General features: G+C 37.9%; 1 long non-coding RNA gene across 2 annotated transcripts; it reads right to left on the bottom strand.

Moving 5' to 3' along the window:
* Positions 1 to 25,667: 25,667 nt before the first annotated feature.
* LOC143693698 (uncharacterized) lies at positions 25,668 to 133,133 on the bottom strand. Of its 2 annotated transcripts, none has more exons than XR_013181636.1 (4): positions 133,065 to 133,133; positions 112,904 to 112,992; positions 112,736 to 112,786; positions 25,668 to 25,717 (listed from the first exon to the last, which is right to left on the bottom strand). It is a non-coding gene; the product is annotated as an uncharacterized LOC143693698 (long non-coding RNA). The 2 variants fall into 2 exon arrangements; XR_013181635.1 differs by lacking the exon at positions 25,668 to 25,717 and adding an exon at positions 64,646 to 65,090.
* Positions 133,134 to 144,179: the final 11,046 nt, after the last annotated feature.

Below are 144,179 nucleotides of genomic sequence, written 5' to 3'. Positions count from 1 at the left end.
ACCATCCTTTAAAGATTCTCATCCAACTTTATGAGAAGTTCCACTAGTATGTATAAACATATAGTTTGGAAATTTTAGTTCATTTATGAAGGTAACAGATTGTGAATTTTAAGCAGACTATATATCAGCCCAAGATCATTCTAGGAAAATCACATCTTCATTCAGTTTAGGAGTTGCTCCCAAAGTAATTTCTGAGTTTAAGATTGTGTATGAAAAATTATATGCAAATTTTTAGGAGAAAATTTTAACTTTAACATCCATTATAACTTTGCTGGGGAAATATTAGGAGCACTGTGATGATTAAACTAAATTCGTATTCATTTTTTTAACTATGAACAGACTAAAAAAATCTTTATTAGTGAATACTAAGATACACAATAGAGATTTTTTTTTCAAAAAATATATTAAATTTACTATAATATTGTCTCACATAGAACAATAGTATTTAAAATATCATTACAGGGTCAAATGCAAAGGGCCACCAAGGATAAGCTGCATGCTAACCTAACCTTAACTCTGCCATTTAGGCAAATTGTTTGTGTTATTAGGTAGTAGATTTTAAATGTTACTTGTGACCTAATGCCATTCTCAAAAGTCACTTCATTAGGAAACATAAGATTAATAAGAAACTAATGACGTGGGGATTTGTAACTCAGTTATTAAGCTGTATTGCTCAGGAGTTTTAACTACATCATTGTCAGCCAACAAAGTACTTTAAATTCAAGTTGAACTTTAGCTGCAACTGAATGGTGAAATTATTTACACACATGCCTTTTTTTATCAGCTACAGCTTTCATTCCATATAAAATCATTGATAAAATGATTTTATCTGGGACACATTCTTCCCCAAGCCAAGGCAAAAACAGTAAACTTCAGAGCTAAACTTGATTTAGTGGCAAAACTTATTGTCTGACAGTTGGTACAAACTCAGTTAAAATTTACATTGAAGGAAATATGACACAGAAGGTATAAAATCTCACAAAAACAAAATGTCAACTCATATGAGCAGGTGTGTTCAAATTTGCAGAAGAAAGGCGGGAAGAAGCAGTGGCAGAGCACTCTGTCTGGATAAATGCCAAGTCCTTGCTGTTATACATAGGAAGGTTTGGAACTGTAAATTGAATGTATATTGAAGGAAGCAGCCATTCTACAGTGAGTAAACCAGTTGTACCAGAAAAAATACCCCAGTAAAATTTAAAAATCATCATTATTGCCACTAGAGCACAAAAGGAACAGTTGTGAGTAGCCCCTGCCTGGATGCCAGGCAACCACAAAAGCCTCTCTATTACTCCCCTCCACAGCTGGACAGGGAGAGAAAATATAACAAAAAGTTTGTGAGTTGAGACAGGGACCAGGAGGGATCACTCATTGAATACCATCACAGGCAAAGTAGACCCAAATTAGACATAGTAATTGAATATGTTACGAACAAAATCAGAGCAGGGTAATAAGAAGTAAAATAATATCTTAAAAACACCTTCCCCCCACCCCTTCCTCCTTCCTAGTTCTACATCCTACCCCTGTGTGATGCAGGGACACAGGAGTGGATGTTTTTGTCAGTTCATGACGAGATGTCCCTGCCACTGCTCAGGGAAAGGAGTCCTTGTCCTGCCCCAGTGTGGGTTCCTTCCCACAGGAGACAGTTCCCCATCAACTCCTCCAATGTGAGTCTATCCCACAGCAATGGTTCTCCACAAACTGCTACACCATGGGACACTCTCCCACACAATGCAGTTCTTCAAGGGCAGGCTGCTCCAAGGTGGGTCCCCCACAGGGTCACAAGTCCTCCTGGAAAACCTGTCCCAGCATGGGCTCCTCTCTCCATGGGTCTGCAGGGCCCAGCCCAGAGCCTGCTCCAGCACAGGCCTCCCACAGGCTGGAGTAGGTGGATGTCTGAGAGGAGGCTGTGGCCTTCTCTCTGACACAACCCACTCCAGCCTGGCTCTCCTCCATGGGCTGCAGGTGGATCTCTGCATCCCTTTGCTCCTCCATGGGCTGCAGAGGTGCAGCTGCCTCACCATGGGCTGCACCACAGGCTGCAGGTGGTCTCTGCTCCAGCGCATGGAACATTTCCTGCCCCTCCTTCTGCACTGACCTGGCTATCTGCAAGGTGCTCCTTGCACATATTCTCACCCTCCTCTTTGGCCACAATTACATCTGCCCAATAACTTTTGTTTTTCCTTTTTCTTAGTCATGTTACCATGAAGGTGTTGCCACCATTTCTGATTGGCCCAGCCTCAGCCAGGGGCAGATCCACCTTGGAGACATCTGGCATTCACTCTGCTGGACATGGGGGAAGCTTCTGGCAACTTCTCACAGAAGCCACGCCTGCAGCCCCCCGCTATCAAAACCTGGCCATGCAACCCCAATACATCCATCAAAAGATTTCAATCAAATTTGGATTTAAACAGCAGTGTAGTACCCACAGATGCATCTCATCCTTACTTAGCAAAGCACCAAAGCAAGTTTACCATTTTATTGCAATTTATCTCTGCTTTTGTAATATATGTAGGAAGTTACTAAGGCTGAATTCTGAAGGACAAAGATGACTCATGAATAGCATTTGCTTTAAGTATGAAGAAGATATCTCCTGAGCATAGGACATAACAAAGGAAAAATTTAATAATGTTGTGTTTTGTGATCCTAGAGGTGCATGTGGAGGCATAGGTTATGAAGAAGAAAGACATTTTATCAGATTAATTATACTCTCATGCTGCTGTGTCACTTGGATTACATGCTTCTACTTTGTGCCATCATCAGTCTGAGGTTTGGAGTATGTCCTAAGTTTGTGTAACTATAAACTGCAAACAATGGAATTTAAAAGTCAATTAGCTTCAGAGGAAAGCATTTATAAAACCTGGGCAAGACATATTTTCTGGGTTATTGCTCTTCTCTTCCAAACACACAGCCTAGAGAAACGATATGCAAAATTTCTACAGTTAATGAAACAATATCAACTGGTAATACCAAAGCTGGAAATGAAAATCAGTAATGCCAGAAAGTTCTAAAGCCACAGTTTCTTCCACAGTTTATAGTTAGCATTCTTAGCTGTCTGTGGAATTCTTTAGTTTCTGTGTTAACTATTCACTCTCTTAATGTCCTCCTGTTTATTACTGAAATCAAACAGATACAGTGCAGACAGTTTTTAGTGCCCTTGAAATGCTAACAGTCCTCAGTTTTCAGAAAATTTCACTGCAAACTCTTCAGTAGTCATAATCTTAAAGTTTGAGGTAATTTAAGTAGAATTTATGCAAAGCATTTTTGAGTAAGGGAGGTTGTAATGTGAGAAAACTATTACCTGTATTTTGTACACTTATACCCAGTAACACTTTACAGTCTTTGCATTAAATGTCACAATCTACAGGGAAGTTCAGACTGAATTACTCCTTTTGAAAGGAGCAAGAAGAAAAATAAGAAAGTAAGTGAGAAGGTCTGTAGGGAATATCTGGTATGAGCTTCCTACCCTCCTCAATGTCAGTGCTGCAGGCAGTAAAATGCTGCAACCACGTTCAGCTCTGCTGAAAGAATTGGCAAGATCCTCACTATGCAGTAAGATGGATCTAGGTAATCTGATATTAGTTCTTCCCTCATTGGCAAAATTTTCCCCATTCAAAAAGCAAAAAAGTGAAAAGAAATAAAGGGAGAAAACACAAGATAGTGGGAATAAGAGTCAGAATGGACTAGTCAGTTTAGAAGAGTGAGTGGGACACTAAACATATTCACTTTTGGGTCATCTTCCCCTCTGAACTAGTTACCATCCCAAAGACTGACAGAGGATGGCTCCAGAGGTAAATTAATGTCATGCAACCACTCCACCTGGGAATTAAAAGGCAATTTAAACTGCTCCAGGTGCAGTCAAGTAAAGCTCACACATCTGCAGGCCATGGGGTGGTGAGTCAGGAGACACTTGACCTAGGCAGAGAGAGGCACTCTCCACTTGGCCAGGCCTTCACATGCAGTGTGCCAGCCCTGACAGAGCCTGCTTGAACTTCCCTGACAAGAGTTTTGCCTCCTTGCTGATTTGGCCAAGACTGAATGAAAACTTTGACTGTTTGCAAAGGCAACCAAGCCAGCTGTGAACAGCTCTTCTGTAATAATCTTTTTTGTAAGCAGAAAAATAGTCTCTAAAAGTAATAAGACAACCAGTAGCATTTGAAAACCTCTATAAATAATGCATACAAATAATATCCCATAAATGTAAATTACATTACTTCTTGGGGTGAAACTGGAGTTGATTTTACTCATTGCTTTATCACCTGCTAACTCCAATGTTTATGAGCAATTTTGAATGTCAATATGTAAAGTATATGACATTTATTATATTATTCATTAAATGACATTCACAGACATCTGCTTCTGATTTTTGATTCAAGAAGGTAGGTTCTGTCAATGTGAGTTTACTTCAATACCTATGAGATTAATATTCAATGTATTTGGGTGTTTTTGTCATTTTATTATTCTGCCAGCCCTGAAGTCTGGCTTCTGTTACAAAATATGAGTGCAGAAGTGTACAAAAATTTCATAATGAGTTTTAGTGAAAATACAGACAGGGCTCATACTAAGACCAAACTCACAGTCAAGGAACAAATACTATGTATGAATGTATTAATTGTCTCCAAAGTTTCCATCATGCATCTGTTTTTATCATGAATGCTGCCAGTGATCTAACAACCTTTTTCAAGAATGCTCTGGGATAGTTTCAGCCCTTCCTGGCTAATCACTTCTAGGCACAAATGATACAATTTGCTTGATTGCTTCTCCTCTTTTAAGAGGTCATTGCCTCACCATATTATCTACGTTTAGGTGCTGAGAAGGAACTAGGGATTCTAGTTTCGGTATGAATAGCTTAGCTGAATTTTGAGTTAACTTTCTAACATTATAAGTGACACTACAGCTAAGCAACAGGTTTTTTCCAGCATCCACAGTCAGCAGGTTCAAGAAGGTGATTCTGCCCCTCTGCTCTGGTGGGATTCACCCATGTGCTGCATCCAGCCCTGGGGAAGGGACAGCACAGGAAGGACATGGATTGTTAGACTGAGTCCAGAGCAGACCACCAAGGTGGTTAGGGATGGAACACCTCTCCTATGAGGAAATGCTAAGAGAATTGGCATTGTTCAGCCTGGAAAAGTGAAAGCTTTGGGGTGACCTAATTGCAGCCTGCCAGTACCTGGAGGGAGCCCACAAGTAACATGAAGAGACTTTTTACAGTGACAGAACTAGTAGCAATGGCTTTAAACTGGAAGGGAGTAGGTTTAGAGGAACTATTCAAAAGAAATTCTCTACTGTGCAGGCATTGATACAGTGGAACAGGTTACCCAGAGAAGTTGTGGATGCTCCATCCCTGTTAGTGTTTATAGCCAGGCTGGATGGGACATTGATCAATCTGGTCTAGTGAAAGGTGTCCCTGCTCATGTCAGTGGGATTGAAAGTAGCTGATCCTTAAGTTCCCTTTCAATCCACGCCATTCTATGAATCTGTGATCTCTCAGTTACTGAGGTAAAAATGAAAAGCAGATATCTGAAACTGATCCTTAACTCTGCTGAACTATTTACTAGGAGGAAAGGTAGTAGTATAAGCTTCATTAATAGCTACCAATTTCTACAGAAGAAATTTAAAAAAGGTATAGATGTAGAAATAAATTCTCTTAATTTGAATTCATTTTAATTTATAAAAATAATTCAAGTTAGTTACTATATTTTATGTTATATAAGTGCATATATATCAATTGAATCACATCCTCATCAAGAACTTTAACTCTTAAAATGTATCACACAGCTTCCACAAAAAAATGTACTATTATACGTGCAATGCAAGCCACAGACTGTTGAATTAATTTCCTAAAATAAAGACCCTCAAGTCTGAAGCCTAAAAAAATAATTCAACATCAAAACATAGGACAGAATAAAGAGCCAGCTGGTATCAGTCATTCAATTTGACTCTTGCCATGAATACATCTGTGAGAGACAGACCTTGTTTTGAGAACTCATCTGTACCTCTTGTACATAAATATTACTGGTGTTGGCTGATAAAACAAATGTTAATTAAAACAGATTAATAAAAAAACACCAACAAAACAAAACAAAGATAAAGAGAATCTATTCTGCTAAATGCAAATGGATGCTTTTGGGATGAAATCTCAGACACTTCAAGAAGGTATTCTTTAAAATAAATATATCAATTCAAAAACAGTCAATGAAGAGAGCCAGCTTGGAGGCTCATTAGAGGAAAATATCTGCCTACATCTCTATCTATCTAGACTTCTATGAGGCCCTCAACACGGTCCAACAAGACATTCTTGTCTCCTAGCTGGAGAGACATGGATGTGAAAGGTGGAACAGATGTATATGGAGTTGGCTGGATGAACACATCAAGAGAATTGTGATCACTGGCTCCATGCCCAGGGTGAGGTCGGTGTCAATTGGTTTCCCTCAAGGCTCTGTCTTGTGAGTGGTGTTCTGTTCTGTGATACCTTTATCAATGACAAAAATAGTGAAATTGAGTGGGCCCTGGGCAAGTTTGCAGATGACACAAAGCTGAGCAGTGAAGCTGACACAACAGAAAGGAGTGATGAGATCCCAAGGGACCTGAACAAACGTGAGATGCAGGCCTACAAGAAACTCACTGTGTTTAACAAGTCCAAGTGCAAGTTCTTGCACCTGCATCCAGGCATGGGTCCCAACCTAAGCATGAATACAGACTGGAAAAAATTCATTGAAAACAGCCCTGTGAGGAAGAATTTGGGTGTTCTGGCTTGTGAACAGGTGGACATGAGCCAAGAGTGTGTGTCTGCTACCCAGAGAACCCACTGTGTCCTGGTATGAATCCAAAGCAGCAGGCTGAGGGAGAGGATTCTGCTCCTCTGCTCTGCTCTGCTCTAGTGAGACCCCAGAGCAGAGAGACCCTGCAGTGCCACATCCAGCTCTGGGGTCCTCAGCACAAGAAAGACATGGATCAGTTGGAGCAAGTTCAGAGGAAGGCCACAAAGTTAATCAGAGGTCTGGAGCAGCTCTCCTATGAAGACAGGCAGAGAGCTGGAGTTGGTCAGCCTAGACAAGGCTCAGGGGTGACATCATTATGGACTTCCAGTGCTTAAAGGAGACTTACCAAAAAGAGAGAAAGCAACATTTCTACGTAGGCAGGTATAAAGAGCAGAGAGAAATGGGTTAGATATTAGGAAGAAATTCTTTATTGTGAGGATGATGAGTCACTGGCACAGGTCACCCAGAGAAGTTGTGGAATAACTGTTCAAGGCCAGGCTAGACAGAGCTTTTAGCAACTCTGTGTAGTTGGTGACATCTCTGCCTATGGCAGGGGGATTAAAACCAAATAATCTTTAAGATCTCAATGTAACCCAAGCCATTCTACTCTATGATGCTTCAAGGCTGGAATGTCTCACCTACCTTTAGCTATTCAGTAGTGAGGAGACTCGCTTATGATGATGAGTCAGGGTCCATCTGCAGCCAATGCAGAGAAATGGGCAGCTTGGCACCCACACAGTAAATGTCATCTATGCCTGTTTAGTTGTGCCCTGAGAGATGCTTTCTCTCTAGTGTCTGTAACATGTAATTGGTTTAGGCTTATGCCTAATCCTTGAATGTCCATAAACACTTAGGGCAGGTTACATCCTAGGTGCTAAAATTTAGTCAGGGAGGACATCCTTTAGGAATCACCTACCTCTCTCTATCTATTATGCAGGGAATGGGATCTATTGTACTAGGTCAAGTGCTTCCTTTGGCACCTAATGCAGTGTTTCAAGTCAGGAAGCTAAAACTTCATATTTTTGGAGCTGCAAATCTATATTCAAATGCATGATGGTTGTGCTGCATTTCCTATGTTTTGCTGAACATGGCTTTATTTCAATTTCACTGATAATTCCATTAAGACTCCTCTTCTGAAACTGTCAAAAACTAAATTCAATTGGATTTTTCTCTTAGAGTTTTCCCTTCAAACTTCCTTGCTGTAGGCTTAGATTAGAAATAAATAATTTAAAAATATATCCCAGACAGCTGTGGCATACTATCTGATTTATCAACTTTTAAAGTGTATAATTATAAACTAGATCATCCAGAACTGTATTCCTTACAAAATCTCCTTAAATACAATTCCAGCACAGAATATAACCTATCCCATGATCAGCATATTATCTCCTTTGCAGGTCTATATTAAGTCAAGCATGTTTATTTCTCTCTGTCCCTTCCTCTTTCTTCTATCCAACATTCAGTATTTCTTTTTCTAATCACACAGCAAAAGATGCACACCCATTTGGTGCTTCAATTTACCACTGTACATGGTCAGTGGTAAAATGATTAAATGTCTGATTAAATGTATACATCTACACTTTAACTAATCACTTGAAGTTCTTTTTCTGGTCAAGAACAAATAATAGGTATGGTTAGTACATGATTGCTCTCAATATGTCTATTTCACTCCATTGAATGTCATGAGAATTTAGGGTGACAAGCTGAAAGGCAGACAACATCTATGTAGATCAGTGTATTTCCCAAAATGGACCTCACACACAAAATCTCTTGAGAGGAATAAAAGGTTTACTCTGTCTCTCAATGGCATACAAAATTCAAAAGACTCTTTATCCTGCTGGTGTGGGTTAGCTTCAACCAGCAGCTCAGCCCCACCAGCCACCTGGTCATCTTTATAATTCTAAACTCTTCCAGTCACTCCACTATCAGACACACCAATTGGGGGCGATTTCTTTATTTCTTAATACATAACAAACAAATAGATTGCTGCTCTAAAACATCAACAAATATACTAATCTGTTCCTTTCCAGAAAAATAAACAGCAAATTTGTATTCTCTTGCATCCCTGGTCACACTTTTTTTCCTCCTTGCATTTTAACTTCTTTAGAAAGGATAATGAGGAAGAAAAATACATGGAGAGGGAAAAGAGCAGGAAAAAACAGACCTAGAAAATACCAAAATGAAGTGCTGATCTTTTTGCATAAAGAGCTGCCATATTTTGTCCAGGTCAGTTTTAATTTCAGCTTTTCTTACTTCATTTAATCTTCAGTTAAAGCTGGCTCCCCAGATAATTGTTTAATGATTGATGTAAAAAATAAATTAAAAATCATGAGGGTGAGGTAAGACAGATGAACTGATTGAATGTTACACCTATTATCATCAGGAGCTACACTAAAAAACTTAAAACCTCATGTGAATATTGTTCTAGTTTTTGGTTTGAATCTCACTTTGTGGCTAAACGTTCATGCCCTTTTACTAATTATGCTGCGTTCTCAACTACTAGATGAGGATTGAATGTCTGTACAAGTGAACTGAAAATAAAGCCAGAATGATCACAAACTATTCTAACAATAATCTGTGCAATAATCCATATGTTCATTACACAAAAAATTTTAAATTGATATCTGTTTGAATGATATATAATGAATTCAGTAGGTAATCTTTCCTCTGAAGCAATAATTTGGAAAAGATAATAAGATTTTTAGTCAATCTATCAAACTATGTATTTTATTTTCTTATTAAATTGACATATGGCATCAGTTTCAGGCACCAAACAAGGACTGCATACTTTGATTTTTTACAGGTAAATGTGAAAGGAACCCATGTATCATCTACTCTCTGTCATCTGGTTATTTTTCTATCAATGGCTAAAAGTATTGTGGACACAATCTCTTGGAATAAATCAAGCATAGACTTTTCATTGTTTCATCTGAAAATATGTTACACAGTCACAGAAATATTATAATTTCCACATATGTCATGTTATTTTAAAAACTCAGGGAGAGATTCCTCAATCATCCAACACTGTTGTCAGATTTATTGCTTTACTGTGTTTATTACTCCTCTTTTACTCTTTAAATTTGTGTTTGTGTATGTTTATCCTCTGAAGGCAGCAGAGAAGTTCAGAACTAAACGTGAAGCCCTTCCCACCCCACAGTATTGAAAAATATGTTCAAAATCACATGCCACACATACATACTTAGCCTTTTACTTAAATAAAAGCCTTTTTTTTAAGCCTTTTATTTAAATAATCCAGTTGCTTTCTTTTTGAGTGTACATATTGAGCCATTAGCATAAAGTTGATTACAAAAGAAGATTTGTCATGAAGGAAGGGCATCAGTACACATTTAGAGCATCAGTACCCGTAGAATTTGTTAAATTCCTTCAGTAGTAAGAAATTGATGGCATGCAAAGTCACTTTTATCTAAAGAAACCCCAAAACTACACCAACCTTTTTTTCAGTAGTGAAAACTTGAATTTCCACATGTTAGTCTTACTTTTATAAGACTTATATATTGTGGCACTCCAGTTTAGACTCATTATCTTCTTAATCTCTTCATGGAAGAGTATCAACTTGCATATCAATGTTAAAATAACTAAAATTAATAGAAATCCATGGAGAACATTACAGAATCTAAAAGAGGAAGACTATTTAATCCTACTAACCAGTAAAATATTGTGGAGGGGTTTTTTTTAATTTTTAAATTTTTTTTATTTTTATGTTTCTTCAATTTGTGCCTTTTAAATGACTTTCTGTATTATTGTAGTGGTCTGCACAGATTAGTAAATAAAGCAGTAAGTTAATCAGAATTCAAATTCTTATAATTGAGATATTGATTATTATTATTATAAGAAGCCTATTCTGCTACTGAAGAGAAATAAATTTTAGAGATAATGTAAATATTTGAACACTTTTTTTGGATTTAATTTATAATTATTATAGTATATATATAAGTAGTATAAATGTTGCCTACTTATTAATAAGTAGACAACATTTCCGTCCCAGTGAAGGAGAGTCTTGCCATAAGTTTCCATACTCACTTATGTGTTAGGATAAGTAGTAGTCAGTGACATAGCTCCAGGCTAATTTTGGTATTTCTGCTCATTAATTTATCTCAAAGATAAAAAAGGAAAGAAAATAAATATGGGGTTCTCTACCAACCCATAACTGCACTACAATAAGACAGTTTATAGGTTTTTTTAGTGTTATAAAATCAAAGCAAGAGAATGAATGTGGTCTAAGTGTCACAAAATACATTTTGAACAAAATCAAATCTCTAATTAGGCTGTGATTTATTTCTGCTTAAATTGTGATTTAAAGCAGACCATTCAGCCAGTTATGAAGAACATGATGAATGGCACAATTTGGGCATATATAAATCAGATAGCACTCAGTACCTCTATGATGTAAATTCAAATATAGTTTCCTCTGCAAATTTTTTAATCTACATTAATTCCTATGAGAGACAGGCGTAGATGATGCATTTTGGATGTGAATTTGGACACAATTTGTCCTTGATTTTTGGACTGACATCTGTGCCTGAGAATGGACTGACTTTTCATGGTAATTCTGAACTTTTCACTTTTACATTCTCTTTGTTTATTCCTTTGTTACTGTACAACTCTATTTACCAAATTATGCTATTAGGAATGATGTTTTACCATCAGTTTTTTTTACTGTCCACTGTGCCTTTGAGACTATTTTTGGTTGTTTTCTTTCCTCCCTACTCTAGTCTGTGAACTACAGAAGGTTTGGTTCCTGTGTCTTGAGAAATTCTTTCATAATCTTTTCTATTTTGTCTGAACCTGAACAAGGGGCTTTTGTAGTATACTCCTTATATAATAAAATTAAGAGGTATTAAGGAAAAGTTCAAATTCTACTGCTTCTTATGTCTACCGACACTTTTCTCTCCTACCTACCAGTTTTTATTCTTTCATCAATGTAATTTTCTTGTCAACTCAGCCTGTGGGATCTGTAGTAAGTAGATTTAACATTGTTGTAGTATTCTAGCTTGTTTACCTTATCTATTGATATTTTCTCTGTGTTACTTTTAGGATGAAGTCAACCTTTTGCAGAATTCTGTTGTTATGATTAAAAGAAGACACAAGAAGACTGATTCTCAGATAGTTTAAACTGTTGATAACAAAAAAGTCTCTAAGAGACCTCTTTTGGACAAAGAGATCAGAATATAAAGAATCTGGCTGAAAGAATTATTTCAAGATAGGCCAGAAGCATGAAGATTCTTGAAAGAGTAGAAATTATGTATTCCTTTTGATTAGCTGTTTTTCTTTTTTTTGTGTGTTGCAAAGTGAAAGGAAACTTATATATGTATAACTTAAAGTGGTTTAGAAATAGCATTAAAATCAAGTAACTGTTTCCTCTTAGACACAGATGGTAACATTTTCAGCGTGTTAAGTGGATCTTCATCTCTACAACCTGAACTGGGTGAACCTCAGGTAAATAAATTCAGCCCTGACTTCTTGAAGAATAATTCCCCTTTGTTGCCTAGCCCAAAATATTTAATAATAATTTCCTTAGATATTTGCTTTCTGCCTATTGTACAGCATCTCAGTCTTGACAACATGTGGCATTATGTGGAAAAGTTTTTGTAGGGAGGTTTTCAACACTGGCTTCTGTGACAAAACACAAGAAGCCATCCCCATGTCAGACAGAGCCAGTTCCAGATGCCAGTGGCCAATTCTGAGCCCACCAGCAACATGGTAACATATTCAAGAAGGTTAAAAATGGTTGTGCAGCAGCTGTGAGAGGAAGGACTGAGGAAATGTGTGAGGAAACCATCCTGCACATGCCAGGGACAAAGAGCAAGGAGTGCTCAGGTGCTAGAGCAGATTTCCCTGCAGCATGAGGTTCAGACCATGGTGAGGCAGCAGTGCCCCAGAAACCTGTGAAGGACCCCACATCTGAGCAAGTGGATATTCCCTAAACAGAGCTGTAGAGCCAGGAGAATCCATGCAGAAGCAGGTTCCGGGCAGGAACTGTGGCTCATGGGGGGCCATGCTTGCGCAGGTTGTTCCTGAAGGACTGCATCCTGAGGAAAGGATACATTCTGGAGTAGTTCTGGAAGAACTGAAGCCCATGGAAAGGACCCATGTGTGAGTGCTCATGAAGTATCTCCAAAGGGAAGGACTCCACACTGGAGCAGGGGAAGAGCTCTCCTGGAAAGGAAGGAGAAACATAGACAATGGGTATGAGCTGACTGCAACCCCTATTGGCCTGGACTACTTGTGGGGGGAGGTAGAAAAATTAGGAATTATGTTGAGCCAGGGAAGAACCCTGGAGGGGTAGGGGGAAGGTGGCTCCAGCTTTCTCACTATACTACTCTTTTGCAATTTATTGGCAATAAATTAAATTCCCCAAGTTCAAGTCTGGGTTTGCCTGTGATGGTAATTGGAAAGAAACCTCCCTGCCCTTATCCCAAGTAATGAGCTTTTCCATAGCTTTTCCCTTCTGGCCATTTTTTTGATAAAGGGGAAGTGATAGAGCATCTTGGTAGGTGACTGGCAGTTAATCAAGTTCAATCCACCACAGATGGCAATACAGTACCTGTCTCATTCACAAACATCCCACATGGCTAAGAGTGAACTGCCACATCTCGCATTTGCTGAGTACAGAAGAATCCAATTTGGGGCTCCTAAGATAAATGACAAATATATGTCCCCATTGTGGACACAAACACTTTTTAAAACAAAGTCAGTACGGATTTGCAATAGTTCTTATTTCTTGTAAAGGTAAAAAATCTAATTCTCACATACCTATTCTTTCATTATTTTTGCAAAATTACTTTGGGGCATGGATGTTAGTATTAGTACCTTAAATGGTTTCACAATCCTCTGAGAAGCCTGGAAAAGGTGTGCTATGTAGCCCCAAATCTCTCTGGCACACACACAATTTAAACTGCACTCAGAACACATTGGAAAGGCAGGCACTTTTCTGCCTAAGAGGAAGATATCTCCAAAGTACAGTGAAGTTCAAGGAGGAAATTTACTCAGAGGCCTATATTTTAGCAATTTTATTTTACACTGAGCAATCTTAGCATCTCTCTGAGATGAGGTATAGTGAGGGTGCATTTGTCTTAAACAAAAAAAAGTGGGTTGAGAATCTGATATTTCAAGGTGGTCACTGGGAAAGATGTTTCCCACTCTGTGCACTTTCAGGTCACTCTGCTGAACAAAACATATCGTGTTTGTTTTAGAGTAAATGAGTGTATAAAAATTGCCTGAGTCTTTAATTTAGTCTTAGATGAAGTGCTCAATAGAAACTCTAAATCTTTCAAATGACACTGAAAAGTAAAAGGGTTATTAAGGTTGTTTGGGAAACAATGCTAAAGCTGATGTTTGTTCTCATTTTATGTACCTTAGTCTGTCAAGTAGATAGAGATTATACATTTTATTTGTGGCTCCTCAGCTTTCCCTACATACAGATTTTTAGTGCAAATACAGGATAGGACCTGAAATGTTAGATAGAAAGAGGGCTTTTATAGACTATATCTGAATTTCCAGCTTGCAATTTGAGAGAGAAAATAAATTCCCATAAATATAGAGAACAACTACATATTTTAAATGCAGAACATTACACAACCATGAAAAAAAGTTGTTAAAATTTGGGTAATATATATTCTGTTTGTCCCTCTGCTATATTTTAATATATGAGTAAATGTTTAATTATGGTTAGAAATATCTTCTATTAAATATGCAAAATAAATTAATAAGTATATAGATTAAGATAACAAAGCAAGGATAATTAGAAAACCAACATAGCCTTAAATCTCTCTTTTTCTCCTTGCCAAATTTACTCTTAGTAAGGGAAAGCACTTCTTAAATTTGAAGGTGGGAGAGAGCTGGAACAGGCTCTTCAGAGAAGTTGTGGCGTCTCCTTCTCTGGAGAAAATTAAACCCCATCTGGACAAGATCCTGCAAAACCTGCTCTAGGTGAACCTCCTTATGTGGGAAGGTTGGACTAGATGATCTCCAGATGGCTCTTCCAACCACAACCATTCTATGATTCTCTGATTCATGTTAGATCTAAATTGCAAAATCTTCATACAAGTAAAACATACAATGTATATAAAAATGTTTTGCCAATATGATCAGAGAATTATTTTCTTTTGCCTTTGGTCAATGGAATACAGAAAAGACACGAACAAAGAAACAGGAGCTTAAAACAATGTGATCTTGGGTAATATTCACTAAGAGAGAGCTCACCTCTTCTGGAAACTGGTAAAGAAGCACATAATATAAAAGTTGTTCTTCTGCCCCACTATTTTCAATTTTAAATCTCTAGTATCTTCTAAAAAGTAGTTCAGTAATGCATTATTTACAAAATCTTTAATATATTTTTTTAAGACTTTTCATGATATTACAAAATGTGAGGGAAAGTAGAGTAGAACAAGGGTTGTGAATTCCAGTTTAAAAGAAAAGATGAAAGTCACAATGGAAAGTGTTGTGAAATTTTATTTGTAGGAAAAAAAAGTCCTTAAAATGTGCTCTAAATTATACAGATGGACCACAGAGATTCTGAACACTTTTGCATATTCCTAAATTTCCAAATTTCAGAGTAACCATAGGGGCTTTAAACAATAACAATTCTTCCACTTATTTTGGCTTAGACAGAGAGAAGATTATCTTCTATTGATCTTAATCAGCAATAAATTAGCTCAACATCAAGGCCTTTCTGATCCATCTGTATCACAGTCAAAAAGAAAGTATTAGTTAGTGTCTGCACTCTGCATGCCAATGTCCAAGCAAAATATTTTTTACAAAATATTTCTATTGCCTTTGGTGCTCTTGCATCCACTTAGAGTCCAAGTCTAGTCCTTGGACTGAGCAGAAATTCTCTTCTTTGTTGCTGATGCATTTATTATTAAATAATGAACAATTATACTGATAAAACCAATCAAAAGGACCTTGGAATTATGAGAAAAACATTCTTCCATTTTTACAGAAACCATGTTCTTGTCAACATAAAAGGGAAAAAGATAACATTAATAAGACCACACTCACACGAATTAGAAAGTAGGTGGTGCCACATCTGGTACTCAACAGAATTATTCAGTGCAAATTTTAAGTCCTCAGCTGCTGGTGGTCCTATACAAGAGCAGGAAATCAAAGATGAAATAGACAAATACAGCTAAGCATAAATATATAGATAATATGTACTATATTCTAATATTTGTTGACATAGATACAGTCAATATGGTCATTTCAACTTTCCTGATTTGTGACCTCACAGTTCTGATCTCTGTACAATCTCCTAACCTAATGTCAAAAAAATATCCAATGCAAGAACAATAATCTTCCCTTTCTCTTTGTACTTAAACCACATAATCCACTTACACTTTGGCTGCACTGTCACACCCTGTTGTGATAAACCTCTTTGTGAGGTTTTTGCTTCCCTCCTTTTGCAAAATAGCAACTGTAGAGTGAAACAGACAGAACACCACTGATGGTTAACAATATTGAAAAGCCCAATCAAAAACCCCCAAATCTTTTAGTAATGGAAATAGTTAATGAAAATGAACATTTAAAGTAGAAGTATGAAATTTGACGTACCTGAAATCCATTATTATTGCTTATCTCCCAACCTTGTGTTAATGTAAAAATACCTTATTCATAGAGACATGGACTTTTTATTGTAAGTAAATAACTATTTTGTCTACCTGATTCCAAAATGATATTTTACTGTTAAATGAAACTATGTAGGTAAATATGTAGTAGCTTTCAGAAATATGAAGTTCTTTGATTTACCAAAATAGACCTGTTTATTACTGATATGTCCCTCTGCATCATTCTAAAAGTTGTGTAATCATTTTCCTCTCCTTCCAATGTCTACACTCTAGCTCCTTGTATGAAGATATATAACCAATATGAAAATAAAATCAGATACATCTTTCCCCATGAATTATTCAAAACAAAATCTTGTGAAAGCTGTCAATATCCACAAACTTCAGGTAATTGGAATGAAGTTTTGATTGATCTCTTGGACTGAGATTAAGGGAAACAAAGTCCTTGTAATTCAATTATGCGGGACTGAAAATTTTATTGTAGACCTTTGGCATTTAACGTTAGGTGACTATTTTGTTTCCTTTATATCCAGTGTTCGATATTGACCTTTCCCAGAATGTGGAAGTATCTGACTCCTAGATCTGACTTCATCTTCTCTCTGTGTGTTTGCTTATATCCATACAGACAAATCCATATGTATTTACATTTATCATTGCATTGGTGTGGAAGAGTACATGAAAATGGATAGAAACATATTGAGGGGCAAGCAGAATATAAATCAACTTAAATTAGAAGACCAGGAAACACCTCTTTTAGAGGGGAAACTGGTCATAAACAGGCACTGATTTTGTCATGAGATTATGGAACAAAATTAAAAGTGGATTCTAGATAAAAGCAAGTTTTAGAAATAATTTGAAAATTAATAGATAAACTCAGAAATGTTTCAAGAAAAACACAAGTTCTAAGTATTTTTTTTTTCACAATAATGAATATCATCATGAGGAAATTTGTGAAATATATAAAGACTGTTCCATGAAAAATTTAAATCATATCAGAAGAAATATGGTGGCTTTCACATGATGTTAAAAGCACCCTTCTCAGCAGCCCTCTGCTATTAGCACACCTTCTGATAGAAGAATGTCAAAGGAAGGGTGAATTTGTAAATCATTGGATGCTTAATATTCCTATTTTAATAGATATATTTTTATGGATTTTGTTCTGATTTGTTTCAGGGAGAGGGGTTCGAGGATTTTTTAATTGTAGAGGAGTGGTAAAAGGAATTTTATTGGGTGCTCGTAAAGTACAGCATTCAATCTTAGATATTGTCATGTGTCCCAGTTTATAAAAATAACATACATTTTCTCACAAAGAACAATCCTACTTGGATTGCTCAATATCATAGATATTAATTGGCCATTGGTATCAAGAACCTGAGAGCAGGACAAAAATCAAGATGATTGCTTGTTCTCAGAAGACCAGAAATTTCAGGCTGCAGGCCTATGATTGGAAGAGTCCCATGGGATAAGACCCTGGAGGGAAGGCAGGCTAAAGAAAGCTGATATCAAGGACTTCCTGACAAAACACAAATGCAAAAGGATTTTGAAAAACAGTAATTATTGTATTTAGGGGATAGCAGGCATCCCTCATTGAATGCAATAAGCAAAAGTAGGAACATAGAAAAGTATAGTAGAGGAAATGTATTTGAATAACTGTATAGAGGCTTTGCCCCAGAGGTCCCGGTTGCCCTCGATGGGCTGCAGCTGCGATGTCCTTAACTGGGCTGCAGCTGTAACCAATGAAGATAACTGGGATAAAAGAGGGTGGGACAGCCAGTTAGGGTGAGCCTTGGAGGAGCTCTGACCTGAGAGAGGACAGTGTGCAGAAGAAGGAGTCAGTGAAGATCTGCAGCCATGAGAATACATCAAAGAGGTATGGACTTTAGAAATCTAATAACGACAATATGGGACTCTAGAAATAATAGAAGAACAACAGAAAAGGAAGTAGGAAAATATGTATTTTCAACTAGAGTTCATCTACAGAGTTAGACATACATAGCTCCTTTTATCTGCATCAAAGAATTCAACTTCATCAAATAATAACACTGAATCCCATCTGCTCTGTATGAATACAGGGTCATTGACTTCAAACCAATTTTTCCAGTATACAACAAAAGGTTTTACTATCTGGTTAAGAACATCCATCTTGCCAAAATGTATGTCAGAGGTACTACTAAAAAAGTAGTAAGAAAGAACCAGAGTTCGTTGAGGTTTGCTACAGAGATGCAGTTGAGAGGTAAGATTGCTTTGATAAGCTCTCAGCTAATATTGCTATGTCAGCAATTATTGATTCTGAAATAATAGAATTACTCCAGAAAGTATTAATTCCATATCTTGAGGCTACAGTTCCAAAAGAGTCATCCAAATGTCTTATAACCACCACAGTTTGTGTAGAAGATGTGAAGCAGAAACATCCCTGAATACTAAAAGGTCATTGGTGGATATTTTCTGAACAGATTCAGTATTGCTTACTTTAGCAAAATGTAATAGCCAAGTAGAAGACTTTGGACTGTAAGATTTGACACATTAGAAATGAAAGAATGTATTTCTTCATTTTGAATTTTATACCTCTGTGATACTTAAGGATTGTGCAGCACAAGTAAATAAAAATTAGATGGTGTGAAATAAGAAAGCAAACTGCAGGAGAGAAAAATACCTAATTTTGGACATAGCCCCCAGAATGGACTAAACAATTTGTGCAGCACACAGGACCCTGCAGAATAAAGGAAATCCCTGCACATCAAAACTAATGCGAACTGAACAGTGCACAAGCCAGCTAATTATAGGCAAGTCTCAGAGATTTTCTTTGGCTTTCAAAACATTTTTAAGCATATACAGGGGCACATATTCCAAAAAATACAGCCAATAAGTTTTTCATTACACTGACCTCTGAAGCTATACAGTGCCGAAGTTTGCATAACACCTAAATTATGGTGGTGAGTTTTTCATAGAATCCTTGTAGTTATTTACATTTTTCTCATAGTAAAAAGGCTTCTGGGTAAGTGGCTCACTACCTGACCAAGCTGCTTCTGAGTATCCAGAATGCTGACCTTGGAGCTGTACTGGGACCTGTATCTAATACAAAACAGTCACAGTGAATGCAGGAAAATTAGACCCATAGTAACATAGAGAAAACAGCCTCCTCCTGCACAGCTAAGTGTTTCAGACTTGGACTTACTTTTCTCTTCAAAGACTAAAATTTAGTTCCAAGGTTAAACAATTAATTTATCAATGTCTTTTACTTAGAATGGTCTCACTAAGATAAACATGGATAGTTTTACTTGTTGCTCTTTATGATTTTCAATAAGGTGTAGATCTCTGCTATAAATACTTCCAAAGAAGACTTCAGCTCTTAGCATTTTTCTAGCTAGAAAGCTTTACAAGACTCTTGGCAGCCTAGGATTCTTCAGCCCCTCTATTTCTCCTGCTGCTGACATACCCCAAAGCCATAGATCACAAAAGCATGTGGAGGTGTCACACAGAAGAAGAAATAGAGTAGACATCATTCAATTCCTTTGTTTCTGTCTGCCGTTAAATCAACATACAAAGATAATAATGCTCAGCAATACTAGATAGTGTTTCACTGTCACCTGCTTTGACTCAGCTAATAATGTCCCTGTAGCTGCTTCAGACTATGATTCATGATGAAATGTCTTTCCCCAACACTGTTAAGGAACCATTTAAGATACTGTTGATGGCAGATTTAAGGCCTGTCATTACGGTAGGCAGGCTTCAGAAAGAAAATAAGGGTATTTTGATAAAGATTTTAGAACAATTTTATGATCAGATTTTTAAAGATCTTTGAAAAAAAATGAGAAGTTGAATAAACAATTTTTAAAGTTCATCCTGATGGGTTTTTTTGTCATAATTGGTCCTAATATACCTTTTTGATAATCTACATAGTTTTACCTTTTTTCTTATCCCCCACATTACTAGGGTTTTTTTAATGTATAAAGGATATCTTTGTACTACCCAATTATACTGCAACAGAACATCAAAAATGTACAGCACATAGAAATTAATTTCTCATGTCCTGATTAAAATAATATATATATAAAAATAACACTCCTAAATCTCAAATTCATTGTGATATTTTTCTGAGTATTTTATCTTCTTACATTTCTGGTATTTTCTTCCCTGGCTTCTGGATTAGTCACGTATCTGGGAAGGGTATTTGAGTTCTCTGCTGAAGACTATGGTCTTTTTTAATAATACCTAAGTCCTTTATTCTGGTCCTTTTTTGATGGTATATTACCTTTTCCAGACACATTCTTTTTTAGGTGTTTGGTTCCTTACTTTATTGCCTTCCTTTTTTTACACTAAATCAAATAAACTAGTTATTTACTCATGCTGTTAGTCTATTTTCATCTTTCTGACTCTGGTTGCCCTTCTTTATGGTGACCTTATCTGCCCTTCAAACACTTTGCTTTCCTTTCAATTTAGTTCTTTTATAGCTTAATCTTTTCTTGAGGCACAAACAGCTTCAATTATAAGCCTTGAACTTAATTTGATTTTATCCACAATAAAGACTTTTTCTTTTATGCTTTCAGAACACGTCTTGTTTATTTAAGATAGATCAGAGCATATTACATTCATAATGGTTTATTAGGTAAGTATTTTCCATGGTAGAGAAATAAAAAACAGAGAGACAAATATAGTCTTGGCAGCTTCCTGTGTTTGCATAAATACCACTAGACCTAATAGATTAAAAAATATTTTTCCACAGCATTTTCCTCTTCTATTCCATTCATAGCCTAAGGATGACATTTGTTCATTATTTTAGCCTTAATGAAGAGTACTCTTTTAATAGCTTCCTGCTGTTTCAGTAGTTCTAGCTGAGGAGAAAGAGTGGTCCAAGTTGAAGCTGGAACTGAATCTGGCAAAGGACACAGAATAAAAAGATGGCTTCTACAGGTATGTTAACCAATGAAGAAAGGTCAAAGAAGGGATAGTCCCCCTTCCCAATAAGCAGTGCTGGAAAATGGGTAACAACAGAGGAGAAGGCTGAGGTACTTGCCAACATTTTTTACTCAGTCCTCCATGACCATGTCTCTTTCCACACATCTTCAGCAGGAGGACAGCAGGATGGGGGTCGGGGGAGCAAAGTTCACAGCACCTGAGGAGCCTGAATGTGCATTAAGTGTATGCATCCCAGGGTTCTGAGGAAAACTGGCTGATGTCAATTCCAAGCCACTTTCCATAGTATTTGAAAAGTCATGACAGCGACAGGGAAAAGGAAAACATTTTATCCTTTTTAAAAAAGGGTAGAAAGGAGGACCCTGTCAGCCTCACCTCTGTGCATAGGAAGATCATGGGACAGATCCTCTGAGAGGCTGTGCTAAGGCATGTGGAGGACAGGGAATTGATTTGGGACAGCCAGCACAGCTTCACAGAGGGCAAGATGTGCCTGTCCAACTCAGTAGCCTTCTATGATGGCATGAGTACAGGAGTGGACAAGGGAAGGGATTCAGATGTTATTTATCTGAGCTTCTATAAAGCCTTTGATACAGTCCCCTGCAACATTTTTTCTCTCTAAATCAGAGAGAGATGTATTTTATGGGTGTACTATTGTATTGATGAGAAACTGGTTGGATGGTCAGATTCACAGGGCAGTAGTCAGTAGCTCAGAGTCCCAAAGGAACACCAGTGACAAGCGTTGTCCTTCAGGGCCCATATTCAGACCACTGTTATTTAATATCTTCATTAATTATTTAGATAAAGGGATCAAGGGCATGCCCAGCAAACTTGCAGATGGCGCCAAGCTGTGGTGGGGTTGATGCATCTGAGGGACGGGATGCCATCCAGAGGGACCGGGACAAGCTGAAGAAGGGGGGAAGTATGGGTTTAGCAAGAGCAAGTCTGGGGCTGCACCTGGATCTGGGCAACCCCTGGTACCACTCCAGGCTCAGGGATGAACAGATCCAGAGTAACCCTGTTAAGAAAGACTTGGGGGATGCTGTGGGTGAGAGGCTGGACACAATCCAGCCACGTGCCCTTGAAGCCCAGAAAGACAAATGTGCCCTGGTCTGCATCCAAAGCAGTGTGGGCAGCAGGTGAGGGAGGGGATTCTGCCTCTCTGCTCTGTGATGCCCTGGTACTGTACCCACCTCCAGTGCTGCATCCAGCCCTGGAGTCTCCATGAGCAGAAGGCTACCAGCCTGTAGGAGTGAGTCCGGAGGAGGCCACCTAGATGATTTGAGAGATGGAGCACCTCTGCTATGAGGAAAGGCTGAGAGAGTTGGGATTGTTCAGCCTGGAAAAGTGCAAACAAAAGGCATACAAAAGGCTGAAAAAATCAGGATGACATAACTGCAGCCTTCCTGTACCTGAAGAGACCCTACAAGAAACATGGAGAAAAATTATTTACAGTGTTACATTAAATACTTGGAAGAAATTCTTTACTGTGAGCGTGGTGAGGCATTGGAACAGGTTGCCCAGAGAAGTTGTAGATTCCCTGGAACTGTTTAAGGTCATGTTGGATGGGGCTCTGAGCAACTTGATCTACTGAAAGGTATCCCTGCCAATGGCAGTGGGGTTGGAACTAGATGATCTTTAAGGTCTATTCCAACCAAAGCCATTCTGTGATTGTGTGATTCTATGATCCTATGAGAAAGGTTATATGGGCACAGTTTATCGTGTAAGAGTAACCATGCAGAAGCACTTTGATGAACACAAAAAATAAATGCTGTGCAAATAATTTCTGCTGTCCTTGCTACAACATTAAGGCAGAAGGCCATTCCTGAAAGAAGAAAGTATTGTAATGCAAATTAAATTTATTTTCTCCTGTTTGCTGCTAGAGAACAGAACATTCTGACAGATCTTCCCACATGCATTGCTCAAAATATGTAGCTTCTTATTAGTTCATCTAAATTATAACATTTGAAATGAAAAATATGGGAAAATAATTCTGCTTTACATCATAGTGTCAGACTGCAAAACTATTAAGATTAGTCTATTGTCCCTTATTTTTCCTCTTTGTGTCATCAGGCAGTAATAAAAATAATTCCCAGTACCCTGCATCCTGTGAAATTTTCTTTCTGGTCCACTGAATACAGTGTTAGTTTTTCAGTCATGGCTTCTCCTCTTTAATTTCATGGGACCAGATGGCACTGGATCAGTTTGTATCAATTTCATTTCAGTAAGGTCACTCCCTTTTATGTCAGTATGAGGTTTTCTTCTACCATATACATTTCTTGGAGCTACCATAACATCATTCTTGGAGTCTACACTTGATTAAACATTAAACATTTACTTATGTTTGCCCACTGGAGCAACTGCTCTGTGTGCTGAAGCCCTGCATCCTGGGAAATGTCTCAACATCCCTTGCTGATGAGAAGTAGAGATTAATTTTTACCTTTACTAATGTAAACTTTTACTTTTCTTTTTTTACTTCAGCAAATTTTCTTATCTCAGTCTATGGGTTGTTTTCCATCTTCTTCTCTCTCCCCTGTCCCGCTGGGAAGGGAAGTGATAGAGGGGCTTGATGGGCACCAAGGTCAAACCACTACAATCTCACAGGGTTTTTTTACTGATTACTGATCAGTGCTTAGACAGGGTTAAGACTTTTCTGTCCCTGCAGTGAGCAGGCTGGGAGTGCACAGGGAGTTGAAGGGGACCCAACCAGGACAGCTGTCCCCCCAGCTGACCCAATGACTATCCCATACCACATGGTGTCGTGCTCAGCATATGGAGCTGGAGGAAGAAGAAGAAAGTGGGGAACGTTTTGAGAGATGGTGTTTGTCTTTCCAAGTCACCAGTCTGTGTGATGAAGCCACGCCCATCTTGGGATGGATGAACACATGCCTGCCCAAGGGAAGTGGTTAATGAATTCCTTGTTTTGATTTGCTTGTGCACACAGATTTTGCTTTACCTGTTTAATTGTCTCTATCTCAACCCAAGAGTTTTGCCCATTTAACACTTCCCATTTTCTCCCACATCCCACCAGAGAAAAGTAAGCAAGCAGCTGCGTGGGATTGAGCTGTCCATTGGGGTTAACCTACAATAAACCCTTACCTCAGGAGCAAAACATTGTGTGTCAACACAAGTCTGACACTGCTGCTTGGAGTATTATTTACAGCAGTAGAACAGCTCCTAGTAAAGGAAACTATGGAACTGAGCTGTCACCTTTCCCTTTAGCATGTTATCACTGCTTCTAGAAACTCCTGGGGCTCAAATCATCCATTTTATAGTTAGACAAAGAGATTGTGATCCTGACAAGAAGATTTATTTAAGCTTCTTAGGAAAGGCACTGTATAATTTTCACTAGCACAGAAAATATTCTTACTTAAACACATATATGGATTCCAATGCATGAGCAGTCTTAGGGAGTCAACTTGCAAGTGCAAATTGGCACTACTGGCTTGAACTTATTTTCAGTCAGTAAGTTAACAGGACTATTTTTCTTTTTTTTATGGCAACATTTGAACCCTGACTACTTGTGTGAAAATCCACACTACTTGTGAGAACTGTGATTGAGGTATACCTTCTTAGATAAGCAGTGACCTATTTTCCCCTTCCCTGTGTACATCTTCAAGCAGCTGATTCCCCATTCAGTTGCATTTAGGTCATAGAAGATCTATAGCAGAATCAGCAATGGGAGAATTGCAGGGTTGCTTTTTAGGAGTTTTTGGGTTGGGTTGGTTTTTATGGGGTTTTGTTGATTTTGGTTTTTTAGGGATTTTTTGTTGCCTTTTTTTTTTTACATTTAAGGGAAAAGTAATCTTTTTTTTTTTCTCCAAAAGGGAAAGAAAAAAAAAGGGAAAAAAAAAAGCAAGCTAAAATTAAAGCTCTTTTTGTAGCATCAACAAAGCATCAAAACCAGAGATTAGACTCTTCAGTACCTCAATTTCTTCTGGTGGAAAATCAAATTAATTGAATTAATCTTTATGGATTATTCAAATACCACATGGCAGATGCATTTATTCAAAGTGACATACCATGCTGGCTTAGCAAATTATCATTTTGTCCTTGGAATAAGAAACATATTCCTTATCCAGATGCATCTAGATGTTGAAAATTACAGAAAAATTAACTGTTCATAAATTGATTGTTCACACTCTTTTCCCCTGAGAGGACAGATGAAAACATATTAGTTCCCCACATCTGCATTATGCAGGCTCTGGAGGATGCACTGCACCTTTTTCTGTTATAACTTTTTTTGGCTGAAAAGGGTTGGCATATGCAATTGGGAATGTAGTGGAAAGAAGACAAGGGGAGAATATGTATAGCCAAACAGGAGCTAAAATCAGAGGTTTTCCAGCCAGCACCAAGTAGTAGGTAAGAAGCAGATATTCAATACTCTGAATCCATTACTATCTGTTTAACTAATTTACCTGGATTTGATATTCTTCTGTAAGCACGTTCATGAGTCTTCAGATTCTCCTGCAATAACAATAATAACAGTAGTTAAAAAGATCATTCTTTTGTGGAAATTGATTGTGATTCCTTGAATATGTGTCTAGGAGGCAGCATGTTGAAAGTATGTAAAGTAAATTTCATCTACTTTATCTATGCATAAATATTTTGCTTTCTAGTTCGCCTTCTTATTGACAGTAGGCTTTACAGCTACACTTGGCTCCTCACCCCTTCTTTTCCCTCTTTCCATAGAAAATTTGTAATGTTATCGTCAACATCAATGAAATTCAGTGTTAAATGCCAAAAAAAGACAGTGAATGGATACATGCTTCATGAAAATCAGCAGCTCTGGGATCTCAAGTGTGCTCTCTCTGATAAAAGGTGATAATAGCTCAGGTGCTGTCCTTCCAGAATGGGGAAGGGGGTTTCCACTTAACTTGGCTGCAGCCCAAGTAATCCTTGTCCCGCTGAAAATCCAAATCAAACTATAGAATTGTATGGATAAAAACTTGAGAGATCAAGGTAATGAAATGACAAAAAGGGAAATAAATTCCATTAGTTTCATTCCTCACAAAATGCCTCCCACACGTCTTTGTTTCTTTGTTTGTTCACTTGTTCTTCTTACTAAAATATGTAGCTGTCACCTAAGCTTCTAAAGAAAAATAATGCATAATAGTGTTAAACTGCAACATAAGAATAAAAAGAAGAAAAGGAAAGGTGTTCTGGGAAGAACGCAGGTGCATTAATTTTGCATTAATTTTTTACTTCTCAATTTTGCCGTAGAACTTAGAAATTCACCTGAATAATTCTTTTCTTTACTTCTCCCACAATTAAAAATGCTTAACAATCAGCACATCTGTAAGGTGTTGAGAGGTTTTGTTCTTTGGCATTTGGGAAGCAATTAAGGAATTTCTGTAAGGAATAGCATTTTGTGAGTGCCATACTTATAGAGTTAACATGTATGTATACATGATATATACATGGACACACACCCTGGCCTGTCAACACATCAAGACATAATGGGATTGTAAGTAAGTATATTTGGAGCATTGTTGTACAGAACATAGAAAAGGTACTTTACAAAAGTAGTTTAATGTTTTAAGATAATGGTCCACTGAGACATGTAGTCAAGAAAGAAATAATAAAAAGGAATCATGAAAAACAGCTAAATAAGGACATGGATTAGTACTGCAAAGTCCATTTGGAGGTAACAGAAAGAAGATTTCTTCTTTATCTCTAGGAGTAAGGCTAGGGATAGAGATTCAGATTAGAGACCATGAAAAGCAAACTTTGTACAATTTACTCAAGGATACATAATATATTACTATAACCCAGAAATGCAAGCTTTTCTTGTTTTTCTACAATAAATATGTGGTCTCAAGAATACCAATAGTAAAAAATGCAGTGAGAATTTTTTAACATACTAATATGTCAAGTATTTCTTGATTGAGAGTCTCACTAGGTTTTAAAATCAGATACTCTGTGCATTTTTTTTCCTCTGAAACAGTTACCACAAACTCGCACAACAGCTCTTTTCCTCCTCTGTGTAAAGCACAGACTTGGCATACCATTTCCAGGTCCTCTGGCAATAGCTATGCTATGGGATATTCTTGGTTTCATCTGGCCTTCCCTGTATTTTCTCCATTGAAAGAAGCCTAGACAAGCAGTCTAGAGAAAATTATTTTATAAGCCTGACATGGCTCTAATAAGTCTCTGACTTTATTATGAGGGGGAAAAGACTGCAGTAGGGTTAATACTGATGACAAATAGTAATTTAATTCAGCAAGGTACTGTAGGATGATAGACTCTTACATGCAGAATTATAGGTATTTTTTCCTCCTTGGCACCTTCTGCCAAAGCCCATCCCAGGAAATGCCTGGCTGAATTGTCCTGTGCTAAGTTCTGTATTGCAATACCAGGAATTAAACCAGTATTCCAAAATTTTCCTTTTAAGGCAAACTTGAATACTTCTAATCATTGCCTGTGCATAGCCTAGGGAACACTTCCTTTAGGGATTACACAGGGAGGATAACAGTTTTCTAATGTCTTTTCAAGACCTTTAACAGTATTTGGAAAACTTTGTGACTACTAAATTGAAGACATTGTGTCCCTCATCTAAAAAACTCTTTTAGGGATTCCTGTGGAAACAAAGAATGGATTCATAATACCTCTAGAGGGAAAAAGGAGTTCAAATCCCTTTGAATATCTGACTCTCTGCATCTATAAAAAGGAATCACCTGTTTTGTGATCCTCCATATGTTTTTATTTCTCCCCTTATCATTTTATGTAAATATCCAACTTTCTATTCCATTCTTTTGAAATCTTGACTAGCTCCTTTCTAACTTTGTGGAGTGCAGCCCACTTCTGAGCATGAGTGACTATTCAGCTGCTGTGTTCTTCCACGCATTTTCCCTTTTTACAACTGCACTTATTATTCCTCACTTCCCTCTCTTTAATCTTCCAGCATCACATTGCCTATCTTGGCTGTTCTTCTACATAATCCAGAAAGTATCTTTGCACCTAATATGCTTGTACAACAGCAGAGAATAACATTCCCTCTCTACTTTGCCAATTAAAAGCAGCACAATAACAAATTGTATAAGATTCCTTGGTATTCTACAACCTTTAGAGCTTTTAGGACATAACATCTTTATCCTTGCTAATGAGTCCAAAACTACCTAGTCCTTCTCTAAGGATGTTATAAAGTTTGAATTGATATAAAGCTAACTTAAACAAAGGAGATATCAGTGGATGAGCAGAGCACTGCTTACATTGCTTAGATGCAAATCCACACCTTCAGAAACACCATCAAAGAAAATTGATTAAATTCTTAGCATCATTAGACAAAGCTTTTTGTATATATTCATAGTACTGAAAGACAGGACACAGATGAAGAAGCTGCTATTAAAAGAAAAAACATACATTTTTAAAGAATAATTACCCTAGTGCAGCTTTCTTAGAAGGCTGATTTGCATATAAGTTCTTTACAATTATTTGCTGAGATTTTAAACATCATATTCCTTAAAATTTCTATCTGCCTCTCAATGATTTCTCTAAAACTAAATAATACATAATTCATTGAGTTATCATCAAAGCCACTAGCTAGATGTTTGATCATTGAAACCTAAGACTTTACATTTATTTATATAGTACTTGAGAGACCAGGATAAGTCAACACTTTGAACCTCGCTCCTCAGACTCCATAAATCTTATAACTAAATTTTTATCTCTCTAATAAAAGTGATTGTTCATGGGTTGGTTAATTTTAGGTGGGCATGCACAGCACTTCTTTAATCTAATGAGGGAAGATAGAATATGTTAATCAATTTATTTCTGTGTGTGTCATATGACTGAGGCGGTGTTGGGAAGCAAAGAATGAGATAGGCTGTGGTTTTTCAACAGTACATGTAATTCAGACCTTTTTTGACATTTAAATAATATAATAGTGGAATCTAATTTTGTCACCTAACATAGTTTCCATGAGAACCAGTATTAGATAAGAAGTTATAAGTTTCATCTACCAATACTGAGATCTATCAATGGAATAATCAGTGCACTGAAAGGCTTCCTTTAGTTCCATATTCATAGTCTGCCTCTACCCAACCTGAGCATCACTTCAAGTACTAAGATATAGATTTCTAAATATATATCAGTTCCTCTCTGATTATGCAAGTCTTTGCATACTTTCCTTTTTAACCCTCTTTATGCTTTGTCCAAGCCGATGATCCTCCCACTAATAATTTCACCTTATTGCCAGTTTTCTCTTTATTAGCCAAATGCACATTAGCAGATCCTGTCCTTCTTGTGCAGTATTTGGATTTTTCTTTCCCCCAATAGATCTCTGGCTTTAAACTCTCTCTATATGAAGGGGGGAAAACAATATCAAGGTTAAAATTAACAATTAGGAAAATTAGTGTAGCTAAGGGATGATATGGATTATTGACTTCTGCTGTCCTCAGGACTGGCCAGCACCAAATCCTATCAGTCACAGGAATTTGAGGAAGATATAGTGCAGAATCTCAAAGAACAGTGTTAATTGGACAAGTTTGTATTTTTTAATTAATAAAGAGGTTACCAAAGTAATTAAAAATATTTTAAAATCATACACAGAAATAGTTCATCACCCTGATTAATTTACATATTTCTCCCAAATATTTCTTCTTTTTTTTTGCTTAGAATACAATTCAAATGCACCTTTCTTAAGAGAAGTATGCTTTCTTATGCTGAATGTTCAACTCCTTGCCTTATACTACCTTTCTCTCTCAGCAACTGAAAGCCTTCAGCTACACTAAGTTTGGCTATAAAAAGATAAGGCTGCAGAATGTTACTTTCCTTGTATGACTCACAGTCCAAACACATTCAGATATTAGAGGAGATAGATGGAACTGAGAAGTCACGTGAAAAAGAAGCGATGAAAACATTCTAAGAAAGGGGAAAGAAATAAATTTCTTCTAAGGAAAAGGATGAGTCAGCTGAATAGGAGAAATAAAAGCAGAAAGTGGTAATAACTCTCTGGGTGAAAAAACAAGTTACTTTTTTCTCTTCTTGCTTCTGGGAGTTCCTATGCCTTTCTGGGGTTTTTTTTCTGCTTCTGTGATGATTCATTAGTAGAAATACCAATGTGATATAGTGATAGCTCCAGAATGATTATACAAGCACTGAAGTTAGTTACCAACACTGCCCAGTGTGACTAAGAGGTTTTACAAAAGACTTCAGCAAAATTAACTTTATCTCAAAGATTTTTTGCCTTTGATGTATTGTGCTCTCACCAAACTGTGACTCTGCACGGTGTTTCAGGCTCAGTTGTAAAATATTTGTAAGAGGGGAAAAAAAGAAAAAAAAGTGCTTTAAGGAAGGAGAATTCTGCCTTTTGTTTAGCAAAACTAAAGTGAAGTTTCCATCTTTAGTTTTTCCATGCTGGCTTAAAAAAAGATATCTATGATTACTGATAGTAATAATGAAATGAAATTCTGAATGTGTCTGGGACCTGTCATCACTTTAGGGAATATTGCAACTAAAACAGATGTTGTTCCTCATAAATACAATACATTAATCCTTCTTTAAGCACAAGTAGACTTACAGACAGTGCAGGGACACTCAATCAATGAGGTAAGCGATTTCCTTCTGCAGTATTTAAGTGAATGAACTTTTGTATAGGACTTCAATTTCCTGAGATAAATTGAAGCTGTTTCAGCCATTATGAAAGAGAAGGTAAAGGACTCAACAAACTCATTAAATACTGCCTATTGTCTGTGACGAGACATGATAGACAAGTTCTGAACAGGCACTGGAACAATAATCTGCAATAAAACCTAATTGTATTTAACCATTTGTCTTTCAGTCTTCCAGTCCTTTTACGTTCTTTGGATTAGACTGCATTCAGCATGTACATCTTGCAATATTTACTTCCAACACCAGTGGATTAAACATACTCTTTGATAAGGTCTAAAGCGTTTTCAGGAGGGGATAAGCACATTCTATTCTGCCAGATATCAAGTGATAACACAAATTGAGAAAATTGTTTAGTGTGTTTAGGAGCAATAGTACATTTACTGCAGTGACTTTCCACAGATGCAAGTGTTACAAATATGAACGAGGCCAACCTTCTCTGAAGAAAGAGGTTCTTGTTTATTAAAATAGCTGCAAGGAATGGAGTACCCAGGATAAGCCCAGGCACACACACAGTGAGCCAAAACCAAAACAGTGTGCTACCCCCGAGTGCACTGTATTCCCCCCATCAAAAAAGTATTGAAAAAGAAAAACCCTGACCCCACCGAACTCCTCCCATTTATAGCCCCCTTTGAGTCCAGGATTGGTCCATTTTGGATCTGCATGGTGATTGGTCCATTTCCAGGCTTCTCATTGGTCTTTAACGCCGTTCATTCTGGACCAATCGTTTCTGCAGGCCTTCAAATGATTGGTCAGATCTTCCATCCAATCCCTCTTCGACCTGGCCTTGCCCCATCAGACCACTGTTCCACCTAACCCTGGACCCTTCTCCTAGCATGTTCTTATAAATCCCCCCCTTAACATAATACAATTAATATAACATAATTAATACAGTATAGTTGAACTATACCCTGATTTAACTTAACTTTTACCTATAATGCAGGGTCCAACAGGAATCTGGAGACCAGAATGGATGTTACTTTTTACTTTAAGACAATGACAGGACTTATGTCTAATATTCTAATTGCAAAGATAATAACACTCCTCCAGACAGCAATTTAGCTAAATTTTACTAACCATAAGGACAGTTTTTATGCATTTCTCAGTCATCTATATAGGACTTAGAGACTTAGTCTCCTGTATTCCAAATAAAAAAGTGCTAAAATGAGTTAATATTTTCATGTTCATATTCAAGATCTTTCCTCAAAAGATCTCCATTTGCATAATAAGAAAAATTTAAAATCAAAAATGTATTTATTTGAAACAATTTTGGGGATGGCAGAAGTTATACTTCTCACCATGACAACACCAGAAGGAAGTCCTGGCTGATGTTGTTCCTTCAGAAATGTTGAGTTTACCACTGCTGACAATTAGCAAGTTTAGTTACTTAATGGGTATGTAAACTGTAAGATTTTATTTCTTTATAACATAAATCTACAAAAAATATTTATGTCTGTAACAAGTATTTACAATTTAAGCAGTATACATCAGTTCATGAGTAAATTAATTTATTGTATATATGTTTATATATATTATCACTTTTAACCAGTGACATCAGCCAAATGACAATTACCCAACTCAAAAAGTCTTTCCAAACACAACTTCCAGGTCAGAAAAGGTACTTCAAAAATAGGTTCAGTTATGGAGACAAGAACTCTGCAACAGTATGACCTTAGAAAATGACACCAAGCTGAGTGATGACACACCAGAGGGACAGGATGCCATCTAGAGAGACCTGGACAAGCTTGAGAATTGGACCCAAGGGAATCTCATGAGGTTCAACAAGGCCAAGTGCTGGTGCTGCACCTGGATCTAGGCAATGCACAGATGCAGAGGAGCTCTGCCAAGAAGGACTTGGGGGTGCTGTGGGTGAGAGCCTGGACATGACCCAGCCATGTGCCTTTGCAGCCCAGAAAGCCAAATGTGCCCTGGGCTGCATCCAAAGCAGCGTGAGCAGCAGGGGAGGGAGGGGATTCTGCCCCTCTGCTCTGCCCTGGTGAGACCCCACCTGCAGTGCTGCACCCAGCTCAGGGGTCCCCAGCACAGGAAGAACATGGACCTGTTGGAACAGTCCTGAGGAGGCCACAAAGATGTGCATATGGATGAGACATATCTCCGGTGGAGAAAATCTGAGGGTTGTTCAGCCTGGATAAGGGAGACCTTATTGCAGCTTTTCTCTGCATTAAGGGAACCTCTAAGAAAGATGGAGACAAACTTTTTAGCAGAACTTGTTTTGATTGGATAAGGTGCAATGATTTTATAGTAAAAGAGAATAGATTCAGACTAGATATGAGGAAGAAATTTTGGTCATGGGAGTGGAGTAGGTTGGTCAGGAAGGTGGTAGATGCCCCACCCTTGGAAACACTCATAGTTAAGTTGGACAGGACTTGGAGAAACTTGATTTATTTGAAGATGTCCCTGATTATGGCAGGGGGATAGGACTAGATGATCTTTAAAGGTCCCTCCTAACACAAACTATACTATAATTCTCTGATTCTATGAAAATTAAATGTTTACCAAGTCAATCCCTCTGTAATCCTATCACCTTAATAGAAAACAGGCAGTCCCTTGGAGGCAATTTGAATTTTTAAGACCATGTAAGTTAGACTTGATTTACTGGAATTGCCACCACTGAGGCTATAAAATTACTCTTATGGGTGTTTTCTTGTGTATTCAGCTGCTCAGAACAGCATAGTACAATATGGGAGCCCCAAGAAAGCTACTGACAATGTATCTGAAAGCCTTTTCTATATTTGGACTCACATTTACCCATGAGTAGGAAATAGAAAGGTTTTCTTCATTCAGATAAATTTGTCTTATTAATATTAATAGACAGCTAAAATTTGATACAAAGCTCTCTGCAGACAGCTCATGGATTTTCAGAGTTCCATGGCCACCCCCTCTGAGTCGCTGTGTAGAAAGAAAAATATAAGTTGTTGGGGGGAAAAAAATTTAAAAATAATTCAGTTTTCTGAGTTTAGTTCCCTCTTGGCATTTGCACACATGCATATGCTAGGAATAGGGAAAGATTGCTTCATATGAAAAACCTCACCTCTTCTAGAGACACTTTCCCTCATCCTGACATTTCCAAGACAAACTACTGAAATCCCTGATCATCACTTTTCCCAAATCTCAGCCCACTGACCTATAATGTGCATGCACAGCAGAAACAGGTGTATTTTTATTTTAATTCAGACAAAACTGAGCCTATAAGGAGAGTGTTTTGGAAAATAAAATTGAAAAGGAGAACACGTGCCCTATGCCAATGAAAGTGCAGACAGCTTCCTGCAAAGGCTGAAGAACAGCTGAAGACATCCAACTGCATATCTACCATTAAAAAGCCTGGTGAAAAGCAGCTGTTTTCTCTTGATCAAGTCTGTGTCCCACTTAGGGCTCTGAGCCTGTACCCATCCCTTGGATCATTATATAGAGATTTACAAGCACACAATCTGTAGCAGAACTGCTCCTGAGAGATGGAGGGGGAACAGCAGCAGCAAAGAATCTGAGGCACTAACAGTAGATAACTCCTACAAATATCATGAGTGAGACAATTAGCTGCACCACAATTTGAAAGGCTGAAAGTAGGTGAAATAAACCCTAAATATTCAAATGGTCTACAACTATAAAATATTATCCAAGAGAAGCTTTATTCCGAATCTCAAATCTTGTCCTCTGTGCTCCTTCCTGCTACCACAGGGACTTAATCCTAAATTCCCCTTTCTTCACTACAATCTGAAAATCCATTTAAGCCCTTGGGAATGATTATTCCTGTCTAAAGAAAGGAAATGCAAAATAGATCAGCATCTCCTCATCCACTGGCACTGCAGCCTCTGTGCTCACCTGGCACATTGGGATATCTGAATGGATCTCTCTGACTGCAGGCCATCAATCACAATAGCAGCAAGCCAGCTGAATAATGGTGTGGTTGTCTTGGGGCATTTTTTCAAAAACACTTCACAGATTAAGACAAAGTTTTAGTCTTGCATCAAACCTACCAATTCACTCTTGGCAGTGCTTTACAGTGCTTCCAGTGTGGTCAGCCTAGAGTAACAGCAAGAGCCTGTGCCTAGGACTTGAGAAGTGAGTTAAAAGAAGTTACTGAACATTTTTCCATGTATTTATAACATGTTGTTAAAAAATCAAGCTCAAATATGTTACTCCAACTCTAGCTGCTGATCTGTCATTATGCAGCCACAGAAATAGTCATGTATTTTGAGCAGTGTACAGAACACACGTGACAAACAAGAACAGGAGTGGGATTTTTAACATACAGAGAGGCCTGACTTACAATACAAAACTTGTTTTGCATTATCTACCGACATGAGAGCATTTTCTTAATACCACTTCAATGGAAATCCTTTTCTGAGATAGTACTGAACTGTCCTTTAAAATGTCACATGTGACCATACATTAAGTGATCTAGAAAGAAACCTGTAAGAAAAGGCTCCAGCAAATTTTGGACAAATACTAAGTCTGTGAGTATAAATCTCCCTCATCCAGCATTGTAGCCAGAAAATTTCGTAGAAACAACTTGGCTTTGTTTTACCTTTAAATATCACTGTATAACAAATGCATTAAATTATGCTGTAGGAAAAGGATTTTAAAAAATTCAGGGGCAATGGAGAGAAATAAGATTTCTTTGCAGTAGACATTAAAAAAAGTTTATGCACAACTTTCCACACAGGGTTTAACTACAAGGTCAGTGTTAGTATCTTAACATTTAGCTAGGACACTGGGAAATAAATATATTGCTCTGGGGAGGGAAAAATGTGCAAAATTTTTCATTGTAAGGGATCTTCACATATGTCTTTAAGTAGGATTTGTAGAGTAAAATAAAAAAAAATATATCCCCCATTGGTGGTGAAAAAGAGAGAGAGCTGACTTACTGTAAAAGGCTCATTTAATGGCTTTTGCATTGTAAAGAAGATGGCAATTCCCAGGGAGAAGGAGCAGCCTTTGGCTTGTCAGTCTTAAAGAAGTGCACTCAGTACATAGCTTCAATGAAGACAGATATCAATAATAAGGCAGGCAAAACTGATGAGTTTGGGACCTATTTGCATAAACTGGTACTTATGATTCTGAAATGCTCACATTACAAATACTGAAACCATACAGATTTCATTCTAACAGATTTAACACATTAAAAGAGTGCTATTTGTCTACATAAATAAAATTTCTGTGCTGGTGCTTCAGGGATTTCCAAATTTTTCAACTATCCTACTTATAGCAAGACAACCAGATACTTCATGGACACAGCAATATTTATCACTGGCTTTAGTTATAAATTTGAGAGGAGGGGGGGTATTTATTTTGATTTTTTCTAGATAGAAAAGAACTGGAGATACAAGACTTTAGGTGATAAAATACACTGGGAAAACATTCATGCTAAATTGTTGTGGTTGTTTGGATTTGTGGGGCTGTACCAAGGGGGTTTAGACTCTCAACAGTTTAGTCCTATCTGTTAATGCGTGGCAAGAGCACCTATTTGAACCACAAATGGGTATTTTTTCCCCATGCATCTTCTGCAAGGATTCATCTGCAGCATCATTAATCTACTCTGCTTTGGTGCACACAGTGACATCCACTGGTGCAGAGCGTTTTTGCTACAAGAATCACAGAAATGCCTACCATGTGTTGTGATTGATTGAGGTTTTGAAAGCAATTTAATTCACTTCTACACCATCTAATGCAGCACAGCATTTAATACTGCTTAAGGCATGAAAATTTAGGCATGCAAATATTCCCACAAGGAAAAAAGTCTCAGCGTTTTGCTCATTGGAGTCAGGGTACCTTGCAAGACTCAAACTTAAAAAATACACAAAGTTCCATAGTGGAAGGGTTCCCATCTCTTCTATCTGGTTTGTCTCTCAACTTACCAAGATAGCATAGTGCACAATTTATGACAATCTACAGGTTAAGCATATGTTTCTCTTTTCCTTTTTTTCCCCTCTCTACCTTCCACAGCTGGCCCAGAGTTCATGCAGCTGAGGAAGAAGCTGAGAATGCAGGACAAATTGTGTTCCACAATCTTGTGTCACTTTCTGCCTACATGACAAAGCTCAGCAATCTGGAGAGTAGAAATCACCTTCCCCAGGATTCAGCATGTCTGGGCTTTATGGACCCAAGAAGATGAACAGCAAGAGATAAACCAAAGCCTTTTTGGACTGCACTCATTTTCCAGCCTCCTGGAAAAAAAACCCAGTTTAACAATACTGTTCAGTGCTTCTCAGATGTGTTGGAGCCATTTCACGCATTCAGTGCAGCACCTGCAAAATTTCATAAAAACACAGGCAGAAATGCAGGTGTTCTGGATATAACAAACTAATCTCTTTCTATCCCTTGGGGTTATGGTGATGTGCAAAGCTGTATTGTTTCAGGGAGAAAAATCACAGATGAGTGGATTTAGGGCAAACTAGGAATCATTTGTAATATCTCAAAACTAAATAACAGGCAATTAGCTCAACAGGATTTCTTTTTGTGCAACTGTTAAATGAGGAAGGTATTACTGTTGGATGTATTTACAGTTAAATACCTGTTTTCTCAAAGATGTAAAAATTTAAAAAGTGGGGTGTTTTAAATTGGAAAGTTCAAAGTAATTTTTCTTGGTCCCACCTATGATTTAAAGATTACAGTGATATATACTGAAGAGTCTTTTAAATTGTAACACATTTTGAACTGAAGATGTAAAAAAAAATGAAAAATTTGGACATTTTTGAGGTTAAAAAGAAGTGAAAATAAGTTCTTCCTAAAAATATATCATATATAGTATTTTCTGGAATTAATTTTTGAATCACCAATTATGATAGTAATATATGCTAGTATATCACCAAACTCTAGAATCCATTTCAGTTTTCCATGTCTAAATATTTGCAATAATTTTAAAGTAGCTTTGAATACTAATTTTTTTTTAACGAGCCTGTTCCAAAACCCTGGACCTGTCAAAAATTGCCAGAATGCCTCTAGCTGACTGCTCTGTAAAGTTGGTGCATTACAAATACAGAGTGCCTCCTTTTCCTTTATATCATGTTATGCACCATTACCAACCCTGTCAACTGAATCCCAGATCTGTAGTCTCTGATTCTAGTGACAGCTTGCAAAGTAAAAAGAGCAGAGTCTTGCTCTTCAGACAATAGATTTTTATCTTCTTTTCAGTGCATCCAGTTTAGGAAAAAAGCTTTTTTTAGATCTTTAAATTGGGCAAATTTGATTTGGAAGAAACAACAGGTGTTGATGATCAATTCTTTCAACTGACTTTTTAAGTTAAATTTATACTTTTCAGATCACATACTGCCAAATAAGTATGCAAATACTGATTTTTTTTAAACTCTTCCAACTACAAAAGCCCCTCAGAACAAAGCAGATACAGATCTTGTGAAATCCAGAGTTGCAACTAAAACAAGCAATCTTACTGAAAAAATACAAATTATCACGTGTTTAGGGGTTAATTCTAAAAGTAAGGGGAAGTATACATTACTTTCATCTCATGATTTGTTTCCTCCAAAAACTAAGATATTGCCTGATTATTTAGGTAAATACTACATTCATTCCACCTTACTGTGTTGTTTTATTGGTTTTTTTTTCATTTAAGAAAAAACTAGTGCTGGTGTTGTGCTGGTGTAGTTTCTAACCACCTTACATATTCTACTGCTGGACATCTTCATTTTGTTCTTTAAATATTTTGGTCCTTTATTTAACAAAGCTGCTATTTCTATTGCTTTTAATAACACAAAGTATAACAGAAGACACTATTTTAGTACTCAAAGATTCAGTTCCCTGGTGCAGCTCAGTGTCTATTCCAATAAGCTTGTGCAACTGCCATTTCTCCATGGGTGCAGAAAAGCAGCTGTGCATTCTGTAGCAGACTTCCAGTGCCATGGAAAAGTCATAGCGTGTGTAAAGCTTTTGTCTCATTTTCCCCTGAAGCCCATGAAAAAAAATACAACGAAGCAGGGATGCTGGAGCAAAGCTGAAGGACTGGCAAAGTCACCTGAGGAAGAGGAAAACACAGCTGCTTTCATGACATTCACACCTTCAACCATTCAGTAAATGCTAATTTAATACCCATCCTTGGATTTCAACAATCTCGCTCATTTTATCAGGGTAGCTCTTGCTAAGAACTGAAACCCCCTCTGTCTTTACTCATCTCTGCCATCCCCCAGCCATAATTTTATATCTTTTCTCACACCACTTTTCTCTATCAGTTTTAATACCAACTGTACTGTAATGTCCTTACAAGTTCCATAATATTTTCAGTGGTTACATTATAGTACAGAGCTGTCATTAGCAGAGCCAAGGCCTTTTCTGCTCCTCACCTCACCCTAGCCACCAGTAAGGAGGGTGGGGGTGTGCACCATGAGTTGGAGGGAACACAGCTAGGACAGTGATCCCAGCTGACCCAAGAGATACCCCTGACCATGTGGTCTCCTGCTCAGCATGTAGAGCTGGGGTCAGGAGTAAGAGTGGGGGACATTCAGAGTGATGCTGTTTGTCTTCCTAAGCCACTGTTATGTGCCATGCAGCCCTGCTCTCCCCAGATGACTGAACATGGCAAGTTGTGATTGAATTCCTTGTTTTGCTTTGCTTGTGCAGGCAGCATTTTGCTTTACCTATTAAACTATCTGTCTTTATTTCAACCCTTGAGTTTTTTCCCTTTTACCCTTCCAATTCTCTCCCTCATCCCAGCAGGGGAGAGTGAGTGAGCAGCTGCATGAGGCTTTGTTGTCAGCTGGGCTTTAACCACGACTGAGACATATAATTAGAAGACAAAAACAGAAAGTTATTTTGGCTTGGTCTTACTGCATTTGCCATCTATGCAGATCAATCAATGTTTAAAAAAACTTCTTGGTAAAGAAGGGCTTTTAAATTTGGGCTATGTGATTCCACATGTTTATAACATATTGCCATCTATTGGCAAAAGGGAGAAAATGCTAGCTTTTTGGTATGAACCTTTGCATTGGAAGTAAAAATCCTCCTCCAAACATTCATACATAACTATTCCTTGTATGTGTACAGAACTGGTATATAATAAAGCCTTATGTGTTGTTTGTGTAAGAGATGTTTTAAAAATTGAGTCCAGCTCATCAAAAGTGAGAAACATAATATTCAATATAATGCTTAGAAGGCTTTACCTTAAAACATTCTTGGTATTACATATAAAATGCTTATGTCCTATACTCATATCCATTGAAGGTGTTACAGGTAGCATGTTTCTGTGCCACAGGTCTAAAAACATTAATTAATAACTGCTAAATCACAACACTCTGCTATGCCAAAATTATAATTAAAACCTCCACTAGCTGCTACTTGTTCCTTCCTCCCCATGTACATAAAAATAATCCACTGCTTTGCCAGCAGAGGATCAGTAGCAAAAGTCCACAGGGAAATGTTTTGATCCAGTATGAGGAGACCCTAAATCAGTGAACTAACATAATATATGACTTACCAGGACCAAAGTACATTAAGGATGAATTTTCAGTCATAATGACAGCTAAATAAGTGTAGCATTGAGAACATGTATGAACTTAAGTTAGTTGAATAAAATTAAAACTAAAACCAGCCCTTTTCTTTCTGGTATTTTGGAGACGCAAAAGTAATTATTTCAACAGAGTCAAAAGCTTCTGTGTTGTTTTTCTGCCAGTTTTCCCCTTGAAAGTTAATTTAATTATTTGACTTACCTGCCCAATAATTTCAAGATACCCATAGTAATTTAGCTTCATGGACTGGAAAATGTCACACAAACTAATAACATAGTGAAATATTAACTGAATGTTACAAAAATCAATACGAGTCAAAGGTAGAGGAAGAGAGAAACAAGTGAAAATTAAACAACGGATATGCCACATGGATCTGGAGGATGATGGATAGGCTGAGGGTTCAGATTAAAAAATGAAAGTTCTAGAACATATTGAAAATGAAAGAAAACCAACTGACAAATAATTATTGAACCTAAACCTGCAAAGACATGTATCAGGGGAGCAAATTACACTGTTCAATATTTAGTTCACTAAGCCTTTTTCTTTTCCCCTGGGCAGGCTAACTTTTGGTTTCATCTAAACGGCCAGATGGGGACATTAGAAGATATAAAATATTTCTCACTCCCACTTTGTTGCCTGCCAGTGCCACAGAATGGACAGTGGGGGAAGGACTTTTTCCTTCCGCCACAGGGACGGTAAAGAACAGGAAAAGGTCACATCCCTTTATTTCACTTACAACCTTAGCAGACAGCTATGCCAGGGATGTGTGTAGATCTTTCTGAAGGACACTTCCTCCCCAACTAATAGAATCTGAGACCCAGATCAACCCCTGTTCAATCCAGGTGCTAGCTCAATGCCTCCTGAAGCACTTTCCTGTCCTCAGCAAAGCCACATTTCAGTTGTTCTTATTCCCAAAAAATAAAGTTGATAGGCAGCTTCAAATAAAAATTATAATATTAATTAAACCCAAGCCCTGTTATGAACTCTTTGATATTTTACATATATATATAAATAATTTTGATATAACTGTGTCCCCACCCCAGAATGATCAGCCCTGGGAAGAGTAATGTAGAACAGGAAACTTGTTTTCCTGCTCTGGAGAACAGGCTGAGGTCACAAAAACATCCTCTGCTCCAGGCTGGAGCAAACCCAAGAATTTTGACTCCTTTTAATGAGATAAAGAGAGTAAAGTATTTCTGAAACTCATCTGGGATGAGTTTCTGAATGAGACTTTTTCTGAATTTGAACAAAACTGCCAAACCAAATTCTCCCACCTCCCAAGTCTATGATCTGCCCACCAACAAATCTTTTTCTGTGTATTTCTTTTAGGCAAATTGTCCCCTGAAAGTTTTACTGCAGCCAGTATAGTCCCACAGGAAGCTTTATTCCATAAAAAACCATTCACTCATGACAGCTGGGAATAAAGTTATAGGCTGTAAGGCTAAAGATAGTGCTGTATTCTTAGTTCTGCCCCCCTGCTCAAACTGTGACCTCCCATTAAGTCACTTAAAGATATCTCTAAAGCATATGAATAATTCAGAAGGCTAATTTTCTTCAAGCTTTCATTTAATCAACTACATTTTAAAATGTGCTTCCTTTCTTACATTGCAGCTCTGTTTTTCCCTCTCCCCAGCAGTGAATTGCCATTTCTGTGTGTACTTTAGAGTTCTAAGTATGACAAATATTGTTAATGAGCTATTATCAAAAGCTGGTCACCTCCCTGTGACTTTCTCAGCTTTCTGCCAGAGTATGCTGAAAGTCCTTTTAATAAATGTATACTTGGAATGCATTGAAAATGGAGTACATAACTCACTCAGGCCTTTTCTTCTCGAGGGCAATGGCTCCCCTTAATCCATCACTGTAGCCCAATGAGGCTAATGCAATATTCTACTTCAAACTGTTATGAACATACTTTTCATTTTATAATGTCTTTCATCCAACAGAGATGGACCCCAAGGTGTTTTAGAGATTGCCTTGTATGGTGTGATAATAACAGTACATGGATCACTGCACTCATGCTGAAATATAGACTCCTATGGGTGGGAAGGCAGCAGACATCTCCCACTGCCAGGAGCACTGTGCAGTATATTAAGGCAGAAATGAAGGCTACTTTATCCTCTTGTGCCCACAGGTGAATGCAGGTAGGCTGGATTATATTTTCTTGTGATATAATTTAGCCAGGAAATGAGAACCAACAGTGTCAGAAATACAGCCTGAATTTCAATCACTTCTGAGAACATTTTGTTCCCTTGTGTTAGAGTTGAAAGATAGTTTAAACTGTACAAATCCAAGGCCATCTCTGCCTTAATCTCGACCTCAACAGAGCTCAGGACAACCTGAGGATCACCTGCTCCTTGTCAGGGGAACGTCCTACTGTTAGAAATACCACTGTTGTCCTGCTCTGATCATACCAGGTGCTCCTGGAAGGGACAGCATTAGGACACAGCAGCCAGATCTTCCTTCTGAAGAGAGGCTGATAATTTGCATTCCCTTGCTGGTGCTGGAGATCACTGGCCCCTTTATTTCATGTGCTTACTCGTGATCTTTGCATTGCTAGGTAATTTTTCTACAATTCAGGTGTGCAAGCATCAGGTAGGTAGCATCTTTATGTGTACAGTGTGCACTAGCATTGATACAGTTGGAGGAACTCCAATTGGATCAGTGCTGGTGCACATTGTATACACAGAGATGCTACCTCCTAAACCCTCTTTGACATATCTAAGCCAAAACCAGGAGAAAAGGAGAAAAATAGGTTCAGTATATGCACTTGAATTTTCAGTTTTATTGACTTCTCAAAATAAAGGCTGAAGGTTAAAAATGCCATTTTACAGTTACCATACCCTATCTCAGGGCACCTTAGTACTGGAAGTAAGATTCTCTTTAGAATTTAGTATTAATTTGCATGCAAAGGAAATGCTGTTACTGAGCAAAAATGTGAGCTCAGCCACTAGTTTGTAAGTGTGTGTGTGTTCAAAATCTTCCCATGCTGCATTCTAAAGAGCTCACCTTTACTTCCTCAGAGTAAAAACAGTCAGACAAGACTCTCCTCACCTGTATTTCTGTCATAACTGAGAAACAGTCACTTCTTTAAGCCTCATAAGAATGGAGAAACCATGCTTTTGATTTGATACAGAGGCCAATCTCTTAGACTGACCATATCCAGACTTTCTAGAAATCACGGAAGGCCTTTTCAGTGGGTAGTTAGGGGCTAACTTGGATCTGAGAGTTTTGAAAGGAAAAATTTCACAGGACACCACAATAAAGACAATTCTAAAATAGGCACTACCTTTTAATGGGGTCAGGGCTTTCTGACTGACCTGATCCACTGCTCCCCATGACTGGTGGAGTTCAGTGAGCCTGCTGCAGATACCCCAGCAATATCCTTAAACAAGAATAAGTGTGGAAGGGATCCAAATCAACAAATTATAAAAATTCCTACATCTACTGAATTAATTGGATAAAAATAATAGCAGCTGGCTAAAGATTCCATGTATACTTGCAGTGAAAAATTACTTTTTTTTCAGGACTCTTCATGTATGTCTTTACTTTAAACTCTTGTTTTTGTGAAAATGACATACAACATGTCATAAAGATTTAAAAATCTTTCTGGATTTTTCTATTTCAAATATCTGCTAATTCTGCTGTGTGAGAAATGCTACTCACTTTCAAAAATTCTAAAAGGTTTACTAAAACCTTATCAAAAATACAAAAAAAGACTGAATAGAGAAAAAATCAAAGCTCCAGGAGCAGAGGATTTTTCCCACCATGTGCTCACCCACACAATGGGTGTGTTTTAACTCTTTAGCCCCTCCCAAAGTTCTGTCCATCAACTCCTTCTTCACTGTCCAGTGGTGAAGTTCAGTTCCTTACATCTTGATTGGAGGTCAGGTGCTGCCATAGTAACAAACCAACCTGACCAAATGTCCCAAACCCAGGTTAGCCCATGATAACAATGCAAGGGTGCAATAAATATAAATCTATAAAATTTCTCCTAACATATATACATAATATTTTCCTTTTAATTGTGAGAGTCAGCCATCACATTACTCATCTATCACAGCTGTAACTGAGCAAAGTTCATTTTTCATGATTTCAGAACACAAAGCATTGGATTCAACTTGCCCCTTTATTTTCTTCTCATTAATACTACATCAATAGTTTATTCTGAGATGAAAATGTTCAAAAAAGTAATTAAAATTGTATGCAGATAAACTCTACTATATTAACAGTTCTCCTTTAATTATTTTTAGTGTGTTCTAGCATTCCAAATTTAGTTTAGGAAAGAGAAAGGTTGATATAGAGAGCACAGAATTAATGTATTAGCATCTAGTTCATCTAGTTACAAAATCTGTAAGAAAATTATTCACCACAGATAAATTTGTGTGTAATTTGAAAAAAAAATACTTTAGATCAACATTAAACAGCACAAATAACTGGTTTGTATTCATCATAAAAAGAACAAGTCCAACAAAGACTTAAAAACATCCAGGAACCTAGAGAGAACAGACCTCTCCAAGACTTGAAACACCATTCAGTGGCTGAAGATCAACAGATTCTCACCTCTCTGGAGCCCAGACTATATTTGATAACATTCTAAATGGAATAATGCAAACAAATGTGAATTTAACATCTTGATAAAGTATCAAACTACAAAATGAAGAACAAAGGCTAGGTCTTTCAGGTTGTGGTTTTGTAGTTTCCCTGAACCAACAGATTTTTCTGATTATTATTGCTATTTATACTACTGCAGACAATGACAGGTGTACTTCTGTTGTTGAGTAATAAATGCCCCAAATTATTCTGTCCTGGCAATAGCATGCAACAGTCCATGCTTTTGGAAGCCTCTTGGGCCTTGACCTTGCAAACATTAGTCTTTTTGTTTAATTTTAAGCACCCAGTAATTCTTCTGAGCTCGGTGGCTGAACAAAGGAGAGCAATGGACAGCTGGAGGCTCCTGCAGTGCTGATGGGAGGCCACAGCTCCGCGGGTGTTCCCCTTTGTTTGGAAGGGAGGAATCCTCCTCGCCCAATCAGAGCAGCTGCTCTAAAGAGAAAGGAGCCTTTCCCTGGGGAACTGAAGCAGACAGGGATGACAAGAAATGAAGAAGAAAATACATTCAGAGAAATTTCTTCTGGGGCAAAACTGAAGAATTCATATGCTTTATTTTACAGTCTTCCCTCTTGTTTTCTCTAATTTGTTATGAAGATCATAAACTTTGGCTTGCTATATGAGAGTTCATATGCCTGTGGTGATGAGGACCATGCAACTGGTTTTCAGTATTATACCTGATAGAAATCTTGATTTATTTTTTCTGGTTTTGTTGATTTTTATACCAGTTCTTCTGTTCCTCAATCCTTAGATAATTGGACAGTACCCTAAAAATTCTACACTATGAACAAAATAAAATATACTGCTGAGTCTGGACTTCTCTTACTAATTTGAAAATTAAAACAGCAAACCAATTAGACAGTTTGGCAAAGAGTTCCAATGTATATTAGATAGCAGAGCTCCACCAAACAAGCATCACCATCTTGTAGCAGAGGTGACAAGGGCAGCACTTAAGGAATTTCCATTGCTGTGCTGCATGCCTGGAGGTTGGAAGTAACACTGCTTCTTCCAAATTTGGCTTTGTGTGGGAACAACAGCTGCAGACAGCAGTGGGAGATTCTTCCAGAGGTGACCAGCACCTTTTTCTGACACAAAAGTATCAGTGGTGTCCTGGCTTCCACTGGGAACCAGGAAACCCTGCTTTGCAGGAGAAAACAACCTGATCTCCTGCATCTCCCTGCTATGAAAGGTGCCATCTCCAAACTATGACCATGTTGCCACTGGGACCATTAACCTTAAAGCTTTTCTTTCCCTAACTTCACGGCAAACCAGAGAGCAGAAAAGGTATCCTTAAATATGTCGTGTTAATCACTGCATATATATTTATTTTAGGAAATGCATTCTAATCTAACATTTAATACCACAAAGGTGGTACATCCAGAAGTGGGTACTTTATGCAAGAGCTAAAAACCCATACAGAGAGAGTGGAAATATGGATCCTGGACAAGAATATGTAATGTAATGTGACTATTTCTGTTTGATGAAATAGACTTTTCACTCAGTGCTGCACAGAAAGAAAGACAGACTTCCAAACAAGCAACTCTTAACACCCTGTGTAGGCCAAATTCTGCCATGCAGACCACAAAACACAAATATCCCAACCAGAAGTATTCAAAATGGTCTACAGCCATTCAGACACTGATGAGTATCAAGGCCAAAAGTGGAACAAAGCTGATGTTCAAATGGAGTCCTTGTGTCTTTTCTCAGTAGATACATACTGAGAACAGAGGGGGTGGAGAGGAAAGGGAAGAAAGTTATTTTAGCCATTCCTGGTACAGTAAATCTTGGGATCTGCATTACAAGCAACAAATATATTAATTCAGCGTGGGACTTGGCTAACTTTGGAACTGTTTCATTTATCTATCTTATATTGAGATGAATCACTCTCAGGAAGTGTTTCTGAAGGGAATGAAGCCCAGCTAGCCCCAAGTGAGACAACTAATAATGTCTTTGCTAAGATAGAAGAATTTTGTATATTTTATCTCTACTGTCTCCTATAATAGCACTTTAAATGTAACATCAGCTCCTCAGAGCCGATAAAAAATCTTCTGTTAACCAGGTACCCTGGAAGCCACCACTCCATACTTGTATAAAAAAATGAAGAAGTTGGGAGACTCTTAAACCCATCAGAGAATTGCCTGTTCAGATAAAGCAAAACCAGCAGATTAGTCATGCTGCTTTAATGCAAATAATTGCAGTCCTTGCTTACATTTTCCATGGCAATGCCCATCTTTTGTGAGATAATGCCTTTAAACACTACCCAGCACAAGCTTTACTGAGTCTGAGCTGACTCCCTCACTCCCAGCAGTGTTAATCCACGATTAACTCCTAGATCTGTTCACAGGTCTGTTCTTTAAACCTCAGAAAATGTAATTCCTCTTGACTGCTCCTTAATAACTTGTTCTCCCGCTCCCCTTCCTTCCTTCACAATTTAAGGCATTGCTCTGCTCTCATTCCTTGCTGGCTCCTGGTGAATCAGTACCCAACACAAAAGTAGGAACACCATCTCTGTACTGCTGAGAAAAAGAACCGATATTTATGAGACACCCACGTTACAATCCACCAGAAGCAGGATATGAAATAAGAGTGTCTAGTGCTGCACCTTAGTCAGGATGATGGACAGACTGTAAAATTTTAGGGAAAAAAAATATTTTTATGGTGTATTTGAACACTATTACCTTTTATTATGCAACCACAGCTTCTGCACCACCATAGCAACACCTATTAACAATAAATTTCTAGAGAATTCAGTGGCAAAGACCTATTTCCAAAATGCAGAGGTTTGAGAAGAGTCTGTTCATTAATATGTACTTATATAGTGTATAAACTTTTGGTATACATCACAGAGCTGGGAAAAACAAAGGAACAGAAGATAAGGTTAAATAGAAACTAGAACTGCTTGATGATTCGGTTTTTTTGTGAAGCTGATGGTTTGAAAACATTTACAAATGTCATGACCACATTGTAATGTCAAAAAAAGTGTTTTTTTTGGTATTTCACTCTCAAAATAATAAACTATGTAATGAAAAAGTCAATTTTGTTTTAAATGGTCTCTCATAAGTGTAAGATATTAGATATATTTTAGAAAAAAATAAAAGCCTATATATTTCATAGAAACAAAAAACTGCCTGAAAATACTTCAGATTTCACATGAAATAGGTACGTAGAACCTGAATAATCTCATACTGGTAGGGACAGCCATAGCACACACACGTATATTACAATATTTATTACAGAATTCTCTGCATAAAAATATTTGAAATATTCGTTGGCTCCCTCATAATACAGAAATGTCATCTACTTTTTCCTTTTAAATTTACTCAAATGTAAAATTATTTAAGCATGAAGTTAACATTTGAATAGAAGAGAGATATTTCACATAGACAGCTGGGGGGAAAAAGAATAAGGCCTTGGTTCTTATCACAATGAGCAGCAGGGAAAAATATTACAGTACAAAACCCAGAGAGACATAAAGATCAGGGAAACAATAGAAAGAGAGAGCAAAGTAGGATGAGGTAGAATAAATAAGTCCCAAGAGAAAGAGATTTTACACAAATCAATATGGAAGGTTCCAGCCCAGGTCTCATTACACAGAATGGTTGACTGAGGAATTGAATTAAAGTTTGCAAAGGTGAATAGGGATAAAAAAAGAGAATTGCTCTGTGGTCAGGAGCCTTTGCTTTTCAAATTATTCAACCATCTTCAGCAGAGATTTTGCTGTAGTAAATTCAGTGTGTACCCAGAATAAACCAGGTGGGAGTAACAAAAGAAATTCAGGTGTAATTTTCATTTTAAGTGCTGCTACCTTGTTGAAACAGAATGCAAAGACAGAGGAATATTAAGCCTCACTTTCTTCTGCCTTCTTCATATTATTGTACCTGTAATCTCTCTGTATGAAATACAATAGAACTGCATCCAGTTTAACAATGAGAAAGCAAGGGCAGAAGAATGCATTAAAAAAGCACACGTCATACATAAGAAAAAGAGTAAAAAAAAGACAGAAATAATAGTTATGATTAATATGGGAGAAGATTAAAATCATGTGTGAGTTCAATAAAAAAAAAAATTATCAAAAGATAAGTAGGATCATGTGTTGAATAAAGGCACTATACACTCTTATTTGTCTTAAAAATAGATCTCCATTTCCATCACTTGTTAGTCTTGGCATAACTGCAGAATTTTGTTCCCATTGCATATTTAGACCTGACAACTTGTACGTTACTTTTTCTTCCTGGAAAGTTCAAGCTAATTATTGATACAGTGACCCTCTTTACCTGAGCATGGATTGCTTTGGGAATCAAGACTTGGCAGAACAATCTGTACATCATTCCAACAACCTCTGTCATGATTTTGTTCTAACCCAGGCTGCCAAAAGTCAAATGCAACCTTGAAGCGTAGACAAATGTTAACTCCTTGGAATTATGACTAAAATCGTTTATCAGAATAAATTCCTCTATGATTCACTGGTAGTTAAAAAAAACAATTCCTCCAGATGTTCCCTTGTTGTAGATATCTTTACATGTTCCTCTTATTTTACAGGCCGAAACCAGTACCTCAAGATAAATTTGATAATATTTTTGGTATACTTATAGTTCATATTATTTCAGATTAAGCATATATTTATGAATTCTGTTATTAAAATAAAGGAATATTTAATATTAAATTATTTTTTTCTACTGGAGTTGAAGTAAAAAAACATTGAACTCAAGGAGAAAGGTGTTTGGACAAATTTTAGTACTGGAGCTATGTACTCTGCATTTTGTAGAAAGAGAGACAATAGGTTTACTTAACATATTCCCTTAAAATCCTTGACAGTAAAGAAGACACAAGAACCATCATTAGGCTTTTGTGACTGTTCCATTGCCATGGAATAAAAGTACATACTATGGCAATAGACATTTACCATGTATTAAGTTCCAGATACTTTGAAAATGAAAATAATATATATAATCCTATATAGTAAGGAGTCATGAGACTTGTTCCTGAATCACAATACTGTCTTGCAGTCATGTTAGTGCTTATGAATAAAATGAGACAGAATACAAGATGTTGGAGGCTAACACTAGGAGTGTTGTTCCATCACTGTTATGCTCATTTTCTTTCCCTGCTCTAAAAAGTTGGATCATAATAATTTCCAGAGCACTGGAAGTCAAACTAAGACTTCCCCTGTCCCTGAAAGATTTATGTTCACATTGGAATGTATGTTAAGAGATAGAATATATTTTTTCGCAAAATATTACAATAAATCACATCACAAAGGTGAGAGCTGTCATTGGATGAAAAATCATTATGTCAAATCTTGATTTTTGGACTTAGTGATGTAAGCTCAGAATAGTGACTAACAGAAGGAACCCTAGAAAGAATTGTATGTATTTGTTTTTTATCAGCTAAAGGTAGCTCTCACTGCTTTAATTATCAACAGAGTTCTTTACATCTCCACAGAATACTCATCTTACCTACAATTTGTCTTCCACAAATGCTCTTAGTCCCTTTCTCTAACATTCCCAGCATTCCTACATCTCCTGTTCTTTCTTATTTTCAAATGATAACCTGAGTATTTCTATATCACTACTCCTTTTGACCTTTCCACAAAGTTTAAGCAAGCTAGATCTCTGTTTTTCATATTCCCCAACAATTTTCTGTCTCTTACAGGTCTAATTTTTTTCATCTTGATGACCACTTAGAGCACCGCCTTGTTTGTCCTTCTATGGATAACAAGTTTCTTGGGAAGGTTTCTCAGGAAAATTGAGAAGGAGATTAAAAAATAAAGTTTATTTTAATGAAAATCAGTAACAAGGACAAGCTTGATCGAAATGCATGTGTCCCATGAGGAGAGAGGAGACCAAGACACAAACAACTTTCAGAAGAGAACAAGTTAAGCTGAAGATATATTTGAAAGAAAGTTAATTTCTTCCACAGTCCTGTCTTTTCTATTGCCTCCACTGTTTAGGGCATTAATAAGGAGAATACATAAACCTGTAAAAGAGCTAGGACTTGGGTGTTGATTTTGTCTGTGTGATTTTTGTACTACTTCTTGTCCTTTTGTCTTTCCAGGATGCACACCAATATCACTGAAACTGTGTTACAATTTCATAATGCAAACTGAAATGAAGTTCCCTCAATTTTATAACTTTGACAACAGCACATGGTACTGCAGCTACTGCTGGCCATCATTATGAATGGCATCTGAAAACATTACTTCTAAGTTTCTTACACCTCTGGAAAGTCTTAGCCAATGTTCTGGGTTAGTTCTGGCAGGTACAAGTAACAGAAATAGGTCACAGCCTGTTAATTGGCAGGAAAATTAAGGGCTTTTTTTCCCCCAATGTAATATCAATAGTCCATACCACTTAAAAAGAAAACAAAAAAACAAAACAAAAGAACCCCCACCAAAACAAAACTATTTCAACTTTACCAGCCCAGATAATTCTCTAATGGTAGATTCAAGGCAAGAAAGCACTGCCTAGTAAGGATAAAAGACCAGGCTAAGGAATAGCAGCTTTCCTCTCTCACCGTTCTCTTCTTTGTTGTGGTTCCTCCCAGAAGACTCCCTTATCTTCACTTCTTTTGCCATTTTTAGGGATGGTGAAGTTAACATCACTACTTTCCCTTTCCACATACCACATTCAGAAAATGAAGGTGGAAGCAAAGAAGTTTATCTTCTCTACATTCACTAACCCAAACTAGAAGTTCTGTCAACTCTGTCAAGTGACTTATGCATCAATTTCTGTTCTATGTGAAAACCTACCCAGTTTATACAAAGGCTATATATATGGAACAGCAACCATAACCTCAAAATATCATAAAACAATTAGAGTTGAATGGGCGTGACCAGAAGACAATAAGCAAACAATATTATATCCCTAAATTTTGCACAGTTACCTCCTCTTATGATGGACATTCACACATTTATCTGTTGCAATGTGTTTCTAAATGTTGTGGCATCCACTGTCCCACTAATTTGGCAAGGATTGAGAAAGCACTTACAACTTGCACAGGTATTTCTAATAGGCATTCTTATCCTCTTTACAGTTAGATTCAACCCAAGAAACACAGGAGAACAAAACCAGTATCACTATGAAAAAGGAGCAATTTTTTCACCTGATAATAGACTTCTACAGTTTGATACTGTTTCTCTCATTTAGTCCATTACTTAAATTTAGTGCCACAAGCCCGATAGTAGGAGTTTTTATATCATAGGTTTCAAAGTGGCAGCAAACATCAGCCAGTGAACTTGTATGATGTAAAGCAAAGGACTTATGAAAATTATAACTTTTGTCTTTCATTGTGCCCCAGGTCTGCCACTGGCCTCTGCCAGCAATTGAGCATATGCCAGGCTGAAGCATCCAGCCCTTCCTGCCCAAGGCCCATTTATAGGTGGAGTTTAACTCGGTTTTCCTTTGCACTTCTTGCACTTCCCTTTTCTATCAAACAATCACTCAACTACTTCAGTCTCTGCCTTCCTGTGCAGAATAGGTGTATCCAGCAGGCCGGACTAGAGATCTCTCCTGCCTGGCGGCTCTACAACCCATGACTGCCTTGGAGTAGTAGACTTGTTTAAAGGAAAACCAAGGTGCCATCAACCCGTGTCTAGCCCGGGGGGTGCAGCCATACCGGCGTGTCGGAGAGTTCCCCGTGCTTCCCCGCAGCACCACGAGGTGTCAGGGCACACCCGCGGCTGCGGCAGCGCTGCGGGCCCGCACAGCCCGGCCCGGCCCGCACAGCCCGGCCCGGCCCGCACAGCCCGGCTCGGCCCACACCGCCCGGTCCCCACGGCCCAGCCCGGCCCTCACAGCCCGGCCCGTTCCCCACAGCCCGGCCCGCCCTGCACTGCCCGGCCCGCACAGCCCGGCCCGGCCCGCACAGCCCGGCTCGGCACCCTGGGCGAGCAGCTTCGCTGGCCCCAGGAGGACAACGAGGCATTCCAAGGCCTTAAGCATGCACCTGCTCTTCAGCAGAGAACGTCTCCCTTCTTTCTCTTTCACTAACAGATTAATGAGGGTTTTTTTTTCCAATTTATTAGTAAAATTTATTACAAGATTTTTAAAGGGAATGCGGGATAAACAAGATAGCTGCAGGACTAGTAGAAAAAAATGGTCTTTCATGAGCTCTTTTTAAAGAAAGTTACACTTCTCTCATCTCCAAAATTAGCAGGCAGAAGGGTAGAAGGTGCTGGTTCCCAGAAAAACAATCTTACTGCCTACACTTCTTTAATTTCTTCCAGCAGAGTCCATCTCTGCTCCTACTAGGCTGAATGTATTTAGAACATTAAATAATAATACTTTACACCTGCCTGCTTCCCTCTAACAAAGCAGGCACAGCCGTTTTCTCATGGTTTTAAAGTACCCATATGCTCTGTTACAATTTGATAACCTTAGTGGTACTTAATCTTCGCTCACAAACAGTCCTGCAATATAAGTCCAGGGTGATGAAATAACCTTATAATGGGAACAGATTAATTGCCTAAAGCCATCTGTGGTCAGCTCCAAAGCTTTTCCCTCAGGAAAGACTTGTTGGCAGTTCTTGCTGAACAACAGAATTCCTTCATTTGCAGTGCTGCCCAAAATAGAATTTCAGTGGAATTTCACTGCAGAAGTTCATTATTTCAAAACTAATGATTTCTTTCCTCTGACCTATAGTGGTCTGTCACCAATGCACAGTTACCTCCTTTATGTGCAAAATATATTTATTTTCACTTTTTTTCTTAATAGATCATATAGAGAATTGAATTCTTGCTAAATTACTTCCAGAGAATAATCAAGTTTAGGTGTTGTACAAAGGACAGACACAGCTACTTATGAAGGTAGAATAATTTAGCTTTATCTAATATGAGCCCAAGTGATTTCTCAACCTGAACTTCCACATTTATCCTTTAAGAAATATCTTTTAGTGCACTAAGCCCTTTTCTGATGAGATACATTGCTCAGGAAAGGACCTAGTGGCATTTAAGTGGAAGAAGATTCCCATACAAGTATAGAAGTACATCACAAAACAGGTAGATAGGCCTTTTGGCTTTCTGGTCTTTTTGAAGGTGATGATTAGAGGCCAGAAAACTAAAAAAATAATTTTCTGCAGAAGTCCATGCACATCAGGTTCATCTAAGCTACTCAGCTTCTTTGTTAAAGCAGAATAAGAACAGCACCCAGGATCCAAGGTGCAGATTGATTAAGCAATCAGTTGCAAATCTGACTCATGTACAGTCAATAGTAGCACAAGAGTTTTCAGGCACTGTGCAAATTGTTTAGCAGGACAGTCATTTTAGCATTGTGGGTCAGAAATGACAGATTGCAAGTGATTAATTTACAGTGTGACATCCCTTCCCAGAGCACAAGGAAGCTGTTCACAAAAGGGGATATACATGACTAATTATTTCCCCCATCTGCATTCCACTGAATATAAAGGATAATTTGCCCAGCCTTATTTTGTTACTGGCTTATTGTGACCTGAATGATGTCATCTGAGTGAGTAAATGCCCCAACAGCAATACAGAGCTTGGGGGAGGCTGCAGATTTTCTATATGTGGCCTTTGCAAAGTGAGGCCATAAAAACTTCAGGTCACTGAATAATGATGGAGCTAGTAAATCTTCACTGTTTTTGTTTAAAACCCCAGTTTCCACTTGTTTTTTTTAGTTTTTGTCCTTTCATTCAGACCTTTCCAAAACAGATATTTGTCCCATACTGAGCACTTTCTCTACTCCTCAGGAGAAACATAAGAAAAACGAAGTCATTTTCAAAATATAACTGAGTCCCATTTTATCAGTAGCCCAAGCTTTCCAGCCAAGACAGAAATGTAAGTGAAATGTGAGAAGAAATACTTTTTGCCATCCTTGGGGAAAAGCAATCCAAACATGGTGAGATGATGATACCTCAAAAGTTTCAGCTTGTGAACACCACAGAAACATAAATATGTTCATTTAACAGCAAATGGCAATGACTGTTTTCTTTGCAAAGAGCACACTGCACTTTGGTGGCCAAATGGACTGTTTGCCCTTCTTTCTACCTCATCTCTCATCAAGAGAATTGAGACTTTGGATACCACTGTCTGCCAGTACATCACTGCTTAATTAGAAATTCAGGGCTGTAAAGAGTGAGTATAGGTGACATTATGTCTTAGCAGGAAAGCTGCAGGAGGCAAAAGGGATGGATAAACACAAATAAGGATGGCAAGCATGACTAGGTTTTAGCAAAGCAGAAAAGCAGGAAATTAGACGAATCAGAAAAAAAACTGCCTACACAAAACTGTCTATAAGTCACTAAAGACACATTTTTCTCTGGATCTTGGTACTCTGAACAGTCTTGTCCTTCCACTGCTGTAAAATATCTGTACCACTGCAAACGTAATGAAAGATTTTCTCCTCTAGAGGGAAGAACTATCTACTAATGTCAACAGCCTGTTTACTCAAGTGAGTAGTTTAGTTAGTGAACTCTGTTTATGCAAGTGACACCATTCCAGGTTGCCAGAATAACTTCAGGTAAGCTGTTCTCTAACAGAAAATACAATTCTGTCAAAATCAAAACACTTTAAAATTCATTCACTTTTGTCTACACTTTCTTCTGAAGGAAAACAAAAAGCTCACTAGTGTAAAAACATCTGATTGATCAATGTAAAAATAAAATTTCATTCCAATATACAAGGTTTTTCCCTTGAATTTAAAGTAGGGACATTTCAGTCTTACAGAATTCAAATGCCATGTACATCTGCAACAAATTTATTAGATATCTATTTCAGGAATAATATTTTTTTCTTTGTTTGAAACGGAAATAAAAATAAGATTCAACACTGTTATAAAAAAAAAAGTAATGTCATGTTCGTTCCCTACCTCTGTGATGTATACTATTTCATGTGTGGAGTTGTTTATTTTCTTTCAAAGGACCCTCACTTAATTCAATATGTAGAAAATGCTAGAAAATACATTATGGTCTTTCTGGTTTATATTTGTATCTTTTTCAGTGGCTGCTCTATAGAAATGGTGACAAAGGTGGAAAATACTTTCCCCCTTTTTCAGTGGGGCCCATTAGGGATCAGGGATCACAGCTCTGTCCCCCTGTGAGATCAGGGAATAGAGGTGGCTGTGATTCAGCCTTCTCCACCCTCTGTTCTACATCAGCAGCTGGGCTACATCCTCCAAAAACTGCTTTTAGAAAACGTAGCTACAGCATTCCTAGCAGTTCACAAAGAAAGCTTCTGAGTTCCTCCTCAAGTTGCATGCCTGTCCACCAGCCATTCCAAAAGCTCTGCCAAAATGGCCCCACAACCATCCCCTCCCCCAAAAAAGCCCTGTAGGTAAAGAGCTCACATGCTGCAATCTATAGGCTGTCCCTAGCCCGCACAGTATATATTGGTTCATATGATGGTACCTCTCCTGGTTCCACCTTCTAAATCCTATTAAAGGCAGCTAAAATATGTGATTATTATTCAGGATATTACTTTTCAATCCAAACTATTCCAGCAGCTGCCACAGAGATCATTTTCTCAGTCTCAGAATTTACTGACAGAAAAGAAAAGCAATGGTCTAAGAAACTACTAATAGGAAGAAGATGGGCAAACATCTTTATCAAGATAAAGAAAATACTTGAGAGCTCGATTATGGGAAATGTGTGTTTTCCCTTAGCAGGAACAGCCAGGGAGGCAGAAGACAGCAATTTCCTTCATTTGTGTGAGTTCATCTGTTGTTGAACTTTGCTTTCCAGAAATGACTTCTTTCCCCTAGGAGAATAAGTGTGAGTCTAAGCCATACTTCCCTTCTCTCTGAATGATAGTCAGGGGCAGGGATTTCCAATAAATTTCTCTGTTGAAACTTATGTTCTTACATGCTGTCTGTTTAGCACCTTGAAGCTCATGTTCACTCTGGTCTGTACTAGGAAAGCTCACAAAACAGAGAGCTCAAGGAAAAAGCATGAACTTTTCCAGACACTTGAACTTGATAGAAGTTTATTTCCCCATAGCTATCCCTTCTTTATCAAATGCATTTATGAAAGTGTTAGTGAGAAGACAGCAAAGTAAACACATTATTGCTGCTGTTACTCCATGTATTTTCTCTGCAAATACATTTTGCCTTCCCTAAGGATACTGGAAGGGGCCTTCCTTTTGCTTCCTTCTGGTGTAAGCTGAAACTCACTTTACTGAAGAACTATGAAGCAATGCCAAAATAAGAAAAAGAAATCACAGGCAAATGTGTGCTGTGGTGGAGGAGCTTGTAGGAGCTTTACATGCAGCAGGAAGAATGACACAGGAAGAATGACAGAGTTAGTGCTTCAGTCAGCTAAGTAGATTACCAAATGTTCTAAATTTACAATTTAAATGAATCAATCATTTTGGCTATTACTCTAGATAAGAAAAAAAAAAATCTGTCCATTGTTTTTAAGACAGCTGTTAGATATATGAAACATTAAAACAGACTTCCTAATGCAAAAAAAAATGCCCCAACAACCAAACAAAAAACCCTAACACCCACATATACATCCCATCACTGCTAGCAAAAGTACATTAAAAACTCAAGATCATTATAGAGGCAAAATAACCGTAGACCTCTTGTAACCTGCAGGGTGGCACCAACTTGATTACTTTACAAAGCAATTAATTTGATGAATTGTTTGATAAACTGTCTTTGGAAAGACAGGAAAAGAAGGGGTTTAGACAAAGGCTTTCAAAAACTGAAGAGAGGTAGGCACCTAAATCTCATCATTTTCAGTGAAGATGATGTCCTTAGCTTCCATTTATTTTACTTGGAATCATCATCACACTTTGATTTTCTTTTCACACTAAATAATTTCTTAGTTCTTCAGTTTCCCTTGACAAATCTGATAGAAGCATAATTAGAGTGAAGAAATAATCAAATCCCTATCCCAGTCTGGATAAGCTGAGTGGCTTTCCAGTTGTTTTTGTTAGATGTTTTTGTCTGCATGAAAAATGCTATACTTTCACTTTAAGAAGGATGGACAAACCGTGCCATGGTTAACAAACAAACTGCAGACATTTATGAGAATGCACAGTCTCATGTGGGAAACATTATGCAGTGATTAAATTCAAAGTAATTTCAACCTAGGACTTACGATTTTTTCTTGTTTGTTTGATTTGGCTACCAAGATTGATCACCATGGAGAAACGAATCACAACAGTGGCAAATCCTAGGAAAGACCATTTAATTAGACCTGTTACTTTCATTAGGAGTTAGTTTTATCTTACAAGAGAAGACACTGAACTATTTAATATAGCTACACATTAGCAAATTGAAAAACACAAGGCGGCTGTAGAGTAAATCAAGCTACTGATCTATACTGAAAACATTCATCAGCAAGTGTCCTTACACCTGTAGGATGGTAGAATGTTAATGACCTGGTTGAATGTGAATAATGAGAAAGACTCTTCCAATCCCTGCTTCCCACTGCTCATTCTTCACCAGCATCATCCATATCATTCATCTCTCTTCTTTCATCTCTTTCTACTCCAATTTTCACTTATCTTCACACTCATCACTCCACCCCTCTTCTACTTCCAATGCTCAGATTTGGGAGAAGAGTTTTCTCTTTTGTCTTTTTACAGCTATCCTTCTTTTTCCTTTGAATACTCCTGGCTCCATATGCCTTTAACAAGGGTCTCTAGTTACTGTGGTTTATAGTGGGTGGGGATCAGAGTTTACACTGAGCTCCACTAGTTTGAGGACAACTCCGCGGTCACAAATTCCCTAAAAACGCCACTTGTAGGTGTCTCGGAGCACCTCCGGAGGGCACTGTAAGGACACCTAAAGGAGGCTCTGTCTCTCTGACAAAAGCCTGAGGAACCAACAAACAACCCTGAGCATCCTGCCAGAGCCTAGACCACCACGCAGGTAACTGTGACCCTTTGCAAAGGGAAAAGTGTGGGTACTGGGGATTTTTGTTCCATCCTGTTAGTCCCTATATTCTATAATTGACTTTATTTTGCTGATTTGACTGAGAAACAGAGGCTTGGGGCTCATTGATCTCCTCCACTTAGCCTGAGAACTTACAGATGAGAGCCCTAGCCCCAGATCTACTTTGTGGCTGTTGAAGAGGTAATACCCTATAATGATGAGTTCTAAGGCAGACCAGGGAAAGTCTGCTACAAGTACTGTTTTATACCTTACTCCTTGCAACACGTACAGACATTGAGTATTAGAACATAACTGGTCCCAGCTTTGTACAGTCCTGGGAATATGAACCTAAGCATGAGAGCACTGTTCATCAAATGTGTGCTCAGACTGCTGGGGGAGAGAGTGGGGCAGGAGAATCCCTTCCCTTTTCTGAGTAAGAGTTCACCCATAATATGCTATTATGCAAAAATATGAAGTTTCTCCACATCCTTCCTCAGAGCACAGTAGTCTGAACTATGGTGTGGGTACCTATACCTATCAAGGCATCCAATCCAACTAGTGTTCCATGTACAAAACAAGACAGGGACAGCAAATAGGTGTTCTGCCTGCTGACTGAGAATCAGCGGGGTGGAACTTAGGTGTCAAAATCTTAGTATAAGCAAGACTTCAGAAAGCTTGTTCCTGTCCCTTTTTACATTGACTGTTCTATAATCAGGGCTCAGAAAGTGAAACCATGGCTGCTATTCTCATTACATTGATAATATTTTCCTTTCCTTCTTCTTCTGTTTAATAAAAGATATTACTTCCTAAGCACAGTCTTGCTCAGCCTTTATTGTCACATCTTCCTTGCTAATACAATAGAGCTGATAAATGATAAAATGAAGAATCTGGACAATGGTGTATGATAAAAAGGGTCACTGTACCAAATCAAAGTTTTGGTTGATAAACTTCTCTCAAGATACTTTTTAATGCTTGCTACTCATGCTGAATATCTTTAACAGTATAACCATCTTCACCACTCAAGGTAAATTAATTTGCTCTCTCCTTAGTTCTAATTTTAGTAAACACAGCCATGCCATATTGGTTTAGCAATAATAATAAAAAAAGACAAAAACCTAGAATGATCAGATGCTTTGTGATGGAGCAAGAAATCCAGCAAATTAATCCTCAGTGTAACTCAGTTGAACTGCTGTACTGGGTAAAAACAGTGACTGAAATTAAGGCATCTAATGATCTACATCTGAGAGACACCACTGAGACAATCCCCAAGTTAGTGTAATCCTCTAATATCTGATCTGGAAGCAAGTGATCGGAAGGTAATTTTCCATGTGATAATTTCAGCGGCTAGTACATCATGACATAACCCCTTCTTTAACTGCACATTAGAAAAAAACATTACATCAGTACATTTAAATCATCCTGATTTTTTTTTTTTTAACATTGTGTTAATCCATGTTTCCTGACTTATTGACAGAACAAAATTAAATCCTATAGACAGCTGGATGTCATATTTCAGTCTGTAAAACTATAACTTTGCAAACCACATTTGATTCATTCCAAAGCTTCAAGAAGAGTTTACCTCAGCAGGCACAACCCATCACATATTTACATATGTAAGAAAATATATTTAAAGTCTGATGTCTAATGTCAAAAAAAGTAAAATCTATAAAACTCCTATGAAGCTCTGGTAGCAGTTTCTCTCTTTTGTTTTTACTGGGTATATAACCATGCTGATAAAGGTGTCTTTATGCTGCCTCAATCCATTTCAGATGGTATGTAGAATTTTTCTTCTGCCAAAAACTTTTTTTTCTTTTAGAACAATTAGTAGGTATTACCATTAGTAATCATACTGTAAAATGGTATGATGTTCCAGGCACCAATGAGTGCATTGGGCTGAGGCACTTCAGAATCACAGCAGAGATATGGTCTCACCTCCAAGTAATTTTAAAGCACATGTGAATCATCTCAAGGCTACAGATTTCTAAAATCTCTTTTACTGCTAGATATTATTCCCACTTCTAAATCTATTATTTTACTAGTCTGTTTCATTGACTGTGAAAGCAGTGGTTTGGAAATTACACCATATTCTCTGTATAAGTAACCCTGTAGTTTCTTGCCTATTTATAAAAAGTCATGATTTCCTAAATAGATTTTTAAACTTTGCAACATACATTTTGCTTTCAAACGTCTTCCAACATTTTATAGCTTTTGAAATGTCTCTTAGAACAGTCTAGGATCACTAGCACTACACAGGTGACAGGAAAATCACTGGGTTTTAGTAAAACAACTAATAAACAAGTCCTCCTACTTTAAAGTGAATGGAAAGTCTGACTTTGTCTTCCGTGGGTGTTAAATATAACTCAAAAAACTCTCTGCAAATTCATGCAGCCAAAGGTAAAAGGTAGCAAAAAAGAATATATAGCATTTAAATTCTTTTTTATTTTACTGTCCGTTTGTTAACATATTTGAGGGAAAGATCAGTTATAACTTTTGCCTAACTGGAAATATTTTTATTCTCATAAGTCAAGTCATAAATCTCTTCAGCTGATAGAATCCAGTAACAAATATTTAGCTCTTGCATATTTTACTGTATTTTGAAAATGTAGCCATTTGCATGTGGCTCATGATATATCTGAAAACCTCATAACTATAGCTTTTTTTTCAAATACAGTAGTTAAGCATCAGAATAACTCTATGAGAAACACCATTACTTTGTCAATTTCTAAAAATTTTATTTTAATTTTTTTTAACGAGGCAGAGGTCACAGCCTTATTTTTGTAGTTTTCAAGAAAATTCTTTGTTGTTTTCAAGAAAATGTGATCACAGAACAGCACATTTTTCAAACAGTTAATATTATCACTTCTATCACTCCAATGAAAACTGAAATTTAAGACAAAATTGAAAAAAAAAATAAAGAGAGAAAGAATAGAGGTAAACTCATCCAAAACTGAGCTTCTTTATCTCTTTTGTCTTTCCCTGAACATATCATAAGTACACATATACCTAAGGAAGAAAAAGAGTTGTTTCTATGCTTTTTCACACAATCCCAAGTGCTGACATCATTGCAAGGTCTCACCTTGATCTAGTCGAATCAGGTTGCATGCAAAACACATTAGTCAATACTAAATTTGAAATAATGTTGGTATTGGCGACAGCTAGAGTCCCCTTTAACAGTGTAGCCCACCAAAAACTTGAGAACTCATGCAAAAATCAAGAGGCTAAGAAAGGACTCCAAGTTATGGATCTCAGGTAAAGATATCTTCCTAATACATAATCCAGGTCGTTTTAGACTGAGAATCTTTGTCCAATTTAACTCTTATGCAACTTGCTGGGATTTGGGCACTCATTTTTAGGAGCACAATCCTCTAAATTTCTCGTGCTGGGGCACAGTGGAAAAATCTGAGTTTCAAATGAGGACAAAATGCTTTGTTCAGAGTTGCAGTCCCTTGACTTTTATCTGAGCCTTCATCTACACCAAGTTAAAAAATAAGGGAAACCAATTAGAGTTAAGTTTCTATATGCCAGTCAATGCCATCTATTTAAAACCTCATTCCACCTGTACTGTGCCACAGCATCAGCTGTTACCACTAAAACCAAGAAGCAGAACCCCCACAAGCCAATAATAGACTTAGTGACATACACATCATGCAAATCACCAGTTATTAGTAATACAGAGAAAAGCAAAAAGGTTAACAAACACTGGTCTTCCCTTGTCCCTATTACTTAATCCAAGTTTCACTTTTTTGTATAAGCAAAAAAGTGATGTCACTACATAACAAGTTGTGATGTTGACGTGTTTTTGCTATTACATCAGAGAATATCTTTTGCTGAGTTGATACAGATCTGGGAGTAATAGAAGACTTTCAGTCTTATACTGAATATAACCAAACCCTTTATAATATTCAGACCAGTTTTCAATTCTACCACTTTTGAATAATTTCTAGAGATTTAGATATGTTGAGATTCAGCAAGCCAATACAAAGGTGACATTGCAAGCTTTTCCTTCTTGTGTATTTCCAGAGTCATGAAAGAATGAAATAATAATCTAAGGAGAAGAATTCAGAAATATTAAAAATAATATCTGCTATCACAAGATTAACTGATTTGACACTGTTTTTTTAATCCTCCATATATCCCAGGTATAATAGCTGCTGTGGTAGTTTAGGCATGAATTTAAAAGAAAAAATGCCTATATTTGGTTTATTTTTTCCTACCTTTCTTCTCATATCTATAAAAAATGTGCCAGTTATGACACTGGTTTTATTCTGCCTAGAAGTAACTTAGTTTTTTATTTGAAATGAAGACTACACATGAAGAGAAATTATCCTAAATAACAACTGACTTTAAAAAAGACATTTCTTTTACCTATAAACATTGTTCCTTTTATATTCTCCTGTGTCAGAGTAAATATTGAATAAGGTAGTTTGCCATGGCATCCACCACAGATGGCAAAGGGGGGATAGATCAGGTACAGAGTCTTCCTTCTTGTCACAGGCACACACATGACACTGTGCTGCAAACTGACATGGAAGCCAATCAAAGATGTTGAAACCTGCTCTACACCTTGAGACTGCTGCTCTGCATATTTACAAAAGGAATAAATCAAATTGTGGGATAAGAATCTAAAAGGAAATATGTTTTGTTTAGAGAGAATTTGTGTGGGGACCTAGCCCTGAGTGTAGTTGTCTGCACATACTCCATGTGAGGCAGGGGGAGACAGTAGGCACAGGTGCACATAGCATGTGCAGTCAAGGTGGAGAAAGGCTCTAAGGACATCCACATCCACTTTCTGTCCCACAGTACAGAGAAATGTGTGGAGAGAGCCCTATATCCTACACAAAAGATTGTGACTGAGTCTGGTTCATGCACACCAGAAGCAGCAGAAGGTTTTCAGTTCCTCTGTTATTGTCTTCTAAATCAAGTTAGTATTGACAGTTAACTTAAGCTGACATGAGACCATATGACCAACATAAGCTGACAAAGGCCATTGCCAAAACAAATATCTTGCCCTTTTCCATTCTCTTTTCCCAAATCCTCCTGCTAAATGCTTGTTGCTGCCACAAGGGAAGACCAAAGAGATTAAAATGTAATCTGACAAAACCAAAATAGTATTAATTTCCACCTGGATCATTTTCTTGACAAGCAAAGCCAGAGTCACATAGGTAATTGGTACTGCAGACACAGGGAACACAGCAAGACACATGGGCAGAGACTGGGGATAGAATAGCACCTAATGCTTTCATCAGTTTAAAATGTTCCTCAAACCACCAATAATTCTCTTTCAACACAGAAACTATAGTCCTGTGTGCTATTGTGTGCCCTGCCCTACTCTTTAATTCAGTCAGATTTTGCTAATCACACCCCTGAGAAAATGGCATGTATAGAGGTCTTTTGCCAGGAGCATGAAAAAATATCAAGTACCTTTATTCTATTATCATTTTATGCAATGATTAGTGTCTAATTTCAAACCATGGTACATTTAATAAGTGTATCCCAACAGCAAGATTTCACCAGGCTTAGTGTTAGTTGAGTAAGTAGTTACCTGGAAGAACTGAACCTGGAAATTCAAGTTAAAATATGGTCTTCTTTTACTACAGCTAAAAATCAGATCTCAGATCCAGATCTGTCTTAGATCCCACAGCAGCAAAATGTGTACACATGGACTGTAACATCCTCTTTCCCCTTGCAAAAGTCTGTGCCATGTTCACAGTAGTCTTTTAACCCATGCTCTGAGAATCACACTTGTATCACTAATTCTTGTGATGGGATGACACCTGCTGATACTAATTTTTGTAAGCACAAATCAATACTAAATTGATCAGTAGTATTTATTTTATTTGTAAGCACAAACTTACACTAATTCACCTGAAAAAGCAATGCTATGACCATAGGGCAAGCTGGAGTTTCAAGGGGGAAAATTCACTATTCTGTTACGCTAAAACAACCAACAGGGTTTTCAGTGGAACTTCCCTATCCATTTCTTTCTTGCAAGTGAGCTCTTCCACTAGGTTTGACCTGAACCAGCACCTTGCCAATTTTCTGTATTGCAACAAAGTCCATAGAGCCTCTCTAAAGGCTCTGAAAGCCTCCTTCCATCCTGTGAGCAGCACAACTGCAGATATACATCACCATCTTCTCCAAAGTCTCTCAAACTCTGGGGTGCTCCATCTTCTTGCTCACTCTGTTTTCATATATCCCCTTCTTTCTGATATGCTTCCTTTTGGTCTTCAAAAGCTCTCAAGGAGCACATCCTCCCTCAAAAAGCTCTGCCTGATCCAGATGAAGGAAACATCAGTCACCTTCTCAAAGGTCCACCACCTTTATGAAGGAAAAAAATACATAAATTGTTGATACAATGATTATTGCCCATCACACCCTACAAACTAAAACTGTTTGTGCTAAATTTACATATTCATACAGCATGAAAAATAAAGTGATAACCCCAGTAGGGATGAAAAGAGCTTTGACCAGAACTTGAGAATTAATGAAAAATCTTCTGTTTACTTTTCTTAATAATATGCACAGACATACATATTTTTATCATGACAAATATTTACCAATAGGAAACTTCTAAAGGAAACTATCCCTTTTTAAAAGAAAAAAAGATCAGAGAAATGTTAGTATATCATTGCTTGCAACCCAAACACTGATCTGCAAGACTAAATACAAGATAAGTGCATTAAATACCAGATAAAAAATGAAACTGTTTTTCTCCTACAGTGTTTTCAGTTAACTTGGTGGGTCCTCATATGGCAGTGTACCAAGCTGTTGTAAACTGTGAGGGCAAGAGCAGCAACAGTAGGCTGAGGACAGGGCTGACATAAACACTGTGATCCACACAAGAGACGGGCAAAGCTATAGTTCTATATTACATTTTCAGGAACAGCAGGACCTCTGTGAATTCATTTGTATCAGTATTTAAGGCCATTCTCAAATGTCACTCATGTTTGACATTTCATGCCACATACATTCCTTACACTTCTACAGAAATTTTATTCTGTGTGCTCTGACAGAAGCTTCCATTTCTGGTTGCTGCAAGATGCTGAGCTAAGCCATTGTGGATAATTTTTGTAACTATGCTTATAGAGATTTTTACATGACTGAGGCTTTACATGGTAGCCAGTCAGTCATTTTCTCTCAAAAAATTGTTTAGAACTAACAGTGTAAAGAATACAGGAAATTACTTTGTCAAACATGACCTTTATTTAGTCTATGAAAATAGAGAACTTATGCCAATAAATAGATCCCAATGATAAAAATGAATAAAAAAACCTTACATTTTCTATGTCAGATAGTCTTTTTAAAACAAAACAAACAACACAACAGCAAGAAAAGAAAAGAAAAGAAAAGAAAAGAAAAGAAAAGAAAAGAAAAGAAAAGAAAAGAAAAGAAAAGAAAAGAGAAAAGAAAAGAAAAGAAAGAAAAGCTGGAAAAATACCCAAGCCTCAATATAATAAAAATCTAAATTTTATGGTGGAATATTTAGTCTGTCATACATTTTACTTTAGTTCAGTAGTAGGTGGATTCCTTTATATATTAAAATGCTGATAAAAATGATTGATCCTTATTTCATATCATTTAAATCATTCATTTTCTTAAGAAAAGTTAATGTCTGAGATAATGGAAGACAGAAACTCCTGAATCTCAATCGCTGGTCACTCCAAAGTAAAGATCAGTCCCATTAAGTGTTGCGAATAATGATTCACAAAAGATTCACATGACATATAAGCTCACTTTGTGGAAAATCAAGCAGTAAAATTGCTATCTATACTTTAAGCCATTCCTTTTCTCATCTAGAATATTAATATCAGTAGATATTACTCTCTTTAGAAATATATAAGCCACTTCATAACACTCTGCTCTGTACACGTCGTCTTGCATGTTTCCCAAAGAATCTCTGTCCAAAGGTTACAGCAGTATAGTGACTATATTAGAAAAATCAAGGAAGGGGCATAAGATAAGGATATATAAATTATAATAAGAACAGGTTGCTTTTATATCCTTTCCAATTTAATTACACTCACTGTCATAAAAATGGATTAGATACTGCTGTTTTCTCTTTCCATTACCATCTTTGTCATAAGAATGAGAAATCCAAACTTCAATGCTTGTCAGCTTTAGTCGGACCCTGTGTAGTTCTTTAACCTTTCCACAGCTATGTCATTTTATTGGCTGGCTTTTCCAATTCTTTCATGTTTAAAACAAAGTAGCTCGAGGTAATGAACTAGAATGGATAACCAATCCCATAACAGCACATTGAAAAGGCCAAAGCAGTTCATCATTGTGTAATCAATATAATAAATTAGACAACACAAATCTTATACCCATGAAAAAGGCTAACAAAACATGCTAACAATTATTTATAGTGACAAAAATAGCTTATATGGAGAACAAAGGCTCATCTTCTAAGAGTTTTAGTTAGAAGTATTTAGTTACTTTATATGGCATTGAGCTGAAATTCACCATTAAGAGCACTGTAATACTTCAGACATATGCATACTTTCCATATATTGTTTAAACAATTTTGTCAATTTCCTTATTTCATTTCAATGTTAATATATTAATTTAAAACTCTGTGTTATCTTTTAGGAGAATGTACTGTGATAAAGTCATAAAAAGTAAAATTCAGTAACTTTTGACATAATTTTCAATCTGTAATGCCCAAAGTTTCTGGCAAAGTTTCTGGCCCTGTTGCAAGAAAGCCATTGAGGCATGCACTGGAAAACATCCATCATCCACCATGGGCAGCTGCAGACCCCCTGGGAACCCAAGGTGTCCACTGCCAGGACATCCAGGGGAGAGCCAGCTCCCATTTCCCTCAGGAACCTGCAGAAGTGTATTGAGGAACAGGCAAGATGAAATCTCCTGAGTCCCACTCTCAGATCTGAGCAATCCCACCCACAATCAAGAGCATTTTCATAATACAGACCAAGCACCCATGAAATACCAAACATGGATCCAGCTTTGCAATGCATGTTAATCTGTTAATCTTCACAATAAAATGTATTATGATACTGTCACACTGCAAATTCCTATTTTCACCCTAAATACTGAATGATGAGAGTATAAGGATAAGTACCACTATTCCTTGGTACTTATTCTTTGTTGAGTTGTATTTTTATTGGGGATTTGAACACACCTAATCCAAACTCTGCAGTGTAGACAAATGTATTAATCATATCCTGCATACCACCTTGCATTTAAGTGTGGGCACTTTATCCACTTATTTTTAATCTACCAATTTAAGATGAGGTTGCAATACAATTTTAGAAGAAGACAACTGAGCAGACAAAGATTGAGACATAATAGTTTCTTTTCTGTGAGGACCAGAAGCATCTTTGGTAGAGATGAACCCTTTGAAGATGATAGCTGCCAATTACTTGAGGATAAAGCGAAGTGTATGGAGAGCCTGGATTTTTTTTTTTCTACCTTCATTAAGAATTTTACTGAAGTAGCTGTAGAATTTACATTCATATTCACCTGTTGTGACATAGTGCACTGCAGACAAGTGTTTCTCTCTATACAGTAGAATAGTAAGGGAAAAAACATCTATATTATATATGGGAGTAGGTGGTATTAACTTGAATAGTTAATAATTTATACTGTGCAAGTACCAAATTAGATGAGGAATATGCCTGCAGAAGGAGGAAAAAAAAATGTCAATATGTTTCTAACTTTTACTTATTTTAGTCAAGATAATACCCTAATTTCAGATTCCAAGCATAGGGATTAACATGATAAATATGCAAACTTGCACAGCCAAGGTAAGATGCAGTGCACAGTAAATATTTTGCCAGCAGCTAAGTGATGAGCCCACGTACTGCAAGTGACAGCTTTACTGAAAGCAGAAAGGGAGCCCAGGTAACAAAGAGTTTGAACCTGGCAGTAAAAGACAATATATATTCTATTTTAACAAAGATTCAATAAGTCTGTTTTAATATAAATGTTGCCTTAGCCAAACAGATTTCTAAACTGTGGGTTTGTTTTTCTAGGCTGCTAGGTGATTAGAGATGAACAAGCTCCTTGGACTGCATTTAAAAACAATATTTTTGTTAGACTGCACTGCTGAGAGTTGGGAATGAATATTGAAAAATAAGTATTTCATATTTCTCTGGGTCATGTTCCTCTGTGGATATTTGCATTATGAAATATATAACAAAAAAAGCATTAGTCACCACACATCAGAGCCTGATCCAGCGCCCACTAAAGTAAGAGCAAAAACTTCCACTGACTTCAGTGGAAATTGATTCAGGCCCACAACACTTTTGTTCAAACTGTACATTTTTTGCCAAACGTTGATAGTGGAACAAAGCTTCTGACAGCAAAAGCCATTGCCCCATTGCCTTTTCCCTGTGGCAAACACCTGGGAGGAGCAGTGAGCTGTGTAGGACTGGAGAAGGGCTGCTTGCACAACAAAGGACATCTACAACCAGACAAAGGGAAGGAGCCAGATGAGACAGAAAGCAGGGAGAGGAGCCAAAGGAGATTGATTTCTGAGGAAGATGTTGGTCTGACTTGTAAATTAGAAATGGGGAAGCTGGGACAGACTCCGAGAAAAGCTGGACAGGAGCTGCTGGCCAGCAGTGCTGCAGGGTCAGAGGGAAGTTTCCATGGCAAAGCCTGGGGTAGTTGGAAAAAGGCAGGCAAGAAGGTGCTGAGACAGGCATCAAAAGAAATAACAGAGAGAAAGCTCAGCAAGATACAGCAGCTGCTGTGGCCACAATCATCTCCAAAATACAGAAAGGAGTTTGTCTGGTGAAGGCTGTACTGAACTGTCTGTGTTCAGTTCAGTGCTGCTCGGTGGCCGTTGCAGACAGTGATGGGCACAAGATTCAGTGTGAGAGGAGGGTGCTGATGAAAGGGATGGGCTACAGGCACTCAGACACAAGTGTACTGTCCTTCAAAGATGCCTTTGTCAAGGCTTTTGAAGAACTGAGAACTAAATCACTATTAGAAAACATGGGAAATAGTTGAAGCTGTTAAGGCAAACCAAATAAAAATAAAAAACACATTAAATGAAGAGAAACAATTTTGATAGTTTATACACTTTATTGCTTCTATTCTCTCAAAACTTATGAAACTCAATAGCTGCATTTTATTCCTATATTTGAATTAAACTAAAACAGATAAAACCTGGAGTCATTGTACATAATTAATAGAATATAAAGAGATAACCTGAGGGTGGTTTTAATGGTTTAAACATTCTATATTTTTTTCCTGAATCTTTGAATAAATATTTCTCAGCACAATAAATTTTAAATTAGGTTATATTTAAGAGGAGGATGAAATTACAGAACTGTTCCAATGTATCGTTCTTCCTAGAAAATAAAAAACCATGGCTGAATGGTTTTCTGATGAATTTCAGATGCTTGTGTTCAGCTGGCCTGTGTAGCATTTGCAATGTTGTACATTTGGTAGAGAATTTCAGTTCTCAGTTACTCTGTCCTGTGACAGCAAAAATCCAAATACTATATTTGAAATGCAACACTACCAGAGAAAAGTTATTTATTTTAATTATTCACATCAGTGATATTGTAGCAGTGCCTAAGAAACGTAAAAATATTCCTGTTTTGATAAAAGCTCCTCTTAGAAATAATTGAAAAGTCTTAACTGACTGGAGAAATAAATTGTTGAAAACAGGGAAAAAAAAGTAATATCCTTAATTTTCAGCTAGGAAGCAACACACAAGAAGCCTCTCTGGCAAAGCAGAGTTTTAAAACCAGTCTGGTGACTTGTCCAGAAGTTAAAACAACTGTTTTTCTCAAATTACTTGCCAAAGGGAATAGCACTATACCCATGAATAAGAGTTTTAGATTGTGGTCCTTTAATCTTTAACATGGACAAAATCAGTGTCTTTCTCAGTAATGCACAAAAATTTATTTTCAGGTCGTAAGCAACTTTGTCCACTTAAGTAAAAACAAACAAGCAAGCAAACAAACATCAAAAAATATTGTTTTAAAATATGCTGTAAATGATAAAAAAGGATGAGCCCTTAAAAAAAATAGGCAGCAGCTTTGCATGAATTAGGTGGCTGATGCACTCTTTTAAAGTCACCTGTCACTACAGAGATTTAAGAAGAGTCCTTCAGAACTGAAAACAACAGCATTTGTCACAAAAAGGATGCAACAGCAATCAGTAGCTCACATTATTTTATTTTTTCAAGACTACATTAGTAATATTTTTATTTGTCTTCGGGCAACAATCAAATTTGTCACTTTCTGACATTGTATGTCTTCAGGGCACATATACCAGAAATTTAATAAATAAATGCATTTACTACCTGGTCATTTTTACTGCCCCATCAGCAAACCCTTTCCCCTGCTCCATTGCTAGGAACACATTGCTGGTTTCTCAGCCTTACAGACCACATGGAAAGGAACTGAAGTCAAGCCTTAGGGCTGTTCTGGTCCAGCATTGATACAGATGAGCAAGAAAAGAGAGTTACCAGGACTTAACCACTCACTGGGGAGCTTCAGGTGGGGGGATGCTTTTGTCATATGGCAGAACATTAACTGAACATATGTTATCTGTAGTTTTTAAAGGGCAGGGGAAAACAATAAGAAAAATCTTATGTTGTCTTTAACAAGAGTGAAAAAAAAAGCAAATCTGAAAACTATAAATCTCAAAAAGCTTTGTTTTCTGGTGACCGTGGTATTAAAGAAGTCTTATCAGGCTTCAACCTGATAAGTAATGTAGATAAGTAATTGCAAGATGGGGCTTCCCTCTCTTCAAAGCAAACAGTGTGATCAACTTGGAGCAACACAAGTAATGAGGCCTCAGATAGCAAAGACATGGCAGACTTTATCTGACATGGCCCTTAATAGCATTGTTTTAATTGCCAGAAATCTCTAAAACCTCATGCTGGGCTGCAGACAAAAAGTGCCTTCTGAAGGCATTTAGATTGCTGTTAAGGAGCTACTTCCTTCCATTGCATTGCTGGGATTTTTTCTGTCTATTGGGAGCCTTTCAGAGCCTGGGATGATAAAATAAAGGTGGAGCAACACTCTTAGCATGAAATGAAATGCTCAGTGTAAGAACAGGTTGAGACCAGCTGCTTTTGCTGCAGCACTTGGAGGTTTCAGAGGAATGTAGGAAATAAAGGTGCTGAGGTAGCAAGGGTTAACCATGGTTGAAAAAAATTATTTAAGACTGAATTAAATACCATAGATATTATGAAAGCAGTGAGATTTGATTTCATAATGATAGAGGTCATCAGTACACTCTAATTAGTTGTATATTGCTGCTTACTATGAAATGTGTGAAATTAGAAGCCTCACAATACACCAAAATACTACATTAGGCCAAACCAGCGGCTTCAGCTAGAGAATTGTTTTATTGCATTTCTCCGTGAGAGCCTGTTCTCGTTTGTTGTACACTTGTCAAATTCAGCATTTCAAGCTCAGCTTTTTAGGCTAGATATCTGTGAATTCTTGGAGGAAGACATGACTGAAATAGTCCAGCTCTTGTTAAAAAATGACACTAGGGAAAGAATGTTTCAGAAAACACATTAGTCTGTGAGCTCAGAAAAACTGCTGCAAGAGAGACTGCTGTCTCTAGGACTGTAACTTTCCTCCCATGAAAAGCTGAAAATCTAGAGAAAATTAAGTATTAAGGCTAGAGAACAGCCCCTCTGATACTTTAGCACTGGGAAGGACAGGGCTCAATAGCTCCCTTTGTCAGGTATCTGTGCAGCTCTGAGAAGAAGGATTCACAGGGTGCAGGCAGTGCTAAGCAGGGATGATCATGCCAGCTCTTTGGTGTTTCTCCACAACAGTGCAGTACTCAGGTGCACCAACCTGAACTCTGAAAACAACAGCTCTATGTTAGCATGAAGCTGCACAGAGACTGACCCTTTTCTTCTTGGCCAGTCTCAGGGAAAGAGGAAAGGCAGATTAGGTAAAGCAAAGGTGTTGCTTCCAGCATCAGATCTGATTTCTGTAGTTGTAGCTCTACTGTACTTGTTCTCACAATAAGAGTGAGACAGCAAGTCCCAACTAGAGAGCTTGATAAACCCAATAAACCAGAGACATTTGACACAGAAAAACCTACCTCGTATTTATTAAATTGTGAGTAATCCCAGCTGCAGTTGCTTGGAACTGGAGTTGTACAATTGATAAACCTTGTGCTACCGTTCTTGTTCTCCTTAGGCACTAACTCCAGTGGATTAAACCCTCCAGTGGACAGCCCTCTAGAACTACCTATAGCTTACATGTCTGAAGTTCATGAAAACTCTTCAGGTGAGAGTTTTCCGACTTCATCCACTGATAATCATTAATTTAAAAGAGTGGACTAACCCTGCCCTATCTTTAAGGTAGAAAGGGTTTTGGTGAAGCAGAACCTTTCATGAGTCCAATTAGCTCATGACTTAAAAATCTATTTTTAATTTCAGTAGCTCAGTATTACTTTAAGATTTCAGTAGTTTGATATCTTCTTTTCACATGGAAATTGAACACATATGTAGCTTCATATTTAGTTAATACCAGTAAGACCTGAAATATTACTTTTAAAATTCAGCTAATATAAAGACTTTATAGATCAACAAGCATTAAATTTTATCTCTTTTCATCCCTGTCTTCTGTTGCCTTCATAACTATGTCTGTCCAAGGTTGCTTTTGGATAAATACTTTCACTCAGTAATTATTGTTCCATGCAAAATACATGCATATGCAAGGTTAAAAGTAAGCACAGAAACCAACACAAATATTAATGGACTGCTTTAAAACTGCTTTTAATGATTCTTTTGCAGTGTTACATAAAGTCCAGATTTTAAGATAATTCAAGAATTTTATAAGAGCTTAAGATTAGAAAGCACCTTTAGTAGTACTGATACACTGAGATGCTTATGAAACTGTAAAAGTCAGTGATTTTTCATTCTTGATGATCAATTTTTGGCTTTATTTGTGTAGCAATTACAGTACAAACCCAGAATCCACCAGTTGCCTTGCCCAATTTTTTTATGATTTTTTAAATTTGAAGGAATTCTGTGGAAAAGCCATCCTTCCTAACTTTTACAATTCAGCATTCCAGTTATCTACTGAACTAGGTGCAAGCTTCTTATACAGAATCCCGAAACAACTGAGTTTGGCAGGGACCTCTGGAGATCACCTAATCCAAGCTTCCTAGTCACAGCAGGGTCATCTATGACACCTTGCCCAGGACTGCAACTAGTCAGGTTTGACTATCTTCACCAAAAGAGACTCTAGAACCTCTCCAAACAGTCTTTTTCAGTACTCAGCCCTTCTCAAAGTGACAAAAAAATATTTCTTACATTTAGAGAGAATCCCAAACAATTTCCCTGAGTCTTCTCTGGCCTCAGCCTTTCTGTGTATGAAAGATATTCTAGTCCCCCAATAATATCAGGTATCCAGGTGCCCTGGACACTCTCTGTAACTCCATGATGTACTGGGGAACCCATAGCTGGACACAGGACTCCATGTGTGGCCTCATCAGTGCTGAGCAGAGAGGAAAGATCACCTCCTTTGACCTGCTGGCAAGAGTCTGCCAAATGCAGTCCAGGATGATGTTTGGCTTCTTCACCATGAAGACCACATTGTTCATCTTGTTGCTCACCAATACTCCTGGGTCATTCTCTTCAAAGCTGCTTTCCAGATTATCAGTCCCAGTATGTAATGGTACATGACTTTGTTCTTCCCTAGGTGCAGGACTTTGCATTTCTTTCTCTGAATTTCTTTAGGTTCCTCTCTCCAAACCTTCCATGTCCCTCTGAAGGGCAACACACCCATCTGGTATATATCAGTGGTAAGAGACAGGCACCTACAAACACATCAGGTCCTTTTAGCAGCCTTAAATACTGTCTTCTCCATTAGCTGTAGAGGCAAACTAGAAACTTGATTAGAACAGTCACTATTATCTAGGTGGCTGAAGTTAAGGAATTTATATCCTACTCTTTTGCCAACTCAACAGATTCTCTCTTGGCTATTCTCTACCAAGTAATATTCATTATGATATGAACACAATGTGGATTATTATTACCAGTCATCTAGTTATATGATCTTCTCTGCAATACTTATAGAAGAAAAGACTTCCCTCTTGCATGCACCAAAATCTCAGTTGCTTTCTAGACATATCCTTCTTCAGTGCACATTAATAACCTCATCATGAAAGAATAGATCAAACCTTAGAAACATAGAATAGGTTAGGTTGGAAGGGATGTTAAAGATCATCCAGTTCCAACCCTGTTGCAATGGGCAGGGACACCTTTCACTAAACCAGGTTGTTCAGAGCCCTATCCAACCTGGCCTTGAACAACTCCAGTGATGGAACTTCAGGCAGCCTATTCCAGCGCCTCTCTACTCTCCTAGTGAGGAAAGTTTTCTATATATCTAATCTAAAGCAATCCCCTTTTATTTTAAAGACATACTCCCTTGTTCTATCACTACAGGTCTTATAAAAAGTCCCTCTTCATCTTTCTTGTAAGCACATTCTGTTTTATCTTGATTTTTTTTCCCTCATAAAAGAATCCATGCTAGCAATTTATTGTCAGCTTCCGTTTTTCCCATGAGCTCCACTCTAATCTCTAAGCTGGTAACACCGAAATCTGCTGGAGCTATGCTTATATCACAGTGACTGAGCTTTTTGTGACCTGCACATCTTCTAGGAGCCCTGAATTCTTGCATATTCCAAAATATTTATCACAGACTTGACAACAGTTAAAATCATGAGATTATTTCAAAAAATATAAGCATTGATCTTTGACAGAGCTCCAAGATATGCTTTTTCTTTGATGCCCAGTGGCTCCCACACAGACTTCACACCATTATTGCAGCCCTAACATGTTTGGTATCTTTTTCTTACTAAAGACATTTGCTTTCAGTTTGAGTAAAGCAGTGGATGCAGAAAGAAAATCTTCACTCACTGGGAGCACAGAAAAGCAGTTATTCCATATTTTAAAAGTTACAGGAAATTCCACATCTGCTGATTAATGGGAGCCATTCTGCTGTACATTTTTAACCTCATAATTATCAGTGAAGGTTAGTTAGTCTTTCTCAAAGCAATAGGCCAGATTTTGAACATGAATGTTCTGCCAAACATCCAGGCCCTGCTCCTTCTTTCCCCCTGCTAAAGAGACATTATTGCTACAGTAATGCCTATTGCTGCAGGCTGAAGCTATATTTTCACTTCCAGGAGGTCTCCAAGGACACTGCATTCCTGGTGTACGTGCTTCCCATCCTCACTGAATGTTGTGTCTTTCCTCTCTCAGCAAGTGAGCATGAGGGGAAACTAGACAGATACAGCCAGATAATTGACTTTATCAGTGACACAAGGTTTAGCTACTTAGGGCCCCACTGCTCCAGCCAGGCTCCAATGGCTTACACAGTAACAGTGGGAGGATTGATAAAGCACTTCTTAACTGTTTTGAGGGATAATATAAAATTTATCCAGATTATTCCTTCCATTCCTGTAAAATGGCTTGTTTTGCAACTTGTTCCTGCTAACAGCCATGTGCACCTAGTACTAGGGAAACCATGGAGGTTTGTCTTATATCCCAGAATGTCTCTGTATACAAGCTTAAGGTGGATTGACTTACAGAATAAAAAATTAAAATTCAGCCTCCGGGTTAATATTTTTGATCAAGAGATGGGATTTTTTTAAAGAAACACAGCTGAAGATTTACATAAATATCCTTAAAGGGTGTTTAAAAAAATGGTTTTGGTTTTTTTTTCACATTAGACCTTCCTATAAAGGTTACATGGGCTATTTTTGGAGTTGATGTTACAAATTTTGGCTCAACCAGTGGAGAAAACAGAGGCTTAAAATTGCTACAGTGAGAGAAGAGCTGCCTGATGCTTTCTTTGCTGAATGTCCAATGCATTAGGAAATATTGCTGCCTTGGAAATCAAAGAGCTTTCAGAAAACTGAATTCCCTGTGTAGTTAGGAGACTAAACCTACTTGGAACAAGAAGGAAATGGACTTTGTGATATCACTGTAGTATTTCTAGCAAAGATGAGTCATGGGGCTTGACCAAATATAGTATTGCTTTAGGGAAGCTAGCCTTTAATTGACACTTTTAAAATTTTTTCTGTCTCCGGGAAAACAGGCTCAGGTTTCTCTTGTAGAAAATCTGGCAAAAACAACATTCTTTTTCAAATGAATCCAGGAAATTTCATGAAATAACCTAATTGGGATGCAGACTACAGATTACAAAAGACGGAATACACATTTGAAACCTCAGACTTGAAAGCCACTTATAGTTGTGGATGTTTCTCAACACAAAAGTTGCTCCACTGGAAATGTACTGGCACTCAGGAAACCATCTTCAAATCAGTGTAATTGCTCATGTAGTTCAATGCTTTGCTGGTGCAAATGTCACACTACAATTTTTCCATTTCTTTTTTTTCAATGCTCAGAGTGACATGATCCAACAGAATAGAGAAAGTAAAACCAGAGTTTACCAGAGTTTTATATAGATTTTATATAGATTTAGTTCTTTCATGTGTTAATATTAAATACCCACTCCTTTGTGAATAAAGCAAGGAACAAAGAAATCTGTTAAAATTCTGCAATAGAATGTAATATAGAATGTAATATAGAATCTCCTTCAGGTACTTGGGGGAAACCTACAGGAATGGTGGAGAGTAATGGTGTACAAGAACAGGTAGTGATAGGATAGGGAGGAATTCAAACTAAAAGAGAGTAGGTTTGGGTTAGATGTTAGAAGGAAATTCATTACTGTGAGGGTGATAAGGCACGGGGACAGGTTGTCCAGAGAAGCTGTGGATGCTCCAGCCCTGGAAGTGTTCAAGGCCAGCTTGAAGGAGGCTCTGAGCAACCTGGTCCACTGGAAGGTATCTCTGCCAGGAGCAGGAGGGTGGAACAACATTAGTATATAACTCTGAACTTCATATAAAGTGTTAACAAGTTCTTCTCACAGTTTAGTCAGACAAAACAATCCTTTTCCAGCCAAGAACCAAGGACACCATTGCAGCTTCAGGCCCAAAAAGTGTAAACAACAGCGAATTGAGGAGAGCAAACTGGGAAGATGGGACTTCATAACCTGAAGCTGTAATTGGACAATTAATCTCAGTATGTAAATGGACCTAAACTTATAAAAATGTAAAAACTCATGACTCGCTGTCCCTCTTGGGTTTAGCCTTGGCTGGGCTCTTGTACTGCCCAGGGTGTATCCTTTGAAGGCCTTTTTAATAAATACCTACTTCATTCCTTTAACACTGTCTAGCCTCTTTTCTAGGTAGCCTCTTAAGGCATCATTACCTTGATGACAACCTCATTTAAGCAATTTTCACACCTCTGTATTATTATTCTTGATTTATACCAACATAAATCAAGGAAGGACTGGGACAAACTATTTAAAAATTCAGCAAGTAGCTGAAGAGACCATTTATATTATCTTGGTAGATGCATTTAAAACCAATATTTAATGAGTATGTGACTCATCAAGTTAAAATTGTTTTTAACAGAGGCTGATACCAAACACTAGATTGCCACTAAGTCACAAAGAAAGGCTGAGATGTTAAAGGACAATTTGTAGCTTTGCTGGATAATTTAGTATAGACTTACTTGGACAGGGTTTGACTCAATAAATTATTCTAAATCATCTGGGATTTTATTTGTTTGAGTTTTTTTTTCCCTAAAAGCAGCTTCCATTTAGAGTTTGGAATTCTATTTTGATTTGTTTTCCCAACAAGTAAGTTTCGTTGTAGAAGTGCTACTTTAAAATGTTAACTATAATATACTCAGCTGATGTAAATTGCTATAGCATCCACATGGATCATCATTAATTCACATGTATGTTAGGTATCAAAGGCACTGAAGAGGTAAGAACTTACATCTTTTATTTTATTACTGTAATTAATCCTAAAGGAGTTCTCTCCAGTAAAGCCAGTTGCTTGAAGAATTTTGGCAACACTAACTCATCTGACTAGCATGTTCTTTCATTCCCATTAGGACAAAAACAACCTTAAAGCGAAATTACTATCAACTGTAAAGATAATATATGCATTTACAAAAAGGAAGCAGTTAAATACAAACATTTTACAAACACCTGACAAATTTGCATAGTATAGCATTCACACATTGAGAAAACTCAAGGAAAACATTGTTGAAAAATGCATTTTTTGTTGAAGTACTATGGCCCTAGAGAGTCTTGCCAAACTTTTCAAATAACAAGATTTTTGATTTGGTTTGTCATTGGAAAAAAGGACAAGTAAAAAAAGAATTATGCTATGATTTAAAAACTACCTTCCCACAAGATGAAACTCCAAAAACACATTCACTCCTGACAGGATAATTTCTTAGCTAGTTCTAATCTTCAAAGGCATATTCTGACGTGATTTTTGCCACATGCAACTGATTTTGGTTTTTTGTTTTTCTGGTGTTTTTCCAGAGGAAGGGACTTTTCAAACGTTCTGTCTCTTTCTTTAAAAACACTAAATAATCTCAGATAGGTGCAACATTGAGGCTGCAGCCAAGGTGTTATATCCAAATTGGAGGGTGTTTAATATCCTGCAAATGGTGTCTTATCAGCTGAAGGAAGAAGAAAACAGCAGTCTATAGGCAGAAGTTTTGGAATTCTTCTGATTTGTGAACTGCTATATTTAGCCCAATATTGTTCATTTGAAACTCACATGAGTGCTGAAATCTCTAAGTTCTCCCAACCTTTTTACCACTAGAGTCTTTCAGAAGACAGAAAAAACTACACAGTGAAAATGTAGGAAATATGATTCTGTGAACAGAGCAGGACATTTCACTGCATATGGCACTGAAATGTTCCATCTGAATATAAAAGTACTTGGGTTGTTCCCACTGTTTGCCTAATGGCCAAAAGAAAACCAGAATTCTCCTCACTCCTCTCTAACATAATGACGCAAATCTCATTCTTCTGCAAAGCAGTTCTTCTGCAAAGCAGTGTGGTGCTTGTTCTGTAAGTTCCTTTTAAAGGAAAGTTGTATCTATGCTATATCATGAACACTTTCTTGGAATCTCCTAAGCATACAAAAAGTTAAAAACTAGAGCTTTCTACTGATTTCAGCAAGACACCATAATTCTCTGAAGATAGGAGTCAGCTGTTTCTTCTTTGAGAAACTGAAGCTTTGGAAAGTGCTTAACAATTCCAATATCCCCATTTTTTTAGTTGCCTTTATTGCTGTTACCAAAAGACTCTTGCTGTGGCCTGATAATGTCTAGTACAGGTGCCTGAATAGAGGGTGTATCAGAGCTCTGAGCACCAAGTGACATCCTGACAAGGCATTATTTCTGGACTGTCAATGAAGTTGAAAGCTCCTGAGGGATTCCAAAATGGGCCACTATCAAAGACTGATCAAAAGGAGTCAGAAATCAAGCAATTTCCTCTAATTGGATCCTTGCAGCACTTACAGAGAGAATTATTTCAGAAACCCGCTTTGAGAAGACAGCATGTAGGAAGGCTCAAATGCTGTACAGCTAGAGTACCAGTAATTAAAATTGGACTCCCATTCATTGTATAATTTAGAGATTACTGATTCCCTGAACACTGAGAAAACCCTTTTCATCCTTACCAAATAATACCCAAGCCTGGGACAACCTACCCTCTCTATTTTCAGACTCGGTTCTACTATTCTCATCTTCTCTATGTTAGCAAACCCTGCTCAGGTGCTCAGGAATAGTGTGAAATGTTTAGATCAGTACAGTTCTTCTAAGGGCTGTGAGGAATAAAAGGGATGCCTTGAATTTAAAGCACCATCAGCAGTGGGCTGAAATTGGTGATAGGTTGTGGTGATATCATGGCTGTGCATTTGGAAAGTTACTTTTGGATGGCACCTGCACCATTGAAGGTGTCTGCCCTGCTGCAGAGAGGTTTGATGTGACACTTAAAGGCACATATCAATTAGCTGAAGTCAGGGTGCTTATTCTCATGCAAATTATGCATTGTGAACATGAGAAGAAAACTCAGACTAACATCTGTCATATACCACCTACAAATGATTTCTGCTTTCATGTCTCAAGGCTGTCTTGTTTTAGCCATAAATTGTATTTTGACAGGGTTTAATAAAATACAAATTATGGAACTAGTGAGTCATGCTCAGTATTTCCATCAGACAAATTCAAATGGGTGTACATTTTAACTGAGCTGTAAATAGATTAAATTGTAAACCTAATCCTTGGAACTTTTGCAGCTTTACAGATTTTAGAGGAATATGATTTCTCATTCAGAATTCTTCCTAAATTAATGCTGAGCATGACTGTGTAATGTGTTTGTTATGAGGCAGGATTAAAGGGATTTACCCAACACTATATCAGATGCTGTATGTGTTTTAGACATCCACATAAGCATTTTTTCTTACATTTATTCACCAGAAGGTCCCTATAAATAAAAGGAATCAAAATGTTCTTTAACTCCTTTGTAGTGTGGTGCTGCTAGGCTCAGATTCATCCTGGGGAACCACAAATGCACAGCTAGTGTGATTACATTAGGAGAGTGGCTGTTCCAAGCTTCCTTTGGGGTCAAGGGCACCTGGAGCTCCAGCCCATGGCTCACCCAGCCATGCCCTGCCCTGCCCTGCCCTGCCCTTAGGAAGCTGCAACCATTGAGAGAGAGCTCCCTCCCTCTGCTTTGAGAAGGCCTCAAAGCAAATTCCCTTGTCTATTTGGAACTTCATATAAATGCATTATTCTTTCCTGATGTGCTGTGATTCCCCTCTCATTTCTATCTCATAGAATTGTTTTTGCTATCAAAAACATGATTGTATTTTTACAGCACATATTAGGGGAATACAGTGTGAACATGAAGGGAAAAAAAAAGAAAGGATGAAAAGAGAGAAAAAAATAGTTGATATGTCCAAACATTTTGATCAAACACTTGTAAGAAATAGGAAAAAATAGAAACTTTTTATGAAATGCCGTTCAGTGTTGAGTGAATCTGGAAGGAACCTTTTATTTGCTTTCTGTTTTTACTTTTTCTGTTTCTTTTTACTTTTTTGTTATTTTTAATTCCCTCTTGGGGTGCCTACTACATATTGCTCATGCAATGAAGTATTATGGAACTAAGAGAGGAATATATTAAAGCAAAGACTAGTTCAGCTAAATGGTCTGTGTGGTTTCCTTTTGTCAGAAATCATCTTTGCATCATGAACTGCTTCCTGAAAAGTGTAGAAGTGTCCAGATAGCCAAGCACCTTAATGGGCCAATGTACATAAGAATGACATTATGTTACTCCTATTCCTCTTTGCTTACACTTTTAAAGGAAAGTTTAAAGCTTTTAAAGCTATACCCTAATCTTTGAAGGTCAACCTAATTCCCTTTAAATGGGTTTTCAAGCAACTTTTTTTTTTAGTTATCATAGAATCATAGAATGGCCTGGGTTGGCATTAAAGATCATCCAATCCCAATCCCCCTGCCATGGGCAGGGACCCCTTTCACAAGAGCAGGTTGCTCAGAGCCCTGTCCCACCTGGATTTAAACTCTTCTAGGGATGGGGTAGCCACAGCTTCTCTGAGCAAAGCTGAAAAAACTAGGTATAATGGTTTTAAAAGTGAAGTCCTAGAGCAAGTGGTGTGCATTATTTATTACCTATTTCCAGAAGTAAGAGGTATGTCTGGGCTGCAGTTTACACATATGTCCAATATTCATCCTGACAACTCAATGGAAAATGGCCTCCATTTCATCATAAGTGATGCTTTGTCTCTTTTTAGCATTCCACTTCTTTGATTATGAAGAGCTTATTAGCAGGCTGAAATATTTTCTTTAACCCACAGAATGTGTATGTCTGGAGAAGACTGAGCTGCTTTGGAACTAGTTCTCAGTCGTAAGAAAACTCTCAATAAACTTAATCTACAAAAAGATAAATTAAAACTAACATTTTTTTGGTTTCAAACTAACAATTATTTTCAGAATGAATCATCCTCATTTAATTTTTAAATTTTTTTAAACACTTCACATAATTTGTTAAACAATGAGTACAAATTTAGTTTTTGTTCTTTTTTATTGACAAATTGTGAGCAGAGCTGCATTAGTAAACTATTTCAGAAATAACATCTGCATCTTTTCTTGAGGCAGAAGAAAATATGTCTGTAAAGTTTTATATTTTGGAACTTACTGCCATTGTATTTATTTCATTTTACAATACAGAGAAAAATAATAAAAAAATATATTAGAAAAAGCTGTTGCAGAACATAAGTTTGCTGCTTTGGGATAAATGAGTAATGGCTACATAACTGTCATCACACAATCAATTTTAAGCCTTCTTTCATGGTATACAGCTTTGGGCTTGGGCAATGCAACTAATTAGAGGGTGAAATCAAAGCCATATATCTTTCTTCTCTTGTGGATTTTTACTCCTTGTCTTTAAATGGTTATCATGCCCTTCTAACTATATGAAATAAAGTTAAATTGCATTTTTCCAACCAACATTTCCATATTTCTGTCAAATAATGTTCATGTGCTAAAAGAAAAACATATTAGTAAGTGAAAGGCACTGCTGTCAGTTGTAGATAAGAGAAAAGAAGTCCTTATGAATCTGCTGCTCTTCATGGTCTAGAGTATAGCCATGAGCACTGCTGCTGTTCTAGGAAAAGGAGGGTTACAGTAAGAGAGTTCATGATTTAGCATCAGGTTTCAGTGGCTAGCAGCATCTTAATTTAGGGATGCTATGTTAAAAATAACTTAACTTATAGTCACACAATTGTGAAAATTTTGGCAATTCTAATTTTACATTAAAGGAAGTTTTTATTTTTGTTCTTCTAATGCTTTTCTTGATAGTGTGGTTTTATCAAATTTGCAGAGATTTGCTTAACTGATTCTTCTAAGTCCAAAGCCAAATGATATACTTGGTACCCTAATTCTGAAATTACCTTTTACATGTTTTGTGATTATGACCAAGAGAGTCAAAGAAAATATTCCAGGAGCAGGCTGAACAAAAGATAATTGATGATGCTCTGGGCAGATCTGCTGATATATACTTTTCCAGAAATATGAGAGCCCTGAAAAAGGTTGAAAGGCAAAAGGCAATTCCTGTATTAATATTTTTGCATTTTTCACACCAGTTTTGGTATCCACAAATTTTGCAGATGTTTACAGACCCAACTATAAGCTTTTATCTCAGTGAGAACTCCAAAGCAAGAAAAGAAAATTCAGCCAAATATGTTTTCTGAATTTCAAAAAATACTACTGGACTTAAAAAGACTGATTGTGTTTTCTACTCTACCTAGTAGAATAAAAGGTGTCTGTGAAAAAGACATATGTTTACAAAGGAAAATTATTTTAGTCATGAAATTATTCCTTGTGCATTCAGCTCTACAAAAAGTACTAGTTTATGTGTTCCCAGGAAGGTCAGAAAACTTAGTTTCTTTAAGAGCTTGTTTTCTCATTATCTAGTTAGTAAATTTGTAATAGTACTAATCTAATCACAGGAAGATTTCTCAAAGGTTGTCCATCAGTATCAAGATCACCATTGTCATGAGATCAGAAGCTGATACTCAAAACCTTATTTAATTTTCTATCTGAGGCACCAGCCCCACAGTGGTACCTCACTTCTCCTAGAGACCTGCCCTCTATGTGTAAACTGTATGAGCTCATTGAGGCAGAAACCCCTGAACCCATCTGTGTCCCATCACATCAAAGTTCTTGCTTTCTTGAAGGAAGTGATGCATCTCACTCTAAAACTGATCAGAATTTTGCCTCTAAGTGCCTCTCTTTTCTCCAATAAGTATGAAGAAAACCACAATAAATAGCTGCAACGCAGACATCTGTGTAGCAAACAATTAAATTTACATGAAATGAAATCTCGCCCGAAGGGTCTATAATTAAAGTGCAATTATATTCCCAAGTTACATGAAGAGGATCCCACCCACTGTCTTTAAACTACTGCTGCTATTATCTATTTGCAGTGAGCTAAAACAAGCAGATTTGGATCAAGGTTGACATCTCATTATACTTTGTCTCATACAACCACTGTCTCAAAGCATGAGACTTTCAGTTTGAATGGGAATGGGTAAGGAAGAGGCAAGAGAAACAATACGACAGCAACATTATGTGACTACAGATATTAACTAATAATTGGGGTATTAATTAAAAATCACTCTTTATTTTCTATAAGATGAATCATCAAAAATCATAAATCCATAAATTCAGAATACTCAGAATCTCCACTGAGTCTTAGCTGGACAAGATATACTTCTGCCATGACAGAAAAATTATTTCAAGTAATCTTCAGGGGAAGAATATGCAAACTTTACACAAGGAAGGAGGTGAGAATATTAATGATGAAGAGCACAAGAAACATTTTACAAAAAATCAAAATATATTGTTTGAATTTGGTTCAAAATCCTTCCTTTATATATTTTTTTCTTTTCTTCCTGGCTTGCTTTTGTCATTTCTGGTCTCAAATGATAAGAATAAAAATATTTGGAATTGTATCTCTTTTTGTCACAATATTGTGTGGTAAAATAGCCTTTGCTGTTTACACATAAACCAGTAATAGTAACCAAAATTTGCAGTTTAAAGTCAGCTAAAATCAGTATTCCTGTAAGTGCAAAATGTCTTGAATTGTATCTCTGTATTTGTGCTCTCTCCTGCCTACTGGATATGGAGAGGGAAAGGTGAAGTGGCCCAGTGGTGGTGAAATACTCCTTGCTATCTCACAATACCTATTGTGATTTTTAAAAACCCTGAATGGAGACAATAACAAAATGAACAAGAAAACAGACTTCCAAGCAGGAAGGCATGAAAGCAGAACATATTACAGATTGACCAAAGAACAGGAGGCCCCCCAAGCAGCCTTCTGGGTGTGCTGTAAAAAAAAAAACCTATCAGGAAATATGTGATAGCATATGGAGGAGTATATGATAAAACCTTTCAAACACAAAATCTGCAAGGGGTGAGATACTAAAATCTGCTGGAAGGTATTGGTGAGATGCAGCCACAGACCATGTTTGGAAAAGCACTGTATGTACCTTACAAGCTTCCAAACTCTTTTAAGTAATTCACTTGTGTGGTTTTCATTTAGTCCCTTTTGTTTCTTCCAAAGGATGATTATTTCCTAAGCATTAACAAAGTGTGCAAAAGCATTTATGTGCATGCAAAGACATTACTAAGTGTTGTACATGAAGAAATCTGTCTTCAATTATATTTGAAACAATTACTTTGATATCATCTTTTGTTTACAGTAAGCTACCATGAACAAGGATGTCCCTCAGGAAAAAGGATTTGAAGAGGACATAGGAAGAAAAGGCTCTGAAAACAATGCTAGTTTTGAAGTTTTTTCTGAGGAGAAATAAAAAAAGAATCATGTGCAATGTCTGTGCAAAAAAGAAATCCTTGCTTACCAAAAAGAGTTTGATGACAGGAAACAGTAGGAAAATCGTTGGGATCCAAGGGATTTTAAGAATTAATAATCAAAAAATGTCTACAAATTTTGAGGTAGCTAACATATTTTTGGGGTTTTGTTCTTCAGTGGGTATGTTTTTCTCAGGTAGCTGATAAAGAACTAATTGCTTCCATGTTCAGCAATCTTCAGCTTTAGCTTCATTTCTTGAATGCAAGGACAAAGGAATGTAGTTGATATTCATACTTTTTATTTATTTTTTTTTTCTTTTAGGTAACAGTCTGTAAAATGAAAGCATGATTCATTTCATAGCTAGGAAATGATGCTGCAGCTACATGTAGAGAGCAGGAGTTCTTGAACTTCACTTGTTTTCTTCCACAATGAAATGTTGAGGAGGAGCACACCCACACCAGGAGAACTTTGGTGTCTGTGCCATGCTGGGGGAGCAGAGGTGCAGGGACAGGAACCAGGCTGGGGCAGGGAGCTGGACTGCAGCACTGTCTCTGACCTCAGATCCCTGGCCAAATTAGCCTCTGGAGAGAACTGAAATGTGTGGTGTAAAAACAAGTGAGCAATGCTGCAGCCTGGGACCAGACTGATGCCTCTTAGACATGAGGGGATCTTGACAGGCTGTGTGATGGCAGCAGTGCTTTGTCCCAGGCATCCAGCCTGACCCACAGCAGACATGGCTGTGTGACTGCATTGAACCAGGCTTCCAGGCCTCTGGAATGACATTAGGTGATACATAGCCTTAAAACAATCACTACAGACAGCTCTGACACAGGAGCCTCTGTCCTTATCAAGGAACTCAGAACAGCCCAGTGACATTCTGGCACGTCTAAGACACAGTTTGTGATAAATCTCAAGTCTAACCAACACTGGTATATCAAATTTTGCAAGCTTTAAAATCAATCCTTAAAATTATAAGACATGGGACTATTCTGCCCATAAAACTCACATGAATAATTTTTGAGTTTGCCCACCCAGCCATCCACAGTAAAATTATACTAATTCTGTTGGATCCATGTATACCAAACTTGCCTAGGGGTAAACCAGCTTTCTTAGGGTATTTTTGTATGACAGTGGTATTTCATGAAAATAAGGACATAAGGATGTGACCAGAATCTCAGGGCTTCCTCCTGCCTCTACATAGTGGTAGACCCTGAACAAATGGAATCAGACCTCTAATACATGGCCCATCTGTAAGAGCAGCATACAAAAAAATTCTCAAGAAAGTAGATGGCATAGTACCTTGTTTAATACAAACCTATTAGCATGTAAATGGGAGCTAAAATCTTTGAGACCTACAGAAAGAGCTTGCAAGTTAAAACCAAACTGAAATACAATTTTAATACACTTGAAAAAGTACAGTGAACAATGAGAAGCTTTCCCTTATCAAAGTCCTTTTATATTGCCTTTTTGCTTTTGTTCCTCTAGTCACAGGAAATACCTTTGTGTGTGTTTTCAACATCTAAATGCACTTTCTTGCCTTAATTATGAAATCAAAAGTTAGGAAAACAATATTCTTTGTGCTTTGCAGGTTTCCCCTATGAGGAATGCAGGTTACTGCAGTATGTTTTTGTAAGTGCCACGCTTACAACTGTAGCTCCCATTGCTAGCTCAGTTTTCAGCATTGCCCTTGGCCCTCTCTTAATATTTTCCTTGTTTCTGAAGCTCCTCATAAGATGAAAAGAAGCTTTTACTGAAAAATATAGTAAAATGTAGATTTCTCCCTGAAAAGAAGGGTAAATAATTTGTTAACTGAATCATAGCCTCATTTAGGTTGGAAGAGACCTTTAAGATCATCGAGTACAGGCATTGAGCACTTCCACCAGCTGCCCCAGTATCCTTGAATGGGCCCCATCTGGCCCCATGGACTTTTGTGTTTCCCAGTGGTGTAGCAGGCCACTGACCATTTCCCCTTGGATTATGAGGATTTCCTTTTGCTTCCCATCTCTGTTTTCTAGCTCAGGGGGCCTGGTAGTCCAACAACTGCTCTTGCTATTAAAGGCTGAGGCAAAGAAGCCATTAAGTACCTCAGACTTTTTTTCATCCTTTGTCACTATGTTTGCCAATAAAGGATGGTGTTCTTCTTTGGCCTGCCTTTTGTTGTGAAAGTGTTTATGGCAAGCTTTTTTATTTTGTTTTATATCCATAGCCAGAAAAAATTCTAGCTGAGTTTTGGCCCTTCAAATTTTCCTCCTGAAAAACCTCACAAAATCCTTATAGTCTTCCTGAGTTCCCCATCCCTTCTTCCAAAGAAGAAGTTCCCCATCCCTTCTTCTTCATAAACACATGGTGGGTTTTTTTAACTGAGTTCTAGCCAAATTCTCTATTCAATCAGATCAGTCTTCTTCCCCACTGGGTCATCTTTTGGCACATGGGGACAGCCTGCTCTTGTACCATTAAGATTTCCTTCTTGAAGAATGCATAATCCTCCTGGACTTGTTGTCCTCTTCAGTCCTGAAGAGCGAGGACTGTTCCCCATGGGACTCTCTCAACCAGTCTCCTAAACAGACTAAAGTTGCCCTCTGAGAATCCAAACTGGTAGCAGTTTTTCTGGAACTCATCCTTACTTCTCTGGGAATTAAGCATTCTTATCATTTCATGATCACTGTGCCCAAGATGACCTCCAATCATCACATCAGTCACAAATTCTTGTCTGTTTGTGAAACCCAGGTCAGGTGGGACACCTTCCTCAGTCAGCTGAGTCACAAAACTGACTTTAATGCCTCCTCCTGACTGTGACCAGGTCTGTAAGGGGCCACAACAGGCACATGGACCATCGCACACAGGGAAGAGAACAAAGGCAGAACAGGAAGGCAGTGGAGGAGAAGGGAAAGAAGCGTGGTGAGCAGGAAAGCAGCTGAGGCATGTGAATCTGTCTGTAGAGGGATTATGAAATGAATCTGTAGCCTTGAACTACTGTACCCAAAACTACTGAAGAACCTGAGACATGACTGAGGGTGGGAATAAAAATCTGTCTTTCAGCCACTGACATGATGGGAGGGGACATCTGCCAGCTCAGGAGGGAGTCCAAAGCCCAGAAAGATAATCAAATCAGTAATAAAATCTTATTCAGGAACTCATTTTAAGTTAACACTTTCCACTGCATCTCCATTTTAGAGAAAAATCTGTCTTTCACACATTTCAATTTGCAGATACCCTCCCTGAAATCCTCTTTACAGCATACTAAGCAAAATAGGCAGGTGGAGTCTTTTCAGCTAATGATAGACCCAAATCATCTTCTAGCAACTGGTGGTGCCTAACAGATGCCTGCAGATGCCTAATTAACATTCATGAAGCACTTGAATCCCTTAGATGAAGGCAGTATACAGTAAAAGCATAAATTATTATTATGGGTACTAACTGCTTCAGAAAACAATTGTGACTATTCTAAAAAAACAGCTTATTATTCCTTTTGCTAAGAAAGAACTGAGTAATGACCAACTGAAAAAGCTTTTTTTCCCCCCTAATTATTTTACTGCCATGTAAATAGCAACAAACAAATATTAAAAGCTGCTCAGGTGTTTCAGGAATCTGGATTTCTAACAAAACCTAAGATTCCAGCTAAATCTGACAGAAAGCTGGACAATCAACAATCATTAATGTGATTGAAAATTTTAAAGCAGACTACTCAATCATGCTGCAGAGCTGCTAAGAGCATTCTGTGTCCTTTCCTTGTCCCTGACCCTTAAGCTGCTTTGCATCTGGATATTTAAATACTTTGCACAGCTGTGTCTTGCAGACTTCGCCTTCTCCATCTGCTTGTTTGTTTTCCTGGTTTTATTTTTCAGGCTGCTATTTTGTATAAGCAAAATTATCCTTTTATGCCTCCTCTGCCTCTGTTATTTCTTCTAGATATTGTAAACTACAGCATCTGTCATACTTCTCCTGTTATAGATTTATATTCTTCTAGGTAGTGTGGGATAAAGATAAGAAGCCTCAGTTGAACATGAAGCTGATGCCCTGGTCTGACACATAAATCCCCAAAGCTTTTTATTTCTGAAATTTTCTACAGAGTATCCCCTTGGTGTATAAATGAATTCTTTTGATTCTTTACAAGTGTGTATCACAGGTCAATAGAAAAAGAAGACAAGCCACTGGGCATTCGACAGACCACAGTTACCCTCTACATTAGCAAGAGTGACACTTTTTTTGTCAGATAATCTGAATACTCTGACAGTAAATATTAATCTGAATACTCTGACAGTAAAAAAAGAGTTCATGACCTAAGAAGAGCAGGGATTCAGATTTGATTTTTAAAGCATTTCTCCATCTTGGGGTCAGCATGTTTGCAGAATGAAAGGATGTTTCCTGACCTTTTTATCTCTGAAGGGTGGGAAGTAACTTTAGGTTCAGACATTTATCTCATATCCTAGAAACAAATTGAGCCAAGTTTTCAAGTTCTATCTCCCAGTTATTTCTGGATTACTGGGCTTTGTTTACTCTGAACTGTTTCATAAAGGAAGTTAAAAATTAATGCTGCTGCTTAGCTATATACTTAAATATGAGCTCAGCTTTCAGCACAAACAGATGTTCTTTGCTTAGTTGGGATGGTCTGGAAAAAAAAACAATTACAAAATTGTTTTGATGTGTTCAATTCTAGGAATCTGTTAATGGCTTATGAACAGAACACACGGATGGCTTTGTTAGGTCAGGACCGTGGCTTTCTCACCAGATATCAGAAACGGATATAATGGGACAAACGGTAGGGTCACATACTGAAAACCCACATGGATTATAATATCCTACAGCTTTCTTATGCATTAATGCATCCCTGATTATTTGTTTCCTGTGTTATCCTGTACCAAGCCCTATCAATGTCAAACAAATTGCAAGATCAGAATCTTTCCTGCTTAAAAAAATCTCTCAGATTACCTTAAAAATTTCATTTGTCAGGTTTTGTAATAACTGTTATATCCTGCTGAAATTATTGTGAAATGTCAAGAGCAAGATAGCAAAACATGCCCTACTGAACAGAAATTTAGGAAACATGAATCACTGAAATATAATTCTGAATGACCTTGGGGAGAGGGAGCGGAAAGAAGGTAAGGTCAAAATTATAAGATTAACTTCTGATCATGAGCTTTGCTCTTGGACACAGTTTACATTCAGTGGGTGGTGCACTTCCAGCTCCCTTTTGCTTCATGGAAGTTTTAGAAATGTCTGGAATTGCTGTAAGAGCCTTACAGAGAAATCCAGTCATATCCAGGTAAATTCTCTTTAGTTCTATAAATCATTACCACACATGATCTTGAATAAAACACCAACCTTAAAGACAAACACAGCATGAAGCTAAGGGGAATCCATTTCATATCTTCTTTACTCACAAGGTCTTCTACAATCACAGACTTTAGAGGAAAGACTGTTAAACTGCCTAATCTTCATCTCCTATTTATCACAGATGCCTAACATTTCTCCAAGTTACTCCTGAACTGAGCACGGTAGTTCAGATTTGATGGAAAAAGGTGATTATATTGCTATTCATCAGCTCTTCCAATGTCAGCACAGCAGCCTACTGTGTACTGAATCTAATTAGGCCATGACTGAAATAAAAGTTGTTGCTGATTTGTAATTTTGTGGTTGTGATTAAGAACCCCAGTTGCAGACCATCTTATGTTCAGCATTCAGGAGTGCAACAGGAATTTATTCCTTGCTTCCCATAGATTACAGGCTAGAATAACTCACTTTGGAAAAGTGAACTGCCTTTGATTCCTTACAGTACTCCAAAGGCCAAAGCTTTGGTTAGAAAAGTATAACTGTTTATTATTGCTAATGCTAATTAAAGAAAAAGGAACAATTCAACACAAATTTTTAGACAAAGCATAGCAAAGTAAGAGTTAGGTCTCATTCTTACCCATTTAGGTCTTGAGCCCTACTTCAGCTGTGAAAGGAGGAAATGTAATGAACTCACTGACTGCCTCAAGGACTGAAGCACCTGAAAGACTTTCAGCAAGTATCAATAGCAACCCTGAGTATGACTTTGTTATGTTTGCCTGCAAGTTTGTCACTTATTCTGAAGTGCACTGGTTTTGGTACCCATAACAGGGGACTTTAGGAACTCTGTGTGTTTTATTACTTGAGACTTAGGTATATAAGGCAGAGAATGTCACCTCTAGGGCTTCTGATACTGGTCCAAAACATGAAACTCATATGATGTAAAAGGCTGATTCTATATTGTTTCATTCAGCTGGCTCACTTTTTTTTTCTTTTTTCTTTTTTTTCCCAAAAATAACTGAAGTGTTGAATTTGTACAAATATTTTTTACTGGAGTAGGTATTGCTCATCTTCACCATTATATTTGATACCAGAGCTGATGTTATTTGTTCTCCTGTCTTTGGAAAAATGCATAATGCCAAAACAAACTCTGTTCCTGTGTAGTCTGGCCAATATGATAGAAGTAGAGTCATCTGATCACATCCAAGCTGGATCACACTTATTTCATGCAGGATTGGTTTTGCTATTGATCACTAGCAAAGAACATATCTGTGACAGCAGGATTGCAGTGAAACTTGCCTCACTTGAAGGAAGGCTTTGTGAATAGTCTTTTATACTAACTCTTGATATAGTATCTTTAGTCCCAATTAGTATTGATATGAGCAAGTCCAAGGCGTGGAGAAATCTTTCCTGGCCCAACTGAAATATCCTCTTCAAGGCTGCAGCTGTTAGTGTCCTCCACCCTAACGACCAAGGCATACATTTAACCTCAAACTGAAAAAGGAAATAGTTTCATACCTGACATGGGGGTAGTTTTTCATTTCCCCCACCCAAATACCACATGGGAAATTTGGTAGGTGGGTAGAGCTAATACACACCCCAAATAATCCCATGGTTTCTTTAGCAGCCAAAACATCTTAAGTTGTGTTTACACCATGTCCTCCTGGTGAACATGTCCTGGGTGAGGCTCTGTGGCTGGCTTTATTTTCAACATTCTGAAGTTATTTGTGTGTCATTTTCACAGAACTATATGAAAATGCTTTCAAGTTTTAACAGACTTCTTTGGAAGGAACTACTTTTACCTTCAACAAAAGAACAGTTTTGTTTCTTAACAGCACTCAGGATAAGCCAAAAAGCACTAATTTCTCCTCACTTGTAAAACATTTAACATATCACTACCCACACCCTGTAATTTCAAGGCTCCTAGGATTTATAGTTTAAAAGCATAATTGAAACTTCTTGGCAAAGGCCCTATGACTTCCAGTCAAAATGGTTATAGAAGAAAAATTCTCTGTCTTAATGTAAAAGAAATCCTGCCTAAATTAAAAGCAGCTGATATTAGCTCTTTTTCCCCTATAATAATATCTACCATTAAGATGACAGCAAAAATATAAGGTGTTCTTGCATTTCAAGAGACTATGAGAAGAGAAAGGATTGGTGGGACTATTTTAGTAATGCCACGTGGAACTCATAATATAATTTGTCAGAGCAAGTGTTTATTCATATACATAGGGAAATGTATTTTTAATTTAAAATTCATTGAAAATCTCATGCCTCAACTCGTTGAATCATAATAGCTCAATGCCTAAACTAGCACAGGAAAGAGAGTACAAAGGTTCATCTTGAGTGTGTTATAATGCAACTGTAGCTTTTTGTAACATTTGAGAATAATTTAAATAAATTCATCTTATTGTCACATTGCTACTTTCTGGAAGAGTTGGGTGCAGAGGCATTGTTGAAGTTCAGTCTGTTTTTCTTCACTACACAAAAGCTTTGTAAAGGTTCTGGAGAGAGCAGATCTCCAGATCATACAAGCATAGATCATACCAACAGAGGCAGCACACTCAGCCTCCCATAGAATGCAGATGCTCTCATATTGTCAGTGGAGAGTAACTTAAAAATAGCAAAATGGATCCCATGATGGAAAGACAGGACCAACACTTTGAGTAGCTCTCTAACACCCTAACCTGAGTTCAAAAGCCTTTCTACAGCTTTCTGGGCTGTTAACCCTTCATTTTTCTGAAAAGCTCCTTGAAACTCCCCATACCTACATTGCACTCTCTATTTTTCCTCCAATTTATGCCAGGCAGAAGGCACCAACCACAGTCTAACATTCCTCGCCTCCAGTGACATGGATCTGGGGCAGCAGCAATTGTGTTTTCTCTTTGGAATCACAGGATTCTACAGTCATTTCTTGGCCCAGCATTTCTCTACAGAACAATAATAATGCAGGAATTGGACTCAATTATCCTTGTGGGTCTCTTCCAAACCATTATATTCTGTCCTACTCTGCCAACAAATGTCTTTCTATAATAATACCTGACCCATAGTAATCCCTATTTTATACTACACAGACAACAAATTGTTTTGATTTTTCTTGAAAGACTGTATTTTGCTTTTTCATGTCCCATTAGCTTGCAGGGAGAATATTAAAAAAAAGTTTCGTGTTGACAGTACTTCATTTCCTGCTCAGCACTGCTGCCCGTAGGCCAGAAACTGATGACATGTCTACAATACTAGATCAAAATGAAAGGCCAGCTCTGAATTTCAGTTATTAAAAATGGTGTTTAAAAATGGTCTCTCCCAGTTACAATCTGCATTAGCAATTGTACAGTGGCACTGGTGCAAGGGTAACTATAAAACAAAAAATGCGAGATTCATGAAGGGGACAACATTTACTCACCAGTTTACTCAAAGTTAGAAAATTCAGTTGCAAAGGGGAGGGGAATTATTACTAATCTTGATGTGTTTGTAAAAATTCTCTTGTATTAGCAGTCACTTATTGTAGAAAAATGAGAGATGGCCTTAGAGGAGATTAGAAAAAATGTTAAAATCATGCTAATGAAAAGCCATGTGTAGTGCTGTGATTCTTGTTATGATCTTCTCTTTTTATGCTTTCCTACCTCTGTATGCTTGTCTTTAGTTGAACTCTAAGATCCTTAGGGCAAGGAATCTGTTAATTCATCAGAGAAAGACCTCTTTGTTGTATATCCTGTATAATACTCACCAAATCAGCCTTAATCCCTTTAACATAAATAAAAACAAATGTATCAGAGTTGTTTAGTATTAGAAGAGACTTCAAAGATACAGAAGTCTATCTGCTTTCTTTGAGGAAAAATTAAATGTACCCAGGCTATCCATGACAAGTCTGTCTAACCCATTTCTGAAATAGATTTCTCCTTTCAGAAGAGGCATGGGATTCTTTGGTTACTTTCTGAAGTCTGCTTCACTCCTTGTCTCTTCTTATATTTAGAGATTGTTTTCAGTAGTTCCATGGATGGAAAAGCAAGAGGAAATTTTGATTATGATTAAATGTTTTGGTTTTTTGGTCAGGTGCCTACATATGACACATGTGAATAAGAGAGCAAAAGCCCTAAGTTTCAGGACTACAGTTTTAGAGGAAAAAACACCATATTTTATCTGTAAATACTTCTGATGTCAGTGCCTAGTTTCACAAGTGGCTATCAAACACTAAGCTGTTTTCAAGTAGCTTCGAAGCAGAAACCCATTAAACATATGTTTGTCAGGAAAGCAGTAAAAATTACAAGTACTATCTCTTCTACCCTTTCACAAAGTTTTAATGCATTAAGTGCTCCCTTGTTCCCAAAGGACATCTATGTGATTTTCATAGTAAACACAACCTCTTATTTCACTAATATACATAGTGTGTCCTGGTCCATCATGTTTCCTAACATCTGCTCTTGAAACTCTAACATGAAAAATACCATAATCTAAAGTTTTTTTAAGGTGTTTTTTACTTTATTTACTTTTTAATGCATATTTATTGAAAACATTCTGTGAAAGAATCTATTGCAGAATAATATTTTGCTTTGTTTTTTTGCAGTTCATTGAACATAGACATAAATGTCCTACTGCTAAACTTTGAAAGATATTCTACATAAATTCAGGTTAGTAACAACCAACAGTGTGTGTTGACAGAAAGCTCCATCTAGCCTTCAATTAGGATACAGGTTTGCATGTATAGGTATAACTGTGCTAGTTTTATCTTCTGATCATCTGCTTTGTTCCTCTTAGGATGGCACAAAATGCCCTTCCCAGAATGTTGTTTTTTCTGTAAGCCAAGTATGCTTGCAGAGAAACCTGAATACTTGGCAGCTGTATCCTTTGGTATGCAGTTTCAGATAAAAACTGGCTTGGTATGTGCTGCATGTGTTACAATCACACTTCAGTCTGAAGCCCCCATATATCCTAAATTGAAACAGCAATGAATACTTGAGACTCAGAAATGATCCATCTCTGGCCATCTGTGGGGCAGATGTGCAACACTATTCTCACAGCTATACCAAAACCAGTTTCAAACTCACCTTCCTGTTGTGCTTCTTCTAATCAACCCATTTCCAGACCCCGCTGCTGGCAGCAGTCATATTGCATGTTTGGTTTAATAGCTTTGCACCCCTGATATAATCCATCCCTTATGTGTGCACACATTCTCCCAGGCTCTCTTGGCAAAGTTCCTGAGGTGTGCACAAGTGAACAGTGAGGAAGATGACAACTGCGGCACTGAAATGAAAGTGCACCTACTGAAAAGAGAAAGTGATGCAAACTGGGAAAATACATGGTAAACTCGGGAACTGAAGCTAATGGAGCAGGAATGCTGGGCTCTCAACATATTTTAGGAGCATGTGGGCAGACTTAAAAAAAAAACCCAACATGGTCCCTTCCACCACTATGATAACACAAACACACTCCCTACTGCACTGATAATCTAGAAGTGACTACATGTTCATCACAAGTAAAACGTAAGGGTCTCCAGTGCACTTTACTGTGTGTGTTTGTTTAACCACTTTCTTCCTCAAAAAGCTATTCTTATATATAGTATATTATTATATAATATTAATTAAATTATTATATAAATACTTTAGAGAAGAAAACCCAACAGGGTGCTATGGTTATATAAAATGTGAGTTTTTAAGTGAAAAATTCCTTTGTCACTTTTTAGCAGCTCATCAAACAAGTCATCCAGTGCTCCACAGAGCAGACTTCAGTCTGACACAGGATGCTGCTGAATGGAGATGGCTCCCAGACAAAGCAGTATCCCATCCTGCAAACCATGTGTTCTACATCGTGCCCAGTGACGGCAGACACTAAAAAAGAGAGGAGGGCATGGGCAGGATGAAGCAGGAGACACTCAATATGCTACCATTCAACAGCAGAAAGTGGCCTGGTTTTGGTTGATAGCATTTGAGCCACAGCACTGCACATCACTGATCTACAAACTACCCTGCTGCTTCTTCTGTGGCTGCAGAAGGAAATGGAAACACATGGAGAAGGGGTCTAATTTATCACTTCACAGTTAAGTGAATTTTACTTGACACATATCTTCAGATCTCCTGGTGAAAGTAATTATAAAAGTGAAATATGTGGTAGTATATGATAGCAACTGCTTGTTTTCCAGCTCAGTACCTAGTGCATTTCTAGTCTGGGAATGTTGGCTATCATTTTCATATAAATATCTTGTTGCTTTGTCACTGCTGTACAATAATTTTTTAAAAATGTTTTTTTGTTAATGCTCATAAAACTTTTGAAGTTTTTAGGTTTTTCTCATGAAGAAACAATACTTAAGGAAAAAGAAAAGTTTTTATGGTAATCTTTTGCTAACCTGACTTGTAGATTTTGTTATCTTTAATAAGCTTGTCATCCTAGTTTGAATAAATATTTTTTTCTTTCATTTATTGTCTCATGAAGGACAAGACTAGAACCTGTAGATTCATTAAACAAGAATAGTTCCTGTTATTGTATAGATATCCATTCCAGCCCAGCTAACATTAACATGTTGTGTTCTGTTTGATACTACCCAGAACAGAGTTATTTGCTAATGTTATTAATTCTATAAAAGTAAAATGGGTCACGATTTGGGAACTGTAACCATAGTTATGGGTAGCAGGATCTCAGCATTTAAAGGAGAACTGCTAAATTTTGAAGATTGAAAATGGGAAAGTTATATATAGATATATGTGTGTATATATGTATATATATGTAGAATATAAAGGATCACAACCTGCCAGTAATGCTAAAGGCCCAAACCTGCTCCTAGTAAATTTACCCAAGCTCCTTGAATAAAGCCCATTGGAAAGAACAGATCCTAGTCTAGCAATGAATCACCTTTCCTTATGAATTAAAATTGCTGGAGAGGATGCTCCTGCACTTGGCAATCCTAGGAGTCTCAGCCAGGATGAGCAGCTCCATTCCCCAGTTCTGCCCTTTCCATATGCAAGAACAGAAGGATGCACACTCTATTTCAAACAGTTAAATACAGCCTTTGCCAAATGCAATAAGGCTGTTTGCAGATTGAAACTTTGAGAATTTCAGCATGCATTTTTTTCTCTTTTTTTACCAATAAGTAAACATGATGTAACCCTTGAAAAAAAGCCATGTTCCAGATTTTGCAAGAATTTTGAAAGTCACATAGTTAAAATCTATTTTATTCCCATCATGAGTTTCTAGGTAATGAAAGGATATGATCTCACACCACACTACATGAGATTCAAATTCTGTTTTCACACCTTTGTAGTGCTCTTAACTTCAGTAATGCTATATGAATACAGTTAAGGGCAGGGTTTGATCCAAGAGGCAAAGATTTCTCTAAATTTTAGACAGCCAGACAGTGAGTGTCAATTTCTTTCTGGTGTTTATAATTATTTTTACCTCTTATATTATTTGTTTCCTGATTAATTGAATTGAAGTTATTCAGGTTTTTCTTTAATCTACATTATAAAATAATTTATTAGCTTGGGGTTTTTTACTTGAACAATGGTATTATGGTATTCTACAACCTTATTTTTAGCATGTTTTCTTCCCTTCCCTGTCAGTGTTTTACACTTCACTGATTAGTATGGATGAAATTTCTTTCAATGGGTTTTCTGCATCAGAAGGTTGGACATGTAGTCAAAACTGTTCATCTTAACTCTCCCTATCAGTGAAGAGAGGCAGTAAGGGCAATTGCCTGTCTTTCCTCACTGAATACAGGAGGAATCTGGGGAAAAAAAAAGTTTAAAAGATAGACAGCTATCTTAGGTAAATTAGCTAATTATCTTGGATGAGATAATTCAAAAATAATGAAAATAAATAATTGCTAGCCCCTCCAGGATGTTGCAGATGTTAACTAAGGAACAAAAGTGCTTTGAGAATCCTGAAATATTTGGATAGTACTGCCGGGCCATTTCTATTTCTTCTGCCTTTTATGTTTCTGTTATGAAACAGAACTGTTTGATTCAGTGTTCTTTCAAATTGAGTATGACTGTGTGGTGGTTCTTTCCCACTGGCTTTCTTGCCTATGGGAAAAATACCACAACTTGCAAATTTGGCTTTCTTGAAAATTTCTGGCTTTTGCCAGAAATATGAGGTTTCTAGTCTTCCAGGAGTGTCAGAGGTGATTGGCCTGTCCATGTCTGCCTTACCTTAATATCTTCAAACTCATTTTTGCTGGGTTTGTTCTTAAATAGCCCTCTTGGTTGGCCCTGTGTACATGATTATTTTCCTCAGAGATAAATTAAAATTTCTTTGACCTTTCTGTGCCCATACTTGTAGCTACTTGAACCCCCTCCTCTGTATGACCTTGAGCCTGTCCAAGCCTGGCACCATCCCTTGTGGCCCTGAGGTGCTCCAGAGACTCATCACCTCTCTGCAATATACTATCTCATGTGCAGTCTCCAGAAATCCTAATATTCACATACATAGGGCTCTCTCTATATCCATTACATCCTCTTGCCTGTTCAGCTTCCCCTCCAGCACTGCAGGAGAAAGAAACAAGCCAGGAACCAAAGGGGATCTATTCAGAAGAGAAGGGGATTGTATTTCTGCAGAGAAAAGCGAGGCTTACTGGCCTTAAATGATATTTTATGACAAAACATGAACCCCAATCAGCCATATACAATGGAGCAGGAATGCATTTGGCACGTACAGTACCTTACAGCTTGGCAAGGTACTGTATGTGCCAAATGCATTGGTTCATACAGGAGGGTAAAACAAAATGTTTGGATGATCTTTTAGAAAACTTCATCTACTACTAAAATGTACCTCCCTCTGTAGCACCTTACAGTCAATCAGCAGTCAGTCCTGTGCAGGAGGTAAAACTGATATAAGGGAGAACTCAAACAGACCAAGTGTGTGCTCATGTGCACAAACCCACCACACCCACACACACACGGTGGCTGGCCTTGCAGAAGCCTGTAGTCAGAGCTTCATTTATCAGAAGGACATAGAGTGACAGCTGCAGAATATTATTTTAGAGTTTCTTAGAGCTTCCTTTGTAAATCATTATTGATTGAAATAAACTCTCAACTGAAATTTGTTAATTTTATGTGAATTATTCCCAATGTCTGAATGTGAAAACCTGCTAGAAAAAAAAAGTTTTATAAAACATCAGTGGTTTTTATCACCATTAGTATTCTAGAAAAGCAATTTTTCTGTACTCAATCCTTCTAAATGCTTGTGATGAGCAGTGAGGAAATTGACTGCTACATGCCATACAGTAATGTGGACAGTAAATCAAATACTAAGAAGCTGCTAGCCTGTTTGAGACACAGAAAATTTTCTAAAGTGGGAAAAAGAGCCTTGATAATCATTGCCATACTAGAGTTTAAAAAGAAGTCACATTTGGAAACTGTATTTACTGATTATACAGAGAGCACTACATTCAAAATAACTGCAACAATTTGTACAATGTTTACTATCACACAAGATTCCCGTCATCAGATGAATATTTCTCTTTAATGTAAATGCACTGTAGAACACAATATTGTTTGAAAATAACATCACCAATTTAAGAGGAAAAGAAAAGGACTATATTTGCCTCAAAAGACCACGTTCAAATTTGAATCACGTGGCCAGAGATTTGAGCAGAAATCCATTATTTGATGTCCTCAACAAATCAGGATGTGTTCGTTAAAAGGTTTAAAAGACTTCAGAGAGAATGTAAGTGTATACTGAGAGCATCAGGAGACTGAGAGTGGGAATGGAATGATATCACCACCGTCAGCAACACTATCAGCACTGGGATGGGTAATGCACTAATGTAGATTTCTGAGCCAGAGCAAACATCCTGCAATACAATATGTAGGAACACAGAATAAAACTCCAGAAAATATCCACAGCACTTAGAAAATGCATAGGTCTTTTATTTAATCAGATAAAGACTGCCGGGGTAACATGCTGCGTTACGCCACAACTAATATCCTGAAATATTGCCTTAAATACTTGTAAATTTTTTAGGCTTTTTTTTTCTCAAAAGAAACTGGATCTTACAAGTGACACATTTGCAAGGAATGTCAGTTTGAATCTTTCCTATGACCCCAACACAGAGATATTCAGATTTACTAATGGACTCCTGGGAATAACTATGAAAATAACTGTTACCCTCTTGAGGAGAATAAGGAGAAAGAGCATGCCCTGCACTGATTTTGAAACTAGAGATCTGCATCTGTCCGTACTGACAGCTTCAACTTAAAATTGGAAAAGGTGGCATTGCTTGTAACAGACTTGAAGACTATCTGTTCCACTTATATCTGGCTGAGAGCTAGCCCTGAGATGAGCTGCACAGTAGATCAACAATAACAGAAGGTCAAGCAAAATGGGACCGGGGAATTTTACTGGAATTTAGGATTCCATACTAATGCGTTTGGAGAATTTGCAGGCTGAGATACTCTCTGCAAAGGAAGCCATATAGATGCAGAGCATTGCCATCAATTTCAATTTATTTCTGTATTTCCTGCTGGCTGGTTATTAAAGCGCTTAATTTGTTTTTTCCCATGTTTTCAGTGCAGAGTGAACTTACCAGAATAAATGATAGGACTTAATTTGAAAAGTATTTTTGTGCTCTGAATTCACAAAATTTTGCATTCTGCAACAACAAATGTTTATCAGATATTTAGGATGAGGTAGGGTTTCTTCGATTATTTTGTTTACATAATTAGATATCAGGTCATTAACAGAAGGCTCTCTTCTGAATGGTAAAAGATATATCAACAGTTCAACAACAATTGCACTCTAAAGATTTTAGTTTGCCTTTATTGCTGATTAACTATTTTCAGAGTAGTCTGTGTGATTTTAACAATTTCACTATAATATATGAGGATTTATGTGTGATTTCAGAAAACAAAAAAAATCTGTGAGTATCCTTTCAAAAATAATGGTGGACAGAATATTGTACTTGACCTACGGCCTAAAATTTCTGATGACCTTTTCTTTGAAAAATTCCAGTACCCTATTATTTGAAGTACAGGTTTGAAAATAGATGGGAAAAAAGTCTTTTATAAGATATATATCCTTCGTTTCTCCTGCAAAAATCCATCAGAAACATGCCACACCATGTTGTCTTTGAGAAAAGTCAAGATTCTCTCCAGGAAACAGGGCAGCTCCCTTTCCTGTGCCTTTGGCACTTTCTGGTGCTGGAGCCAAACTATGTAAAAGAAGAACCTGCTGCATGGGAAGATATGTTCATATTAGGGACAGAGAGACAGACTGGAGATAAGGATATTAGAAAAGAAGACGAGTGGGAAGAAAAGCTGGATTTTACATGGAGCCACAACAGAAAATTGATTGATAGTAATTAGCCACCTACAGAGGTTGAATGTGCAAGCCAAAATCTTGTTTTTGAATATAAAAAAACAAACCTGCCAAGCACCCCTGAAGAAACTTCTGCAGTCCCACAGTGGAGCGAGGACCAGAGAGAACATACAACTGTACTTGCTGCACATCTTCCCTCCTCATGTTACACAACCAGGGCGCACAGGCCACCCTAGGCTGTGACCAGTGTTTCCTGACATCACCAAATAATCCTAAAATGAAAGCATTGATGCTGATAGAAGAAGCTTTCCTGTAAAAAACTATGTCTAAGTCAGGCATGGAGTTGCTACACAGAAGGACAGAACACAGTTCTTTCTCTGTCATAATCCCATCCTTGTCCTATTTTACTAAAATGGAAGAAAATTTAATGGCAGTGGCAGTGGTGGTGGTTTTGTTTGTTTGAAGTGGTCAGTGCTTCCTAGGAATGGATCTGAGAGCACAGCCTTCACTTTACACAGGCCAATGAGCTCACCATACTTACAATAAATTCTTAGGGGGCTGAAGATGAAATGCCCAAAGCATCTCCCTCTGTGGCTTGCATGTACTGAAATTTAAGTGGAGGCTGATTTGTGCTGACATTCCTATTTACTTTCCAAGGCTGTAATGACTAATAATTAAGTAGATGCTATACTAAAAGCTTCCACTTTGTCCAACAATAAAATTTAAGGATTCATTCAAATTAGAAAGCTCCTCTGGCCAATTATTTTGATATGTAAGGATGTTGTAAAATAAAGATTACAGAAAAATAATTTCCATTAGTTATGCTTATCTGATTTTTCCTTCTAAGACCTCTATAGCTATTGATGGACTGTAACTTTTAATTTGTAGTAAAAGAACCAGAAAGAAGATAAAGTGGATTTTACTGTCAAATTTATGTTTCATCCTAGCAGGACACAAAATTGTAAATTAAATCCCCATGCTCAGCAACTGAAATCTAACACCTTGGAAATTATTTTTGGGTTCGTGTTCTTGGGATTTTTCTTTTTCTCGGAAGAAACAGAGGATCATCTGGAAAATATTCCACCCTTTGATCCAATACATATCAATTTTAGACCTACCTTAACAGATTCAAGGGTGGAATTCCTTATTTCCAGCCTTCCCTCTGTTATCAGAACAAATAGCAGGTTCTGTTTACCAGCAGTCAAATGATTTGCAGATGACAGTCAAAAAGGAATTTATAAGATCTCTGTTCCAAGGAAAGCCATGATCCCCTTAGCTTAAAAAAAATCTCCAAACTGCCATTTCCAATATTTTCAAGAATGCCTAAAAATCTAAAGCTCCACCCTGAAGCTTTTCCTTTTTTTATTCTATCCTTTTGTTCCCAAATATGTTAAAAATATTCCTATTCTTTTATTCTATTGTAAATATGAATTCACATTTCATATACAGAGCCAGACCTCTTTGTAATTTATGGGTACTTTAAGGGTAAACTTGTTGGTAAGAGAACACCTTTTCTTCACTTTAAACTACTCTCAAGAACAGAGCCAGCTGTGAATACCAAGCTCTTGGCCTCTGTGATATTCCTCCTTGCGTGTGTGTGTTTTTATGGTCTGCTCTTGCAAACCTTGCTTGCTTTGGGTAATCTGCCCTTACATCAGTATTTAAACAGAAGTGAATGGAACTTCTTACATAAGACACTACTTGACGTGAGCAGTGAATGATAAAGCCAGGCTCTTTGTAGGTATTGCAGGATGTGATTTTTTTTTCCCTTGCAACAATAGCATGCTTCAAAAAAAAGGGCTAAAAAGGAAGTTTCCTTTGAGCACCAGTGTTTTTGAAGCCACACGCTGAAGTCTCAAATCTTAAATCAGTGTGCACAACCTTCATGCGGAGCACAGATCACATTTTACCATCCTGTGCATTCATTTGCTGCATTCATTTGTCTCTCCTTAGGGATAATCACATTTGTAAACAGGGATTTCCTCTGAATTTTATTTGTCAGCATTCATTTGCAAAAGAAACTGGCCCAGGTTATTAGGTAGTATGAAGTGGTATAACTCTACATATGTCAAAAAACTATGGGTATCGAATGTTATACAAAATCTTAACTGCTGTATTAAAAGAAGGTTGCTCTGTGCAGCCTGCAAATTTCAGCATGTGGTACAGTAACAATGTCCAGATTTTCCAGATTTTTGGTACTTTGTATGTGAAAATTCCTATGAAAATGGACAGGACACAGGATCTTTTCAGTATTACTTGTATTTGAGAAACGTTAAACACAAACGAGTGTGAACCTGTAAGGAAATTTCTTAAGACTGAAGAATATTGTTCCCCCAAAATTCTAAAAAGTCTAGAGACTTATGCTTCTACAACCTTCACATAACTCTCTAGGGAAAAAAAATAATAAAGAAGGGAGATTATTTATTTTCTTAGTGTCTTGTATGTTGGCTTGAGATTCAAGGAGACATAACTGATCTTGATGGCCAAGAACTTCACAAACCAGGTGAAAGACAAAATACCTGTTTTGTCTAGCAAAGGAAGCATACTTAGAAAAGGTGACAATTTTTCACATTTCTTTCTTCTTGCGCATTAACACCAGTATCATTTTGTCACTTACATTTCACATCAAAATAGATTGCTCTTTTTCCCCCATGGATAAACATGATGATTTTATATAAATCTCTCAGAAATCAGGTTTTGAATGTGTGCCATAAACCTGTACAGATGTCCTACTTTTGGGCTTGCCTGAAAGTAGGAATTCTCTTTCCAGAGGTGTTTGTTTCTAATTTGCGTGGCCAATGAGGTGCAGCGGGACATGTGGCACCCAGCCAAACAGATATGAGACAGCTTCCAGCAGAGGATGGATAGATGTGTGAAGGAAATCTGCTTGTCTTCATGAGCCTCCAGGGAAAGAGAACTCCAGGCTCTGACTGTACAACTCAGCAATTCTATACACAGTGAGGTCCCCTTGGAGAGTCACACAGCCCCTTCTGTGCTGCATAACTGAGAACTGAGCAACAAAGACTCAATCCTACCATTTTATTCATATGACACTGTGAACCAGTCTGAAAGGATTAGAAAATGTTTAGAACCAGAAATAACTCCAGGTGAAGGCCTTTGATTGCCACAGTAGGTTGCAAATCATAACAGGCAAGCACAAGAGGTCCCATAACCTTACGAAACATTCCAGGACAGTTAAGTGGAATACTTCCCTTGCACAATTTGAGAAAAGTTCATCTCTAAAGCATGACATGAAAACTCTTGCTCAATACTGCTGTTTTCATTTTAACTTAAAATGAATAAACAGACCCAAAGGAGTCTGGCTTTAAGGGCAGATTGCCTGCATAGGTACTCAAGTGATACAGATAGTTCTGTAATGAAATGCAAGCTGGCCAGCTACTTCAGAGTACAGCATTTGTTTTTGTGATACCTAAAGAAAAAAAATTCCTCATTAATTGCCTTATGAAGATGTAGTTCACTCTCTTCTTACAGGTAAGAAGATCTCAGTACAGAACTAACTCCTAGGCCTGAGCATTGTCTTCAGAGCTGTACCAGTAGGAGTCATTACACTGTGGCAACACAACAGATCAAGTAATATCAGAAGACACTTCAATGTTGTATATTCTTGAAAAAAATACACTAAGCAAGAAACAGGCTTTTATTTTTCTAGTAAAAGGAGCTTTTCCTTATATTTTATACTACATCTCACTCAAGGAAATTTTATAGAGAAAATTACATTTATTATATACAGTTCATTGTTCTTTTCTATAGCAGGGTCCCTAGGTTTTGATTGAAAAATTTTCCCAGAAATCCATAATGTCTGTTATCCTTTGAATTTCCAACTGAATTGCCAACACAGATAATTCAGGATACCATGGGAATTTATAGTCAGAAAAAGAGATATTGTCTAGCAGGCATAACACTGTAAGCAGAGGAAATCTTACTTGTTTATCTCTTCCTACATCACCAAACACTATTTAAAGTGGGAAGTATTATTTTCAGGGATTTTTTTACCACAATCTACAGACAATTTAATTATATATACCAGTATTTTATTAATTCTCAGGTTAATATTCTGAATTTGATGTGTTATAACTAAAACATCTCTATATTTGAGTGCAAATCTCTCATTGAAACACTTGACACCAAACACTGGTTTTTGTCAGAATTACTTAACATTATACTACTTAATACTAATAACTTGTGCTTTAATTGCAATAATTTAAGGTAGCTTTGTTTCATTTCAGACCTTGCCAACATGGCCATGAAAATCAGAGGAAAAAAGAAACATAGATATTGAATAAGGGAAGATTTCTTTGAGTTTGGTAGCTGCATCTGAGTCCTTCATACTCTGAATCTGCTGTCTTTTGGATTAAGTTACACATGTTACCAATCTATGCTATGAGTTATACTCATAATAAGGTGCTTTTGTAAATCAGTCCAAAAAAACATTTGTGCAGGGTATCTGGTGGCAGATACAAAACTAAGCTAAAAAAATTAATCTGAATTATCAATTTTATTCCAAGTAGTTGTATTTAAAAAATAAAATTACAAACTCCTGAAATTGTTATTAAAAAGGATGGGGTTAGGAGTAGTGGGAGGAGAATTTTTCTTTAACTAAAAACAAAAACATGCTTGGATTAGTTTAAGGTTCAATCCTGCAAGTTGCCAAGCTTTCTGGTCCCAATTCAGTAAATTACTTAAGCATGAACTTAAGTTTTAGGCACATCATCAATTCCAAAGAAATTATCTGACTCACACATCCCTAATAAATGTCTGGGCTAGAGCCAAAGATCTCAACACTTACTAGTATTAAGATCTTTGTTTCCTAATTGAACTAAGAGTGATAGGTAGATTGCATAGAGAATAAAACCCCCTGCAAAGCTCCTTGCAAACTGGGAATCACAGCTGGCTCTGCTGTAACCCACACACCTCACAGTGTGACTCGACTCTGCCATGGTACAAAGCTGGCCACAATGTTCCTGCCCTCCCAACATTCCCTCTGTCCAGGGTGAATCATATTCAGTGTTGCTGAAATTCCTAGCTATCCAAACAAGCAATAATAGAAACATTTGAACAGAAAGAATTGTTTGAGTCATGTAGGTGGTTTTCTTGTGTGGGAAACTACCCACTTTGTATCTATGTGATTAGGAAAGTCAGCTTCATTTGCCTCTGGCTGCCTGAGGCAGGCAACAAAAAGCACATTCATGCTCCTATTCCTTCCTCCTCTCAGCAACACAGAAGAAGGAAAAGATTATTAACATTTATACTGTGGGCTAAGAGAATACATTCCCTGTCTGTAAGGCATCACTTCTTACCAGTGGGAACTTTTTCCAGAATTTTACACTGCCCACCCTGAACTCACCCATCCAGCAAGATGAAGAAAATGCTACCCAAATACATGCTGCCCAGTGCAGAAAGAATCACGCTAGGATACCCGAAGTATTGTTCTGTCAATGTTCAGCAATACACCAAACCCTCAGCAGATATGGTGTCTGCCTAAAATGGACTAAGTTGACCAAATAAAGCTACTGAGTAGAGGTGAGGAAGATAGTGCAATAAGACACTGCCATTCACTATTTGTGCCCTTCTGGTCTCTGGCAAGCTTGGATAGAAATCTTAAAACAAAAGAGTTTTTATGAAAGACCAGAAAAGAACAATTTGCTTTGGAGAGTTTTACAAAGCAAACATGAGGAGCAGGATGGCTGTAGTCCAAAAGGGTTTTTTCAAAAAATTTAAAAAGAACAGAAAAGAGACCTGAGTACCCCAGGCAGAGAAAAGACAGCAGACAGTAGCTTCTCAGGGCTGTGTAAAAATTATGTGACTGGGGGAAAAGCAAGCCAGGGTGAGGTTTTAGTTGAGGCAGATCTGGAGTAAAACATCAGATCTGGAACCTATCAAGCAACGAGGAGGGAGAATGAGGACAGCAATCCCTCAGACATGTTGAAAGCCCAGGGAGGACACGATCTCAAAAACAGCAGGCTGTGAACATGGCTGGGTTGAACATGGCTGATGAGCCAAAACCCTGGTCAGAGGCGTGTTGGCTGAGCAGGAGGGGAGCTGAGGGAGAGAACTCAGCTGGGACACAGGATCTCTACAATCCAACATGAGCCCAGGGATGGCAACAGGAAGGTTTTTCATGCCAGAGAAGCAGACGGACTTGCATGGGAAGCGTTACTATGCAAAAAAATTATTCCTGTGAGAATGGATGTGCCGGATATTAGGAATAGAATTTAAACCTTTGCCAGCCCTGCTCAGCTTTGACACCATGCTGACAATGGCACTTTTCAACAGGTATTTCAGGGGGAACTTCATCTAGCACCCAAGAGATTTTATTAAAGCCAATATGACAAACTGTGACATCTTTCCAGAAGAGAGCATAACAAAAGGTTTGCATCAGTTTTGTGAGCAGCCCTTGGGCTGCATTTTCAATCTAAGTATACTGAATGATGTCTGTTGAAAGTGCTATGCTGAAACTGGTTACATCACCAGTGGCAAAGGATGGGAACTGCCTGCATCCTGCTCTCAGCAGCCTTAATAGAAAAATGATTAATCATAAGTGCAAAAAAAAGTTGTCATAATGTCTCAGCTCTTTTACCTTTAAATTATACTGTCTATTTTACTTATTAGTTCTGGACTGACTTTTCTATTTTTAATTTAAACAAAGGGTAGGTAATTATAAATGACATCTGCACATATGCTTCCAAAGTGTGGATAAAACCTTTCAACACACTGAAATATACTCGTTAGAGGATACATTTAGATCCTGTCAGATAATAGGAAGGAAATTTCTAGAAAAAAGATAAAAAAGGAAATAATTTATGGTATCACTAGTCACCTTCTTATTGGCATTTTAGATAAGAGATAATTAGTCCAAGGATATCTGTCTAACTGTCCTGTACATAAATAGGCTGCCTGTATTGCACACAAATAGATCTATAGGCCACTGTGGTGTTGATGACAGAGACAGGCAGTTGTGAAAATTTCAGAGAAGACAGCAGAAAGCTGAAAGGTAGAATCACAGCAAATCCATTTGCAAGCAAACGTCTACACAGAGCAGGAGTGAAGGCTCACAATGATTTTTGGTGGTCAATTCTGAACCAAATAATCTGCAGAATAAATGACCATAATAATAGAAATGTTCTCATAAATAATGTAAAATTTGCATCAAGAAAAGTCATCATTGAAAAATTAAGCACTGATAAAAAAAATACTTGGGTTGCACAGATGTACAGATAGGTGCTCACTTGGTATCCATAAGAAGTAAATAATGAAATGCTCTTAAGGTCTGGCTTTTTCAGCACCAACCTCAGTGAAGATTGTTCAAGACTGCAGCTGAAATAGTGCATTTCAAAGTTCTTATGTTTAAAAAACTAGAATAAAGTTTAAAGACTTTCTGTCTTTAAACAGGAAGTGCCTTCCTTCCTTCCTTCCTTCCTTCCTTCCTTCCTTCCTTCCTTCCTTCCTTCCTTCCTTCCTTCCTTCCTTCCTTCCTTCCTTCCTTCCTTCCTTTTACCTTCAGTAGTGTGGAAATACAGATTTAGATACCATTGCTGAAAACTACTTTTTCTCTAAAATACTTAATTTCCATGTTTGAATATAAACTATTTTTGTTTGTGTTTTCTTTAGCAGACAATAGTCTATTACCTTCCTTTTTGCAATTAAATATTACATTCTTAAGAATTATCAAGACTAAAATCTATTGATTTCTTCAATGTTTCCTCCAAATAAAAAGATCATGTTAACTAGATCTCTGATCATTCCTTCTTACTTCTCAAATCTGTCCATTGTTTATATGTTTCTTGAACTCCTATTCATGCTTTTATTTCTCAGCATTTTTACTACCTTTAATTGAAGTAGCCTCTTACTTTTGCAAAAGATATTTTATAGCTCACAAAATATTGTGAGGAAAATACAATGTTAATTGTAACCCTACCTCAGAGATTTTAGAAGAAAGGATATTCAGTACATGCCGAAAAGAAATAACCATATAAAAATAATATCTTTCACATCACAATTATATACTTAGTTACAATCACCATGACAGTCCCTCACACATTTTAGTACATCCTGCATTCCCCTGTGAGGGAAGGAAGTACTGTTATGGTCTTCCTACCATCAGGGACATATGAACAATTTTATATATATATATATATATATATATATATATATATATATATATATATATAAATAAAAACACAGCCATCAACAGTTAGTGAGGGTACCAGAAGCAGAATATATAGGTTCAGATGAGCTCCATCCACTCAGACAATTTGCTCAACAAGGAAGAAAGATTTATTAGCCTGTGTTAATATGGGTATTCTGTTTGTGATGCATAACCAGCTTAGGACATTCCAGAAAATCCAGACTTGTGTCCTGACAAAATTCTTAAGAGCTCTTATCACCAGATCTGCAGTGAATTCAGCATGTCTCCCACATTATACTTTTTGCATGCCCAAACCACCCACAGTCCATTCCTCTTCACTTACCTTGGGTTTGAGGGGGTTTTTTTTAGGAAGTTAAACAACACGAGAGGGAAAGCAGAAATGCAGAAGACATGCCACCTCAAGTTGAGGTTCTTCCCACACTCTAAGCACAGCTCTTTCATCAGAGAGGAGGGACCCACCCCCTCTTCTGGGTAAGAACAAAGTCAACTAGCTGAGACTTGGGTCACACAAGCAGGCACCAAATGCTCCATATAGGCATAACAACTATAAAAACCATCCCTTTTGGGAAGGAGAAATAAGTCTAGTGACATTTGATGTATGAACACAATTTAACCTTACCCATCTAGACAATTTTTGAGTTATCCATCTAGACAATTACCCATGTAGACAATTTTTTGAGTTTTCAGGCCTTTAGCTCAGCCAGTCCAAATGCATGAGCTCTGGTCTTAGGAACTGCAGGTGAAACTAGGAAAAGAAAAGAGGGAGAGGGCCAGAAAGGGCAGGGGGAGATAACTGAGGAAAGGGAAGAATGTAAAAGCATAGAAAAGAAGAAGTGGAAGGAAGAATATTTGAAATTTGAAGACTCTGATTTAGCTCATCTTTATACATTTCTTTTGTTAGCTTATCATCAAGCAGACTGCCAGTGCAGAGACCAGAACTTTGGCGAGGTTTTTCAGTCAGCATTTACAAAATGAAAACAGAAAACATTTGAAAGTCTGTTGCTCTTAGCAGTAAATTTTACTTTTGTACTCTTGAAATGTGGAAGGTTGATAACCTTGTTGGTTTGCACACTGTCTATTGCCTGACAGGAGCCAGCTGACTTCTCAGAAAGGGAAATCTGGGGACAAAAAATCAGGAATTACTCTGATATGAATTCTTCCCCATTGTATTAAAGCATGTAGCTGAAGCCCTGTGCAATTGCTGAAAACTCAAAGTTCTGTTTGGGGCATCACTGAAACACACTTAGCAAATTTGCCTCTTAGCTGTCAGATTTTTTTTTTACTAATCAATGCTAATTTATAATAGGTATATTTCCTTGTTATTCTTTATTGTTACCATGTTCTTATAGTTGACAGGTAAATATTAAAATATTTTCTGATTTTCCGTTTTTTTTTCCTCCATAGAAGGATTAGGTGATTTGTCTTTGTCTTGTACTCAGAGTTTGGAAATCTTCTAAATCAATCAATCTGTCAGCTCCCACAGGTACTTTAGCTGTCTTAACAATTTAGTTCCAATCCTGCAAATTTGTATGCACGAAGATGGCCAAGAATAGGACTTATCTCACCTAATCTAAGAGATAGCAATCTAATCTACACTGTTGTCTAGGCTACACTTCTGTTGTCAATTGAGAGAGGCAGGAGTCTAAGATGGGAGGTATGAATCACCCCTCCGGAGGCGAAAATCTCTCTCCATTGACTCTAGAGGGAACCTAGGAAGGTTGGTTATACTAGACATCCGGCATTTAAATGATCAAAACTAAGTGAGCTAAATCACATTTGAAGTGCATGAAGGGCATGCTGAAATCACTGCAATTCCTCTGAAAAATAGTTGTACGGATGTTAAAACATTTGTATAATAAATGTTCCACACTATTGAGTTTTTAATGGAAAAGACTTTTTCTATGTGTTTAGGGGAATACAGCTTTGATCCCTGACTGGTATTTTTTTTTTGGTTAAGTTAGAGAGGGATGCAAATCAGAAAGTTCAGATGTAGGAAGAAAATTATTTAATGGTACATTAAAAAGTATTTTAAAGGGTAACTATTGCTACCTTACCTGATTCTTCACTCATTGCTAGAGCTGGTCAAACTGCTTCTGAGAGGGATTCTTCATTTAAAAAAAAAAAAATCATATGGTAAAAATGACGGTATAGAGGTATTTGGGAACATTGAACTTAAGAAGAACTTTTTATTTTTGTATATCAGCAAAAATGAAAGATGATACCTCTGCTCCCTTGGAAGTTCAGAAAGGGGTAGCTGTCATATTGCCAGACTGCCAGGATACTATTCAAACAGTTGATTATTGACAGGAACCTGTATCAAATACATCAAGAGGTAAAACATTTGGTTGAGAATACATTGGTAAACTTTATCAACCGACGATAAGGACTTGGTGGTCTCATAGGCCTGGTGGATCTGAAAATGAGCATTCAAAGGTACGTTTTTCTCTACACTACCAAATCACAGCGTGTTGGCTTTTTTTCCTCAGTGGAAAAAAATTGCTTCAATTTTGCAGGGACAGAAGGAAGCAATGCCACCCACCTTGAGGCCTCTGATTTCAAGGCACTTCCCTTCCCATTGCATGTGTTTGTGGGGAGCAGAGGTTTTGTGTGTGCACAGCTATAAGCTTGCCAAAGCCCTCTCAGTGGCTGCTGCCGCCCCACCAGCGCAGCTGAGCGGTCGACTGCCGTGCTGAGGTACTGAGCCAAACTGGAGCCTGTCCCCACACACAGCCCAGAAACTTGGAAACTTCAGTGCCAGATGGAGGGCGGTTGGGAAATCCACCCCCATAACCCAGGGACAGGGTGCACAGCTGGAGCACAGATGCAGACAGGGCCTGGCTGGGGTGGCCGTGGCCCATGTGGGATCAGGGATGGCCCGAAAGGCTGCGATGTGCCCCTGCTCACAGCAGGTAAGGAACGTGTAGGGAGCACACTCCATTCAGCCAAGGGATCTCCTTGTGCCACTCAGCTGCCAGCCCTGCTCTGGCTGCCAGCGTTCAGGTGGATTTCACTCGCTGATGCAGGGAGACAAACTTTACCACTTTGTGACTCATGCTCCATCGGGGGGAGGGGGAGCAGCAATCATTTATGACTCATTATATTGTATAAGGCTGTGGAAAATCATTTGCCTGCATACTGTACAAATACATACTGGAAGTATATTAAATATGTTGAAGTAATTGGAACACAATTAAAATGTTCTGAAGCAAAAGAGAGAAAGGTTACTCATTACCAGTCTCTTCCTTTTCGCAGAGATAACCTATTAGAAGGAATTTGCAGTATTTTCCTTCTGAAGTAGTCAAGGCTTTAAAATTCTGCCTAGAAATAGAACTGTGTGAATAATTTGGGGTGGGGGTTATATTCAAAGAAAAACTAGCAGTTTTTGTCCTCTTGACAGTGTTTTTTTCTTCTTTTCTTGAGCAACTGTTCCTAGGATAAGAAAAATGTAAGTTCTTCTGAAACAGTACGAATAAATATATTTTTAAACTTTCCTTTTAAAAGCAAAGTTGTGCAAAAGCCTAATACTTGAACCAGCATTTGAATAAACCAGACTGCAAAGGATATTGTTACACCAGAGGGAAAGAAACCATAGCCTGCAGGTTGGGGTGCTGTCTATATAAAGTTCTTTGCTTTGCTAGAATTTAAATGAGGACCTTAGGAAAAAAATATCTCTGGCCTAAATCTGAAAAAAAAAAAAAAATCTGAGGCTCCTTTATCCTGGAGAATTTAGAAACCTGGGTTACATGACTTGAATGAGGCAAGTGATGACAATATCAAGGAGACAGCTGTGTTTGAACACTCCCCTTTCCTTCAGACCAAAGCCATGTAAAGCAATACTGATAAAAGTTTTTCTACTGGAAAGGAAAAAAAAAATCCTGTCAAAACTGATATTTTGAGACAATTAGTTCACAGAATTGCAGAATATGCCAAGTTGGAAAGGACCCACAAGGATCACTGAGTCCAACTCCTGGTCCTTCTCAAAACCATCTCCAAAAGCCACATCATGTTCTTTAGCAGAGTGAAATGTAGGATCAGACAAACCCTGTGAGAGCATGATGGGTGGTGGGAAGATGAGAGTGGGACCCAATTCTTCAATCCATGCTTCAATATTGAGTCACAGACAGGTCAATCTACAGAGGGGAACTTCACCTGAAACTAAAGCTAAACTAAAAGAAGTGCAGGGAATGGTTAGCTGATTGCTAGGCAATGGCTATCACAGCAAACACAAGCTAAAATCAGCTCAGGCCAAGACAAGCCCAGGCACATTTTTAATCCCTGCACTGCCAGGTCAACAGAAAGTCCCTGACCTTTTACATGTAGGGACAAGAAATCACATACACTGAGCTACAAAATAAGGACAAGGAAAAAGAGAGGAAGAGAATGATGGTCTTTTTCCCCACCCGAAAAAATAAAACCCAGATCTCTGCAGGATTGCCTTTAAAATGTGTGATCTGTTAAAAATGAGGCATTTTGTATCCTGAGGTTGGCACCAAAAAATTTCCTTTTAAGATTATTCTTGTTAAAATAGAGAAATTACTCTGTTCTGTCAGAAAACAGACAGGATATCTGGAGCAACTCTTTTCCACACTGTAACCTGAAGATCAGAGCCTTTCAACAAGGAGCAAACCTTCCAGTATCTCCAAAGTTTCAGGTGTCTGTAAATTGCCTTTTTTTTTCCATTTTTGGGTTTTTTTCCTTTTTTTTTCCTTTTTTTTTTTTTTTTTTTTTTTTTTGTGAGGTTTTCTTTCCTGCCTGTGCAGACAAAAAATGCCACATTCATGGGGACAGAAAGAAAAAACAAGAAGCGGCAAAGGGACGGCTTGGGAGTCTGAAGACTCACCTGGAGGGGCAAAATCTGAGTTTACATTTAAATGTAGGCAAAAGAGTAAAACAAGTACAGGCTCACTTCCAAATATCTGACATTTGGTCAGAACTTTGCAGAGAGGTTGGTATCCTGCTTTCCTGCTCATTGGCTTCTTCTAAAAAAACATACTAGCTCTCCCTGTGCACATTTTTGCAATCCCCCCCCTCCGCCCTTTTCACACGGACCCTTAACATCCCAAAGAAGCACAGGGCACCCTACCCCTGTGGAAGAGGACATCTCTCAGTGCAGCCTCTTCGGGGAATTTCTGCTGTAACTTGGTACAAGCTCCCTGGGCCCATGGTGACATCCCAGTGTCACCCAGCACAGTGCAACTCCATTCAGTCAAGCCAATCTAGTGCTGGCTTCTACCCCCAGCCAGTGAGACATGGCCCTCAGTCAACTAAATGGCAAGTAAAAGACACAATGAGTCTCATATAAGAATTTATGACACAATTCATAAATTGAGTGTGTTGTCATAAGTGTTGTCCATTTGTCTGTCTTATTATCTCCCAGGCAAGGGCCCAACTGATATCCCAGTGTAGCTGATGATAGGATTTTAAATTTTGGAACATTGTCAGCATCTTGTTCTGTTGATGTGCAGAAACTAATTTAGTGTAAACCAAAAGGGTTTGTTTTTGTTTTTTTTAAATCTCCTAATATCATAGGCAGAGCCATGCACTTACAGCTCAGTAAAGTGCCCAGAGCAATACTGAGACAGATCAAAATGCAGTATTTTACAGGAGACAGAAAATCTTTCTGAATATCTCAGACTCAAAATGTGAATGTATACTATATGACCAGGTGAAATATAGGAGAATGAATGTCTTAATCATATAGAATATCCCAAAATGGCTAGTATAACCAGCTAAAGCCACTATATTAAATTAATTACTCAATTAAATTTAAAAGGTCACTCAAAATACTGGATTTGAATAGTCAGAAAGTGGTAAAAACATTATCCACTTGCCCAGTGTTTTCTAGTGGTTTTAAAGATTTCAAAAGACAAATAAGGTATATGCAATTGTAAAAATCGTTGTGATTACCACAGAACAGGTCTAAAGGAGACCAAAGAGCAGTACAAATAATAATAATAACAAAATTGCACTAAATAAAATAATAAGGAAAGGAAAATTGTGATTGCAAACTCTGTGGATTTCAAGCAAAATGACAGTATTGATTTGCAGCCCAGAAGTCAGAGTAATAAATAAAAATCATGGGAAAAATGTATTCATTTTCCCTGATTTGGAGCAAACGGTCCAGTCCCAAAGGAGGCTTTTAAGTTTTAAAGTTTTACCAAAAGGAAAGAAATATGTGAAGAAAAGAGGACAGTTTACTTTTTTTTTTTTTTTTTTTTTTTTTTTTTTTTTTTTTTTTTTTTTTTTTTTTGCATCTGGGACAGTTGCATATAAATTATTTTTGGACACAGAAAAAAAAGTAAAGGCTTTGCAGTAGACAAGGGAAGAAAAAATTTCCAGTGTTGAATTTTTAACAAGATAGCTAGATATGGAATCTGCGGGGTGGGCAATGAACAGCCTTCACTTTTAGGGGGGAAGACAGAGGGCAACCACCACACTGACTAACTGATATCATCAAGTCCCACTCTTAAGTAAATGGCCCATATGGGGATTGACCCCACACCCTTGGTGTTACTAGCACCATGCTCCAATCAACTGAGCTCATCTCCTCATTCTGAGAATAATTTCACATGATATGAGGACATTTGAATTGACCCACATGTATGTAAAAGGGCTAAAGAGATTTCTCTTATTTTTTAAAGTTTTGGAGAAAAGTGAAAATGATTGATTTTTTTTCCTTGAACCCCAAATTTAATCCCTTATACACTGTAGATGAGGCACAAAGCAGTATATCAAAGAAAGAGATTAAACATGTAGCTGGTTGTTTTTCACACAGATGAACAAAGACCTCTCTGTTCTATTATCAGTGCTTATATCTGTTCTGGTACAGGATGTGTCATTGCTCCCTGTACCAAAGTGTTACTGCATATTGTAATGTTCATTGAGAAAAATAATTAAAAGGAAAGCTCAGGATGTGGTTAAACCCTACCCATGTCAGTCTGGGCTTTACATGTGTAAATCACATCCAGTGTTATGGAAAGAACCCAAGAGACTAAATTAATATTCTGTTACATTCCTGGAAACTTCTTAAGACTTTGGCAATTTTTTGTTGATTTTATTCAAATGCTGTCTTAATATTCAAATTCATGAAGTATATGAAGATGCTTTTGATTTATTAAAATTTATTTGTACTCAACATCTTTGAAAGTCAGGTCACTACATGACTATATATAAAGAAGCTCAGTAGGCTGGCCTGATTTTTGGAAGTGCCAAGTTGCCACAGTTTTTGCTAAAGTCAGGGAAAAATGTAAGTTCTCAGTAACTGGAATTCCAGTAGTCTTTTGCTCAATATTTTAGCTGTCCATGAAAGACTCTGGCTACCTAAAAATGAAAAACTGAGGCTTGATCTTGTAACTTTATAATGGAACAGAAAATGGGGTCATTATATTAAAAGAAGGAAAGAGTAATTGGATCATTGAGATTGAGGTAGGAAAGCAAGTTCATCCTCAGTTTGCTGAATTTATCTGGTGTCTTTAACATTAAGAATATCTCAATTTTCAGGATTTTTCCTGAAGTTTCATTTCAAATGTAATTAAAAAAATGCATACTGTCCCATGGGTACTTCAGACAGTGGTGAGATCTGGTGTCATATTTAAATACTTTTCAGAACAGAAAATTTGGAGGGGGAATGAGGATACAGGGTGAAAATTTCACTTGGGAAGCACTCTAATTTCCACTGAAGTCAATGACAGAATTCCTACTGACTTTTAAAGACAGCAAAAGCACATCAGCACAAAAAAAGTGCATAAATAGAAGCATCCCAAGCCTGCTGAGACTTCATTACATAATTTTTAAAATATGAAGGATAAATCTAGGCATCTAAATGGCATATACATGTGTTATGCACCATTAATAAGTTATGAGAAATAAATAAATTAAACCGAACATGCCCAGTGCATTGCTAGTCTTCCCAGAGATGAGAGCTGGAGAACCTAAAAATAGAAAAGATGATTTTATGTGCAAGTGCCATGAAGGAGTAGTGGTTCAGCAGGGGAAGATGTAAACAGAGAACCAACACCGTCCCAGTGGGGATGTACAAATGTGAGGAAGGGCACAGCTTCTGTCTCGGTGCATAACATGAAGAGGTCCAGGTAAGGCAGAAACTGCACAGATCTAAAATATAAGCAGTAAAAGCCCTCCCACAGTGAATTATAGCTGAGTTTTTCTCCAATTTTTATTTTTCTCTTCTCCCCCGGAAAAGTTGCTTTTGGCTACTGGCTATATAAGTGTCTTTTATATGTCCATTTGATTCCTATTTTCTGTGTCTTGCATGTCTGCTGAATAATTTATGCCATGAAAAACAAGTTAAGCAAGCAAGCTTCTTCTGTGCTTCATTCAGGAAGCAGTGATGTTAGTGACCACTGACTAGGGAAGGAAAGACAGTCCAAGCAACAATTCGAGCCAAACACTTTGAAGACCAAGACCAGATCCTTAACTTAATTACATGATAATAAAGGCCAGTTGTGAACTTCCTCCATTTGAGAATGATATGTTCATTCTGTTTCTAATTGGCAGCTGCTGTAGGGACCCATGGCTCTGCAGTGATGTCAGTACAACAGCTCCAAGCAAGAGCAAACAAAGCATCAACAAATGTATATGCACAGAGCATGTTTCCTCTTAGCTGATGATTTGCCTAAAAAAATAAATCCCACTTGTTTCAAGCCCTGACACAACAGTGAAGCACAAATGATACCTAGCACCTTCACCATTTCTAGAGTAGCCATGGGAGCCTTCCAACAGCTCCCTGTGACTGGCTGGTGGGTGCCAAAAATAGACATGGGGATGAACATGTGGTAGCTGTGGTTATTCGCTATGTGCTGTGTAGATTCTGTTCTTTAGGGAAAATATCATAAAAAGTAAATCAGATTATCCTGAAGAGCATCGTCTGTTGTGATTATAACCTTAATTTTTTTTGGGCCTCCATGTCTCAGGATATGGAGGGTCCCATATCCACACCCAACAAAAACCCCAACTGCTGGAAGCTACTCAAAGCAGAATGCGCAATCCAGACCCTTCTGTTTACAGTAGAATCCAAAATAGTTAAAAATAACCATAGAAGTTAAAAAATAAACATGGAACTTATTCCTTAGTAATGATGCTTAACAACACCAATTTCCTTGCAGGTCTTACACATAGCTGGATTCTTCCTGTGGAGAAACATCTCCCCAGGTTAGGTCAGTTGTGTGCCCTCAGCAGATCTCCCCACTCACACGAGTTTTCAAGGCGTTGTGGAATAAATGCAGATCTCACGTCAGTATTTTATTTGAGTAGTAAAAATTGGGAAAACATGTTTGAATGTCTGTTTCAAAGGCCAGTGTGAGAATCAAAACCAAAGCTTGAGCACAGTCAAGGGCTATGGGAATGAGGTAAACCTCAATTCCAAAGGAATATATATAAAGGGTAAATCTGCATTTAGAAAGAAAAGGTTAAAAAGCACATGATGAGCAGCTGATTTGAAATGTGCTCTGGGGGAAAGCTGAAAAACCAGAGGATCCTTTTCTCAAGATGCTGAAACTAACTGTGAAAGCTAACCAGAAAATATGGCTAGAGCTAGAGTCCAGCAGATAAGGGAAAGATGGTGCTGTGAAAACAAGGCCCCTACTTGTTCCAGGGCACATCATCAGAGATAAGAGAGTTCCCAGTGGTGATTGTGTTTATCCCTTTCATCTCCAGTTGTGGCAGTCTGGAAGTAATGAACAATGTGGAAAATCCTAAAGGGTCTCACATATAAGGCCTGCAATGAAGAATTCAAAATTCAAAGATTGGACCTTGGACTAAAACTCATCGTTTAAAATGAAAAGCAAAATTTTAGCTTTACATTTAGGAAATGTAAAGTAGAACTCAAGCCATAAGTCAAGAACACAGTGCACACCTACCCTAATGCCAACTGAGAGATCCAAGGGCTAGCTCTGCACAGGATAACCTTGCACCAGAAAATGTGGGGAACTGTCTTACCAAAAGACATGGCTGAGAACATACTCAGCATTGAAGCATGACAGCAACATTTGCCATATCCTGCAGCTGAATAAAGCTTATTGATTTACCTGGCTTTGCAGAGACCAAGGTTATCCTGATTATGAAGCTCAGAATATCATTATGTGAATGGAGTATACTATATCATGTGGATTTACTGCCACAGTCTTACCCCTTTTCAGTGATTTCTGCACCACACTTCATTTTGCAGCATTGATGTGTTCTCAGAATGCACAAAACAGCAGAGATCTGTTTTGAGTTGAGGCAGCTATGCAGATTTGTACCATCTGAAAATCTGGACTATGGTATCCCCACATTCCTTTCCTGCATGCAACATAATACTGCTAGGCTGCAAACAGCTGTTGGAACTGACATGTGGGAGCTAAGGGCAACCAAATTTCTTCTAATGAAACAAAACCCTATCACATAGAATGGGCAGTTACTTGAGATTTTCCCATCTCCTCTGGAAAAACAGGTAACATTCATACATGGAATCTGGGCTGCATCAAAAAAATTGATTTTAAACCAATAATGCTCTGCTGATAATTGACGCATTGTCTTATGAAACATAGAACCAGTATTTGCAAAAGTAAGCATACTTGTTGCTACCATAATTAGAAAAACCCACCCAAAAAGTCTGCATTGATGGAAATGCAAGTAGGAAACATCATGTTCTCCCATGCAATACATATCTTGCAGCCAATCTTCCTTTCTAAACAAAGTTATTAGGCAATAAGAGCTCATGTATGTGAGTAGGCCTTGCATCAAAGTTCATTTTCAATTCAGAATATTCCTAAAGTCTGGAGTAGGTAAAATAGCTATAGCTCTGCTCATCACTATTGCTGTAATTCTTTTGTTTGACAAGGGGTTTTTTTTAAGTGGTAAAAGCCTTTCAGCCTGTGCAGCTGAGATGCTCAAGCTTCTCAGAAGCAGGACACCTTAGTTCATGTGAAAGATTTCTTTGTTCCTGCTAGAAAGCAGGAAAGTCTGTACTAAATAATCTGAGAAATAATTGCAATCTTGACACTTCATGACTCCCACATTGAAAACCTCTCTTTCCTGGAAAGGGGGTTGGGTGAAGTAGATATGTACCTATTCTTAACTTGCAATGATCCAACTTTACTGAATTTCTATATTGACCTGATCCAAAGCCATAAAGCTGACAGAAAATCTGAGGTGGAAAATGTATTCTAACAACAAATAACAAATAATTTACAGCAGGATCTCTGCTTGTCTGCCTGAATGGCTACAGAGATCAGAACATGGACAATTTACCCAGCTAGCTGAGACTTCCACCTTCAACAAAACCGCAGAGTTGAATCTTGCAAACAATTTAGGAGTGTATTAGAGGTTTCCATGAAAAGCAATGATGGTTAAATGCCATCACTAAGGGATTCAGCAGACAGACTGAGAAGAAAGGTAAAGCTGTAAATCAAAATCAACAGTTGGCATTTACAGGTTTTAGAGCCTTTCAAAGTACACGTGATCCTTCAGAGAAAAAGACTGTAATCATACTCATCTGAGTGGTAAGTGATGCTAACAAGTTGCAAAGTGGAAGCTAAAGGTCAACAAGGCCAGACAGTCACCCTTTCTAATAAAGCTGCACTTAATGGCTGAGATTTTCTTGGCAGTCCTCAAAAACACTTCTTAACAACCCTCTTCTTTGGGTATCTCAGCATAAAGCAGAGCAGTCGTTTGATAGATCAGGCTTAAGAAAGTATTCTGGTGAGGACAGTCTGGCAGTAAAGGCAGCAGATAAACTGAGCTCAGGTTGGCTCAGACAGAGCACGATGAGCAGTGTCTGTTCACTCATTATTGTGATGATCTGCAAAGTATTTCATTTGAACACAAGAAATGTGAAAGTAGTCTTGGAGGCACCTAAATTCTCAAGAAGCAGGGCTGATTACAAGCCTCAAGAAGTAGCCTTGCTTTAAAATCTCTACTAAATCACAAGGTAAGCAACCAAAGAGAAGCAGTATCTCTGCAATTACAAGATACCTTGCAATCAACACAAGTTTCCCTTTAATTCATTACAGCATTCCAGCAGAATTGCAACAGATGTCAGCAAGAGATGATGTTAAATACTGTCTTTCCAAATCACAGGAATAATCCTAGCATGTGGAGTAAGATTTAATTAGGAAAACAAGGTGAAGAATTAGTTTGGGTTATGTAAACTCTGGGAAAGAAGCAACAATAAATTTTTTCCTTGATTTTAATGTCTAATAAGGGCTATCAAGAATTGTAGTCAAAAAATCACTCTTCGATAATTGTCCAGTTTTGATGGAGATATATGTATTCACACCCGCATTGATATTTCCTTTACTCTGTTTGACAACTTGCTTCAGAATCTGATTTAGTGAGCACATCTAAAATAATTTCAGTTAAAGAATTTCAGAGTCTCTCACCCTTACAGTGTTCATTTTTATGAAGGTTTCAAGAGCTTTGTTACATATTTGAGGCATTGCTCTCTGACCTGTTTAAGATGGATTATATGTTAGCATATGAACCAGTGAAAGAGTTTCAATTTTGTAATACTGCTCTGTGGAGTAAAGCTCTGAGTACCTGCATACTGAAGTATTCATGGAACGCAAAAAAAAAAAAAGCAAGAATTTTGTCTACATCTGGAAAAATGGCTGCCTGGAAAGTTGAATTAGTTGAATTTAACTGAGGTGGGATTAAATTTCCAAGAGCAACAGTAACTAATTTAGGTTATGCAAGTTAAAGCATCTGAACACAAGAAGTACAACAGGTCCAGTGTCAAATACCTTCTCTGACCTTGTTCCAGATTATTTTTTCTTGCAATGCTTCTAATTTCTGGATCTGCTTCACTGTATATAAATAGTTGACCCATTAGTTATCTTTTCCTGACCCAATACAGTGTCCAATTATTTTCTTTTTTTCTCTTGACCCAGAAGAAATCTTTTCCAGGGCTGCACACTGCTTATTCAGGGAGGGAAGATGCACATATCGAATCTTGCCAAAGTGGATTTCACAAAGTTGACACAGGTATTGAAAAATAAAATAAATTAATGTAGAATGCAAAAAGGAAAAGTTAAGCCACAGCTCAATATGAGAGTGTGAGACTGTTTTCAGAGAGTTTTTTTGGGGCAAATAATGGCCTTAAAGCATATCAACTTCTACTGTGTATTTGTTCTAAAAGAGCAGATTTCCTGAAGCTGAACTTAAAACTTATGCTATTTTAGTACACAAGGGTCAATTCCACTTGACCATTTCTACTGCGTATGAATGGTTGGGAAGCAAAGGACATTACGTACAGGGGATGGTATGCTACTCAGGCAGGGAGTTTATGAAACAACCCCTAATCAAAGCTTTAAAAGCAAATTAAAGAAGGGCTGAACATAGCTCAGTTTGCAATAACCTTTGCAGAATGTTTAGGAAAAAATCCATTTTATTTTTAGGCTTTATTCTCATTATAACTTCCCATAAATTTCTTCAAGGACTGGAAGGTGAGATAATAGCAAAATATAGTACACTAAATATCCCACCAAGTCTTTACTCCATTCTTTACACCAAGTCTTGCTCCATTCACTCCAGTTCTAATGCTGCTGCTGTTACTGCAGTGTCTCAGTGCCTTCTAGTAACACACTAAACAACACATCCAACATCTGTCAAATGTTTGTGCTCTCTGTTTCTCTCCTCAGGGGAAGATGTGTGTTCAGCAGAGTGTTTTCTTTTCAAATTTATTTTTAATAAAATCTAAATGGCTGTGCTATTTGTTTGTTAGACAAGTCAAAGAAACATGACTTGCAGTCAGGACAGAGGGTACACAAGATGCTGTAGCCCACAGCTGCCTCTGGCAGAAGAAGCACAATTTATGCCCAGGAGTGGGAAAAAGCTGTGGGTGGGTCCTGAGGGTGAAAAGGTGGGGAGTGCTTAAAAGGAGCTGTGACAAGGGCTTACTCATGCAAACTGTGAATGCAGGAAGGAGAGGGTGAGACTTTATTTTTGCATCTTTTTTTGCTTGCATTCAAATTTTATGTTGAAAATGCAAATGCAGAAAAAAAGCTGAATTCCCTCATAGTGTCATCAGAGCCATTCATTACTTACTTTGCTGCTGCTGCTTCTCCCGAGCACCCCAGATTTGAAACAAGAGGGCTGTGGCAGTGATGCCTGTCACAGGCTTCAGGAAGACTGGGAGGGTATGTTTGCACATTTACTGCCTACACTCTTTTAATGTCCAGCTCAGGACAACCTTAAGAGATTCAAATATATCTCACACATGTATTTTAAAAGGAGAGTAAGAGAAAGGGGAAAAAAAATTGCCAGGACCTTGCAGCCAGTGAGAACAGGGGTGCAAAGCTCTGTGTATTGAGAATTAAACACTATGCAATTAGAAGGTAAACTTACATGACTTTCAACAGTGTGCTCCATTAAGAGGGATTCTAAGAGACTCTTATGAAAAGCCAGGTGAGGCCAGCTCCATCCTCTTCCCAGTAGTAACAAGTGAATTTACCTTTGACTGGAATACATGCATTAATGGCAAATAAATAATTGCAGTAATTTATTCAGTGGGTTCTTCTATTCTTCTGAAATATGATTTTGTGCAACTGTTTCTCACTTAAGCTTTAAGAATAAACTCCTGTACCAGCTTTCATATAAATAGTATATCTAGTAAATTGTCCTTCCACTGTTCTAAAAAGACTTTAACTACAGCCCTGTAGCTAAACCAACCCAATTCTCAAGGAATATGCTTAAATAAACACTGCAAATAAAACATTAAGTTGTCTTCAGGTGATATTTTACTATCCTCTCTATCACAATCATCACTTTTGTTCATTCCATTGTTAGCTTTTTAACAGCTAAAACCAGCATGATTTAGAAAGTGAGACATCTCTTGAGTTGGAAAGAAGCAGAGTTACCAAACAAAGCTTTAAAAATATCATTGTTCTCTGGCTGCAGAGACACATGTGCATTTCCCTTGTTACAGACAAATGTTGTCTATAAAGGAGGATTTACTTTTCACTGTTCTAAAACATAAATTTAGTCTCAGTGCTCTAGTCCCCAAAACTCCCACACAATTCATTGGAAAATATACCTGAACAAAGACAGCAAGTTCTGTCCTTGGGGAGGCCAAGAGTAGATTTTTGTCTTAGATTTATACCAGCAGCATGTGGAGACAGAAAATATGCAATAAGTCAAAGAGATTTTACTTATCAGAGATTTAGACAACCATTTGTCAGTACTTAACTGTATTGCTGGATGACTCATTCCCATTTCTAATACCTAGGAATACAGGGCATGTGTGGGAACACAATGTCTGCATTGATTTTAATCTGGTCTCTTTTTGTACTGTCTACAAATAGCTCAAAACGAACCCAATCAGATAAGCAGAGCAGAAAATGATTGCAAAAACACATATAGTAAGCTGCTCACAGAGGCCTCAGAGAGGCCAAGGAACACACAAAACAGAAAACACCAAGGTAGCAAAGAACAACTCATGAAAGGATGCAGTTTCTCTATGCCATGATGAATAATTTAGGTCAGGAAAGGGATCAGGCAGGGAAAAGAAAGATTTTGATTTTAGGTGCAGGACCAGCAGCTGCCCTACTCGAAGCCTAGTGCTAGCAACACATCCCTTTTAAGCTCTTCAGCTTTGGATTCCAAGCTTCATGTCAAAGTAGGAATCCATTATTTATACTTGACAGGTTGGAGAAGGCAGGCTCTCCTGCTATTGCACTAACAGTATTTAAAACATTCTGTGTGCTCTGGTCCTCACTGAACTCCCTTTCACAGATGCCTGCTGCAATTCTTGGCTCCAGGAGAGTGGGTGTGGTAGACTTCTGGGAAAGAATCTCCCTGTTATGGGAGAATTTTTCAGCTTTTGAATTTATTTCTGATACCAAATGAAACAAAAATTTGAAATTTTTGTTATTGTTTTGCAAGCTGTTTCTCTGAAAATAACTTGAATCAGGGAAATTCAGAATTTTTTCAATGACAAGCTCTTTGTTTTCAGTCTTGACATTTGCTTTTTTGCTCCACCTTTTAGTGAAGATCAAGATTAAACACTCAAATAAAAGTATTAACCAAGCCAATCATTCTGTTTCAAAATTTTCTAAATAGGTTCTGTCAGTAAATTCAAAAGCTTCTGATATTGAAATATTCATCATAGATACATGCCTCCAGAGTATCTTCATAGCCTTGACAAGTCAAGGATGTCCAACAAAAATTCCTTTCTGGTCTAGCCCCTTAACACATATTTCTTCTGTCATCCTGAGGGTACCCTTTTGGGACCCAGGGTGGAAGGGGAGAAACAAACATGGGCTGTGGGATAACAGGCTCACCCCTAATCCAGAAGGGATGATAGGAGGAAGAAGCAGTCATAGAAGCTTATACAAGGCAGAGATGACAATCTATCTGATGTTAAAATAGTCAGAGTAGCATCTTTGACAACTCATATACAGCATCAATTCCTTTTTCCACATCAGAAGAAACTATAATCCCCTAAGGGTACTGCAATTACACTGATTTTACATCAAAATAAATCAGAGAACCGTCAAAATTGCTATTACAACAAGGATCAGTATTTCATCTTGCCTCCTCTGTGTGGCCATGTATCTGCCCTTCATTCTTTCTGATAGGCAACTTTCCTTTTTGAACCATTTCTCTGAACACAATTATGTGGAAAAATGGAGAGGCTCACAGAAGTTCCTGAGGCAGTGCAGCTGAAGGAGGCATACATTCCCATAGCTCAGAGGAGTCCTTAGCTGCTGCAGAGAGCCAGAGCTACTGCATCTCCCTTTCCTGATCCTGGAGCAAGTTCTGCTTACAGCAACCCAGGGCCCTCTCTGCCACATCCCAGGGCAGAGCACATCCTGCAGTTTGCCACCCTGGGACAAGTCTCATGTAATCCCATGTAGTTCACAGCAGGAGGAGTGCAGTCTGCAGAGAACAGCCACATAATTCATGCATGCAGCTGCCCCCTGCAAGCATTTTCTGAGATCATCCTAGCAGAGAGCTATGAGTTTCCTCCAATTTGCCAGACCAGATATGCAATATGCTCAAAACTAGGAAGAACGGTGTTGTAGTATTATATCAGAAATGTTCTTCCCAAAAAGAACACAGGAACAATAAGAAATATTAGGTCTCCAAAAGGAAGTGGGAGAGCAATTACATATTTGGAACTGTGGCAAGCCCAAGTAAAATTTGACTGTATTTTCCATCTAGGATGGAATCAGGTTTTTTAAAAGCTATTCTGAAGAGAGCGTAGGGTTTCACAGCCTGGAGGCTTTATGTCACCCTGTGTCCTGTGATGATGACTACCTCCCTGTTTACTTCAAACTGAGTGGAAAGTTGCTTATGTACCTCCTACACTTTTGCTAGCATCTTGATCCTTGTTCCAGCAGCCACAGGGAAAGATTATGAGATAAATAACCCCCAAAAAGAGAGAAAGAGGACTTCCTAACCCTATTCCTTGGAATAACTTGTTCTACAAGGGAAATTTATTTCCTTGATGGCAGAAAAGTGTTGTGGAATGCCTATGAGGAAATGGTTTCAAAACTCTAATCCAAATTCATTGCAGATATCCCAAAGCTTTGTGTAACACCAGGGAAGCTCAGGGATTACCCAGAGCCTACTGGGTTTACTGGAAGTCTTGTATCTTCCTCCGCCAAGTGTGGATCTGTTGAAGCCACAATGATGGAGAAATACCTTAATCTTCTCTTTACAGGATAGTCATTTAACAGAAACCATAATCTCACCTTGGACCACATTATATTCCTCTCATTAATTTATCCAGGTTAGACAGGTAACAGCAAGCTTTTCCTTCCTGCAAAGGACAGGGCAGGGAAGACACTGAAAGCCATCAGAATCTCATCTTCTGCACAGAGGGGCTCATTTGAGTCTGTGGAAACCCCATTGTACCCAGATCTCAAGGACAGGAAGGCTTGAGGGCCAGCAGGATGTCAGAAGAAGAAATTCAATAAGAAGCCACTTAAAAACCAATAATTCAAGAGTATAATCACCTTAGAAATCAACTACATGGAGCATATTGCTTGCCAAATAAAGAAAAAATGGGTTATTTATTGTTTTAGCAAGGATTTTTTATTATAGCAAATGCAAAGTTTAATTTATTCAAGTAATAAAGATAAGCAACAAGGAAACATCTGAGATTAAATAATCATCTTCTCCAAGAACTAAATTGCTGTTTTACTGAGTCTTTTCTTTAATTTTAAAAATGAAAGTTAATTTTAATTAAACAATTAAATATTGGACCTCACATTTTTTTGAACAGGCTGCTAGAAGTTGGTGGTCTTTTGCTGTTAGCTGTCAGCTGGAATAAGTATCCTAAGAATACCAAAGAAAAAGATATAAACACCCCTGACTTCAATCTGTACAATTTAAACTCAGGTTAGATAACTGCAAATGTGAGGCTTTTATTCCCCAACTCTGCACAAATACTCAAGTTTACTAAAAATAAATATTTCCTCTGATTTACATCTGTTTCGTTTTTTGTTTTTTCTGTCGAGCTTAGGGTTGATTCTCCACCCACACATGTAACAGCAGCTAACTCCCAATTAATTTTAAAAGAACTTTAGTAAAAAAAGGAGGCTGGAGAGGGAGTGAAGTTACTGGAAATTAAGTGTCTGGACTTCTCTAAGTATAAGGGTTTTTCCATCATGCTGGAAGGTAATTTGACTTCAGGAAAAAATATACAATACTTGACTGGTTTATAGATTCTGCTGATTCATTTTGCATGTAGAAACATGCCCACTCTCACCATTTGAACCAAACACTAGTTTGTTATGTTTCTTAAACAGTGTGAAATGGCAGGATTTATAAATCTGTAATAGTTGCCAAAACTAGATTAGGATCAACCTAGCACAGATGTAATATGACTTTCCATGGATGTAGGATCTCCAAATGACAGGAGACTTTCCTTTTAAGTGCTGAAATACAAGAAACTGAAAACCATGGGGTTGGGAATAGTTCTGCTATACAACACTACACAAAATCATGGAGAGAATAAACAAGCAAACTGGCCCCCCTTAAAGCCCCACGACAGAGACATGGGTGCAGGGCATGTTGCTGCTGTCCCATCTGGCTTTCACAGTGCTTGCTCCAGCAGATGCATCCCTTTCTGCAAATGCAGAGTGTACCCATCTCCTGGGGACCTTCCTCAGCTGTAGAGCAGTGAGAGGGACTGGAAGCAATTCTCAAAGGAAGCAGTAGTTAAACAGAGCAACCCTGAGGGAGAGATGTCATAAGCTGCATCAAAATTCAAAAAAGGTTTCAAGGAGATGATCCTGAAGCAGTCACACTGAGCTCAGCTTCAGCTCAGGAGGAGAGCATTACCTCAGGCCTCTGTGTCACACCTAAGCAACTGAGGTAAAGCACATCTTTAGCTTTAAGCATTTAAAAGTTAAGTGTCTGCATTAAACCAGTAATGGTAAAGAGTGAGACATAGCCCAGGGCTCCCTTATCTCACTGGAACCAGAGTCCCGAATGCATGGATGGCTGCTCCACACTGGCCACAGCCTGGCTCTTTTCCTGGCACCTCACACACACAACATCACATACCTCCATGGGGTAAAGGCATGCAATCCTAATGCTCAGCCTTCATCTGCCTTGTCTTTGGATCAGAAAGAAATTATTGTTTTATTCTATACATTTATTTTTAAACCATGTCACTTTTAACATACCAGGGCTAAATGGAGAGATCAAAACAATTTGTAGGGATGGTGTTCAGTCAAGACAGCATCCATGGTGCTGCAGCAGAACAAAGGGAAGCATGCAGGCAGAAAGGGCAGAGAAAAGCCTCAGAAAACCTGCAGTGCAGCAGGATGAGTAAACTAGCTAACGAAACACTTGATATCTTTGTACAGCAAGCCACAGCAAATGAGGCATGAAAGAGTAATCTGGACATGCACTTAGTGAAAGGAACAGACTGAAAAAGAAAAAAACAGTCATATAGCTTCAAGCTGTGATATTGAAAAAGAAATAATAAATTAAAAAGTTCAGTGTTAAAGAAAAAAATTAAGTGTATTTGTAAACTGTGAAAAAAACTGAAGTATGACTCGCTGTTTCTTCATTTCACGGAACTTAAAGACAGAAGAGACCTTTGTATCATCTATTTTGACTTCCTGAATAATACAGGCTTTTATATTTCTCTCCTCTTTTAATACTTAGGTTGCCTTTTCAGGTACAGTTAAACCAATGAAATGCTCAGGTGGATGAAAACAGGTACCCCTGATTAACTGTGTCATTGAACTACACTGTTAGGCTAAAGGACAGAAGGATTATTTCTGTCCTTTAGGGAATAAACAGTTCCACTCCACAGGCAGAGGACAGGGAAGACAATTCAGCTCATAACTGAGGCCATGCCAAGAAGATAGTAATCCACACCACTGACTGAAAAACAAAACCAAAACCTATTAAAACAGCTGGATTTCCCAGTTGCAAAATTTGTATTTTCCCCAAAGCTTACTAGACTTTAAGTGCACAAAGAAAGCTCATCAGTATATGTACCTCCAGAGCAGGCTTCCTGTTTTTATCCTAACCTCTGCTTGCTCTTTCCATTTTCATTCTCAACAAATGGCCCCCCTCACCAGTTTTGGAGAAGTCAAGAGATAAGGTAAGCAAAAGTCTAAAATAAAAATGGTCTATTGTTCTTAAGGAAAAAGGAGAGGGAGAAAAAGAAAGAAAATATTCTTCTCTACTCTTACAGTCATAAAAGCCCTGAAGCATAAGATTTGATTAAAACCATATCTTTATTTAGAGCTGCAAATGCTGTGGGCATACCTAAGGCAATGCTTAACCCTCTGTTCCCTAAACGAGGCTCAGTGATTTCCACAGGGCTGCCTGAGTGCTGCAGCAGAGAAGACTCCAGCATGAAATATTACTGTGGAGAAAGAGCTGCAAATCCTGTAGTTACAAAGGGAGAAAACAGTGAAAAGGCTAAGTAAAGGTTTCAAAGTAAAAGAAGAAAAGAACAGGGGAATGTAAGGCACCTAAATACACAAAAGGCTAGCCAGTTTAATACTTAACATAAAAGATGACAGGAATTTGCCCAAAGTTGAATTCAAAGCCAGAAATGTATGTAAATCTCATTTTAACAACCTCAAACAGAGAATCCAACACCGTCTCGAATCCTCTATCTATTCACCCTCACCTGACATCTGGATTGAACATCAGTTCCCTGTGTTCAGAATTCCTTTGACACATACAAAGTTCACTACAGACAAGGTCATTTTCCTCTTACATAATACTCTCACATAACCCAACACAACATCAGTCTTTCATGATAAGCCTTTAACACAGTTCTGATAGAGGTGGTTGTCTATGAAGGTATTATTCCTCCTTACTGACTAAGAGGGGGGAAAAAAGAGAAAGAAAACTAGAAAAAGAATGTAAAGAACATCAATGTCTACCCGTGGACACAGTCTCATTATAGGATCTTCAGATCTACCAACTACCTGGCTGTCAGCCTACCAGCCTCTAAGCTGGCACCTCACACCACTGTGTATCATGAGACTATTATCATGATTTACTACAAGTTGTTATGTCTTCCTCAGACTTGCTATTAATGATTTAAATAACAGTTACAGTTCTTCTATCTATCAGAGATATATATAACAAGTTTATCTGTTCTGAGGTAGATATACCTCACAATGGATTTTTTTCCTGATATGGGCTTTTTTTTTTTTTTTAAGTGTCCTATCATTGACTTCAAGTACGACAGGGTTTTCATTTGTCTTTTAAATAGCTTATTATTAAAGCAACAAGTTTTCTGGATTTTAAGGAGTCATCACTTCTCACTTTCTTGGAAGGAAGGCTGTAAAATATCCCATCTTTTTTAATACTGCCTACAAGAAGGTGATAATTTTACTACACCAACAATCATCTAAATTTTGAGGAAAATTGCCATTCTTAAAGCCCTAGATACATTAATAAAATTCTGTGCTATATTCTGCTCACATAAACAAGCAGAGAACACATGAGAGAAAAAGGTGATTTGTACAAAAGCAAACATCATGTGTTTAGGCCAGAGATACCCTTTTTGTCCACAAAAATAAAGTCTCATACTTATGATCTTGTGCAAAATGATGGATCTTGCATTAAGGAAAGACTGTATATTAGTATATAGTTTGCTCCTGGTCACATTGAACCTGCAGCAAATACAATCCAGGCTGGACTGTGTGAAATTATTGTGTCTATATGCTTGTAGCTGCCATATGCAGGCAAAGGCCACTTATATGTTTATTTACAGTTTGTATCATCTTACCTCACCATTATCTGCATTGTTCTGCCCTGGCACAGATTCACTGCCTCTACCTGAAACACTCCAGGTTTATACAGGGGTGAGCATAGGAGAATCAGCTTTACAAGGTTGCCGAGGAAAGAATGTAATACCAGCACTTGCTGCCACATAAAGGAACTGAAAAAAGAACTTACCTGAAATACTGCAATAGATACAAGAGAAGAGAAAAGAGAAGAGAAAAGACAAGGTCCATTGCAGTGACTTGAAAACTAGCATAAAGACAAGGATTAAGCAGTGGTTTCCTAGGAAAAATAAGCAAGGGGCATAAACTGCTTAACCTAATCTCATGACATAAAAAGGAAACAACGGCCAACTGACAGAGAACAAAAAAGGGGAAAGAGAAAACAAGGGTTTCTTTCTTTTCTTTCATGTCTGTGGTTTATCAGATACTACACACCTTGAAGAGCAGTTTAATTGGATGAAGAGCTCTCTGTTATTATCCAACCACATAATCACATTAAAGTTTGACTTATTCACTTCAACCAGAACAAGTAGGTAGCAAAGGGTCAGGGAATTATGTAAATTGAAGCATGCATTTCTCCATGAACCCTGAAAGACTGACTTAAACTATACTAAATGCTTTTCATCTTCTTAAAAACGATTTTCCAAAAGTAAAACTCCAAAACAGATGTAATCAAACATGTGCTGTTGACTGTCCCCTCTTAAACAAATCAGCAAGTGATGTATGTCACCACAAAGCATGTTAGCTATTTTCAGCAGCTTTTCATGTGTATTATTAACTGATCTGTGGCTTATTTTAACTATATGTAACAGCAGCTGTGGGGTAAAGAATTTGATATGTCAACACCCAACAGAAAATGGTCTCCTGTGGCTTTTGTGAACGTCATGCAATGGCTACTCTGGACCGTAATTCTTCCCAATAAACATCTAATTCCCTCCAGTGTGCAGGCACAGAAAGGGGATGAAGCCTTGGTGAGAAGGGGAGATGAACACTTCCCTGCAAAGTGGCAGTGAAGAGAAAGGAGGCAGGAGGACAACTGAGAACTGAGAAGCAAAATGTACAGCAGAATGCCTAGTTCTCTTCACCAAATCTACCTAGGCACCAAATTATGATCTCTTCACATTCATAATTTAGTTTCTGCACTTTTTTTTTTTGGCTGAACCCACACTTTTGTCAAGATGCAATTTAATACGAGCCTAACATTAATACCCATCGTTTCACCTTTACTTATGTGGCCACCAATTGCACTATTGACATCTGCTATGTGCAGATTGATGATCCTGGCCAGGCACGCCTTTATCATTTTAACTTATTTCATGCAACTTAGAAGATCCCAAACCATCAGAGTAGTGTGAGAACTTTTTTTGTTTTTTCAGTGTGCAGTAACCGAAACTTGATATGCAGTAGTGAAAAGTGGAACATAAATGCAGTTGAAAATTGTGATCCTTTCCCTGTATTACTAAAACACCAGACTTCCTTACTAAATTTGAAAGTTTAATTAGAGATGAAGTTGTCTTTCTGCTATTGTTTTTGTGTTCACTGCCAGAATTATATACGAAGACCTTAACCGGCTCATTGAGATAGAGCTTTTTCATTTTATTTTAAACTTCCTGCAATTCACCATAAAGATATATTCACTGTTTATCAGGAAATTGTCAAAAGGTCTGGGAATTCTTTTTATTCAGGGCAAAGGGCTGAATCTTCATGCACACTAGAGATACCAAGTAGCACTGGCACAGGAGTAGGGAAAGGACTGAAGTTAAAATGACTCACACTAAAGAGCTCTCACTGTCTCTCTCTACCCCCTTCCCTTCTCTCCTCCCCTCTCTCCAGTTTGGCAGACAAGAAGGTAGGCAAGCTGGAAGCTTTCAGTTCTGCCTGATAGTCTAACAAAATACCTAGTACAGATGCAGGGAGCCAACATAAAAGTGTGGTGTCTGATTAGATGAGATACCAGGAGCCAAGAAAAAGATTGCGGTGCCTGCTGAGTTGAAATGGAAGTCAGGTTGAAAGGAGGTGCTCCTCGCTCAGGCAGGCAGCACAGGCACTGGGGAAGAGCAGGAAGTGAAAGATGAAAAAATGTAGGGAATGATAATGTTTTAAAAGAAAACCTGAAGCAGATAGCAATTAGAAAGAAAAAATATAAAACAAAAAATCATCAATTGCAGACTCTAATCTTATTGCTAGGCATATCAGTATCACTAAAAGACACTTCAGGATGTATGGAAGTAGCAAGCTCCATTGAAGGCCAAAGAGGAATTTCAGACACTTACTGCCAGCGACAAGGCTGTACATATGGTTTAAAATATATGCATCTATTCTTGAACCCCTCCGTGAACAAAGCTATTGCATTACCAAGCTCAACATTCCTGTCATCTGTAGAATAGAAAAGAACAAAACAGAAAGAATAGTTCAGTTGGAAGGGACCTACAACAAACATGTAGTCTGATTACAAAGTACATCAGCTTTTTCACGAGTTATAAAATATGACAGAGGTATTAATAAGCCTAGAATTTTACCTAGCTTGTTGTAGTGTCTTCCTTCCTCCCTGATGCACAAAAATAGGTGGGGATACTAAAACCAGAAAATGGGTGAGCAAGAAAAGTAGGACTGAAAATGTCACTGGGGTTAGCAGAGAGAGTGAATCCTTTAAATAGAAAGAGGTATACGGAGTCAAGGAGAAGTTCTTAATCAAAAAAGAACTAAGCACACTACCCCCACTGAAGTGATTTGTCTTTGCTCCTCAATGCTATTACTCGCGCTGGCTGTTCCATTTAATTACGATTAGCATTTGTGGGAGCCAGAAGTGGGTGGTGGGCAGGAAGACACAGGAGTGCCTGTAATGCAGCAAGTGACTGATCATTTCAGGATCCTCCATGACCTCCTCTGTCCCTCTTAAGTGGGAGGGTGAGAGCAAGCAATAAAAGGACAAGCCATTTTTCCTCTTTTTCAGTATTATGCATTCCACATTTCTAGACTTCCTTTAACTCCCACTAGACACTTGAAAAAATCACAATCTTAAACACCAGGCTTTAAGAAATTTTAATTTAATTTTCTTTAAAAATAAATATTTGAAAAATAATTCAAAAATGTTTGCAATCATGCAGATGAATCTTGATCAAATCACTGTTCAATTCCTAGTCCCTGTGTAATTACTTGCGTAAAACACCTCTTGTGAATAGCAAGTAAATCATTAGTGATTAGATTTTTTTGATTGTTTTGAAGAGACCCAGCTGCTGTCTTTATGTCAAACATCCATAAGGCACCAGTGATTAAACAGCATGGTATTTTTGCATGTCAGACATCACATGCTTGGATATTAATCACGCCTAGTGCTTTTCAGATGTGAATTGTGAAGCATCTCAGTGAAAAACAGTTATAGTCCCTCTTTACAGACTGGGAAGGCGAGGCACAGGCCAAGTGACTTGCTCATCTCATACAGCAGATCTGAGGTCACAGCCCAGATTCCAGCAGGGGAAAATTTCCCTTTGTTTCTTGACTTTTCATTCACCTTTCATTTTCCAATTCAAGTGCCAAGACAAAGAAAAAATCTGGATCATTTGATGATAAAGAAGACAAAAAACCCAAATGATGACACAAAAAAAAACCCCCAACACCCTAAGAAAAGGCCAAGCATATTGCCAAGATTAGAATTCAATTCAAATTAGAAAAAAACTACTAGTCTTGTGTAATCTTTTTTTTTTCAGAAAGAAAATATACCAAAGCTTTTTCCAGAATAAACAGCTCTTCATTTGCCCTAAATCAACAACAGAAAAATAGCTCTCCTGTCCAAAAATTGTCATATTGAAGCATAGCTCTATCATCATTACTGAGATATATATGTAGAAAGAGAAAGGGAAGCATGAGGATTTCTTTGCTTAATTGTGATAGCAGCAAGAACTGTTTAGTATATCTGCAAAACATGTTTTCTGCATAAAATATGGTGGCTTTGCAAGTGATTCTCAGAAGTAATTTTTCACTGTTTATATATAAAAATATACATATGAAACGTTCATTGAAGCATATATATGTTTCATAAGCCAAATGGAACAACAGCTGTATATCATTACCAAAGTGAGAAATTTTGTGTCAGCTGTGTAGAGGGCAGAGTTATTTATAAGATACCCTAAATATACGGTTGAGTTTCCTACTGAACTCAAAAAAAGGTACAGAAGCTACTCATAAAGCTGAGTCAGTGACTGTAAAAAGATGAGTTTGTGGAGCAGTGCTGAGCTGGACCAGAGAGATCGTGGTGACATTTAGTGGTTACAATACCACTGGAACAGCAACCAACTCCTCCAGAGGAAGTGGTATTGTGCTTACTCAAATTTTCTGCCCTCCCTCAGGTTCCTGAATTCGCAATCTGAAAGTCTTCAGCAGGCTTAAATCCGGAGACAATAATGCTCCTCCACTTCCTTGCGCAGGAAGCTTTAAATTACAAGGATGGATTATTTTAATTGCTACTGATGGCTTCTCTGCTTGAGCTATTGGTAAACATCTATGGCAAAACATATGCATGCTGAATTAATAGTTGTATCAGACCATGGTGTTTTGCAGCCACTGCATTATAAACTTGGCACCCAGCATAATCAATAAAGAATATAAGTGGGAATCTTCATCAAGAACTTGTAGGCAGCAGTAGCTTTAAGTCCTAATGTTAGTAAACTACCCACTAAATTAACCAGCACGTATCATCAGTAAGCAAGCCTTGAAGATATGGGGCAAGCTCTGAATTGCTGCAAATGCAAGTCAGTGACCCCTTAGTGCTAAAAATCTGTTTCAATGATTTCTGTTTCTGCATCCTTCTGACAGTCAAATCCTTATGTGAGTGCTCCTATAAATTAGAAAATAGAGAAAAGTTCAAGCTCAAATTCTGGATCCAAATGTCTTTGGATTATGATTTTTTTCAGGCTCTTTAAATGAGAATTTGTGTCAACACTGATGTTATCAAGAAATATTTAGTAGAATTTAAAAGCACCATTCCTTACTGTGGGGATAACAAATCATATCCTCCAGTGCAGGAGAGCTGCATAATAGGGGAAAATATCCTGCAATCATCTCTGAGTCTTCCAAGGCCCTTTGCTCATGGCAACCCTTTTCCAGGCTTTTCCAGACTGTCCCATGCAGCACAGAAGGGAACAGGGCATTTACTCCATCCCCATCTTCACCAGCAACTAGCATGGCTGCCTGCTGGCACTCGTCCAGAATCTTGCTGCTACCATGCCAGATGCCATACAGCACGTGCTCCCTTTTTAATCTTCAACTACCCCAGCCTCCATGGACAAGCCTGAGAAGACACAAAGGACAGGAGAAGAAGAGAGAACAAGGTGAGAGCTCCTGTGGCCCAAGAGGAAGTCAGAATCAGTAAAAGCTTTCCCATTAGTTTCAGCAGAGGATGCAGCTGATTCTTCTTTGCCTCCCTTTTCTGAGAGACTGCACCTCACTTCCTCAAGCCCTCAGCATCCAACTCCCTTTCAGACCTGGGCTCCCTAGGCCTTCTTTCATCTGGGGGCAAGGAGTCAGCCCTACCTTGAAGTGCATGTTCCCAAGCCATAGCTTGTAATAGTGAATGGCACTAAGCTCCTCCATGAAAGTTTTACTCCCTTAGGGATGGAAAGAAGGGCAGGTTTCACTGTTTCTATTTTACAGAGGGAAAAATTTAGGTTCTAAAAAAGTCATTCAGTGAATAGGAACAGAGAGATTCTTGGGGCTTACTGACCACAGCTGAGGTGTCTTAGGGTCCTATTTCACTTTCAGTTTGCCTTTACAGCAAGGCATGCATGCAGCATATAGCTACACATCTGAGTGAGCACCTATTTGTTCCACCTCATGATTTTATGTCAGTTAAATTTCAAACAATGTGGTGCTGCATACAGGGATGCTGATCAAGGGCTGTATAAATTGCAGTGCTCTTCCACCCACCCTAACATGCAAACTGCTGTGTGAAGGCAAGAGGATTGCAGTGCACACGTGCACAAGTCCCAGCAGACAACTGAGTGCAAACACAGCAGATGGTGACAAGGCAGTAGCAGCAAAGAGGTAAAACTGTCAAATTTAAAGCTAAGCCTAAAAGCATCTCTACCATGCTTTTATTCTCAGTGATGCTGAATTCCCCAAAGTTCTAATATACGGTTTTAAAGCGGGTAAAGAAGGAAATAGTGGCTCTTTGTTAAGTGTGGGGTTCAGAGTTTGCTCTGGCTGGGCAGCAGCTGTCCCCTCTGAGCCAGCCAGGGTGAGTGTGCCAGCACCATGGTGTGCTGGGACCACAGCTCAGGAGGAAGGGTTCAGTTGTGCTTCCTCCCCTCAGCCACTCCTCAGGCCAGAAGCTGGACAGACCCAGAGCTTTATAAGGGAGGAGGACATACTCAGGATAGGTGTAAAATACAGCTGATAACCCCCTTGGCCAGAACAGTGGGCAAACAGCTACTTGGTTGGGGGTTTATGCAGCTATGAAACACCACATGGAAAATCAGGGTGTTCCAGATAGTCCTGTGCTAAATAAAATACAAACCCAGATAAAAGAAACATGGGAATGTGTATCATTTCAGTTATCTTCATCCATTTTCCAGCTAACCACTTAATCACAGAACTAAATAGTTGATATTTATGGATTTGTTGTAAGGGGAGGCTGTCACAGAAAGATTGTCTTCAGCCTTATTACCAAATAGTCTGGAAAAGACAGGAAGTAAGTCCTAATCTAATAGTGCTGTTGCCTGATGCCAATAATTATGTACCCAATATGAGAGCTAAATTACTGGGATTTATCTGTCTTATCAGAAAAATATTAGATTAGCTTGTGTTTTCAGCTAAGCAACATTGCTTTTAATTTTTATATTCTTGTTCAATCTCTTTGGTAATTTTGCAAAGGATTAAAAGATTTTGCTTGGCTAAACTAGTTCTGGTTGCATTACTATCCCAAATAAGCAGATTTCACTCTTGTTTTGGTGTAGTTACTGCTTCCAGGGTAAGAGAGCTTGCTCATGGGAACTCCTGGGTAAAGAGCTAATATGATGAACACAGATCCCTTCCCCAAACACTACATGTGTAAGGTTTAACAGCTTTTTCTATTCCTTTCTTCTTTACAAGGCCTGACAGTGAGCTTGGGTTTGAACAGCTCATAACCCCAGTTGCACCCATATTGCCTGTAAGGACTGAGTTTGATCTTACACAGGAAGTTTTCCCAGTCTATGCCTGAAAAATGAGTTTCCTCACCCCAAGGCTCAGCCAGGGTGGAAGGCAGCACAGAGACTGTGGGGACACAGAGGAGCTAAAATAACAGCATAGACATTCCCACTGACATGGGAATATGCTTCCTTCAAGCTATATTAACACAGCATTTGGATCATGAGTCAGCCCCTTTTTCCTCTAATCTCCTCCCCTTAAAATGTGGCTTAAAAGGTGTAAATACATACATATGCACACACACACACTTAGATTTATACACACACAAATTCTTGAACAATAAAGTTGTTATCTTCTTAACCTACTACCTTTTAGAACTATTAAGCTTTTCCTTATGTTTTCTTGACTAAAAGGGGTCTATTCCTCATTGGAAAAAAACAAATCAGCATTTTTGCATAAATTCCTGAATCCAGAATTTGAGCAAAATTAATATGCTACAATGAAAAAAAAGCCCTAAATATGGGTTTATGTGCTGTATTGGATTGTGTTCAGCCTGGTATGAATGCAAACCATCAGTGTCATACCTTCCAAAATAGGGAAGACACAGGGGTCCATCCTGTAGAGTAGTGATAATAAAGGAAATTTTGCACCACAAGCTGGAGTTAAAACAAATTCAAGTGAAAAAATCCTGGCCATTAGAAGCCAGTGAGGAATCTGCCATCACCTGTCCAGATAGAACGTCAGTTTTGCAATTAAATGTAGTCAGCTTGATGTATTTTATTATCATTTATCATTTTAAAACTTTTGCACTGGTAGTTCATTCATCTAAGATGAGAATTAAAGGTTTTCAGTTAAGGGAAGTAAAAATATTAGCACTATTTTAAATCACTATAGAAAAACAATGAAAAGCTATTAAAAACCATATTAAAGCAAATAGTTTAAATTAAAATTGAGGGCTCATAGATGTTTTGCATGTTAAAGTTGCCCTATTAGGAGCCAGAAAAAAATTACTCTATCCTTCCTGCTTATCTACATCTATTCATTTTCATAGCACAAATCCCTTTGTAACACATTTTTCCCTCTAGTGGCCCAACTACTTAGAGTCTTTAGTAGTCATTATTTTCTAAAAACACTGCAGGAGTTTTAATCCTCCAGACATGTAAGACTTCACATAAAAGACTAGAAATGTCCTACAGAACACAAACAAGTCACTTTTATATAAAGGCAGCCCAGACTAGATTAAATCTCTGGCACAAGAAGCTGAGTATATAACTATTAAAGTAAACATCCATTTAGTTTATAGATTAAGCCTTTTTATCACTTGCTGTATTATAAGAAACAATAAACTATTATAGCATGATTGCATGATTGCTACAGTCCTGTTCTTTGGGAAGTAGTTTAAGGCCTCTTTCCTCTCCACTGCAATTTTAAACCAAATGATACACTCATTTCCTCAATGGCAGGCTTCTTGTATAAAACTCAATAGCAATTTAAAAATCATTCTTATGCGTATGATTCAAAGTAAATTTACAAGGTGAGCACATGCATAGAATATTTAAAAGTATTTATCTTGATAATTACCAGGAACTTCTTTTTACTTTTTACTTAAAGTACAATGAAAAGCCTTCATAATCTCTGCAATTTTTTTTAACTGGAATGCTTTATTTTACACAGTCCTAAAGTTTCAAGGCCGGAATTCTGGAGGAAAAATATTTTTTACTTTCACAAATCACAGTCTAGACACTCACATTGACTGGTGGCGTTATCCTAACATTAGAAAGTTTGTATTTTTGTCTATCATACAGACCCACTGATCTTTCTGGAAACACTCAGTCTCTGAAGAAATGCACAGGATTGTTTGTCTGAAATTCCAGACTTAGAAAAACCCACATTTGATGAGTTGCTCCAGTAGTAATGAAGTTAAGGATGACAATGTGCATAAGCATTCACAGAACCAAAGTCTCTAAGATCAAAAGTGAAACAAGCTTGACTTCACTGGACATAATGCATGCTTGTGCTGTCTTGAGGGGAAAAAAAGGATAAAAAAAAGAGTGCACAACAAATGGCATGTTTTGTCAGTGCTTAAGAATGCCACAATCCACACTGAGAACTGGGGCAATTTTTGTAGAGCAGCCCTGTTAATTGTTGCTAAGATCTTTCTGAACTAACTGGTGCCTTCACTCACTAGAGTTATTTCAGTTTAAAGTTATAAATGAGCCCCAAGTTTCTGCCTCTGCACTGTCATGACCTTCCAAGAAGAATGATTCCTAGGGCTCAGAGAATACACTGGATGGAAGATGGAAGTGCTGTCACAGGAAATGCTAGGATGACTCAACACTTCCTCTGTGAAGTTGACTAATAAAATGTACCAACACCTGCTTTCCAAAGAGCCCAACAGGCATGAAGTGAGCTCCTGCCATACAACTTGCATTCCCAGAGCTTGCCCATCATTTGCTCTGAACCAAAAGCCAAACCTCCTAACTATTTTTTTTTACCAGGTGGAGAAAATTAACTGTTTCTTTCACAGACCATTCTCCTTAAGGGGCATATAATGCATTCCATTACAACACTATCAGCTTGTCTGTGTGACAATGAACTTTTGGGTCTGAAGGACAAACTCTGAAGGAACAAAACTTGTTCTTCCTGAAGAAGGAACTAAATGGCCCTGAGAGTCTCTAACCTTCTGCTGTAATGGCTGTTTCCAGGCCACAAATCATGTTATCAGCCAGTGAGGTTGGTGTAGGACTGAATTCCTGGCACAAATCAGGGATTGTAAGTAGCTGCAGGAAGAGACCATGTTCTGATGGTGTCTATTCACCTGGATCAGTTTCAATTGCTGCAGACACTTGATCAAGGCAAGGAGGTATCTTGGTTCAGTTTTCCCCTGGAGTCAACAGAGAGAAATAGGAAGCTTCCCAAAGCAAATCACAACTTCTCAACTCCTAAGCCTCTTCATCCCTTCTAAAAGGGTGTGATATTCAGGAGTATCAAGGCATTACTGGGTAAAATAACCTCTACAAATGATATTGGATGTGGTGCACATTTGAATGTGCTAAGAAGCATCTATCTCAAAATGCTTCTGATTTGCACTTCCTTTTTGACACACTGTAAACCAAAATCTTTTCAGGGAGTGCTCCTTAGATGGCATAATTATGTGGCTAATTATTAATGCTTAGTTGTAGTATTTTGCCCACATCCCTCTTGAGTCATATCTTCTTTGTTACAGACTATCTTTGTTTTTTGCAAGATGACAAAAGACAGACTGCAAGTCAATGATGAGACAGCATTGCTTATTTTGCTCTCACTGTGGCTTATTCCATAATGTGAAGTGGAGCAGGTGATGCACCTATTTTAAGCAGAAGAGAGTTCCGTGCTGGCTCTCACTGCTGCATTACAGATTCCCCATAAGGAAACAGCTCAGAGGAACAGAAGAGACACTGGAGAATTAATCACACTGCTCCTTCCTGATGAGAAAACCAAGCTATTAACTGACTTCAGGTAGAAAGCCATGGGATTTGCTGCAGAAAAGGCTGGGGGTGAAGAGAATAGCTCAGGGATAGAGAGCCTCAAGTTAAAGAAAGAAAATTATACTCTTTGAAAGCCTTGGCAGGGGCGAGGGAAAAACCCCTGCAGCAAAGACTGAGACAGCTACTGGTATCTCAGGCAACATTTTAATAAGCTCAAATCTCAAGAAACTGAACTCTGCAAGAAATAATTTGAGGTTCATTTCAGTACTGAGAGAACCTGAAGGAAAATTTAGCAGGGAATCTCCATGGGAACGTTTTTTTCCAAAATTATATGTTTTTCCCAGAGCAGTCTGACCCTCCACACACTCCTGCCACAGAGACCTCTCTCAGGAAGCCTCTTTCCTGGTAAGCAGAAAGGTGCTGACTCAGATCAGACACGAGGAAGGTGCATTGGGCATGGTGAGTAATAGGGTAGAAGAACAGCAGATTTGAGCCATTTGGTGAAGGAGGGCAATGGGTGTCTTTCCATGAGAAGATTTTGAGCCACAGTTTCACAGCCTGTGACTGTAGACAGGCTGAAGTGGTTGCATCACATGACAGATCAGGGAGACCAGCTGGGCCACCACAGAGGATCAGAGACCAGCAGAGAGGACCACTAAAGGCTTGCTGTGTGGGAGGGAAACATGAGAAGAGAGAAA

The sequence above is a fragment of the Agelaius phoeniceus genome, chromosome 3, assembly GCF_051311805.1.
Source record: "Agelaius phoeniceus isolate bAgePho1 chromosome 3, bAgePho1.hap1, whole genome shotgun sequence".
NCBI classification, from domain to species: domain Eukaryota; kingdom Metazoa; phylum Chordata; class Aves; order Passeriformes; family Icteridae; genus Agelaius; species Agelaius phoeniceus.
The sequence above is the reverse complement of the archived record's forward strand: the minus strand, read 5'-3'. Positions and strand labels throughout refer to the sequence as shown.